The 144179-nt window shown below is 38.9% G+C and overlaps 8 protein-coding genes and 1 long non-coding RNA gene across 9 annotated transcripts; 3 read left to right on the top strand and 6 right to left on the bottom strand.

Annotated features, from left to right (window-relative positions):
* Positions 1–1568: 1568 nt before the first annotated feature.
* LOC122010779 (probable beta-1,4-xylosyltransferase IRX14) lies at positions 1569–2063 on the bottom strand. Its single transcript, XM_042567258.1, has one exon. It carries the CDS (start codon positions 2061–2063, stop codon positions 1569–1571), a length of 495 nt encoding a protein of 164 aa, XP_042423192.1.
* Positions 2064–57004: 54941 nt separating this feature from the next.
* On the top strand, positions 57005–57936 carry LOC122011600 (RING-H2 finger protein ATL70-like). Its single transcript, XM_042567984.1, has one exon. The coding sequence runs from the start codon at positions 57066–57068 to the stop codon at positions 57570–57572; it is 507 nt and encodes a 168-aa protein (XP_042423918.1). The 5' UTR covers positions 57005–57065; the 3' UTR covers positions 57573–57936.
* A 1520-nt stretch (positions 57937–59456) lies between these two features.
* LOC122008914 lies at positions 59457–61267 on the bottom strand. Its single transcript, XR_006119423.1, has 4 exons — positions 61106–61267; positions 60899–61002; positions 60601–60717; positions 59457–59826 (listed from the first exon to the last, which is right to left on the bottom strand). It is a non-coding gene; the product is annotated as an uncharacterized LOC122008914 (long non-coding RNA).
* Positions 61268–61705: 438 nt separating this feature from the next.
* Positions 61706–63466, top strand: LOC122008913. Its single transcript, XM_042564824.1, has 4 exons — positions 61706–62260; positions 62462–62542; positions 62867–62944; positions 63137–63466. The coding sequence occupies exons 1-4, from the start codon at positions 61748–61750 to the stop codon at positions 63308–63310; spliced, it is 846 nt and encodes a 281-aa protein (XP_042420758.1). The 5' UTR covers positions 61706–61747; the 3' UTR covers positions 63311–63466.
* Positions 63467–63606: 140 nt separating this feature from the next.
* LOC122008912 (pentatricopeptide repeat-containing protein At4g14850-like) lies at positions 63607–66498 on the bottom strand. The gene is made up of 2 exons (XM_042564823.1): positions 64881–66498; positions 63607–64419 (listed from the first exon to the last, which is right to left on the bottom strand). Exons 1-2 carry the CDS (start codon positions 66470–66472, stop codon positions 63954–63956), a joined length of 2058 nt encoding a protein of 685 aa, XP_042420757.1. The 5' UTR covers positions 66473–66498; the 3' UTR covers positions 63607–63953.
* A 2049-nt stretch (positions 66499–68547) lies between these two features.
* On the bottom strand, positions 68548–71135 carry LOC122010778 (glucose-1-phosphate adenylyltransferase large subunit 1-like). The gene is made up of 13 exons (XM_042567257.1): positions 70554–71135; positions 70390–70482; positions 70229–70312; positions 70107–70162; positions 69938–70031; positions 69746–69858; positions 69589–69661; positions 69403–69483; positions 69233–69319; positions 69059–69163; positions 68862–68968; positions 68722–68782; positions 68548–68649 (listed from the first exon to the last, which is right to left on the bottom strand). Exons 1-13 carry the CDS (start codon positions 71133–71135, stop codon positions 68548–68550), a joined length of 1638 nt encoding a protein of 545 aa, XP_042423191.1.
* A 19572-nt stretch (positions 71136–90707) lies between these two features.
* Positions 90708–93313, bottom strand: LOC122010777 (glucose-1-phosphate adenylyltransferase large subunit 1-like). Its single transcript, XM_042567255.1, has 14 exons — positions 93095–93313; positions 92730–93008; positions 92566–92658; positions 92405–92488; positions 92283–92338; positions 92114–92207; positions 91922–92034; positions 91749–91821; positions 91563–91643; positions 91393–91479; positions 91219–91323; positions 91022–91128; positions 90882–90942; positions 90708–90809 (listed from the first exon to the last, which is right to left on the bottom strand). Exons 1-14 carry the CDS (start codon positions 93311–93313, stop codon positions 90708–90710), a joined length of 1554 nt encoding a protein of 517 aa, XP_042423189.1.
* A 3865-nt stretch (positions 93314–97178) lies between these two features.
* LOC122008909 (mitogen-activated protein kinase 10-like) lies at positions 97179–103699 on the top strand. The gene is made up of 10 exons (XM_042564821.1): positions 97179–97775; positions 98544–98952; positions 100782–100909; positions 101026–101085; positions 101695–101844; positions 101984–102139; positions 102230–102441; positions 102539–102640; positions 102793–102956; positions 103185–103699. The coding sequence occupies exons 1-10, from the start codon at positions 97752–97754 to the stop codon at positions 103547–103549; spliced, it is 1770 nt and encodes a 589-aa protein (XP_042420755.1). The 5' UTR covers positions 97179–97751; the 3' UTR covers positions 103550–103699.
* A 229-nt stretch (positions 103700–103928) lies between these two features.
* Positions 103929–106477, bottom strand: LOC122008910 (cytochrome P450 72A397-like). Its single transcript, XM_042564822.1, has 5 exons — positions 106163–106477; positions 105873–106096; positions 105520–105764; positions 104631–105018; positions 103929–104530 (listed from the first exon to the last, which is right to left on the bottom strand). The coding sequence occupies exons 1-5, from the start codon at positions 106443–106445 to the stop codon at positions 104105–104107; spliced, it is 1566 nt and encodes a 521-aa protein (XP_042420756.1). The 5' UTR covers positions 106446–106477; the 3' UTR covers positions 103929–104104.
* Positions 106478–144179: the final 37702 nt, after the last annotated feature.

Here is a 144179-nt window from a genome sequence, read left to right as displayed (position 1 = left end):
CCAAAATAATTTTAGATAAAATTATTATATGGATTTATTTATTAAATTGAAAAGGGACGATTAAGAAATTTAGCGGCCCACATGAAATGTTTTGTTTATGATAATAAAAAAAAATCTCTTTAATTTTTGCACTTTAAAATAAAAAAGGCATCCTTTGATAACTCGATAAAAAATGGGATGTTTTGTTATTTTTGTCTATTCTCTGAATCCAAAAACAGAAGAGTAGGCGAGACCTCTCTTTCAAAACCGACGTGGCAACGATTCCGTTAAGAAATTTATTGAAGACGATTACAAATCAATGACAGATATATATCTCGATCAAGACATTTCTATTTTTAAATGTAAATATAAGATACCGTCCCACGGAAACACAAACGATCCGCAGCTCCGCAATTAACATTTCTATTTTTACATTCACCCTCCCATTTTCCCCTCTATTTTCATATTCCTACATTTACTGATTCCTTGATTTTTTTTAAGAAGAAAAGTCAAAAAAATTTCCCCTCATCCCTCATTTACTGATTCCTTGATTTTTTTTTTAATAATTAGAGTGTTTAAATTTTACTCTGTTAATTTTAAAGATAAATCATCTTTATTCTAATTTATTTATAGATAATTCTAAAATACAATTTATATATATAAGCCAACCCTTAAAAAATCTACCGTATTTTAATTCTTTTATTCTTCCCTTCGAGCGCCATATTATTCCTGTAGAGTTAATTTGATTTATTAATTAGTTGACGGCTATTCTAATTCGCATCGAGAATAATCAATTCAGACTCAGAAAAGTGGTCCATTAATAAATTGAAAGCATTCGTAACGTACGATCCATCGATTCATCATTTTTATATAATTATTTATTAAAAATAATTTATCTGTTGATTAGTTAAAATTATTTAGGAAGGAAAAGACCTCTGCCGTGCCTCGAGGCAATTTGATTCTTTTTAAAAGAAAGCATGTGGACAGTGGACACTGAAACGAAATAACATCGAGGACGAAAAGCAATAACATTCATGGTACGTTAAAATCAATGCAAGAATTATCATAACGTGGATGGTCCGCACAGACATTACACGCTTTCACTTTAATTCATTGAACGCGTTTAATATTTTTTTTAAAATTTTTTAATCAACGTCCGTACGTGGCCCACCAAACATAATAAAAATTATATATATATATAGCATAATTTTTATTATATGTCGTACTTTTATTTATATATATATATATATATATATATATATATATATATATATATATATATATATATATATATATATAGAGTATTGATATTATGCGCGCCCTATTTTACGCTCCTGTGCGCGTCAAAACCAGGTGGAATTTTTTTTTTTTCAAAATCTCATATTTTCACACCACGTCATTTGATTTTTCCTTTTCTTTTCTAAAACTTAACTTTTCCTCGCCTCGCCTCTGTGTTTCCCGCGACAAAGTGCTCTACGATAGGGCACGAGCATGAGGGAATGGCCAAGACTGGTGAGGTGGAGCGTCTGTAAGGTGCAGACATAGGTGGGCGTGACTACGAGCAGCGGCCGAGGACTCTTGACGCCATACTAGGGTCGCTGCTCGCGATGAACGCTCTGGATGATCTCGTGCGCCCGCAGCACCTCGGTGAGTTCTGAGTGCGGCCACGACCGGATGCGAATGCCATGCTTGCCGACGACGACGTGGCCTTGCGTCCGGTTCTGCGGCGGGAGGTGAGCAGCCGGAGTGAGCGAGGGCAGATGGGAGATGGTGACGGTCTTGGTTCGGGTGGTGGGGGTCGTCGTAGTGGTGGTAGTGGTGGTCGTGGTCGTCGTCGTTGTGGTGAGGAGGAAGGGGGTGGAGTTGAGGGTGGAGGTGGAGAAAAGGAGGAGGACGGTCACACGGGAGAAACGGAAGCCAAGGGCAAGGCTAACGAAGCAGCAGAAGCCGTGGAGGATGAACCAGAACATGGAGGAAGGTCCTCGGGGCTCGGCATCGGCGAGGGAGAGGGGGAGGGCGGCGTCGGGCGAAGGCGGCGAAGAGTGGCGGTAGGTGGCGAAGCGGCGATTGGCTTGGCTCTGCATCTTGATCTCTCCTCCGGCGTCGCGGGAAACGCGAGGCGAGGCGAGGCGAAGAAAAGTTAAGTTTTAGAAAAGAAAAGGAAAAAAATCAAATGACGTGGTGTGAAAATATGAGATTTTGAAAAAAAAAAAAATTCCACCTGGCTTTGACGCGCACAGGAGCGTAAAATAGGGCGCGCATAATATCAATACTCTATATATATATATATATATATATATATATATATATATATATATATATATGATCCGGCGGAAAGAACGGGAGACCCCCTTTGAGGAAAGTCAATGCCACGTGGAGGTCAAAAAGTCAAACGGCCGACCGGGAAATGGGGGGCTGACTGGCCGAACGGGGACTAAGCGGAAGCAAAGACAACCCGACGGGAAGTCGGGTCTCCGACGCTCATGGTGAACAGGGTCGCCGGGTCGAGCGGGTAGCCCGCTCGACCGAGGCATAAAGCAGCAATGCTGTGAACAGTTTCATCCGAGCACACGACTGGAAATTTCCCGAGCGGATCAAATGCTCGGCACGGGAACAGAAGAGACAAAAGGACAAGGGAAACATCGGGGGACATTTTCTGACAACAAGAGTGTTCGACGGCTAACCCATACGCAAAAGCCTATGACGGAAGTGTCTACTGTCCCATCGAAGAAGTGCTCGGACTGTAGCAGTATGGTGTCAGGCAAGCTCCTCTGACAAGCTCATACCGATGTATGGTAAGAGTACACGTATTCGCCTCGATATGTGTGCATAAGCTTCTTCACAGCTCTATATAAGGGTCCTTACACTTCGCCGGAGGTACGCAATCTTGGATCTTCGAAGCCACTTCCTTAGTTTCCTCTTGCCTGACTTGGGCGTCGGAGGGTCGTCACCGGGAACCCCTTCCCGGCCCAACTTCTTTGCAGGATCGCCGGAGCTCCATACGGCCGGTCAGAGATCCACGTCATCAGTTCGGAGAGCGCCACATGCCCAGCGTCTATCGATTCAGTGTTCGGACAGGATTAATTTGGCGCCGTCTGTGGGAAAACACCTGCATCCGAGCGGGAAAGATGGATGAAGCTGGACGACCACACACCGTGATGCTCTCCCAAGAGGAGCTCGACTCTCTAATCGAGGCAAGAGCAGCTAAACTCGTGGAACAACAGAAGCAGAAAGTGCAAGCCGAGCGGATGGAGCAACAAGCGACATCCGCGTCAGGAGGCCGAGCGGAAGCACAGCCCGCCACGGTTCCATTTCATCGGGCCCTATTCCGTACGCCTCCTGAAGTCACAACAGTTCACCGTGATCGAGGATCTTCATCTGACGAGGCGCCCGTACGAGACAACACAAAAGGCAAGGCTCCCCGACCGGACGCTTCCCCCGAGCGGATCAACCGGTAATTTTTAGAGGCCATCCTCCGGGACCCTCTGCCAAAGCACTATGTGCCCCCGGCGATCGGTGAATACAACGGAACCACCGACCCGGACGATCATCTGGGAAAGTTCGACAACACAGCTACCCTACATCAATACACAGATGGAGTAAAGTGCCGGGTATTCCTTACCACTCTCTCGGGATCGGCGCAACGGTGGTTTCGGAGGCTGCCGGACGGATCCATCACAAGTTTCAAGGACTTCCGCACAGCCTTCCTCCACCATTTTGCAAGCAGTCGGCGTTATCAGAAGACTAGCGTCAGCCTATTGCCATCAAGCAAGAGCCCAGGGAGCCGCTCAGAGCTTATATCCAACGGTTCAACCGAGTGGCCATGGATATTCCAACGGCCACCTCAGAAACGATGATGAATGCGTTTACACAGGGCCTCGTGGACGGTGACTTCTTCCGTTCACTTATTCGAAAGTCGCCCCGAGACTACGATCATATGTTACACCGGGCTAATGAATACATCAATGTGGAGGAAGCCCAGGCGGCCCGAAGGAAGGAAGCTCCAACCAAGCGTCCACCCCCTGCCGAGCGGAAGCCGCACACTGCTCATCAGCCGCCCAGAGGACCGCGAGCTGAAGTAGCCCGCCCCCAGCAACATGCAAGATCCCACGCCATTCAAGAAGTATCTGTCGAGCGGCCCAAACCTAAAAAGAAGGTATGGACCCCAATGTTTTGCTCATTCCACCGGACAGACACGCATAATACAAGAGATTGCCGGAGCCTTCCCCTGATCACCCACCCCGGGGCCTGGGGTGGCCACCGTCGATCGCCATCGTCCGACAGGCGATAGCAACACCGTGAAGCCGATCGACGCCAGTCTCCCGAGCGGTATCACCCTCAGAGGCACGAGAACAATCCCCGGGTGTCTAAGGAACGACCTAGGCCGTCTGCTCGGGAAGAAGAAAATAGAAGCAACACGTCCCGCGGCCAAATTAACATCATCGCTGGCGGGCCGACCGGAGGTGATTCCAACAGAGCAAGGAAGGCGAGTATTAGGCAGCTCCAGATTCATGCGGTCGGCTGTAGCCAAGAACGGGCGAGCGGGCCCGAAATCAGCTTCGGGCCCAGGGACTTGGAGGGAGTCGAAGTGCCACATGATGACGCCCTCCTCATCAAAGCGGTAATAGCTAATTATACTATTCACCGCATTTTCGTTGATACAGGCAGCTCGGTCAACATCATCTTCAAGAAGGCTTTCGATCAACTGCAAATTGATCGAGCTGAGCTGCTGCCCATGACAACCCCCCTCTACGGGTTCACGGGCAATGAAGTTCTGCCGGTCGGACAAGTCCGACTGGCTATTTCGCTGGGAGAAGAGCCGCTCAGAAGGACGCAGACGACAAACTTCGTCATGGTTGACTCTCCCTCAGCATATAACGTCATCCTGGGGCGACCAGCGCTCAGTGAGTTCCGAGCGGTCGTCTCCACCTTCTACCAGAAAATCAAGTTCCCGGTCAAAGACAAAGTTGGAGAAGTACGGGGAGACCAACTGGCGGCTCGGCGATGCTACGTCGAGATGGTCCGAGCCGAAGCTAATTCCGCTCGGAAGACGCCACGGATCGAGGTAAATACCATAATCGAAAAACCTCCCTCTTTGGTTTATAAAGAAAAGGAGGAGGTGCAGATCCACCCGACCCGATCGGAGGCCACCACATTCATTGCTGCCGATCTGGAGGCAAGTCAGAAAGAGGAGGTGATCAAATGCCTCCAGAGAAACTGCGACGTCTTCGCATGGTCGACGCATGAGCTGCCCGGGATTTCGCCAAGTATCGCACAACATGAACTTCACGTCCGACCGGACACTCGGCCGGTGAAGCAAAGGAAGAGGGACTTCAGCACCGAACAGAACGCCATAATCCGAGCGGAGATCGAGAAGCTCCTGGAGGCCGGCCACATACGTGAAGTGCAATTTCCCAGCTGGTTGGCGAACGTGGTGCTAGTCTCCAAGCCGGGCAACAAGTGGAGGGTTTGTATTGATTTCCGAGATCTCAACAAAGCATGTCCAAAAGATTTCTACCCTCTGCCTCGGATGGATTAACTGGTGGACTCCACAGCCGGGTGCGAGCTAATATGCATGCTAGATGCCTATCAGGGCTATCATCAGGTGTCGCTCGCTAGAGAAGATCAAGAAAAGGTTAGCTTCGTCACAGCCGACGGCACTTACTGTTACAATGTAATGCCGTTCAGATTGAAGAACGCAGGAGCAACTTACCAGCGCTTGATGAATAAAGTATTCAAGGAGCAGATCGGACGAAATTTGGAAGTGTACGTGGATGATATTCTCATCAAATCCGTCCGAGCGGCCGATCTCTTTAAAGACATGGAGGAGACTTTCCGAACACTGAGGAAGTATGGAGTTAAGCTGAACCCTCATAAATGTCTGTTCGGAGCGAAAGGAGGGCGTTTTTTGGGCTATATAGTGACCGAGCGGGACATAGAAGCAAATCCCAACAAGGTCAAAGCGCTGCAAGATATGCCACCCCCAAGAAATCTAAGGGAAGTACAGCACCTGACCGGTCGGATAACAGCGTTGTCCAGATTCATCTCCAAGACTGTCGACCGAAGCCTCCCTTTTTTCAAGATCCTGCGCAAAGCTACTAAGTTCCATTGGGACGAAGAATGCGATCGGGAGTTTGAAGAACTGAAGACATATATGAACTCTTTGCCCGTGCTAACCAAGTCATCTGTAGGTGAGCCGCTCTGTATCTATTTATCTTCAACCGAACAAGCAGTAGGCTCGGCATTAGTGAGGGTGAGCGGAGAAGAACCCGTGTATTTCTTAAGCCATATTTTAAAAGATGCTGAATCTCGCTACACCGGACTCGAGAAGCTGGCTTTTGCTTTGGTCCTAGCCGCTCGGAGACTTCGTCCTTATTTCCTAGCACATACAATCATCGTCCGGACGAATAACCCATTGGGGAGAGTGCTGCTGAACCCAGAAGCGTCCGGACCGCTCATCAAGTGGACAACGGAGTTGAGTGAGTTTGATATTCAGTATCAACCCCGGTCGGCGATAAAGGCGCAGTCCTTGGTAGATTTTGTTACCGAGGTACAAAAGCCTGAGCCCGAAGCCATGTGGAAATTTTTTGTGGATGGGTCGTCCACTCGGCTCGGAAGTGGAATTGGGATGCTATTGCTCTCTCCACAAGAAGAATGGATGCATCTATCCGTCCGGCTGGAATACATAGCCACAAACAACGAAGCGGAGTATGAAGCTCTCATAGCCGGCTTACAGGCAGCCCGCACGTAGGAGCCGATCGGGTGACGATCCATTCGGACTCTCAGTTAGCCGCCCAGCAACTCTCGGGCACTTTTGAGATTAACAACGCTCGGCTCAAGCTCTACGCTGAAGCCTTCGAAAAGCTCAAGGCCAACTTCAGAGAGGTCACTATCCAGAAGATACCCCGAGCGGAGAACCAGACTGCAGATGAGTTAGCCAAACTTACAAGTTCAATATCACCGGTCGTCATACAACAACCAATTGAACAAGTATCCTTGGTGGCGCATATCGATTGGATGGAGGGCCTCGAGTTTCCGAGTGATTGGAGGACAGCCATCATGGAGTTTCTCCGCTCGGGTGCTACACCTTCAGATCGGGAGGAAGCCCAGCTATTGAGGAGGAGAGCCGGTCAGTTCACACTCGTGGGAGACCAACTCTACAAGAAGGCTTTCTCCCGCCCACTTTTGAAGTGTGTGAGCTCGGAAGACACGGAGTACATCCTCCAGGAAGTGCACCAAGGATCGTGCGGAGGACATCCGGGCGGACGATCGCTGGCCAGGAAGATCTTGCTGGCCGGATATTTCTGGCCAACCCTACAAGCAGACGCCGCTCGGACCGTAGCGACGTGTCTCTCTTGTCAGAAGTACCACAACGTCTCCCACCGACCGGCGGAGGAGATGAAGGCATCTACAGTCTCCTGTCCGTTCGATCAGTGGGGAATGGATATCGTGGGTCTGTTCCCTATGGCGACCGGTCAGCGGAAGTTTCTACTGGTGGCGGTCGACTACTTTTCCAAATGGGTTGAGGCCGAGCCTCTGGCGAAGATCACCGAGCAAATGGTTAAAAAGTTTATCTGGCAGCATATAATCTGCCGGTTCGGCATTCCTCGCCGGCTTATATATGATAACGGACGACAGTTCGTCGGGAAGCAGCTCGAAGAATGGTGCAAAAGTTATGGCATTGAACAACACTTCACTTCCGTGGCGTATCCCCAAAGTAACGGTCAAGCGGAAGTAACCAACAGAGAAATACTCAGAATTCTTCGAGCCCGACTTGACCACATAGAAGGAAGTTGGGTGGACGAGCTGTCAAGCGTCTTATGGGCTATCCGCACGACCCCAAAGGAGGGAACGGACGTCATGTCGTTCCATTTAGTGTACGGCGGCGATGCGGTTATCCCGGTTGAAGTCGGCGTCGAGTCCGTCCGGATCCAGAATTATGATGATAATAACGCCGAGCGGAGGAACATGGAGTTGGACTTGATCGATGAAGAGCGAGCCAAAGTGTCCGTCCGGCTGATGGCGTACCGGCAGAGGATGAAGCAGAATTACAACCGGCGCATGATCCCCAGAGCGTTCCAGGTCGGCGACCTAGTGTGGAAGAAAGTAAACCCGGTCGGGGACGTTGGCAAGCTGGAGGCTCCTTGGGCGGGTCCCTTCAAAGTCATCGAAAATCTCCGCTCGGGTGCTTATTATTTGGAAGATGAAGACGGACGGCGGCTGGATCGACCATGGAGCGCAAATCATCTCCAGCCGTACCGAGCTGGGTGATAGGTGCGTTGATGCAATTCATTTTGTATATCTCTTGGTAGCTTGTGTTCTTTTAATGCAGGAAGCAAATTGATAAGAAACGCGTTTGGCAATCTTCGTCGAACGGCAGTGTTGAAATTAGCCTTAAAGACCGTCGAGCTCCGACGTTAAATATCGAGAGTCGCGCCGGCGACTATAAACCCTCCGGCCGGAAGACCGTCGAGCTCCGACGTTAAATATCGAGTCGTGGCGACTATAAACCCTCGGTGGGAAGACCGTCTAACTCGGCGTTAAATATCGAGAGTCTCGCGGCGACTATAAACGGAAGACCATTGAGCTCAGGTTAAATATCGAAGTCGAGCACGCGATTATAAACCCTCGGACGGAAGAGCCGAGCCCGGCGTTAAATATCGAGAGTCGCGGCGACTATAAACCCTCGGCCGGAAGACCGCGTTAAAAATCGAGAATCGAGTCGGCGACTATAAACCCCGGCGAGTCAGGGCAACCGAAAGTCGAACCCTATAAATCCCGTAGTCATCGGCTCGGTGAAGAATATACCTTCCATCTGATTCAATTGTACGTCACAGCGGCTTGAGGACCGTGAGCGGCGATGTTAAACTCTAGAGTCGGTCCGGCGAATATCGAGAGTCGCGCCGGCGACTATAAACCTACCGGACGGAAGACCGTCGAGCTCCGACGTTAAAAATCGAGAGTCGCGCCGGCGACTATAAACCCCCCGGCCGGAAGACCGTCGAGCTCCGATGTTAAAAATCGAGAGTCGCACCGGCGACTATAAACCCCCCGGCAGGAAGACCGTCGAGCTCCGACGTTAGAAGACAGTAAAGAGGTCGACTTGTGCGCCGCTTCGCCAAACGACTAGATAACCAAAGGTACTTCGTGAACATCTAGCGAAAATCCCATTCGGGAAACATGATATTTTCAGCCTAGCGGACTAGATATGCAAAATACTTCATAAAAAATCCCTTTCGAACACAAGGGAAGTGGGATGAAAAGCGAATAACGAGGGAAGGTGAGGGAACAGGAACGGAAGTTGGGGAGCCGAGCGGACATCGCGCGTATTGACTAACAAAGGAAAAAAGCAAGCAAAAGGATGACACATCATTAGATAAACTAAGGCTGAACGGCCGAATTACAAAAAAAAAGAAAAGATAGTTTTTGGCTGAGCAGCCGAATTACATATAAACTTCTATTCTAGATAATCGTAAAGGTCCTTCGGGATGTTGTTGAGCAGCGCCGCTTGGTCCTGGGCCGGGATGAGGACAGAGTTGGGAAGATGACCCTTGGACTTCAGGTAATCTGTGGTAGCTGTCATAGCAAGATCAAAAGCAGTGTACATCCGTTCGCAAACCTTCTCCGAAAATTCGGCTGAACGGATGTAATTCTGCCTGAGGGCGGCGACCCGACCAGGCTCAGCCTCCTGGTATTCTTTGAAGGCCGCTCGGGAGGCATCGGCGGCGGCCTGGTGTTCTTGCAAGGCAGCCTCAAGCTTCTTAACCTCGTCCGATCGGGCCACCTTCTCGCCGGCCAGCTGGTCCATCAGCTCTTTAACTTTTTGCTCCAGGCCCCGGGCCTCGACGTTCTTTTTCTCTAAATCGAAGATAGCCGTTTTCTTCCGCTCGGTGGCCAGGCTTATTTTGCGATCCAGTGATTTGTTCTGGCGATCGAGTTCAGCCAGAGTGTGAGCTTGCTCGGTCGTCTTCTTCTGCTCGGCTGCCAGCAAGTCTTGGGCCTTTTTGTGCTCTTTCTGTAGCTCGGCGTAGGAAGGGCCTTGGGAGCCGGACGGGCCGTCCGGAGCTTTCAGCCTTCTCAATTCTTCGTCTACCATCGCTAGACGATTGGAGACAGCAATCTCCTCTACCCATCTCTGCAATTAACAAATTCATTAATAGCCGATCGGAAAGAATGCATAAAAAACTTCGGAAGAAAATGCACTTACCCCGGTGGCCTACTGCATGTGGCTATTGGCCAGGTTCCTCAGCAGAATCATAGCGACGCGGGCTCGAGCGTCGGCCCACATTTCGGCTAGGGGCCCCTTCAAGGTGATCGTGTGCTCGGGCGCGGTTGGTCGATCGGCCTCGAGCATCAGTTCTTCGGTTGGGAGTGTTAGAGTGTATACTGAAAGCCTAAGCTTTTGTAAACATTTATTTCGAATAAAGAATCACATTTGGTCAAATCATCTACATTTGTTGTAGTTGTTCAATTAATTTATATTGTAGATAACATAGTATGTTGTGTCACATACAGAAGATGATGTTATCAATACCTTATAAATTATAAACAGTAGCTCATGACCAAAATGGAAAGGAACAAACCATTGGAAGGTCATAGTGTAATTAGGAATTAGTTTATCTTGACTATATAATTACACTAGTACACTTAGAGTGTATTGAGTAGGACCATTTGAGGTCGTTTCTTTTATACTGACTTTATAAAGGAACAAATACCTCAGTTATTATGGAAGTGTGTGCTCTTAATCCTAATATAATAACAAGCACATATATTTGATATTTATTTCTTTAATTTATCAATGGGTGAGATTTAGTTCGATGAATCAATAAGCTCGATAAGTTGGGAAATGATATTACTTATAGTGTGTGTTGTTGATTATAGAAGGAAACTGTGTCCTAGTAATCTAGGTTGATAATGTCCTCAAGATGAGCTCATAAAGATTGTCATGTTAAACCCTGCAGGTGGACTTAGTCCGACATGACGATAAGGTTGAGTGGTACTATTCTTGGATTAAGATATTGATTAAATGAGTTGTCAGTAACTCACTTAATTAGTGGACATTCGACATCTTAAACACAGGGAGACTAATACACTCATAATAAGAAGGAGCCCAAAAATGTAATTTGGGATTGGTGCGGTAGTTCAATAATAGTTCTCTAGTGGAATGAATTATTATTGATAAAATTAAGTTGTGTGTTCGGGGCGAACACGGGATGTTTAATTTTATCGGGAGACCAAAACCAATTCCTCCTCTCGGTCCTTATCGTAGCCTCTTATTTATAGAGTACTGTACCCACCTATACCCACCTTCATACCCATGAGAAGGGGGCCGGCCAAGCTAGCTTGCGGTTCAAGCTAGGGCCGGCCAAGCCTTGGTTCAGTTGAACCCAAGCTTAGGTGGCCGACCCCCATTAAATTAAAAAGAATTTTAATTTTTATTATGTGGAAGATATAATTTATTACATAGAATTAAAATTAAAATATCTCTCTTTAAAAGATCTACAAAAGATTAAAAGAAAGAGATTAGATCTCTTTCCTTATTTGTAGATTGGAAAGATATTTTATTTTTTCTCTTTGGAAAATTATTCACATGTTGAAAATTAAAATTATAGAAATTTCTTTTTATCAACCATGAAGGGATTTTAAAAGGAATTTTATTTTTTAAAATTTCCAAAGACAAATAAGGAAGTTTTAATTGTTGATTAAAATTATCCTATTTGCTCTACATGAGGTGGCCGGCCACATACAATTAATTAGGAAAATTTATTTAATTTTTCTTAATTAATTGTTGTCAAAGAAAGTTAAGGAAATTTTATTATAAATAAATTTCCTTATTTGCCAAAGCCAAGGAATATAAAAGAAGGGGTAGAGGTGCCTTCATGGGTTACAAGTTCTATTGTTCTCTTCCTCTTCTCCTTAGTGTTGTGGCCTGCCATCATCCTCTCCCTCTCTTCCTCTTGTGGTGGCCGAATCCTTCATCTCCCTTGGAGCTCTTGCGGTGGCCGGATACTACTTGAAGAAGAAGAAGAAGAAGAAGGAGAGAAAGCTTGCATCTCTTGGAGCTTGGTTGGTGTTTTGTTCTTCATCCTTGGTAAAGCTTCCTTGTTGTGGCCGAACCTAGCTAGGAGGAGAAGAAGGTGGTTGGTGGTTTCTCATCTCGGAAGATCGTTGCCCACACAACGTCCGAGGTTAGAAGAGGAATACGGTAGAAGATCAAGAGGTCTTTCTAAAAGGTATAACTAGTAATTTTTCTTTCCGCATCATACTAGTTATTTTTGGAAATAATACCAAATACAAGAGGCTTACGATTCTAGGATTTCGAATATGTTTTTCGATGTTGTGTTTTTTTTGTTTTTTCTTTTCCTTGTGATTTGATTGTTCTTTTCGGTTAACCTAAAGTTATTTTAGGAAATTAAATATTAGCTTTCTATAAAAGGTTTTATCTAGTCGGTGGTGGTTGCTCCCATATCCAAGAAGGCCATGTGCCTCGCCACGTCAGTACTGGGAACCAATTATGGAAATTAATATTTAATGGAATTAATAACTTAAGGTGACTTGGGTCGAACGTGTTAAGTTCCGCAGGAGATCCAAGTCAAAACCTAAAAGAACAAATAGATTAAGTTTTGGATCAAACGTGTTAAGTTTCGCAGGCGATCCAAAATTTAATTTAAAAGAACACATGGTAGCTAGGAAAAGATTCAGATCTTTGTACAAAATTTTTGTACAGTGGAACCTCTAGGTTTTCCGAGTAGCAACCAACAGGGAGGTGAAGTGAGACCCTGACAGTACGGCGCCGACCGGGAGTCGTCTGAGCGGAGGCCGGGGAAGGATCGGAGGCCGGCGCAGAAAACTAGGACAAGATTGTCGAACGTTGGACTCCGCGAGGAGCGGGCGGAAGGGCGCTGACCGGAATGGCCTCGAGAGGGTCTGCAGACGCACCCAGATGGGATGGGGTCCGATCGGACGAAATCGCCTCGACCTCTGGAGCTTTGCCGCGAGCAGCTGCGGTGGCCCGTTCGGACGACTGGACCGCCGACGTGGTCGATCGAAGGGGAGTCTCCACTCAGCGCCTCTTTTGTCGGAGAGGTCGCTCTTCTTCCTGAGCGGAGCCTTCCTCCCGAACGGAAGGCTCTTGGCTAACAGTTGCTCCCACCGCCGGCTCCGGAAGAGAGGGTTGAGCAGCCGACTCCTGTTGAGTCCCGCTTTTCCCTTCATGTGAGTCGACCGGCTCAATGCCAAGCGTCTCCATCTCTTTGGCAGCCGCGGCCTCGAGCGCCGCCGCCTCGAGCGCCGCCGCCTTTCTTTTCAGAATGCCGACCATCACAGACTCCATGACAGTGTTCGCTGCAAAGGAAAAAACAGAAAATCAGTTAGCAATCAAGGCAAATGTACCAAGCTAGATTCTTACCGAAGCCGCTCGGAAGGGGGGTCCTGATCGTACTCAGGCCGAATATGTACATGACCCCTTCAGGCAGGAACTTAGTGATATCAAACTTCAGACCGGCTAGTATGTTGGCGGCGTGAAGATATTCCGGCCGGGTCTTGAACCTTTTAAGCTCTGGGGATATTGGCGGTCCGACCTGCCATTGGGTTCGGAAGGGGGCCCACTCGGGAAGGCGAATATAAAAGTAGAATTCTTTCCAATTCTTATTGGAAGAAGGTAGTTTATTGAAGAAAACTAAACCGGGCCGAGCCTGGAACATGTAAGTGCCCAGCTCGGACTGTTTAGGGTAGTAGAAATAGTAGAATACCTCCGGTCGGAGGGGAATGTTGTGGATTTTGAATAGGACGACAACGCCGCATAGAAGGCGGAGAGTGTTGGGAACTAGGCTCTCGAGCGGAATGCCGAAAAAATTACAAACGTCAATGATAAAAGGATGAATTGGAAGTCGCAGACCGGCTGTGAATTGGTCGCGGAAAACACAAAAGGCTCCACGCGGCGGTTTGTGTGGCTGAGCGGAAGGTGAGGGTAGGATAATTTCAAGGTCGGAAGGGATTTCAAAATTATCTATCAGAATATCGGCGTCGCGCTGATCGAAGCGTGACTCCATGGTGGTATACCATGGGCCGAGGGTTTGGTCATGAGGTTGGGAGGAGCTAGCCATTGTCCGAGCGGATGAAACCAAAAAAGACGAAAGGCAGAGGGTAAAAGGAAGAAGATGATAGATGAAACAGTGCGCAGAGGACGAAAACACGACAAGAAACACGAGGCTAACAAAGAAAGAAAGAAGAAGAACCGTACAGAGAAGAATGGGGATCGGAGAAGAACACTGAATCGTCGGAAAAAGGAGAATCGAAGCCGCCGGAGCGCTGGAACGCCGAAGGAAGCTTCTGGGCACGAGGAAGCAGAAATGCGGCGAAGGAAGAAAGCGAAGGCTTTATAGGGTTGAGCCCGAGCGACCTCCATCGTCGGATGCAGGTCGCAAGAATCGAAGCACGCATCGCGCCATCCATTTCAAACTGCCTCGATCCCGTCGGAACACCACGCCGCCTCCGTACAATGACGGCAGCATCGCCACGTGGCATTCAGCCACTCGAACACATTTAATGAGCGTGTGCTCGTTCTTAATGATGGAGATTGGCGAAAACTTCGAAAAGATACTGAGGAATGTTGGCGTTGACTAGCGTTTTAGCTGCCCACATGGGGGCCGAGCGGAGGATAGTTGCATATGGACGCCGCTCGGTGCAACTGATGGTCTAGTCAGTCGGACTAATCGCCTCCTTCGACTAGACTTGTAGGGGAGGCAAGTGATCCGGCGGTAACGACGGGGGACCCCCTTTGAGGGAAGTCAATGCCACGTGGAGGTCAAAAGTCAAACGACCGGCCGGGAAAGGGGGGGCCGACCGGCCGAACGGGGACTAAGCGGAAGCAAAGACAACCCGACGGGGAGTCGGGTCTCCGATGCTCATGGTGAACAGGGTCGCCGGGCCGAGCGGGTAGCCCGCTCGGCCGAGCCATAAAGCAGCAATGCTGTGAATAGTTTCATCCGAGCACACGACTGGGAATTTCACGAGCGGATCAGACGCTCGGCGCGGGAACAGAAGAGACAAAAGGACAAGGGAAACATCGGGGGACATTTTCTGACAACAAGCGTGTTCGACGGCTAACCCATACGCAAAAGCCTATGACGGAAGGGTCTACTGTCCCATCGAAGAAGTGCTCGAACTGTAGCAGTATGATGTCAAACAAGCTCTTCTGGCAAGCCCATACTGAGGTATGGTAAGAGGACACGTATTCACCTCGATATGTGTGCATAAGCTTCTTCACAGCTCTATATAAGGGTCCTCACACTTCGCCGGAGGTATGTAATCTTGGATCTTCGAAGCCACTTCCTTAGTTTCCTCTTGCCTGACTTGGGCGTCGGAGGGTCGTCGCCGGGAACCCCTTCCCGGCCCGACTTCTTTGCAGGATCATCGGAGCTCCATACGGCCGGTCAGAGATCCACGTCATCAGTTCGGAGAGCGTCACGTGCCCAGTGTCCATCGATTCAGTGTTCGGACAGGATCAATATATATATATAGAGAGAGAGAGTTTTGATATGCTGGGCGACGCTTTGTGTGCGACCATGAGCGACGTGCAGATGTGGCACCGCCAGCTCGGTTTCACTACAAATAAAATAATCCATGGAAGTTACTCTCTCCCTTTCTCGCCTTTGTTCAAAATTTCGGCGGTGCTTATTACCAAAAATAAAATCTCCCTCGCCGCTCTCTCTCTCTCTCCCTCCCTCTCCCTCCCCGCTCTCTCTCCCTCGCTCCCGGTCCCCTCCGGCGTTCGTCCTCCAGGCGACCTGACGCTTCCCCGAAAAGTTCAATATTTTTGATCTTGCTCGCCGCTCCCCCCCCTTCCCTCGATCCCTCCGTCGAAACTCGTCCCTCGCGCTCCCGGCCGGAAAGTTGCTCCGACGTCTTCAATCGCAGGTCTACTGTGAGATCCTACCACCTCACTCCAATTTAATTTCTTAATCCACACCATTATTACCTTATGAAATCGGTATAAAAATAGCTGTAATAATTGTATAAAGATGCATCGCGGCTTTGCTCCCATTTCTAACCGTTGCATCAACTACTACGACTGATGAAACCGTGCTTGTAGGATATGACTTGGATTGGTCGTGGTAGAAGGTCGGAAGGACTTATGCTACGACCTGGATGGTTGACAGCTCCAACAACCGCCTGCTCTCCGGTGGACTTTCATTTGCTGCTACAAGGTGTAGTAGCTTCATGGGGAGGAAGCTGCTATAACGTGTAGCAGTTAACTGTGCATGAAGCTGCCACACCTTGTAGCAGCTACCTTGTCATTTTCTAGTAGAGATTAACGTACTCGGTACCCATAGTTTTCATATTGTCTATATGAACCCGATTCAAAAATTATTTTTTAAAAAAAATTTCACTGCTTCAGCGCCTTTCCTGCTACAGATTGATTGGAATTCTCTCTCCTTCGCTCCCTCCATCTCCCTCGTCTTCGTCGAAGGTCGTCCGGCTGACCACTTGAGCCCCTGCCGGGAAAGTGAAAGGTCGGCTGCACCAACCGCTTGCTATCCGGTGGACTTTGATTTGCAGCTACAAGGTGTTGCAGCTTCATGGAGACGAAGCTGCTACAACGTGTAGCAGTTAAATCTGCGTGAATCTGCCACACCTTGTAGTAGCTAACTTGGTTAGTCAGATTTCTAGCCCCTCTATTTTCTAGCATAGATTAACACTACTCTTTAGCCATAGTTTTCATATTGTGTATATCAACTTGATTGAAAAATTATTTTTGATGCATGACTTTTCGCTCTTTCAGCGCCTTTCCTGCTACAGGATGATTGGAACATGTATATACATTTGATTTAAAAATTTTTAAAATTTTTTATTCTTCTGCAGGGCCATGTGTTTAGGTTTACTGCTATACGATGTAGCAGCTTCCTAGACTAATAACTTGCTACACCTGTTTGTAGTTGTATATCATATTGCTTAAAGGCGCTGAAAAAAGTGATATGTGATGCTGTATCGGCTTTGCTTTGGTTTGCAAAGCGTTGTAGCAGCTACTATGACTAATAACTGCCACACATTGTAGCATTTACATATACATGTAGCTTCCACAACTTGTTGCATTTACCCAAATTTGTATTTCTTTGTTATTGTTTTATTTACCTTTAAAAAGTTTGTAAGTAACTTCCATGTTTCAGTAAATTATAATCTATTGGATGTATGTGTGTAGTGCTTACCGCTAGTAAAACTGTCAGACGTTGTAGCAGCATGCTACCTCGTGTAGCAGCTCTTAATGAGTATAAATATATTTGGTATTAATACGTGTGACTGATGTGGCCTTAGCAGATCACGTCACGTCACCGAATTAGATGCTACATCGTATATCAGTTAATCCTCACTAATTCCCATATAGTGTAGCAGCTAATATGCGTTATGTGGAAATAATGGATCAGTGATATGTGCAACAATAACTTAATCCGGTGTTTACAAATAGAGTAATATATGGTAGTTGCCACTACAAAATGTAGTAGCTACTTAGTACGAGGATAACACGTTATAGCACCTATACATTTCACTAATATAATTACCTGAGAAAGTAATGTCAAAACATTTACATTTCGAGGGCATGTTCAGATATATTTTGCACAATGTTCAAAACCTCTAGGATCGCCTGTATTACTCTCTTCAACTTAGAGACTAGAGAGTGGTAGTACCTATCCTCAGAACGGAAAGGGCAAGGTGTTAGACCCTACAAGATTAGTGCAAAAATTATAAGATAAATATGCGTCTAAATTGAGTCATATAGGTACACAAAAACATGATTGTACCAGCTATAGATGCCAAATCTTCTTCATACGATTCGTCGTCGTTGGTATTATCCTTCTCTGTAGCATTTGATCTGGAAATCGTATAGTTATTTACTATATTATTTTTGGATGATATAAATTGATATGCGCAGCTAAATATGTATGATCTAAGGCGATAACTAATGGACGCATACCTCTGCTGTAGTAAAGGGCAATTGCGTTTGTCGTGTGAGACACCTCGGTGACCGCATCCACGACATAGCCTCGCTTTTGAGGTTGTTGTCTCTTTTGACGATTTCAATCGTTTTCCACACCCCTTTGCCCTGACCAAAGAAGGGTCAACAATAGAGGGCCCCCCATCGATGCCTTGGTTTCTTTGACTTTGGTTGTCATTTTTACTGCTAATGTTAAGCTCTTGAAGTTTACTGTATATACAATCGAATTGATCATCCAACATGTTTGTCCCCTCATCAGTTAAAGATGCAACATCAATAACTACTGAAGCTTTATAGGATAGCCTAGAGTGTCTTGCCATCAACTTCGCATCTGGAGTGTCGATGGAAGTTTGCGCACCAAAGTCATAGATTGCCCCCACCTTGGCATTTCTTGTCCATCGGTTGAGTATGTACTTATCAGGAAGTAGAAACACTTGGTTGATACGGAAAAATGCTAACATATGCCTACATGGAATACCCTCAAATTTAAATTTACTACAACTACACGATATGTAGTCTGCAAGTTTGTCATGTGTGAGAACCCTTGTCTTTGCAGATGAACTACTTTGAAAATTCATGACATGGTAACCCACTAAATTGTTGGAGTGTATACTAAAAGCCTAGCTTTTGGTATAAACATTTATCTAGAAATAAGAATCACATTGGTCGAATGTCTACATTTATGATAAATGTAGTTGTTCAATTAATTTATATTGTAGATGACATGGTGTGTGGTGTCACACACAGAAGATCATGTTATCAGTAGCTTATAAATTATAAACAGTAGCTCACAGCCATAATGGAAAGGAACAAACCATTGGAAGGTCGTAGTGTAATTAGGTATTAGTTTATCTTGACTATATAATTACACTAGTACACTCAGAGTGTATTGAGTAGGACCATTTGAGGTCGTTTCTTTTATACTGACTTTATAAAGAAACAAAGACCTCAATTATTATGGAAGTGTGTGCTCTTAATCCTAATGTAATAACAAGCACATATATTTGATATTTATTTCTTTAATTTATCAATGGGTGAGATTTAGTTCGTTGAATCAATAAACCCGATAAGTTGGGAAATGGTATCACTTATAGTGTGTGTTGTTGATTATAGAAAGAAACTGTGTCCTAGAGATACTAGGTTGATAATGTCCTCAAGAGGAGCTCATAAAGATTGTCATGTTAAACCCTGCAGGTGGACTTAGTCCGACATGATAATAAGGTTGAGTGGTACTACTCTTGGACTTAGATATTAATTAAATGAGTTGTCAGTAACTCACTTAATTAGTGGACATTCGATATCTTAAACACAGGGAGACTAACACACTCATAATAAGAAGGAGCCCAAAAATGTAATTTGGGATTGGTGCGGTAGTTCAATGATAGTTCTCTAGTGGAATGAATTATCATTTATAAAATTAAGTTGTGTGTTGGGGCGAACACGGGATGTAATTTTATCGGGAGACAAACCAATTCCTCCTCTCGGTCCCTATCGTAGCCTCTTATTTGTAGAAGTTTATACCCACCTATACCCACCTTCTATACCCACTAATAAGGGGGCCAAGCTAGCTTGGGAACAAGCTAGGGCCGGCCTAGGTATAATGGTCGGCCCCAGCTTGAACCCAAGCTAGTGGGGCCGACAAATTAAATTAAAAAGGGATTTTAATTTTAGTTTTTATTATGTGGAAGAAATAATTTTTTTAAAGAGAATTAAAATTAAAATATCTCTCTTGTAAAAGATCTACAAAAGATTAAAGAAAGATATTAGATCTCTTTCCTTATTTGTAGATTGATGAGTTATTTTATTTTCTTTTTAAAAATTATCCACATGTTGATAAAATTAAAATTATAGAAATTTCCTTTATCAACCATGAAGAGATTTTAAAGAGAAATTTTATTTTAAAATTTCCGGAAACAAATTAGGAAGTTTTAATTTGTTGATTAAAACTTGTCTAATTTATTTCCTCTAGAAGTGGCCGGCCATTAGAGATTAAATTGGGAAATTTTATTTAATTTTTCTCAATTAAATCATGTCAAGGAAATTAAGGAAATTTTATTGTAATTAAATTTCCTAATTTACTAGGCCAAGGAATATAAAAGAAGGGGTGAGGTGCCTTCACAAGACACAACATATATTATTCCTCTCCTCTTTTGTTCCTTGGTGTGGCGGCCAACCTCTCCTCTCTTTCTCTTGTGGTGGCGAACCCTACCCTTCTATTGGAGCTCTTGTGGTGGCGGATACTACTCGGAGAAGAAGAAGAAGAAGGAGAAAGCTAGCATCTCTTGGAGCTTGGTTAGTATTTTGTTTTTCTTCCTTGGTGAAGCTTCCTCTTTGTTGGCGAACCTAGCTAGGAGGAGAAGAAGGTGATTGGTGGTTTCTCGTCTCGGAAGATCGTTGCCCACACAACGTCCGAGGTTAGAAGAGGAATACGGTAGAAGATCAAGAGGTTTTTCTACAAGGTATAACTAGTAAATTTTATTTTCGCATCATGCTAGTTATTTATGGAAATAATACCAAATACAAGAGGCTTACGTTCTAGAATTTCGAATATGTTTTTTCGAAGTTGTGTTCTTTTGTTTCTTTCTTTTCCTTGTGATTTGATTGTTCTCTTTGGTTAACCTAAAGTTATTTTAGGAAATTAAATATTAGCTTTCTATTAAAGGTTTTGTCTAGTCGGTGGTGGTTGCTCCCATATCCAAGAAGGCCATGTGCCTCGCCACGTCAGTACTGGGAACCTTTTATGGAAATTAATATTTAATGGAATTAATAACTTAAGGAGACTTGGGTCGAACGTGTTAAGATCCGCAGGAGATCCAAGTCAAAACCTAAAAGAACAAATAGATTAAGTTTTGGATCAAACGTGTTAAGTTCCGCAGGCGATCCAAAATTTAATTTAAAAGAACACATGGTAGCTAGGAAAAGGTTCAGACCTTTGTACAAAATTTTTGTACAGTGGAACCTATAGGTTTTCCGAGTAGCAACCAACATAAATCACCAACCATAGATGCTTGTTGCACATAATAACCATGACTCACACTCATTTCACTTTGAAAGTCCAATCATTTTTTTGTACACCCTGACCATTTGATATTCCATAGGCCAGTTTATCTTAATCTTAGGTTGCTCGACCATATCAATATGGTCGGCAACTAACTCATTGTGTCGTTGGTGTCACAATGCTCTATTAAAACATGTGATAAAATCCATCAATGAGTTCTTATGTAATACATACTTCTTGAAAAATGAATGTGAGCTTTCAGATCGCTGACTGCTTGACATTCCAGCAGAAAAAACATGGTTAAAAAATAATGGGACCCACCTTTGTCTTATTTCATACATCAATGTTAACCAATCATTGTTCTCCAATCCAGAACACCTGATAACTTCTTCCCATGTCTTATCAAATTCGGCTGGGGATGAGGAGTTAACAATTACATCCTTTATCGTTTGATAGTAGTTGCGAAAAGTCAAGGGGGGTAATTTATCTTGAAATTTATTGAGTATGTGCCACAAACAATACTGATGCACTGTTTAAGGTAAAACCTGGCCAATGGCCTTTGTCAACGCTGGATCTTGATCGGTGATAATCACAGTTGGTGGACCTTTAGGCATTGCTTCAATGAACTTTGTAAGCAATCAAACAAACGACTCAGTTTTCTCATCACTTAAAAAGGCACAACCGAATACGATGCTCTGATGATGATAATTAACTCCTATGAAGGGTGCGAAAATCAACCCATATTTGTTGGTGTTATAGGTTGTATCAAATACAACAACATCACCAAAGACGTTGTATGCCCTCCTTGATACATGATCCGCCCAGAAACACCTAGTGAATCTTCCTGTTGAATCAATCTCATAAGTATAGAAAAAGGAGGAATTCTTCTCTTTCTCAGTCGCAAAAAACTCAATCAGTGTTTCAGCATCAATTCCCTTTTGTTCATCCCTTAACTCTCTCTCAAAGTTTCTAATATCCCGTTCCGTGCAACCTAGAAACTCAAGGCTTCCGGAATCTATCTCTAATAATCGGACTTGTTGACAAGTTGGGATATTAGCTTCTGCAAACTGCTGTGTCAAAACTTTCTTGGCTTCAGAAACATGGCGATGTGAGCAGAGCAAATGCACCTTCGAAGGTGTTGAGAGTGGATGATTATAACTTTCCAAGAATTTAGTGACAATCCAATTTGCCCCGGTCTGTTCTTTAACAAGTGATAGTTTTGCCCTACATCCAGTCCTTACTTCCTCACGTGCTCTTTCCTTTACACTGTCAACTTGAGCAACTTTTTTCCTTTTTTCATCTGTATGTCCTTCTTTAAAGCATACAAATTATTTCCACCCAACTTCATTTGTCCACTTATTCTTCTTACTGTTGCCTAATCTTGCACTAAAGCCGGATTCACGTGCATATTGATTATAGAACACGAAGGCCTCCTCCAATGATGGAAATTCCATCCCAATCTGTGGTTTTCGATCTTCCCTCACTTGGGGATTGTATAGGTGAGGACCCTCAGAGGTGTCTACCATTGCTAGAGGATGACATATTTAGGACCGATTGTAGGTATGAATTACAATCAATGATAATGACTAATTATGTTAAAATATTAGATTGCAGAAATGGTTATATGATCGAAGATATAAGTACGATAATCTAAAAGGCGAAAATATTCCATCTGAACCCTTACCGTCGTAACCCTATTCCCAAAGTGAAGAGTCAAAATAACTTACAAAAGTCGAAGAATCGAAGGCGGAAACAAGATGTCGCAGTGAGGTTGGGGGGAGCTGTGACGGTCCCGACGGTCGAACTTAAGATGGGAGAAGCAGTTTCTATAGATTAGCTGATACACTCAGTAGCAGTTTCTATAGATTAGCTGCTACATATTTTCGGATAAGGCACCGACCGTGAGCTGTTGATTTCTTTAGCATTTAATTCGAATTAGTTTCTAGACATTGTAGCAGCTACCCCCTATATGGAGATGCAACTCGTGTATTGGTTACTGTCGATTCAGATTCTCTTTTTAGCATCTACTACATAATATATACAAGGAAACAATTAGTATGCTTTTCGCCTTTCCCAGATACCTCACAGAAATCAGAGTAATGACATCAGCTAGTTGGCAGTACTTGTAACTTGTTACAACCGTAACTGCTACAACAATAAGTTATAAGTTTTTTGTCAGCCGTAACTGCTATATCATCACCTTAAGTATATTTACATTTCTCCGGCCCCATCCGTTACTACATTGGTGTAGCAGCTATAATGTTGTAGCTACTACAACGTGGACCTAATAGCTGCTACACTTTCTGCCTTCTGGTAGCTTGTTAAGAGGTGATGCGACACTATTGTTGGTGCAACCTTAGGTCAAGGTTGACCTGGTTGACCAGACTCGAGTTGACTTGACTCGAGTTGTGTTTTGATGTTTGATGAGTTATGTTTGACAATGTTTGACGTGAACAGAAAAGTTGTATCTTGATGTTTTACAAGGATACAAGCTTGGGAGATTGTGGGTGCAACCCGTGGTCAAGGTTGACCTGGTTGACCCGAGGTGAGTTGACCTGACTCGGAAAAGTCCAAGCAGGGAGCTTGGCACGGGAAAAGTCCAAGCAGGGAGCTTGGCATGGGAAAAGTCCAAGCAGGGAGTTTGGCACGGGAAAAGTCCAAGTATGGAGACTTGGCACGGAGAAGTCCAAGTATGGAAGCTTGGCACATGGGAAGTCGGAGAGGGCTCGGTAGCTCGTTCTCCGGACTGTGGTCCGAGAGGGCTCGGGAGCTCGTTCTCTGGACCGGATGGAAGTCGGAGAGGGCTCGGTAGCTCGTTCTCGAGGTCCAGAGAGGGCTCGGTAGCTCGTTCTCTGGACCGGATGTGGAAAGTCCTGGTGAGTGAAGCCAGGCAGACGGATAAGTCCTGGTGAGTGAAGACAGGCAGTGGGAAAGTCCTGGTGAGTGAAGCCAGGCAGTGAGAAAGTCCTGGTGAGTGAAGCCAGACAGTTGGAAAGTCCTGGTGAGTGAAGCCGGGCATATTGGAAATCCTGGTGAGTGAAGCCAGGTGAAAACCCTAGTGAGTGAAGCTAGGTGAAAGTCCTGGTGAATGAAGCTGGGCAAGGGAAAATCCAGATGGATCAAGGGTGATCGGACATCTGGTGTTGAGAAGGTCAAGTAGGTCAAGGGAGTGACCGGATACTTGACACGAAGAGAAAAGTCCAAGTAGGTCAAAGGGATTGACCGGACACTTGGTGGGGAGTCTTAGCATGTCAAGGGAGTGACCGGATGCTAAGCATGATGTACCAACAGGTCAAGGTTGACCGAATGTTGGTTTGGAAGGTTTGGGACTTGGTTTGGGCAAAAACCAAGCTCTGGATCGATCAGTGGATCGATCCAGTGATACACTGGGTATCTGGATCGGTCTGGTGACTGATCAGTAACCAAACAGTAGCCTACTGAGTATTATCTGATCGGTCTGCAGACCGATCAGGAAACAACGATCAGAAGGCAAGAAGTTCGAGAGAAAAGGAAGGGACATGCATGCTGATCGGTCCCTGGACCGATCAGAGGAAGCTCTGATCGGTCCCCAGGACCGATCAGAGGTGCCCTGGACCGATCAGGCTTCAGCCTGATCGGTCCAGAACTATCCGTTGGCTCACAATGGTCTTCTGTCTTCTACTGTCTTCTGGCTTCTTCTTCGCAGGTTGAGTGCAGGTTATAAAAGGGCTGAGGGCTTCTACAGTGGACTTTCTCTCTCTTGATCTTCTTCTTGCTTCTGCAAGTTATTGCTTCTGCTGTTCTAGAGCTTTGTTAAGCTCGCTTCCGAAGCTTCGCGTGAGCTTCCTCGACTTCTTCGACTGGTTTCAGCTGCTGCTGTGATTCTGTGAAGTTGGTGCTTCATCTACAGATTTCAGTCGACGACGAGAAGGCAAGCAAGAGTTGTTACATTCATCTTTATATTTGTATCTTGCTGTGCTTCTTGTATTTGTACTTGTACTCTGATCTTGCTGTTGCAAGAGTTTGTGGTGAGGTTTCTCCACCCACAAGGAGTATTTATTAGCCGGTTCTCCGGTGACTCATCCACCGACGGATTGATAGGGCTCGTCCACCTTACAGACACGCCGAGGAGTAGGAGTTTCATCTCCGAACCTCGTTACATCGACGAGTTTGAGGTTTGCTGTTCTCCGTTGTCGTTTCTATTGTTTATTTCCGCTGCGCTAACCTTGATTTGTAGAAAGAAACGCGAATTTGGGATCGGCTATTCACACCCCCCCTCTCTAGCCGCGTCCATCGATCCTAACAAGTGGTATCAGAGCGAGGCCGCTCTTCGTCGGATTAACACCCGAGGGAGCACAAGCTAGAGATGGATCAACTCGGAGAAGACATCACCATTCCACCTTTCTATGACCGCGACGACTTCGCGTATTGGAAGGTAAGAATGAGATATTTTCTTATGACTAACCTTGAAAATTGGAGTTGTGTTCAATTAGGTTTCAAGCCTCCAATGGATAAGGAAGGAAAACCACTCGAGAAGAAGAAGTGGACAAGGGAACAAATCCACCATTCCACAATCAACGATGAGGTAATGAAAGTATTTGAATTCTCATTACCTAATGACATTTTATGTAAGATAGGTGGATACAACAATACCAAGGAGTTGTGGAACAACTTGGCAAAGTTCCATGAGGAGAACTCCACTTCAAGTCATGAAAAGGAGTCAGGTGAGCCAAGTAGCTCACTTCATGGAGGAATGGATTTAGAAGTTGAGGGCCACTCAACATCTAAAGAAGAAGAGGAGGAGAGTTCTTCTTCAAGATCGGAGCAAGAAAAAGAAGCTTCTATCTCCGGAAGGGATGAAGAAGAGAGCTCACATCCATCCTCAACCCTAGGTAACTCAAGCCATTTAATTTCAAATAAATTACACATAATGTGCTTTGAGTGTAGGGAATTTGGGCATTACAAGAGTAAGTGTCCAAAGAGGGTTAGGAAGACTCCACCGGCGCCAAAGGTCAAGGAAGCCGGAGTCCCAACACGCAAGGGCAAGGAGCACGTGGTGTGCTTCCAATGCAAGCGAAAGGGACACTATAGGAGTCAATGTCCGAGGGGGAGGCAACCTCACAAGGACAAGAGACCGAGCACGTCAATAGGGGGAGCGAAGGCAAACCCTAAGGTAACATTTAAGTCTCACTCTTGCAATAAGACACATGCTAGTAGTTTTGTTGCAATTGTTAATAATGATAAGCATGTTAACCTTAGGAACCAATATATGTGCTTAGGTGCTAAACATGTTAGCCTAGGTAAGGACAACACTAGAAGTGTCAATCCTAGGATTAACTCATCTAAGGTTAGGGAGAACCTAGGTAGAAATCCCAAATCAACTAGACACATGCCTAGGAATACCTCAAAGAAAAATGATAAATTAAAGCTTGAGGTATTAGAGAAAGAAAATCTAGTCTTGAGGTCAAGACTTGACTCTCTAGAAAAGGCTCTTAAGGATTTGACTCTAGGGTCTAGGGGTTAAAAACCCAAGTCCAAGGACAAGAAAGGTTTGGGTCACAAACCTAAGTCCCAAGTAGTTAAGCCCAATTATCATAATGTTCCATTCGATTATGGAACAAAACCTAGGGCTAGGAAGAACAACACCAAGGTCACAAGGGGAGTCACCCCTAGAGTTGATCTTGATGAGTCCCAAATGACCAAGGCTTCAAAGCCTAGGAGGGTCATTAGGAGGGTTGCTAGGGAAGTCATCCCTAGTGAATATTTAGTGAACCCAATGAGCCCCAATAGGTATTGGGTTCCTAGGAGCGTGATTTCATCACGCTAGATTAGTTAGGGTGTGCCAACCTTACTTGAATAGGTAGTTAACCTAATCATGGCAAAAGGTGGCACTTTAGGAATTTTCAAGGTGTAATCAAGTCTTGAAAATGAAATGGAAAATTATTCCTAAGGTGATTAGGATGTGCCAATCTCATTTGAGGAGTTTTCTAGAGTCAATCTAATTGGCACATAGTGATCTAAAAATCTTTTGTATTTGATTTTAGGTCTACTACACTTAGGAATATAGAATTTATGGCAAAATGATCAAAATTATCAAAAATGGCAACTAAGGCTAGAATTAGGTATTTTCTATACCTTGACATGTTATTTGCCATATATTGTTTGCCATATGCCATGTCATGACATCATATTTATTTTATGATAATTTAAAATGTCATGATAATGCTTAGGTTAGTTAAATGTCATGCTTTATTTAAGTTTCATACTTTATGCCATGACATCATGACATTGGCACATGTTTCCATTTATGATACAATTATATGTCATGTTATCATTTCTTGCATTTATAATCAATGAAATTGATTTAAGGTTAAAAACACAATTTGATATGGAGATCAAATTGATGTTTAGAAAATGCATGAGACCTTAGCCTAAGATAACCTAAACCCATATCTCACATCAAAATTGACTTGGATGTGTTTGATACACCTTAGATGTGTGTGAGATATTAGGATCATGAGTTAGGATCAAGGTGCATAGTTCTTGTACCTAGATGAGCCTAATTCGAAATTGGGGATCATAGGGAAAGCTTATGTACAAGTCATGTACATTTAGCCCAAAGATTGTGGTCCTAAATTAAATGGTTTAAAATCATTTCAAAATTGATTTGAAAAACCTTGATGAAGCTTTTCTAGTGATAGCATTCATCATTGAGCAAAGTGATACAAAGATGAGTTAACTTTGAGCTATTTCAAAGACTTTTGAACTTTGTATCAAGATTTGAAAATGGAACTTATTTTCATAGAAAACTATTTTTCCATGATAGTATATGTTATGAGGAGTGTATCCTCAAAATTTTACAATTTTTAGAATTTTCTGTGATTTTCTAGAGGTTTCGAATTTCGGAAGGAAATCAAATTTGCTCAGTTTTCCGCACAGTAGTTTCAGTAGTTAATGTAGCGATCTGGCTCACAGCCTAGTACCCAGGAGTTGGGTCGTTACATGTGCTGTCTGAAATTTCTGAAATTTCTGAAATTTCAGCAATGAAGTTGGTGTTTTGGATTTCTAAAGGGTTGAAACTCTCCAAGACATTGTTGGTGCAATGGTCAAGGGGGAGTTGACCTTTAGGGGGAATTTTACCTATTAGTCAAGGGGAGTTGACTTTTAGGGAGAGTTTTTACTCCTAAAGACTTGAGTGATATGGGATTATCACTAAGTTAATTGTTGACCTTAGTATCAAGGGGGAAATTAAGGGTTTCAATGAAAGGTATGGGACCTTCATTAGAAATAAATTCTTGACCTTGATTCACTCTTTTTGATGTGTGTCAAAAAGGGGGAGAGTGTAGGTTTGAGGAGAATAGAGAATGTTCAGGGAAGAACATTGGAAAACCTAAGTTAGATTATCGGGTTAACCTAACTTGATTATGGGTTTGAGTATGGGTTTTGTCAAACATCAAAAAGGGGGAGATTGTTGGTGCAACCTTAGGTCAAGGTTGACCTGGTTGACCAGATTCGAGTTGACTTGACTCGAGTTGTGTTTTGATGTTTGACGAGTTATGTTTGACAATGTTTGACGTGAACAGAAAAGTTGTATCTTGATGTTTTACAAGGATACAAGCTTGGGAGATTGTGGGTGCAACCCGTGGTCAAGGTTGACCTGGTTGACCCTGAGGTGAGTTGACCTGACTCGGAAAAGTCCAAGCAGAGAGCTTGGCACGGGAAAAGTCCAAGCAGGGAGCTTGGCATGGGAAAAGTCCAAGCAAGGAGTTTGGCACGGGAAAAGTCCAAGTATGGAGACTTGGCACGGAGAAGTCCAAGTATGGAAGCTTGGCACATGGGAAGTCGGAGAGGGCTCGGTAGCTCGTTCTCCGGACGTGAAGGAGGGCTCGGGAGCTCGTTCTGGACCGGATGGAAGTTGGAGAGGGCTCGGTGGCTCGTTCTCCGGAGTCAGAGAGGGCTCGGTGCTCGTTCTCTGGACCGGATGTGGAAAGTCCCTGGTGAGTGAAGCCAGGCACGGATAAGTCCCGTGGAGAGGCAGTTGGGAAAGTCCCTGGTGAGTGAAGCCAGGGAAAGTCCCGGTGAGTGAAGCATGGAAAGTCCTGGTGAGTGAAGCCGGACATATTGGAAATCCTGGTGAGTGAAGCCAGGTGAAAACCCTAGTGAGTGAAGCTAGGTGAAAGTCCTAGTGAGTGAAGCCGGGCAAGGGAAAATCCAGATGGATCAAGGGTGATAGGACATCTGGTGTTGAGAAGGTCAAGTAGGTCAAGGGAGTGACCGGATACTTGACACGAAGAGAAAAGTCCAAGTAGGTCAAAGGGTTTGACCGGACACTTGGTGGGGAGTCTTAGCATGTCAAGGGAGTGACCGGATGCTAAGCATGATGTACCAACAGGTCAAGGTTGACCGAATGTTGGTTTGGAAGGTTTGGGACTTGGTTTGGGTAAAAACCAAGCTCTGGATCGATCAGTGGATCGATCTAGTGATACACTGGGTATATGGATCGGTCTGGTGACCGATCAGTAACCAAACAGTAGCCTACTGAATGTTATCTGATCGGTCTGCAGACCGATCAGGAAACAACGATCAGAAGGCAAGAAGTTCGGGAGAAAAGGAAGGGACATGCATGTTGATCGGTCCCTGGACCGATCAGAGGAAGCTCTGATCGGTCCCCAGGACCGATCAGAGGAAGCTCTGATCGGTCCCCAGGACCGATCAGAGGTGCCCTGGACCGATCAGGCTTCAGCCTGATCGGTCCAGAACTATCCGTTGGCTCACAACGGTCTTCTGTCTTCTGCTGTCTTCTGGCTTCTTCTTCGCAGGTTGAGTGCAGGTTATAAAAGGGCTGAGGGCTTCTACAGTGGACTTTCTCTCTCTTGATCTTCCTCTTGCTTCTGCAAGTTATTGCTTCTGCTGTTCTAGAGCTTTGTTAAGCTCGCTTCCGAAGCTTCGCGTGAGCTTCCTTGACTTCTTCGACTGGTTTCAGCTGCTGCTGTGATTCTATGAAGTTGGTGCTTCATCTACAGATTTCAGTCGACGACGAGAAGGCAAGCAAGAGTTGTTACATTCATCTTTATATTTGTATCTTGCTGTACTTCTTGTACTTGTACTCTGATCTTGCTGTTGCAAGAGTTTGTGGTGAGGTTTCTCCACCCACAAGGAGTATTTATTAGCTGGTTCTCCGGGGACTCATCCACCGACTGATTGATAGGGCTCGTCCACCTTACGGACACGCCGAGGAGTAGGAGTTTCATCTCCGAACCTCGTTACATCGACGAGTTTGAGGTTTGCTATTCTCCGTTGTCGTTTCTATTGTTTATTTCCGCTGCGCTAACCTTGATTTGTAGAAAGAAACGCGAATTTGGGGTTGGCTATTCACACCCCCCCCTCTATAGTCGCGTCCATCGATCCTAACAACTATGTCGCAGTTCCGGCCGAATAGCTGCTACACTTTGAAGTAGCCAACGGTCGAACAAACTATTTCGTACAATTAACATCTTAGAAATATAGTTTGGAAATAAATTTTTACAAACCTTGACACCTCCAATAAATATACAGACGGACGTGGTCTGTGTTGGTTTAGTTACAGACCAGTAACTGCTACACCTTAACGTAAGTTAAAAATTATTATCACCGACTCCTCCCGGAGGTGTTAATATTGGAAGGGTAATTAAGTTCCTACAATGGTGTTTCTGTCTGCCACAACGTAGTTGCTCCAGTGTGGACGTCAGTTTCTGAGGTCGCGTGCTTGTTCAAGTATGCATTAGTCCACTTGAATATATCAGTTCATGCTTCTACGATACACTTACGACACAAAATGAGAATAATAAAATAAAAAAAATCATGTGGTTAACAATATATTATAGTAACTGCTACATAATGTAGTAGATACTTAGTACTTGGATAACAATGTATAGCACCCATACATTGAATTATTACAAAGACAAGAGCTAATAATGTTAATACATTTACATTTCCATTGCATCAGTGGTCATATATTGACCAGTGTTTAAAACCTCCAACAACACCTACTGCTCTCATACCAGCAATGTCATATTCATATAGGCCAAATATCATCCACATTCATCTCCATTCGGAAACACCCTTCATCAACCGTACAGAGTGTTGTGACCAGTAAAGTGATTGTATTATTTTCCACATGCCTCGCATCTTTTGTGACTGGCTGGGAAAACTTATTCAAGGCCATCATCCTCTCCCTAATGTACTCCAGCAGCCAAACCTCATCAACATACACGCATCAGGGCTTGACGATGGTGTTTGGAATGAGGAACTAATTTTACGAGTATGGAACCATAATCTAGACCGTGGAAGGATACATGACCGCTTTGTCTTGGCCAAAATGGGAGCTTGATACACCTCATGTCACTTGGTCGCGGATGGTCCAAGTTCGAGGAGGAGAGAATCACAAAAAATGTGCTCCATGACGATTCCTCAGGGCGATGAAGAAGCCCTTTGTTGTGCACACATGATTTAAGACAGAAGTGAGAAATTTGCATGACCATCCGCCTATCATCCACGTATGTTGATGAGAGCTAGACGATGATGATTGTATTAAGGAAATAGGATTTAACATATGGAACTGTACTCTAGAGTGTAGAAGGCTAGTTGACCGCTTTGCCTTTTCTGATTTGGGAGCTTCATGCACCTCCAGCTTTATATTGGAAGGCATGGATGGATTGACGGAGGTGGTGCCGAGAAAATGTGGGCAACCGATGAAACTGCTACTCATTACCCTTTGCCACATTCATGAACGTTGCGACCCTCAATTATATAGAGAAATCAGGTGCAGGCACGAGCCCAAACAAACCTGACTGACAAAGCTACTTAGAAGAAAACGAGGCAGGGGCCATTATTTATGCCAGCTATGTATAGTCATATGGGTGATGAGTCTGCTCTGAGTGAACATTCTAGGGTCGATGCCTGCTATGAGTGGTCATTCAATAGACCCTCAAAGATTTATGCTAAGATTACAAATTTTTAGAGCAGCTGCAACGGGCGTTAATACCTAAGCATTAACACCGACGTGGCACTTTTTTTTTACTTCTGCAGAGATACGTGGCATTTTTTATTTACTGTAGCATTAACGCGTTCAAACTTATGAATGCGTTAATGCTGCAGATGGCAAAAAAAAATAATTAAAAAATACACATTAACGCTTCACGCGTTAAAGCGCTGCGGATGCTCTAGATAGGAGACGCTATTTAAGCAGCTAGAACCCTAACATCCTACAACGTGGAGTAGAAGCGAGTTATGCGTGGATATTTTGCTGCTACAACGTGTAGCAGCTAATTGAAAGGTATACTGGTACAATGTAGAGCATTTACTTGATAGGTCATAATGTCATATCATTTTAAGTTTTGTCTCCAATCTTATGCTACCATATTCGTTGTGGCCATGAATATAAAGGGTAGTTGGTTCTGTTGGCGCTATACTTTAATCCTCACAAAGGACCTTCATATAATAAGATATTTTAGACCATTCAATGAAGAAAATCCAGCTACTACATCACTGGTACTAAGCTGAAAATCCTCAGTCTTTAAATTACCTATATAAATTTATATAATCTTGGTTGTGTCAGGTTATTATATTTCTTTGGATAAACATAATCATTTAAACATAAAACTAATAAATAGGTAAATAAAATTACTAATATATATATATATATATTTTTTGATGAAAAAAATTATATAATAAATTAAATAAAATAATAATAATAAATTAAAAATCTTTAAAATTTAAAAAAATAAAAAAATATACATTAAATAAAATCGAAGAAAAAGGAAAAATAAGGATACAACTGTCATTTGACAGTGAGAGAGAGGGCGGAAGAGGGGTGCGCTGTGAAAGCGGGAGGGGGCAAAATCAATCTACTTCACGCATCCACAACTGGCGGTCTGAAAAAGTAAGATTCGGATTTCCTTTCACTAGTCGTGGTTTATGACAGGTATTGCTTGTCACACCTCCCATAACTGACAGGTATGAGTGGTCATTTATGGATGTGACGGATGAATGGAAAGATGTCGTAGGTCACCTATACTCTATTTGATAAGTCTGCATACAAATGTATTTATGCAATAGACAATGGGGTTTGTTAGTTACTTCAGCATTAACGGCTACATCTTCTTGGATCTCAGAAAATAGGATTAGTTCCTACACGTTGTAGCAGCTAATTCAAATTAACTGCCACACGATGTGGCATCCAATCCGTAGTAACTGCAACACAGTGCAGGAACATCTCTTTACAAGGTGGCAAAAAGGGAATACGTTCGCTCCCAACGCTCCCCCCAACCCCTCCCACGGCCATCATGGAGAACTATATGTGTGTAAAAAATGAACCCGACCCGACGACCCAACCCGAGTCGAACCGAAAAAAATGAGGTTTGGTTTCACGTTTTTCGGGTTCGGGTCGGGTTAGGGTTGGAGTGTTAAAAAATTTCTGGTTGGGTTGGGTCGGCTTCTGGTTGACCCGGGATGACCTTGGTTGACCAAACTATAGGGTTTTATGGGTTTTTTTTGTGATTAAATCCAAGTTTATTTTGAAAATTAAGATGTTTTTATGTATATTAATATCATGTTTGTTGGAGTGTATACTGAAAGCCTAAGATTTGTAAACATTCATTATGAATAAAGAATCATATTTGGTCAAATTGTCTACATTTAGTTGTAGTTGTTCAATTAATTTATACTGTAGATAACATAGTATGTGGTGTCACATGTAGAAGATGATGTTATCAGTACCTTATAAATTATAAACAGTAGCTCACGACCAAAATGGAAAGGAACAAACCATTAGAAGGTCGTAGTGTAATTAGGTATCAGTTTATCTTGACTGTATAATTACACTAGTACACTTAGAGTGTATTGAGTAGGACCATTTGAGGTCGTTTCTTTTATACTGACTTTATAAAGAAACAAAGACCTCGATTATTATGGAAGTGTGTGCTCTTAATCCTAATATAATAACAAGCACATATATTTAATATTTATTTCTTTAATTTATCAATGGGTGAGATTTAGTTCGATGAATCAATAAGCCCGATAAGTTGGGAAATGGTATCACTTATAGTGTGTGTTGTTGATTATAGAAGGAAACTGTGTCCTAGAGATACTAGGTTGATAATGTCCTCAAGAGGAGCTCATAAGGATTGTCATGTTAAACCCTGTAGGTGGACTTAGTCCGACATGACGATAAGGTTGAGTGGTACTACTCTTGGACTAAGATATTAATTAAATGAGTTGTCAGTAACTCACTTAATTAGTGGACATTCGATATCTTAAACACAGGGAGACTAACACACTCATAATAAGAAGGAGCCCAAAAATGTAATTTGGGATTGGTGCGGTAGTTCAATAATAGTTCTCTAGTGGAATGAATTATTATTGATAAAATTAAGTTGTGTGTTCGGGGCGAACACGGGATGCTTAATTTTATCGGGAGACCAAAACCAATTCCTCCTCTCGGTCCCTATCGTAGCATCTTATTTATAGAGTATTATATCCACCTATACCCACCTTCTATACCCACCCAAAGGGGGCCGGCCAAGCTAGCTTGGGAACCAAGCTAGGGCCGACCTAGGTATAAATTGGGGTGGCCGGCCCTAGCTTGAATCCAAGCTAGAGGGGCCGGCCAAATTAAATTAAAAAAGGAATTTTAATTTTAATTTTTATTATGTGGAAGATATAATTTATTAAAGAGAATTAAAATTAAATTATCTCTCTTGTAAAAGATCTACAAAAGATTAAAGAAAAAGATTAGATCTCTTTCCTTATTTGTAGATTGGTGAGATATTTTATTTTCTCTTTAAAAATTATTCACATGTTGTAAAATTAAAATTATGGAAATTTCTTTTTATCAACCATGAAGAGATTTTGAAGAGAAATTTTAATTTTAAAATTTCCGGAAACAAATTAGGAAGTTTTAATTGTTGATTGAAACTTGTATAATTTGATTTCATGATATGGCCGGCCATTAGAATTTAATTGGGAAATTTTATTTTATTTTTCTCAATTAAATCATGTCAAGGAAATTAAGGAAATTTTATTGTAATTAAATTTCCTAATTTGCCTAGGCCAAGGAATATAAAAGAAGGGGTGAGGGTGCCTTCATGATACACAACCTCTATTATTTCTCTCCCTCTTTTCCTTGGTGTTGTGGTCGGCCATCATCTCTTCTCCTCTTCCTCTTTGTGGTGGCCGAAACTCTCTATTGCTTGGAGCTCTTGTGGAGGCCGGATACTACTTGGAGAAGAAGAAGAAGAAGGAGAGAAAACTTGCATCTCTTGGAGCTTGGTTGGTGTTTTGTTCTTCATCCTTGGTAAAGCTTCTTTGTGGCCGAACCTAGCTAGGAGGAGAAGAAGGTGGTTGGTGGTTTCTCATCTCGGAGGATCGTTGCCCACACAACGTCTGAGGTTAGAAGAGGAATACAGTAGAAGATCAAGAGGTTTTTCTAAAAGGTATAACTAGTAATTTTTCTTTCCGCATCATACTAGTTATTTTTTGAAATAATACCAAATACAAGAGGCTTACGATTCTAGTATTTCGAATATGATTTTCGATGTTGTGTTCTTTTGTTTTATTTTTCCTTGTGATTTGATTGTTCTTTTTAGTTAACCTAAAGTTATTTTAGGAAATTAAATATTAGCTTTCTATAAAAGGTTTTGTCTAGTCGGTGGTGGTTGCTCTCATATCCAAGAAGGTCATGTGCCTCGCCACATCAGTACTGGGAACCAATTATGGAAATTAATATTTAATGGAATTAATAACTTAAGGTGACTTGGGTCGAACGTGTTAAGTTCCGCAGGAGATCCAAGTCAAAACCTAAAAGAACAAATAGATTAAGTTTTGGATCAAACGTGTTAAGTTCCGCAGGCGATCCAAAATTTAATTTAAAAGAACACATGGTAGCTAGGAAAAGGTTCAGACCTTAGTACAAAATTTTTATACAGTGAAACCTATAGGTTTTCCGAGTAGCAACCAACAATGTTTGTATGATAATGATGGAGTATTGAGATAAAAGTGAATAGGGTTTATCGGGTTGGTCGGGTTCGGGTTTAGGGTTTAGGGTTGAACTCAGGTTTGGGTTGGGTTAAAAAAAAAACTCAATCCGACCCGACCCGACCTGACCCACCCGAATTGGTTTATTAGTTACATCAGCATTTACGACTACATCTCCTGGGGGTTCACAAAATCGGATTAGTTCCTACATATTGTAGCAGCCAATTCAAAGTAACTGCTACACGAGGTGGCATCCAATCCGTACAAATTGTTACAAAGTGTAGGAGAGGCTTTTTATCACGGCTTGGCCGAGTATTGCACCCCAGATGTCATGCCGGTAACAACTCATGTGCTGGCCACTAGACCGTCCTGCGGGGACAAGGAGCACCTCCTTACAAGCTGATGATATTGCAACATTGTACCGTTAAAGCTGCTACAACATGTAGCAGCTTGTGGCTAACTATAAACAAATAGATAAAATGTAAAGATGGCCAAAAATGAGATCCAAAGTCAACATTTAGATTGAGGGACTACAAATATTGTTCAACGTAGATGAGGAAGGCTTGGAGTCTATAGTTAGGTTTCATAATAACATAAGACAAACAATATCTTAACAAAGAGTCTATTCAAACATTAGTGCGTAATTCATTCCCTTTATAGCAGTCACTAATGATACATTACAAAGACATAGGTATTGTCCTCCTTGGACACATACAGTTGTACTCTTTTTCTCCCGCCGAAAGGCAGCATCCCTATGGAGATGTGAGGCAGAGCTTCACAAAGAGTGATATTTTACTCATTATTTTGAATTGCGGCCTCCTCTAATGCCCCATTGACTTGGGACAGTTTACGTCGTAGCTGCACAATTTCTGTTTGGTTCTTTTTCTCTCGAAAAAGGGCAACTTCTAACTCCTTCCTCGCCTGGTCCTGTTGTTCTGTGAGAATCTTAAGATAGCCACAAACTACCTGATGTTCCATGGATAAACTGAGATACCTGTCACAAATATGTTGGAAAAATCGAGATTCAAAAGAAATAAAGATATATATAAAGAACAACACGATGAAATAATACAAACCTGGAAGCATACGGATCCAGTGATACAGATGATCTTTCTGGTGAAAAAGAGGCACAGCTTGAATCCTCTTCCAAAGGGGGGTCTTTAACCCCACCCATAGTAGGTTGCGTCTTTCTGCTAAAGATAGACATGATCATGAAAGAGATGTAATGGGGACCAAATGCAAGGCAAGTTGGATGAGTCTGTCTAGTGAATCGCGTAATTATAGGAAAAAGCCCCTACCAAACCCTACCGCTTCCTATAGAGAAGTCAAACGGACGCGTCTTTTCAAGTAAATGGGCCATTGAAACTCTCACTACACCCCATTACGAGCTGGAAAAAGATAGGACTATCTTACATATAGTAAATACAAGGATTAATGAACTCTCGGGTATGAATTCCTACCGTGCATGTATTATCTAACGACTCCTGCAACAGGTCACATCTAAAAATATTTAAATCGTACAATTAATTAGACATACGTTCCGTACCCACTATCTAGTTATGCCAACGTTCAGAATTTTATGCTACAAGGACAGATAACACAACAAAAGGATAGCAATTTAACATGTAGCAGTTAATGGCGCTAAGCTGCTACACATGGTTGCAGATTATTTGGATTAACTGCCACACCGTTTAGCATTGACTCTATTTGTATACTTTATGATCTAGCTGCTACAACATCTAGCAACTACTGCAATAACTAGGACCACAAATGTACTAGCTAGGGGTGATTAAATTTTTTTCACATTTATTTTTTCATTTAAAAATAACCTAGTATTAATATTTTTATCAGCTGTAGATGTGGTGCTACAAGTTGGACTAGCCAGCTTCACAAGACATTTAAAACTTAAATTGTTACACCCCATTTAATTTAACTACAATTATAGAGACACAGCGAATCAAAGACGCTGCTTTTGTGAAAGTAATAAATTTATAGAGACACACCAAATAAATAATTGTAACATACCACATCAAGGTCCATTCATCCATCACGTCCATGGAATGACCACTCATAGATGTTTTTATGAAAGCTATGACTACTCATAACTGTCATAAATCTTGACTAATGAAGACTCACAAAACCGGGCTTGTCAGAAACACAGCTGTGGCCGCGTCATGGCAAGGCAACTATTCCCATACCGAATAGTAAGCGACTCTGATTTTCTATATAACACCGGCAGGGAGGCTGCTTACATGACCATCTGATTCCAAGATGAGTAGTTCAACTTGGATTTACGCCATTTTCACGACACCACCGTCCTCTTTTCTTTCATTGCAACTAGGCAACATATTCAAGTGTTTCTTTCATGCAGTAACGAGGCTCCATATGATTCTTGTGACGACGAACTTCTCCCAACCTTGACCAAATAACATGGATAAGCTAAGGCAGTCTATCATCGCCCAACACTCTTGTGTTCGCAATGAAGACCCTTAGAGTTCACTGAGGAAATCATAATGGAGTAACCCTACGAATCGTGCCTCCACGAACTTCTCTCACGTCTCCCACCGGCAAGGAATTTTAGTTTTGCGAACACCACTATCAAAGGATCACCGTTCATTCCTGCGTTATGGCCTGTAAGGGAGTGGTCTGACTTTTGTACAATCTTTCGTTTGTGTGCACCACAGAGCCTCAGTCATTCCCTCAGGAATTCTCTTTGATTTACAAATGCATTATGGCATCGGCGAGTTTACAGTTACTATGGAATATCTGTAGCAGCTACTAATTAATGTATTGTTGGTGCAGTAAGCATCCGACGATCGAACCTCAGTTTTGATAATGGCAAAGGGATTCAAAGTTAAGATTCCTTGTTATCTAACGTGGTTAAATAAGGTTTCAGGAAAGTCCTAACTGCGGTTAGGCAAGGGAAAACCCTAAGCGGGGGTAACCTTAGGTCCTAGGGGGTGGTAACCCTAGGTGAAGGAAAATCCTAAGGGGCGGCAACCTTAGGTCCTAGGGGGCGGTAACCCTAGGTGGAGGAAAACCCTAAGGGGCGGCAACCTTAGGTCCTAGGGGGCGGAAACCCTAGGTGGAGGAAAACCCTAAGGGGCGGCAACCTTAGGTCCTAGGGGGCGGTAACCCTAGGTGGAGGAAAACCCTAAGGGGCGGCAACCTTAAGTCTTAGGGGGCGGTAACCCTAGGTGGAGAAAAACCCTAGGGGGCGGTAACCCTTGGTCCTAGGGGGTGGTAACCCTAGGCGGAAAGTCCAGTCGGTCTGGAGGACCGGACTGGCAACAGGTAAATCTCCTGAGTGGAGTAGGTGAGGACGCGTTCCCCGTAGAGGGAACAATAGGCGTCGGGTCGACCTAGGGTTTCCGGTTGGAAACCTGAAGTCAGACCCGGATAATCTTAGTCAAACATTTATTATTATCATTCATTATGTGCTAACTTTGTTTTGCATGGTATGTGTTTGGGACTAACACATTTTGCAGGAACAAAGGAGCAAGTTACAACTCGGATGAACAGTGTCCGAGGCGCCTCCATGGAGCTTGGAGGCGCCTCGGGTGCGAACCAGGAAAAGCCAGCGCAGAAGGTTGGAGGCGCCTTAGATGAAGTTCAAGGCGCCTTGGGTCGAAGGTTGAAGGCGCCTTGGGTAGGCTGAAGGCGCCTTGAACTGGATGAAGTTCGACCAAGTCTGTGCTGATCTCCGCGGGTGACTCGGCCTGTTCAAGGCGCCTTGAAGGGCTTCAAGGCGCCTTGAACACCCTTTATAAGGGGTCTCGAGCAGCAGCACCAGGACAACAACTTCCAAGCGATCTTTCTGCTACAAGCTGCTCACGAGACGATCCCGAAGTGCTGCTACGAGACACCGACGACCCGGAGCTCCGAAATCTTCAGATCACGATATTGTCGTCGGTATAACTGTACTTTTTCATTATACTTAACTGTAATACTTGTACTCTTGTCGAGCTTATAGTTGTTGCCCACGGAAAGCGATCAAGGATCGCGGGCCTTCGAGTAGGAGTCATCACAGGCTCCGAACGAAGTAAATTCTCTTGTCTTTCTGTGTATTTGTTTACTATTCCGCTGCGTTGTTTTAACTCCGATAAGTTTTACGTTAATCGAACGTTTTAGCCACGAGCGCTATTCACCCCCCCTCTAGCGCGTCTCGATCCAACAATTGGTATCAGAGCGGGGTCGCTTTGAACTGGTGCAACCACCATTCAAGCATTTTTTTCGTGGCTTTGTCGTTTATATAGGTTAAAAATAAAACCTTACGCCTTTCGTTTTTTTCCCTCCAAAACTGCTTTTGAAAATTTAATTTTCATCTTTTCACCATTGGTTGGAATTAGCGAAATATTGCATTTTCAAAAACTTGTGGTAATATTTTTTTAATATTATTTTAATAATATTTTATTATTTTTTTCGAAATTCCTGAATTACTATCTTTATTTCTCTCCCGCACTACTAATCCAAGACTAAGTCTTGAAACAAGTTTTATTGTGTTTATTTTACGAGATTTCTTCTAATGGCCTACGAAGATGGGTACAACTCCACATGCCTACCATTGTTGTCTGACGAGAACTTCAGATACTGGAAAGACCAGGTGGAGCATCAATTAAAGACCGAAGCAGAAATATGGACCATAGTCCATATTGGATTCACTCTCCCCACCAAAGAAGGTGTACTCATCACCTGTGAGAAGTGGGATGCACAAACAATAAGGACATTCGAGGCAAATGCAAAAGCAACTTACATTCTCCTATGCGGACTAACAAATTCAGATCTTGATCGAGTTGGAAAGTTCAACAATGCTAAGGAGCTTTGGGAGAAAGTGCTCAAGCTTTATGAGATCCCTTCAGAGTTAGAAGATCGAATAGAACCTGAGTCCGAATTTGAAATTGAATCCTCAGAGTCAACCTCCGAACCAGACTCAGAAAAATCAGAGCAAACCGATATCATAGCACTGATGGCCAAAGACGAGATATCTGAATCTGAGTCAGAATTTGAAATGACAACAGTCAAGGGGGAGGATCCTATCACGGATCTAAAAGGTAAAATTGTAAATTCAAATTGTAAATCTCTCATAATCTGTTTTAAGTGTAGGGAGAGAGGGCACTATAGAAACGACTGCCCCACTCGTAAGACTCGACCGGCACAATCGGAGGAGAAGGAGAAAATGATCAGGAGAGGGAAGAAATACATCAAATGCTCCAAATGTAAACTAATGGGTCACTGCAAAAGACAATGCCCAGAAGAAGACCCAAGAATCCAGAGGGAGAAATCAAGGTTAGTACATTTACATTATATGAAAATCCAGTTTTTGCAACACATGATCACACTAGCTTAACTAATCCTGCTTGCTCTAGTATAGATTTCTCTTCAAAATTAGATATGCATGCTAATAATATAATGAACAAAATTAATTCAAATAAAAATAAGAAATTAACTCTTAGAAAAGTAGAAATACAAAATAATATTTTAAAAGATAAAGTTGATAAATTAGAGAAGATTGTTAATAATTTAGTCAAATCACGAAATCTAGACTTGGGTTATAAATCTAAAGTAAAACTTAAACAGTACAAACCAAGTTATAATCAAGTACCTTTTATTTACTTAACTTAATAAAACGTAAATCAATAACATAGGAGGAGGCTCCAGAATAGCTGGCACCTCTGAAATTAATCCACCCGATAAGGGTAAACAAGAGTAGATTACCCGACAGGGTAATTAAGGTTAGATTAAAATGGATTAGGTTTAACTTAACCAACGGTACTGGTGAAGTTTTTGGATGATAGTACGTTAGGAAAGCTTGGGCATCGCATGTCTAGGAAGATATGGCTTCGACCTGGTGCATTTGGCCAAGTGGAACTGACCGAAGCTACCCTTAAATGGATCCTAACTAGTTAGACCAAAGTTTAGTATTAAGTTCAATGGGTAGAACTATTTGGAAAACCTCGAAGGCATGGTTACTTTAATGAGTTCTTTGTGACTCACCATAGCCCAGAAGTTTATCCAAAGAATGCTTATTTGTTGAACCCAAAGCTAAACCTGAATCTAACACAAAGTTAAACCAACCCCTTAAATTGAACCTCAATTCATCTCACAACAATTATAGGGTTCCCTGATTGAAAATTTAGATCGGGTGAGATGACTAAGAAATTAAAATTGATTTAAAACATAATTTGAAAATTATTTTCAAAATTCATTTGAAAATTATTTTAAAATCTTTTCAAAATTCATTTGAAAATTATTTTAAAATCTTTTCAAAATTCACTTCAAAATTATTTTAAAAATCATTTCAAAACTTAATTTCAAAATTCTTTTAAAGTTTATTTGAAAAATCTTTTCAAAATCATTTCAAAACTTAATTTCAAAATTCTTTTAAAGTTTATTTGAAAAATCTTTTAAAAATCCTTAAAACTTAATTCTTTTAAAGTTTATTTGAAAAATATTTTCAAAATCTTTTAAAAATCATTTCAAAACTGAATTTCAAAATTCTTCTAAAATTTATTTGAAAAATCTTTTCAAAATCCTTAAAACTTAATTCTTTTAAAGTTTATTTAAAAAATATTTTCAAAATCTTTTCAAAATCATTTCAAAACTTAATTTCAAAATTTTTTAAAATTTATTTGAAAAATCTTTTCAAAATCCTTAAAACTTAATTCTTTTAAAGTTTATTTGAAAAATCTTTTCAAAATCTTTTCAAAATCATTTCAAAACTTAATTTCAAAATTTTTTAAAATTTATTTGAAAAATCTTTTCAAAATCCTTAAAACTTAATTCTTTTAAAGTTTATTTGAAAAATCTTTTCAAAATCTTTTCAAAATCATTTCAAAACTTAATTTCAAAATTTTTTAAAATTTATTTGAAAAATCTTTTCAAAATCCTTAAAACTTAATTCTTTTAAAGTTTATTTGAAAAATCTTTTCAAAATCATTTCAAAACTTAATTTCAAAATTCTTTTAAAGTTTATTTGAAAAATCTTTTCAAAATCCTTAAAACTTAATTCTTTTAAAGTTTATTTGAAAAATCTTTTCAAAATCATTTCAAAACTTAATTTCAAATTTTTTTTAAAATTTATTTAAAAAATCTTTTCAAAATCCTTAAAACTTAATTCTTTTAAAGTTTATTTGAAAAATCTTTTCAAAATCATTTCAAAACTTAATTTCAAATTTTTTTTAAAATTTATTTAAAAAATCTTTTCAAAATCCTTAAAACTTAATTCTTTTAAAGTTTATTTGAAAAATCTTTTCAAAATCATTTCAAAACTTAATTTCAAATTTTTTTTTAAAATTTATTTGAAAAATCTTTTCAAAATCCTTAAAACTTAATTCTTTTAAAGTTTATTTGAAAAATCTTTTCAAAATCTTTTCAAAATCATTTCAAAACTTAATTTCAAAATTCTTTTAAAGTTTATTTGAAAAATCTTTTCAAAATCATTTCAAAACTTAATTTCAAACTTCTTTTAAAATTTATTTGAAAAATCTTTTCAAAATCCTTAAAACTTAATTCTTTTAAAGTTTATTTGAAAAATCTTTTCAAAATCATTTCAAAATCTTTAAAACTTAATTTCAAAATTATTTTAATCATTTGAAATATCCTCTGAAAAATTAACTTCAAAACCCTTTTCAAAAGTTATTAAATTCTTTGAAATTCTAAACTCAATTAATTTTTAAATCTTCAAAATAATGGTCACTTATTTAGAATTCTAACTGATATTTTCAATATTGTAAATTAAAGTAAACTCCATCTCACACTCACTCATATGCTAAACATGCTTGTTAATCTAGAATGACTGAGATGGAAAATTAGGAAAATAATTTTTTAACCTTTCATGCTTGAACTCCTGAACTCAAAAATTTATTAAGGCATTAATTAAGGGGGAGTGATTTCGAGTCGGTTTTAAAATTAGTTTTTCTTTAAAATTTTTTACTTGACCTTAAAATTAAAAACTATTTTTGACATATCTTCGAAAATTCAAGCTATTTTTAACTTAGCTTTAAAATTAAAATTATTTATGACCTGACTTTTAAATTATAACTCCTCTATAAGCTAAATATTTTCAAAGCTGAGTACTTAATTAAGTTTTCTCTAACTAAACTTAAATTATTTTCTAAACTTAGCTACTTGGCAAGATATTTTCTCAACGCAATCATTTTTACGCTGAAAACATAGCTAAGTATTTTCAAATATAGCTAAATATTTTTTTCAAAAACATTTAGCTAAGTACTTTTTAAAGTGTTTAAAACAAAAAAAATTTAGCTAAGTATCTCTCAAAGCAATTGTTTTCAAATGCTAAGTTCTGCTGAAAATGCTAAGTATTTTCCAAAGCATTCTTTCATCAAAACAATTTTTTTTAAAAATTAAATCTTTTTGAAATCACAAAAATTTGCTAAGTTACTGTTTAAAGACAAAATAACTTTATCTCTGCTAAAAGTATCTCTCAAACTAAAGGAAGAATTTTGCTTTCAAAATTATAATTTCACCTATCTAAAAGTCTTACAAGAAAAACTAAGTGTTTATCAAAAGTAAATTAATAGATTGGAAGATAAGATTGAAAATTATCTTTGAAAGTTAAGCTAAGGCCCAGATTTTCTTCACTCTCTTGGGTATTTTGATATATGGCAAAGGGGGAGAGTAGGAAGAAATTCAAAGAATATTAAAAGAAATTCAAAGAATATTAAAACAAAAATTTTGTTGTGAATGTGCCTATGCTTTATTTATGCCTGTGCTTATTTATGCGTATCTTTATTGCATTTTTACTTAACTTTGAATTTCGGTTGCCATAATCAAAAAGGGGGAGATTGTTGGTGCAGTAAGCATCCGACGATCGAACCTCAGTTTTGATAATGGCAAAGGGATTCAAAGTTAAGATTCCTTGTTATCTAACGTGGTTAAATAAGGTTTCAGGAAAGTCCTAACTGCGGTTAGGCAAGGGAAAATCCTAAGGGGGGGTAACCTTAGGTCCTAGGGGGTGGTAACCCTAGGTGAAGGAAAATCCTAAGGGGCGGCAACCTTAGGTCCTAGGGGGCGGTAACCCTAGGTGGAGGAAAACCCTAAGGGGCGGCAACCTTAGGTCCTAAGGGGTGGTAACCCTAGGTGGAGGAAAACCCTAAGGGGCGGCATAACCCTGGGGCGGTAACCCTAGGTGGAGAAAAACCCTAGGGGCGGTAACCCTAGGTCCTGGGGGTGGTAACCCTAGGCGGAAAGTCCAGTCGGTCCGGAGGACCGGACTGACAAATCTCCGAGTGGAGTAGGTGAGGACGCGTTCCCGGAGGGAACAATAGGCGTCCGGTCGACCTAGGGTTTCCGGTTGAAGTCAGACTCGGACAGTTCGAATCTGTCAAAACATTTATTATTATCATTCACTATGTTTACGTGCTAACTTTGTTTTGCAGGGTATGTGTTTGGGACTAACACATTTTGCAGGAACAAAGGAGCAAGTTACAACTCGGATGAGCAGTGTCCGAGGCGCCTCGGGTGCGAACCAGGAAAAGCCAGTGCAGAAGGTTGGAGGCGCCTTAGATGAAGTTCAAGGCGCCTTGGGTCGAAGGTTGAAGGCGCCTTGGGTAGGTGAAGGCGCCTTAAACTGGATGAAGTTCGACCAAGTGCATGCTGATCTCCTGGTGACTCGGCTGTTCAAGGCGCCTTGAAGGGCTTCAGGCGCCTTGAACCTGCTATAAGGGGTCTCGGCGGCACGGGACAACAACTTCAAGCGATCTTTGCTACAAGCGCTCACGAGGCGATCCGAAGTCTTGCTACGAGACACCGAAGACCCGGAGCTCCGAAATCTTCAGATCACGATATTGTCGTCGGTATAACTGTACTTTTTCATTATACTTAACTGTAATACTTGTACTCTTGTCGAGCTTATAGTTGTTGCCCACGGAAAGCGATCAAGGATCGCGGGCCTTCGAGTAGGAGTCGTCACAGGCTCCGAACGAAGTAAATTCTCTTGTCTTTCTGTGTATTTGTTTACTATTCCGCTGCGTTGTTTTAACTCCGATAAGTTTTACGTTAATCGAACGTTTTAGCCACGAGCGCTATTCACCCCCCCCCCCTCTAGCACGTCTCGATCCAACATATATTAGTTCAATTATATTTCATTGGCATGTGGGGATATATTTAATCGGTAAAATAAAATGGATTCATTATTCTATATCATTGTCAATAACTAGGAACATGGTATTGGTAAATCTGGTGCACGTTGTAGTAGCTACAATATTATAGCTGCTACACCAAAGTAGCAACGGGCAGAGTCTGTGATATGGTAATATTCACAAGGAGTTGATATTGTTCATGTAATAAATTTAATATTGTAAATAAAGCTAATAACGTAACACAAACAAGATTCTCTTGTAATTTGATGCTGCATATTGTAGCAGCTTACCGACAGTCAACTGCCACACTTTGTAGCAGCTAGTATTTGTTTACTTCTATCTGGCTTTGCATCATCCCCTTTTCCCAGTTGTAATAAATATAATTTATAAACAATTTAAGCTGCGACATGGTGTAGCAGCTTTTGTACATTAATTGCAGGCAGGAATTCAATACATGGTGTAGCAGCTTTTGTGCAACAAGTCCTCGAAAAGAGTCGACCTTTTGACTCGTCAATAACATGCGCTGGGTTTGCCTATAATTACTCATGTAACCTAATTTATAGGTTTAACGTAGTCACGTATCATATTGGTGCTATATCTTGTTATCCTAGTACTGAGTAGATACTACATTATGTAGCATCTACTGCAAGATGATTATAGACACCAGATAATCATAGTTTTGCACTTGTAGCTGAACCTTCATTTCCATATTACACATTAATTGCAACCGAAGGGGTCGGTCATATAAAATAATACTTTTGTCAATAAACAGGTGTAAAGTGATATAAATTTCAGTAGCTTATCAAGATTAGCTGCTACACTAAGTAGCAGTTAGTGCGGATCAGCTGCTACAGCTTATAGCAATATAGCTTAACTGTAGCTGCTGCACGTTGTAGCAGCTACCTAGGATTATCTGTTACAACGTGTAGCAGTTATGCTAGTGTTATACTTTATGATGTATCTACTACCACGCGCGGTCACTAATGCATTGCATGCCAAAACGTTGTCGTAGCAACTGCTGAGTAGAAGTATTTCACTTTTTTTTTTCAACTTATTATACATACCAATATTGTAGTAGTTTTTTCTCCTCCATTCCATAAACCGCATTAATGGCAACCTGATGGGGTGGTAAAAATTTAGTATAATTTATCACGCTACATTTTTAAAGTTATCTCCTACAAATTACAGCAGCATCTCATTAGTAGATGCAACACTCTGTAGCAGTTATTGCGGGTAAGCATCTTCAAAATTTTTAAGCTTCTCACGATTAGCAGCAACAACTTGTAGTATCTACTTCCTATCAAAAAAATATACAATTGTCTTTTGCCACATTTAATATACATAATCTTTAGCTGCTATACAATGTATTATCTTCGCAAGGCATTGACAGCAGTATTACAAATAAATTAACACCATGAAGCAAAATTTTTTGACTCTAATCAGTTTCACAATGCGTTTACAATCAGATTATCAATACCTTTACACCCCCACCTTATCATTAATCTAGTGTTTGCTATTAAAAATTTTATGACCAACATGAAAACTAAATTCTCTCATTCCATCTTATCCAAAATTTGTTGGCCTTCGATACATTAAACTCTCAGGGTATCGCATCACAAAAATTGCACAATCTAGCCTGCAAGATAGAGCTAATATCACACTGTCAATAACATAATTAGTAGCAGAGGATTGGACATGTATCAAATTTATGATTAAGCATATCTACTTACGATTTAACTTGTGTTGGCCCTGGGATCATAGAAACCTCAAATTTTCTTGACATTAAGGAATGTAGCCCTGGATACCACATTTCGTAGTAAGGTGGGTCAATATTTTTTAAAAAATCAACCTGTACGAGTTTGAAGTTTGTAACCAATGCACACATACATCCATTACAATATGATTTACTCAACATGGAAGTTACTTACAAACTTTCGAAACTTAGATGTGTATAGTTGTGAGGATCCAAGTGAGTTGTAATGCAAATATTGAGCTTCTTGGAGGTCTATGATCAGTAGGTGCCAGTGATCATCTGCATTATTTAATGGACAAAATATATACCTGAGTGGTTTGTCGGTGTCAGTGCTTGCTGCTAGGCCAAATGCCTCATATGATATCATTGCAAACAAATCCTGTGTATGCAGACAAACATTGTTGGAGGCATATATTGAAAATAAAAACTAGATAGGAGTAGTTGTTGTCATCCTTACATCAAAACCAACAGGACAAAATATAGATGGCCAATAAGGGATGCCGGAAGTTTTGGCTTCCTCTGCAATTACTGCAAAATATGCATTTATGCAATCACCATCTCTGTAGCCAATCCAATCAAAGATACCCATGAAAGATGCCAAACCCAATGATATAGTTCCATTGGGCCATATTGGTTTTGTCGTAACCCTACAAAAAATAATAAAAAAAAACCTTTACATTAATTTTGTTTACGTCACCCCTCCCAATAGCTATTACACTTAAAGCAGTTGCCTAAATTATATGTGTTATATAAACTTTAATATCAGGTGCAAGAGTAGATTTGCTTAAACACAATGAAATGTTTGATTCACAATTAATTAAGCAAAACCACTTCCAAGATAAATAACCTTGTGTTCACAATCAAATGGTATATAACTCAAGAAACTTCCAACTCACGTTAGCTGCCTCAGTTTCAACAACGTCTCTGCCACAACAGCATCTTTATTTTTCTTAAAATATGACTTCGATTGCTGAAACAAAATATATAGGCAAGGTTTCAACGTGAGTATTCAAATGTGAATTAAGAGTAATAGAAGACACATTTAACCAACCTAACCCGTACCTAAGTATTTTGGATTTAAGTTGGGTAAGGGTAGACAAATTTTAATTCGATGAAGATGTGGCAGCTACACCAGTAGATGGTACATGGCCTTCTTGTACTTTAACAGGAGCCTCCCCAACTGCCTCTCCTTTGCCCTTGGCCTTCTCTACCTCATGCTCATCTTCAAAAATTACTCTTTTACTCCTTTTGGCCAAGTGCAATCCCTTAATCTCTTTGCCAGTTGGGGGTTTCCTTCTCTTTGTAGCACAAGTCTTTGTCCTAGGTACTGGCCGCGTGGCAGGTAATGGGTGAATAACATTGGCAAGCAACTGACTTTCAAGCTCTTTGATTTTCCTCTCTTGTTCTGCTATATTTTGCTCTTTTACCTTTATACTTCTGTCCTTCTCATCTATTATTTTATCCTTGGAAGCTAATGATTTTTCTGCATCACTGGCAAAAAAAATTTTCTCCTGATTTAGCTCACTTATTATGCGCTCCATCTGGGCAATGACCTGGTCCTTGCCCTTAACCACAGACTCCAGTCAAGATTTTTCTGCCTCCCAGGCTTGACATTTTGTACAAGCCTCTTTTTCCTCAACATATTCTACAAAAAATGGCTCTGGACCTCGATACGGATTTTCCATACATTCTGCTGCTTGTACAGGAACTTGGTGGGGAATACCCTGAGCATCGACTGCCTCTTCATTAGATTGCTCAGGAATTTGATCAGCATTGCCCTCCCAAGCTAATTGTAAAACCCCTCTGCAATTTGTTGATCTATATGCTCTACAATATCTTCTAGGGGATCGTTTGAGAGTAGGTGTGTCTCTAGGTCCGAAGGTTGCAAATCAACAATTATTTGTGCAGGAGGTAATTCAGTGATCCTCGACTTTATTGTCTCCACGCGGGAGCCTGACCACTTCCATCTGCATATTCTTGGAAGGGCATGCTGTCTGTAAAGATCCATTATTCTGACATGTTCACACATCCAGACCTGCAATACAATAAAAACTGTCAAAATTTGATACATTCTGGATTTATCTTATGAGACTATCATTATATTTAGAGCCTTACAGCAAGGAGATGTGCGAACCCTCTGAGCATGGGAGCTTGCTTTCCCGTAAGGCCCTCAGGTTTCACCCTCAGTGAAAGCATCGAACCAATGACCCCCAGCTGCGGGCTGATATAGTCATATACAGCCTTACACCAATTATACCTACCTAAATTGGCAAAATCATCTACGTAGTCTATTAGTGATTGTACTGATAATCTAGATATGCTGTTAATAGTAGTAAATAAAACACTAACAAAGAAATACAATATTAATAATTGACAAAACAGAGTATCGGTTTCGGCAGAGGGAGGTTGGTTGTTGAGGTTTATCATCTTCTTTTCCAGCTCCTTCTGTGTACACTCCACATTATGGAAGTGTTGTAGAAATAGTGGGGTGATAGCTGCATGTTGTTGCAAAATAACTTCAGCGTCGTGGTCTGGAAGTCCAAGTATCAATGAGACGTCTTTCCTGGTGAAGCTAATCTCCTTGTTATGAAAGATGAAGCATCTGGCTTGCACGTCCCAATTGTCAAACATATTTTGAATAAGACTATGAATATTTGCAATTTCAGGCATGGCTAATGCCCAAGCAAATGGGCTTCCATTGATCATCTCCAGCTGTCGGTCGGTTATGTGGAGTGATGATATAAACCCCTTAAAGTGAGGGTAGTTACTTTTCCAGTGCACTTTCTTGCGATATGCACGAGAAGCTGCAGTTCTCTGGCTCGCCATTTAGTTCTGTCAAACACAAACATAAGCTCATAATGCTACTCACTTCCCTTATGTGTAATCTCTATATTATAAACCATAATATAAACCCCGATACTGTTATTAGTAAGTAGTAACCAGACCCTAATACATTACCATGTTTATAATCTCTATATTATCAACCATAATATGAAACCTGAGACTGTTATAAGTAACCATAATCTAATACATTACAAGTTCTATAATCTCTCCTATATATAACAATGTGACTAGTTGTGCTTAACATGAGTACTCTACACGTTGTAGCAGTTAGTGTCAAGTAGCTGCAACATTTGTAAGAAGACAATGGACACTGTAGTGTTTAAGCGAGTTGTTTCATTTTGTAGCAGTTCAACGACAAGAGCTGCACCACGAAAGATATATATTTTTGTTTTAAACTCATTGTTCCCTCAAAGTAAACCATCTTTGGTGAGCGACCTAAAAACATTAAACCCCTAGCAGCTAGGAGACGGTTCTCAACCCTAAATATTCAAAATATCCAAGTAGTCGAAGCTTTGGAACATAAACCCTAACATATTACTTACAATGAAGGCGAAGCTTCGAATGACAAAAAGAACGTCGCAGAGCAAAGAGGTTGATTGATGAAGACTCCGTGGGCCACCGAACAACTATCGAAGAAATTCCTTCGAAATATTTGTCACACGGCGAGTTTAGGGTTAAAAACTTTAATCTATGAGGGTAAAAATGTATTTGAACATTATAAATATATATTATCACAATAATTGAAAAACTAACCGAAGCAGCTCAGGCAGAGGAGATAATTTTAAAAACTTTTTTTTTCATGTTGATAATCTATGTACAATAAGAAAATCATGGCTACCAACAATAGGACTTACGAATTTAGCTGGCACAGGTTTTGCCAGCTACATGTAGATGTAGCTGCTACAAGGTGTTGTAGTTATTAGCCGAGGTAGCTGTTACACCGCGTCACAGCAAAGTAAATAAAATCAAAGGCGCTGAAGCATCTGAAATATTTTTAAATCAATTATTAAGCAATTTTAATTAAAGACATGACCAGTAAATATTTTTAAGGTTAATCTTTTTGAAAAAATACTGCTACTAAAAATGGGCCTTACCGCATTAGCTGCAACAAGTTGTGGCAGCTACATGTTGAGGTAACTGCTACAATGTGTAGTGCTTATTAGTCGAAGTAACTGCTTCAACGCGTGGCACAAAAACAAGGCAAAGCCGGTGCAACATCGCATATTACATTTTCACATTTTTTTTTTAACAAGATGAAAACTCTGCTACTGGGCTAATCTCTGCTAGAAAATAGGCCTGCTAGAAGACTGACAAACCAACATTGTAGCTGCAAATAGAGGGTTAATCTGATAGTAGTGTTAATCTATGCTAGAAAATAGAGGGGCTAGAAATCCGACTAACCAAGTTAGCTGCTACAAGGTGTGGCAGATTTACGCATATTTAACTACTACACGTTGTAGCAGCTTCGTCTCCATGAAGCTGCAACACCTTGTAGCTGCAAATCAAAGTCCACTGGATAGCAGGCAGTTGGTGCAGCCGACCTTTCACTTTCCCAGCAAGGGCCCAAGTGGTCAGCAGGACGACCTTCGACGAAGACGAGGGAGTCAGAGGGAGCGAAGGAGAGAGAATTCCAATCAATCTATAGCAGGAAAGACACTGAAGCAGTGAAAAAAATTTTTAAAAATAATTTTTGAATCGGGTTGATATAGACAATATGAAAACTATGGGTACCGAGTACGTTAATCTCTGCTAAAAAATGACAAGGTAGCTGCTACAAGGTGTGGCAGCTTCATGCACAGTTAACTGCTACACGTTGTAGCAGCTTCCTCCCCATGAAGCTGCTACACCTTGTAGCAGCAAATGAAAGTCCACCGGAGAGCAGGCGGTTGTTGGAGCCATCGACCATCCAGGTCGTAGCATAAGTCATTCCGACCTTCTACCACGACCAATCCAAGTCATATCCTACAAGCACGGTTTCTTCAGTCGTAGTAGTTGATGCAACGGTTAGAAATGGGAGCAAAGCCGCGGTGCATCTTTATACAATTATTACAACTATTTTTATACCGATTTTACAAGGTAATAACGGTGTGGATTAAGAAATTAAATTGGAGTGAGGTGGTAGGATCTCACAGTAGACCTGCGATTGAAGACGCCGGAGCAACTTTCCGGCCGGGAGCGCGAGGGACGAGTTTCGACGGAGTGATCGAGGGAAAGGGGGGGAGCGACGAGCCAGACCAAATATATTGAACTTTCCGGAGAGGCGTCAGGTCGCCCGGAGGACGGACGCCGGAGGAGACCGGGAGCGAGGGAGAGAGAGCGGCGAGGGAGATTTTATTTTTGGTAATAAGCACCGTCGAAATTTTGAACAAAGGCAAGAAAGGGAGAGAGTAACTTCCATGGATTATTTTATTTGTAGTGAAACCGAGCTGGCGGTGCCACGTCTGCGCGTCACTCACGATCGCGCACAAAGCGTCGCCCAGCATATCAAAACTCTCTCTCTATATATATATATATAGTTATATGTCGTACTTTCTCATTTATATTAATAATATTTTAATTTTAAATAAATATATTTAAAAAATATTATTTTTTATTTTAAATAATAATCATTTAAATTGTATAAATATAATTAAAATTATATTTATTTAATATATAATAAAAATAAAAATTGACTAGAGGTCTTCCGATGACTTGGTCAACACAGAAGATAGCTCACCATTCGGGTCATGAAGATGTTATCAACATTCCAGACATATCATTTCGATAGTCCCGTCTTCTCATATTCCTTACCGGAACAATTAATATAATATTATATATATATATATATATATATCATACGTTTTTTTTATTAGATGACGGATATTATATGATATCAATGTAGATGATATAGGTAAAAAGCACAATGTTATTATTTGTATTTGCTACATAAATATAAAAAAATATCTTATTTAAATTATATTATTTTTTTAACAAAACACATTAGAAAACTTGTTATTTGAATTATTTTTATTACAACCCGTACTTTTAAATTAATAGTAATATTTCTCAAGACGTTCACATTGCTCCTATTAATACATTTTTTTTAGTTTTAAAAAAAATCGATACATTCGGTATCTTAGCTGTCCTTTAAGTGTTAGTCCCATATGTATGAAAGGAGGTATATATAGGTACATAAGTTATAGATGTATGATAGAATAAATTTCAGGTCGTCAGTTTCTGATAATCAATAACTAGTCATTACGCTAGAGATGTCATGTATCCATCGTCTGCGCTACGCCCTGGGGGCTACTTTCTTGGTGTTAAAATATAGATCCGCTACATTAATGATCCCCTAGTGTCGGATCCACAGATATGGAGGGAGATATATGTAGGTATATAGGCATCAGGCGCATGGTGGGATAAATTCCAGTTCATCAGTTCCTGAGAATCAACCCATGAGAATTACACCAGAGATGTCATGCACTCATCCCAGGTCGTCACCTTCTTGGTGTTAAAATGTAGATCCGCTACATTAACGATCCCGTAGTGCCGACCTCACGGATATGAAAGGGTGTCGACCAGGGGTTGATTCTCAGGAACTGATGACTTGGGGTTTACCTCACCATACGCCTGATGCCTGTGTACCTGCATGTATCTCCCTTCATATCCGTGAGGTCGGCACTACGGAGTCGTTAATGTAGCGGATCTATATTTTAATACCAAGAAAGTGACGACCATAGTACCGACCTCATGGATATGAAAGGTAGACCTTGGGGGCTACACTTTCTTGGTGTTAAAACTGTTATGAAAGTGTGTTAGAACACCCCTTCTCTGAAATGTATTCAGGATCTTGAACGTGTTAAAGATGGTGTAGGGTGGGCCAACTTGAGCCCACCTCATGAGTGTAATTTTTTTAAAAATTTTAATTATTCATAAATATTATAAATTTTAAAATTAAAAATGGAATAAAATGGGTAAATAATAAAATATGAGTGTATTTTTTTAATAATATTATTATTTACTTTTCAATAAAAAAATATTTATTTTTAATAAAAAATTATTTATTTTTTAAAAAAATTATTTAATATGATATAATTTTAAATTAATTGAGTCAACTGTGGGACTCATAAATAATTAGGATTAATGTTAAAAGGAATGTCGATGAAAAAAATATTATTATAATAAGTATATAGTCGTGGACTCCATGTTTTTTATGAGATGGTGGATATTATAATAGGAGTGAATTGTAGGATAGCAAATCTCTTGGTCTAAACAAAAGTGGAACAGATGATGGATCATTCTCAATTGCGGTTGGATTACAATTGTGATCCGATCGCAATTAGTTGTGATCCCTCTCTGGATTCACTGCCCCCACCAGTAGTGGAAGCATGGAGGGACGATATCCTCTATCTCTATCGGTGGAACCCCATAATGTTAGGGGTTCCATCGTCCGTCCTGTTCTCTCTCACGCTGGATCGGCCCCTGTCAACCATGTTATAGTTTGGGTCGGAACGGGCGGTCGGAGGCTGCCCCTCTGCTCAGCACCCGATAACCTGGATACTTGTCCATTTTCGGCAACCTTCGGGTAGTCTCCGGTCGTTCGCTCTGATCCAAATTATAATTTAATGGGGATGATAAATTTAAGAAGAAATCGTAACTAATTATGACTAGATCACAAATATAATTCGACTATAATTAAGAATGAATCGTCCTTGATCTAATTTTTTTTTTTTTTATGAATCAGTAGATTTAATCTGGTGGATTAGGGATACTCTATTAAAAAATTAAATATACACGTCCCTAGTTTTAATACACATGCTCAAGTAGACTTATATTTAAAAAATTTTAAAAAATAATTTATACGGTTTAATTTCAAAGATTAATGACATCCATGTCAGTTATTTTATCATTTGTTTTTAATTTTTAAATATGATAGCTGATATATTATATAGTAAAAAATATATATTTAAATTTAATTAAATAATTTTTTATCTTAAATTTTATAATTTGGATAGAAAGCTATGGATGTTTAAAAGAAGAGAGTAGATACTCTAGTCCATAAATTTGTGGATCAAGGATGATTCATTATATGAGGATTTTTAATTTGGATGAATCCTATTTTTAAATAAGTAGGGTTCATTTAAATCAAGGGTCCTCATCAATAGACCATCCCTTGGTCTATAATTTACGAATCAGAAGATCCCTACGGTTAAAAGAATAGCCACAATCAAAATATTTAAAAAACATTTTGAGCAAGAAATCAAAATATTTAATGAATCATCAAATGGATATATTATTTTTTTTATAAAAATCATCAAATGAATACCCATCATATGTTTTATCTTGAGAATATCAGGTAACAGCTTTGCTAAAATTAGATAAAAGGTCAGTTCCTGATAATCGTATTCGTTTGAAAAAAAATTTCTCTTCCCTTTAACTATTTAACTATTTGATTATCAGTTTATAACTGATTCTATAATTTAACTTCCTTCCTATAACTTGAAACTGATTGAAAGATGTTTAAGTAATATCTTTTACTATAATCTTAAAATTATCTTTATTTTTAATATTATTATAACAACTACGACTAATTATTATAACATATAATAGTTACATAATAACTGCTATAATAACTTAACAATCTTTACTCCCAATATTATTATATCAACTCAATATCAACTATCACGAGTTGTTACAATATATAATAATTATTTTGTAATTATTATATGTAATAACTAATATAAACTGTTATAATATTATATCAATTAATTAATTATTGTTATAATTATTTTAAAATGATTTTGATCTATTTAAAATAATTTTAATAACATTTAAATAATTTTGATAAGTAAATGAAAAAATGTTTTAATATTATAATATTTAAGATTTAGAATTCAAAATGGTAAGTTTATGATTTTAATTATAACTGTATAATACCTATCTAAATAAGTGTTTTAAAATAATTTTTATAACTTAAATTAATTTAGATCAAGTTTAAATAATTTTTATGATAAAGAATATTTTGATGTAATATTACTCTAAATATAATAATTTGGTTTAAAATAAAATAATTAATTTTTTATATTATAATTTGAAAAAAAAAAAGGCTACCTGTTACAATTTACATAATTTAACGCACCTTTTTAATTTCTGGCTAGAAATTTTCCTTTAAAAGTTTAATATCATAAAAAATTGCTACAGTTGTTATTAATGTCAATGCCATTTAACCCAAAAAAAATGTTCTGCTTCTCTTCTCCAGCACGTCTCTGGCGAAGACTGATGAGTGCAATGACTGTAAAGCCCTTGTGATGGTCCGCCGCCTCCTTGGAGATCAAGAAACCCGGCGATTTTAAAACACTAGGGAAAAGTGATGGTAGCGGATTGAGATAGCCGTTTGCGAATCTTGATGAGAAGCGACGGTCGAACGTGATGGTGTTGCATCCTTATGACAGCTTCAGCACCGCCTCCGCCCGAGCCATGCAGCCGGCCCAGGAGCCGCCGCGGGTGACTGGCTTAGGCGTCGGCCTCGCCGTCTCCGTCGCGGCCTTCCTCCTGGTGGCGGCCACCGGAATCGCCTCCTACTATTGCACCAGAATGAGGGAGGAGGATGACGCCATGGCAGCGCGGGGGGCGGCCGCCGCCGCCGGCATTGACGAGGCGACGCTGATGAGGTGGCCGAAGGTGGTGTACTCGGAGGCGGCGGACGCCTGCGGGGGGCTGGAAAAGGGATGCTGCGCCATTTGTTTGGGGGAGTATGGTGAAGGGGACGTGCTGCGGCGGCTGCCGGATTGCGGACACCCCTTCCACGTGGAGTGCGTGGACCCTTGGCTGAGGTCGCACTCATCCTGCCCCGTCTGCCGCACGTCGCCGGAGAAGCCGGCGAAGATGAAACCGGCCCCGCCTCCGCGGGCGGTGGTCTTGTCAATCGAGTCATGACTTGTGTAACTATGAAGAAAGCCTGCAAATTTCATCCCGCATGATCATTTGTTTTTATCATGTATAGTCTTTTTTATAAAATTCTCATTTATGCGACGAAGGCGAATAAGCTCGGTCCTCCGTCAGTAATACACTCGCATCCAGTACACCAATCAGCTCGCTCCAAGACTAATGCGGAGAAGATAAATTATATGATTGAGATGGTAAATGATAGATGAGGTGATAAAATTCTCATTTATGATCATGCTTTGCATGAATTTTTTTTATTGCGTTTCATATGCAATCCATTCGCTGGAAATCATGTTTTATTTTCAGAAGAATTGAGAAACAAACTGCTGGTTAAGCTATATATATAAACCAATAAGAACCTTGATAACCTATTTCATTTGTTTCTACTATAATTAACTAGGGGTATAAATGAAGTAAATCGATCATGAATTATTCAAAATTTGATTCGATAAAAACTCATTTGAGCTCATTTAATGGAGCTCGTTAAAATAAATAAACTAAATTCAAACTTCGCAATACTTAGACTCGTTAACTTGTGAATATGTTTGTTATTAAGTTCATGAATCAATTTTTAAATGAAAAATAATAATTTTAATATTAAATTTATAGATTTTACATTATACTTATGAATAATATAAATAAATATATTAAATTTATTTATTAGAATAAAATTATAAATTTTAATAAAAACATTATAATTTTCTCTAAATATATAATTTAATTTTTAATAAATATTTAAATTTATAATTTATATTTATTAAGCTCATTTAAACTCGTTAAAATCTCGAATAAACTTGTGAGTCATGAATATATTCGTTAAATAAAACTCGAACTCAACTCGATTATAAACAAATCAAAATTAAACATTCAAGAGTCGATTATAAACAAATCAAACTTAAACATTCAAGAGTTCAACTCGGATCGACTCGATTATACTCCTACAATTAATCAAAAGAGACATTTAAAATTATAAAAAAACATACCAAACTTTTATATTTCAGATGTACGTATTTCTTATTTTATCCATTATTAGCTTCAAAAAACAATTAACTGTGATATTAAATCCAACATCATAATAATTGACGAAAAAGGTAAATTAGGAAACAAATGAGCCTTTTAAAAAATTTAAAAGTTAGATATGCTAAAAATTCCACAACTTTAAATACACCCTTACATCAATTGGCATTGTTTGTTAAAAAAAAGACATTGAAATGAAATACTGAACAGACCAACTTATATATTAATCCTAGAAACAAAGTACTCACTTGTACCAATCAGGATGCTGAACACGAAAAGTTTAGTGTAATATACACCATCTTTATTTTTTTTTTAATTAGCTTTAGGTATCCCATTTTTATCAATTAATCTTAGTGATAACTGATTCGGCTCTATAAAAATTTTTTATCAACTATAAAAAAAATTAGAAAACATTCATAACGAACAGCCCCATCATCACAGCATTTAAACATTAAATTTCTCTGAAAGGCCAACCCGTCTAGATGCACTAGCTGATAATCTATGCTTCTCACCATATGATTTAGCTTTGCTGAGAGCAATCTTGTATGAGGGCTGAGCAGGGCTGAGCTCTTTGTTAGAAGGGTCGAGACAACCACATGAGCTTTTACTAATATAGTCCCACTAACACTCAGACCACTTTTACCATAGATGGATACAATCAAATTACTTGTTCCCCTAATATCATATAAATTATTTTGCACCGAGCAATGATGCAATAGGAAGACGTCTTTTTTTTTTTTTTTTTTTCAAACATCTAATTTTTTTTTCAGGCATCCAAAGATAGAGCCCCAATTTTAGTAAAATAACCTATAAATTTTTCTTAATAGATGATTAAATTAAAAATGCTAGACGAATAAATAGTCTATTGCAAACTCTTCCTTCCTGATTTACCCATATGAGGAATGGAAAACTTACATTGGACCGGACTACTTCATGATTAGTCAATATAAATTACATACCCGATACCAACTAATATATATATATTGCATGAAGTAGGGCTTTGATTAAATATTTTACTGTTTTTTATAGAAACCTCAACATTTGTCATGGAGTCAGGGATTGCAATTTCTACCTCATTCACTGCAACTTGCTGCCTGAAAGGAACTTCACAAATGAAACAACCACTGAAATATTATGTATTTATAAACTCTTCAAATGCCTCCTCAATTGTAGGAACATAATTTTCAACAGAAGCTATGTTGACAACTCGGTCAACAATAGTGGCTCCCTACAAACAAAAAACAAGCATAACAGACCATTAATTTGATGAAAAATCAATATTCCGAGTTATGCAAATGGTTAAATAGATAGTATTTGCATATGAAAAATTATGTAGCAAGAATCGAAACAATAATGTATTCAGAATCTAAAATAAAATATAAAAATCAATGATTATTTATTGAACTATTTCAAAAGGAAGAAAGTATTTAGTCACAAGTTAGACACATGACAACACCTTCCTTAACCTGGATGTCCAAGAAGCATGTGTTTCGTGCCTTGTTTCTCTTTCCAAATTCTGATGCCCATGAAAAGTTTTACACTAAAAGACACAATTGTTCTATTTAATTGAGAATAGTTGCAAGGTTGTCAAAGTGAGGTTTAGCATCATCAATCATATGAAATCATAAGATTCACAAAAAACTTTAAAAATAAAAGATGCTATCTTATTTGGAATGATTTTTCAAATCTTAAAACAAAAAAAAATATAATGTGCAACTTAAGATAATACTATTATTAGTAAATCAAGCTAATATTGATTCATAACAAAAGCATATAGGTTCATATTAATCACAATATACGTATTATTGATCATTTTAAAAAATTATGAGCTTTCATCTTCAGTGTACACATGATACAAAACAGGGGGGAAAAAAATCTAAAATGGTAGCCATATTGCTAGCTAATATCGCAACTTTTTTCCCATTGAAGCAGTTCTTGAGATATTGAAAACAAAATTTTCAAATAACTTAAGTTATACATCACGAAATACTCAACCTTTTACCTGATTTCTTTAATTTTAGAGGGAAATGTAAGCACCGATAGTAACAATGCGATCTCCAGAGGTCTTGGTTCTTTAAATGTTACAGACGCAACCCGCTCAGTACCTGCGTCCCTGTCCCTGCCGCAACAACAATGGCAATAAAAAAAAAAAAGGCATTTGTCACAACAACAACAAAATTTTTTTAAAAAAAATAGAGAAAAGAGAACTCTGAGTACAGCTTAAATCGACGAGAGATCAGATCAAGCAGCGGAAAGAAAAACCCAAGAATAATGGCAAAAACAAAACACGAAGCGCTTACCCTCGGATCTCGAGATGCTCGATATCTCCCTAAAATGAGAAAAAAAATCCCAGATCTCCCTTTCTCCGGCAAGATCCGAGATTCCCAACTCGAACCGTCCTCTTCTAGAAGAAAAATTATCAAAACAGCGCAATAATCGAGCCAAAATCATAGCAAACAATACCCAAAATAGAACGCTTCTTCACTCTTTAATCTCAGGATAATTACCTCCATCCCCTCGTCAGGAATCGAAAAACCCTCTTTCTTTCGTGAGCGAAAGCTTATTACAGATCGCTGCGTCGTCTCTTCGGGAATCTCCCCAACTTGTGGTGCTCCGAGCAGGAAAAGAACCAATTGCTTCTTAATGCCCTTCTAAATGTCTGTAATGCCACTGAGACTATCGTCTGATAAATTTCTAGATGTAAGACATGATGGTTAATTTAGATAAAACGTAGGGGTAAATTCGGCATCAGATTTCCAGCTGCTTGCCTCTCTGAATCTGGAACTTGGAAATACGCTATCCGTCAGATGGATGTCCAACGGCTGAAATCACGGACCGCTGGTACGAGATTCGACGTGGCGGTTCGGTTTGACGGCTGAATCCTTCATAATTTCCTAATTCAGTGCACTCTACGTCGATAAGGATGTTTATATCAATTTAAACTAAATAGAATAAATTAAAATTTAAAAATTAAGTCGAAGGAAAAGATCGAAAGAATAAATCCTTTGCCCAAAGAAGACAAAAGAGAGACAACAGAAAAAGATGGGGAAAAAAGATGTACCGAAAGACACGAAATCATTGTATTCTCTTCTCCATTTCTCTCTATATATTAAATCAATCGTACAAATTAAATCAATCAACGATCGACCATGGCGTCCCTCCAAGCTACCTTCGCCCTCGGAGCCCAGAGACGGAGCCACGTCCGCCTCTCGCCGGCGAACACTATTGTTCTCCGGCCAACTTCTCATCTTTTCAGACGTCGCCTTTGCTCATCGTCGTCGTCGGTTGCCTCCTGCATCCCTCGCGAAGGATCGATCAACGGAAAGGCGGCGGCGGCGGCGGGGCTGCAGGCACTGGCCGTGGCTGCGGCTTGCGCGGTGGGTGCTTCCGTTTGCCTGTCGAGGGCAGCAGTGATATCTAACGTATCCCCGTTAAGGAAGCCAGATTCCATACCCACATGGACGGCGCCGGCGAGCGCGGGAGAAGAGCGCAGGACGGTCAGGACTGGGAAGACGCCGCTTTTACTAGACGAGATCATGTTCAGGAGGAAGGGGCCAGGAACAGAGTGCGAGGATCCTTGCAAAAAGCTCATCAATCATGCTTTTGCCATTCTTCCATCACCATGGGACGACCAATTTCGTTTGCTGGAACAGATATCAAAGGTTCGTCTCTTGGCTTGGCTGGGCCTTTTGTGTGTGTGTGTGTTTTAATTTAATTTTTTTTATTAAAGAAAATAATATTTTAAAAAATCAATAGTTTTTTTTAATAAATAGGTGGCTTGGCCTTCTGTGTGAGTTTCTGTTTCTCATGTTTATATTTATCATAATTTCCATCTCGTAATCTCATTGCTTGATGCATTGCAGGGTAAAATAACTGATTTAAATAGAGGAAAACACGAAGAATATGAAATACAAATTGCGATGGTGCAGTTATACTTGGCCATGGTATTAATCCATCCCTTCTTTGAGTTGATATATAATGATGAAACCCTCCTATTTTATTTTTAATTAAGAGATATTTTAACGATACATTTTTATATAAGAAATGATAAAATTCAAACAAGCGCCTTTAATTATCGTTTTTGTTAAAATGGTCATCCTCTTCTAAAAAAATAAAATTAAAATAACAGTTTACCATATTTTTTTCTTAAAAATACCTTTATTATAGTAATTATATTATAGCTGTTATAATATTTTAAAGTAAATTATTTTTTAATTAATTTACTAAAACAATGTAACGATACGAATATTGAATCCAATGCAATGCAGCACCAGTATCATGATGCGAAAGAAGTCTTGCAGTCGCTGGAGGGCATTGAAAGCGACGCCAGAATTGATCGTCTCCAGGTTAGTTCGTTCCTAATCTTTTTAAGGATTAATATTTCGTTCCATCTTTCTTAAAAATGGTCTTAAACTTTTAAACTCATCAAAATTATATCATCCTAACTGAATCTAATATAATTCCGATCAATCCAACCCTCCTCCTTTGATATCCCGACTCTATTAATATACTTTTTGGCATTGATCTTAATCTTGCAGGCTGTTGTCCATGTGATGTTGGCCATGGAGAAAATGTTGAGGAAAGCCACCACGACAAAGGAGGAGGATAAAGAAATAAAGGACTTACTCGATAGTGCCAAGGAGTCGTGGAAAAAATTTGAAAAGAATAAGGACTTACAGAATGAGCCAGAGACTAACGATGACAATTGTTGAAATGTTGGGAGTGCTCGATTAGAGTTTAGGGAGAATTTACTTCGAGCTTCCATTAGCAAACGTCTCTTATATCTTGTAACTTGGAAATGTTTGATAATAACAAATGTCCTTTTCATGTTGTTGCGTATGACTATTAGCTCGAGTTCTTCGACATTTTACCCATTCTCCCACTTGGGGAGATGGTAAACCAATGCAGCTCTGCAATACACTTCCGCCATGGTGTAGGATCTCGAGACCACACTAAACTTCGAACATGTGATTTTCAAACAGAACAAACTCGAGATCACACTGAAAAGTTTTGAATCAAGATGATTTTCATTTGGTCACAATTTGTAATAATCGTCCCGTATCATTCTTTTGATACGAACTGTTCTGTCTCAGTATATTCAAAACAGTGGTAGCCTAGACATACATCATAACTTAAAAATAAGGAGAAAAAAGAAGAATATAATGGAATGAAGATTCTGGTTCAGTATGATACATCTTATCTGATGACTCACTGAATCCAAGTTCATCGAAATGACGTTCCTTACTGCAATGACAATTGCCAGTCATGTGGATTGATGACGAGAAGCAGGATCTTCAATTCTCTTTGCCAGATTATTTTTGTGGGCTCTGATTGTGTTGTTTAGAGATATAACTTTCACCAATAATCCCCGCAAGAGCACTGATAATCTTTAAAATAATGGAACCTGTTGTTGTCCCTCACAACGATCTCTCGATCAACAATGCCTGAGATGAACTTAATATACTGGTGGCAGTCCCCGCATACTCGGAGATTTTTGGTGATTCTTATCGGGAGGCTAGGGGGAATGGAGATGATCCCAAAGGCGAGAGCAAGCTTCTCACTGTGCTGGAGCACCTCAGTCTCCTTTTCTTCTTCTTCTAAATCATAAAGGACATATTGCGTATCAGGTGTGTATCCAGCTGCCTGCATCTCCTTTGTTAGTCTGCGCAATGTCGCTTGGATTTCATTGTTCATCTCATGGGTTGTGTCCTTTGCTTGAAAAACATGCACCACATTCTTCCATGTGATCCAACTGCATCCTGGATCTTTCTTGATCCCGACATCTTTCATTTCCTTCCGCACTTCTGTTGCTTCTGTCCATCTATATATAAACATGAATTGGGATTTATTGGTAGAGATATATACACTTGCTTATCAAAATCAACTATAGTTTAAACCGACTACCAACACTACAATAAGGTTTCAAGATTTCAACATGTAAACACACTTGCTCATCAAGATCTAGTTTCTTTAGTTATGTAAGCAAACTTATAGCATTTTATTCATGCACTTATCCTCCTCGACTTTCATCAAAAAGGAAAAAAAAAAAAAGCAAACAAAAACAAAAACAAGAAACTCAGTACCCTACACATCTTAGCCTATTTGTTGTTATCAGTACTAACAAACATAATGAACTTTCAACTGTGGCATGAATAAAGCTCCCAAATAAGATACATCTTCCTTTAACAAAGTATATCTATTCCGTACAAGAATTATAAACTAATTTGTAGTGTCTGATATAATAGTTTGAAATTTGCACTATATGTAAACCATCCAACCTACCTTCCAGCTGAAGCAAACATGTTGGAGAGCAGCACGTGATTCCCAGAGTCTTGGGGGTCAATCTCAAACAGCTTCTGTGCAGCGATCCTTCCCAACTCAGTCTTCCCGTGAATTTTGCAAGAACCAAGAAGTGCTCCCCACATGGGGATTGATGGCGTAACTGGCATTGTTTTGATAAACTCATAAGCACGCTCTTCCATCCCTGCGCGTCCAAGCAAATCCACCACACATGCATAGTGCTCTGTTCTTGGTTCAATCCCAAACCTTTCTTTCATCGTCTCAAACAAGTATAATCCTTCCTTCGTGAATCCTCCCCTGCCACAAGCACTGATCAGGTTCACAAATGTGATGTAGTTGGGTGTTACCTGACCACATCTTATCATGTCATCAAACACAGAGAGAGCCATATGTGCATCACCAAGCTGAGCATACCCTCCTATCAGAGCATTCCACGAGATGAGATTCGGCTGATGCAATTCTTCAAATGCCTGCTCTGCCTCCCTGATGCTCCCACATTTACCATACATGTCAACAAGAGCACTCCCAACAAATATGTTACCGGTGATGCAAGAACAGACGGCAACGGCATGCAATGAGCGACCAAGGTCGAGCCCTGAAAGGCCAGCACAAGTGGTGAGGACACTAGAGACAATGAAATCGGTGGGCAGAATTCCTTCTCTCCTTGCACCCAGATACACTCTAAAAGCCTCTTCTTCAGCATAATTCTGTGCATATACAACTATTAGGGAGCACCATGAGACATCATTCCTAATGCGCATTTCATCAAACAATTTCTGTGCCTCGAAAACCATGTGACATTTACCATAGAAATCAATGAACCCGTTGCCGACTGAAACATCATCAAGGAACCCCGATTGGATCACGAAGGCATGGAGCTGGGCTCCAAGAGACGAGTAAGAAACACCAGCGCAGGCGTTTAAGAAGGCACAAAGAGAGATGGTGTTTGGGACTCCTCCATCCAAACGAAGCTTGACGAAGGCGTCGATTGCCTCAACTGGCCGTCCATCTTGCACCGCATTGGTCATTACTGCGTTCCAAGCTACTACACTTCTCTGAGGCATTTCTCCAAACAGGCGTCGCGCATCGACACAGAGACCAGTTTTGTAGTACATATCGAGGGCGCCGCAGGCCACGAAGGCGTCGGCAAGGAAGCCGCACTTGAAGGCCGTGGTATGAATCTGGCGTCCGGCGAGGGGCATCCGGGCAGAGGCGGCGGCCTTGAAGGCGGAAGGAAAGGTGAAGTCGTTGGGGCGGACGGAGGAGCGGAGCATGGCGGCGAAGTGGGCCAGGGCGGAAAGGGGACGACCGTTCTGGGAGGCACCTGAGATGAGAGCGGTCCAAGTGACGACGGAGGGGTCAGGATCGAGGGAGAGCACGGCTGCGGCGGCGGAAGGGAGGTCGAGCTTGGAGTACATGTTGACGAAGTGACTGGAGAGGAAGGCGGGGAGCGGTCCAGGGGACAGGTTCTTGACCGCGACGGCATGGGCGGCGCGTCCGAGGAGGGCGGAGCGAGTGGCGATCGCGAGCTCAACGGCGGCGGCAAGCGACTGCGGGTCCGGAGAGAAACGCATGTGGCGTCACAGCGTCCGAGCGATCGTTGCCCTTATAGAACATCCGTTACGACCTTATAACGGCCGTTACAATCTTAAACAAAATATTTTATAAATTAAACTCATTTTTTATTATTATTTTATATTAATTAACAAAATCAAAATATAATGGAAGCTAAATTTATTGTACGAATTTCATTGTCCGTTTCGACTCATTTCCTCAGCCGTCGTCTTCTTCTTCTTCTTCAGAACCACACTGCTCTGCTACGGCTACTGCTGCTGTTGTTGTTGCTGCTGCTGTTGTTGTTGCTGCACATTTTGCAACGGCAGGAGCTGCTTCTCCAGGCACACTCGGATTGCAGAGTCAAAGATGCCCTCCGCACTGTACTTGAATTTGTATAGCCAAGATCCAGCAACTTCTTTGAAGAAAAATGCACCCTCCCAATCTTCTCATCGACCCCTTCAAACCTACAAAATGGTCGACGTCGATTATCTATGAGTTCATTTTATCTGTTTATTTTTCCTTCCTTCCTTTCTTTCTTTCTTTCTTTTTTTTCTTTTGATCCAAGATAGATCGTACTATAGAGGGATACTGTACTGAGGAAATCTCTCCCTGAACATCTTCACCAGCTCGTAGATCGTGTGGTCATGAAAGGAGCAAATGAACCTCCCTTCCGCGCCGGGGTGCTCGTACAGAAAGACGAGGGCGTCGCAGAGATCGTCCAGGTGGACGAACTGCACTTGCTTTAGGATCGAATAGTGAGCTGAGTACCTCCGTGGGACTAAAGAATCCTACACTAGGATATATGGACGTGGCACTATGAGAAATTTAGTATATGATGAAAGTAATACTAAACTTGCGACAATCAGTCTAAGTCCTATGAAAATTTTTCATTAACTAGGTTCGAATCACAGATATTATGTGACTTGCGATGAATCATTCAAAAGTCCAATATCTCATGATTAAGGATATCCCATTTGAAAATAAAAATCCCTATGAATACACCATAACTAGGTTCGAATCACAGATATTATGTGACAATTTGATACTCTATCGCTACACTATAAACCCGGACAAGAAATAATATTCAATTATTTAAATAAATTTGAATTCAGCTCATTGATATTTATAACAAAGTTGATGAACCATTCCTAATTAATATTCAAGAATAATATTGTCTTTTCCAACAAAACTCTCAACAAACTTATAAGCAGTCAAACTTATAAGCAGATAAATAAGCTCTCAAAATGAATAAACAGCTTATCATGTCACACAGTAACAATTAAATCATTTTTAAAAATATATAAAAATTTCGAACAATCAAATAAATTTGAATTGATAGCTCAACAACATCTAAATAAATTAACTTCAAGCAAAAAAGAAATCAAATTAGCCAAACTTGAATAACAATTTCCACAATTTAATTTAGTTTAAAACTTGTTACCTTTTGTCATTTCGATACAATTTAATTTATGTTTATAGACGTACTCGTTTAACGAAGGAGGAACAAATAGTGGCTTGTGGCTAGAATGTTTAGTATGTATATTCAATCCCATTTAGAATTTGAAATCTTAAACGTCTTGTTGTTCATCTGAGTGTTTTACTATTGCACTACGTGGGAAGATATTTAAGCTCAATTGACAATAACCTTACTAGATACTACTGAACTCTTGTTTCCCAAGACATCCTAGTCCAGGTAAGGTTGAGGGGAAGGAGCCACCTAAGAGCGAAGATCAGGCTGATAACGACCAACAACACATTCCTGGCAATCTCATGAGGGAAATTTAACAGCAAAGATAGTTTCCAAAGGAAAAGGCTGAAAGTGTTTCTTGTCCTTTTCTACAAAAGGATGGAAGATGATGCATCAAGATTAGGGCAAACTTATTCAGTGGAAGCCATTAGCAAATGCATTTGTTGTAAAAGAAAATTTCAGAAAATTTATCAATAGTTAACTTTGTCTTTGGAGTGAGCAATTGGTTCATGGAGCTTGCTTTCAGCAAGACAACCATCATTTACAGCAAGAATTAACTGCTTATTTCCTAGCTTACTATATAAGCTATTAGAAGCATAAAAAACACCATGCTAAATTGACATTCTAGATCACAGTTCCATCTTTGATAGTAGCATTTCTCAAAATGATTGTGATTCCAGATCTTATGTAGAAGCCTTCGCTGGATCGATCAGCCTCTTCGACGCCCTGTGACACGACATTTAGCATCGATAAGCTTTAGTCTCAAAGGTTTAGATACAAACATGCTTATACACATACATCTTTGTTAGCAATGACCACATTCTGGCCTATCCTAGCATTTGTGTCGATGATACAGTTCCTGCAAAACAAATTTTAAGTTTAACAAAAGTAAATCTCGAGTCGCTTAAGTAATCTGCAAACAGAATTTCAGATAGTACCTGATTTTTGTGTTTTGCCCCACTCCAATAGGAACCATACCCTTTTCCAATAGGGAGGCAATTTGTTCATCGGTCTCATAAGTATTCGCGCCAAACATCAAAGTGTTCTGAGAAGATGCAACAAAGACACTACATGTTAACTAGTATCTATTGAGAATTCAGCAATCAGTTTTGAGTTTGAAGCCAGTTTCACTAACCTTTATTTCGGCTCCGGCACTGATACGTGATCGTACTCCGATGATCGATCGTTCAATGTCACACTTGTACAAGAAGCATCCGTGAGAAATGATCGAACTGCGCATCTGCATTTTGTTGAACATGACTAAAATGCCTCAAGATTGTATTATAGTTTACAGTTTTGTGACACTTACCTTGCTTTTGTCGATTTTAGTTGGCGGTAGATACCTAGGAGATGTGTACATAGGTTTTCTTTGATCGTAGAATTGGAACTTCAGAGGCTACAAAATCGATAGATTATGAGATTGTACATCTCAAATCGATTCGAATTGTTAATTTCTTATGCATGCACATTAATTTCTACCTGTTCTGTGAGTGCCAAATTTGCGTTGTAGAATGCTTGTAATGTTCCAATATCCTCCCAATAGTCCTGGAACATGTATGCCTGAACGATACAAGAACATCGTTACGATACGATATGCGAGTTGGTGAACAGAAATCTCAAGTTTACTTGGAAGTAGTATTGGAAACAGACACACAAGAAGCACACCTGAACATTGAAGTAGTTCACGGCGAAAGGCAGGATGTGCTGTCCAAAGTCATTTGCTCTCCCATCTCTCATCCTGAAGTTACCGATAAATCGCTTAGAGAATCAGAAAACATATCTTCAAACACAAATAGACTTGCACAAGAGTTAAAAGAGATACATGAATTGTCTTTGAAGTGCCTTTCGGTTGAAGACATAAATCCCCATGGATGCGATATAGGGGTACTTGTTTGTATCTTTATGAGACAATCTGAGAAAGGAGCCATCATCCTTCTGCAATGCAATTGTTCTTATTAGCTCAGTGCTCGAATCATCGACAATCTTATCAGTTATTAGGAAAAAAATCATTCACCATGGCTTCCAAATCATCACCCCTCGGTTTCTCTTGAAATTCGGTAATCCGACCATTCTTATCAACTCTCACGAGTCCATAGTCAGATGCCCGGCTACAAGGAGGATTGACAAGTCAATTACCAGTACTAAGTAAGTCGATACAATTTAGATACTAGACATTTGCATACCTTGCATCAACAGGAATGCAAGAAATAGTTATATCAGCACCAGTTTCGACATGTTTCTGCAAATTGCATTGCATCACTTTTAGTATGTAGATTCAAGCGATGGAAATCAAACAAAAGCATACCTCGATCAATTCCATGTAGTTCATGCGGTATAATTGGTCGCCGGACAGAATTAGTACATGCTCAATGTGTTGGTTCCTCCTGTCCTAAATTACAGGAACAACAAAATGTAAACTCAAAACGACAGAAAAAGAGAGAAGATCTAAAGCTAGAGATAACTCACATCAAACACCCAAGCAAATTGCCTAATGGCATCAGCTGTGCCCTGGAACCAATTCATACCGGTTTCGCCGGGAGATTGTGTAGCCGCCAACACCTGAGTATCAAAAGGAGTTATTCAGACAAGGCAATACACGACCAAGATGACCCAATTTCTTCCTTAGTTACCTCTGCGAATCCACCGCCAAAGTTGGCGACATCACCAAAGGTTCGAGAGATGTGACGATTCAATGAGGTGGAATTGAACTGCGTCAAGATGTATATTTTGTTGATGCCGCTGTTGATGCAGTTGCTCATTGGGATATCAACGATCTTGTAGCATCCCGCGATGGGAACAGCAGGCACAGCTCTTGTATTGGTGAGAGGGAAAAGATGAGCACCGGTGCCTCCGCCCAGAATGAAGGCCGCGACGTTCTTGGGATCAGGCACGTTGGGTGAGAGAAGAACCTGCAAAAACAGGGTTTTGGTTTGGTTGGTCATTCTAGTGAATGGATCGTCAGTGGGAGGAGAAGAACCTGCAGAAAAACTTGCCTCGGATATTTTTTGAAATTGGTGGTCGATTTCTGCAGGAGGAGAGGATGCTACAGAAGATTCGAAACCTGCGATCTTGCAGCGGAGAGTATTGTTGTTTTTGAAGGGAAATTTTTGGCTCCGGAGCTGCTTCCTTGTTGAAGAAGCACAGAGGGCTGATCTTCTTGCATGGCTCAGCCATGCATCGTTGGCCTTCAAGCTCACGATTCCGGTGTCCATCTTGAGTGCAACTGCAGATAAAAAAACCAGAGAAGGAAGACGAACAGATGAAGAAGATGGAGATTGGGATTTGCCTAGATTGCCATGAAGTTTATAATTATATATCTGCAGGCTTGAAGATTCAGTTGCTAATTCCTTGTAAGACTGGGCAAAAAAACCCGTAGAATAGATTAGTTATTTTTTTCTAATAAAATTATATAAAATTTGGACAATTCTCTTGTGAATTTGTCTCGATTATAACTATTTTTTGCCTTATATTAAAGTAAAATTATAATATAGAAAGATAAAATTTGGAAATATTTAAAATTTGTAGATTTTTTTCCAACTGATAGATTAAGGAATATTACGCGCGTTAAATAATACTTTAAAATTATTTTTAAGAAAAAAAATATTACAATACGCATAAATTCTTTTAAAAAAATATGTATAAAATGATAAATGCAAATATTTATATATATTAAAAAATTGGAAGAAAATTAGTTATTTAACATATTTGTGAAAGTATGTGGACTAACCATTCCATAATAATCAAATTGATCAAATTCATTAAATTAAAATCAAATTAATATTTTTTTTAATAAATTAAACTCATCGAACTTATTTTAAAAATTAAATAACTTGAACTGATAAAAGAATCAATTAATTCAGTTAAAAATTAAAATAATTAAATTTGTGAATTAGTCGTATCAGTCAATCAATCAACTATTAGTTAAGTAGTGGATCCATGAGCAATGTGAATAATGAACGTGAGTCATATGAGGATATATGGTTGGTTGAAAGCATAGGCCATTAAGGTTATAGGACCCTATTATATTGGAGTTCATAAATTATATATATATATATATATATATATATATATATATATATATATATATATATATATATATATATATATATATAAATTAAATATGAATATTAATTTAAAAACATATGAGTATGGATATTAAATATTTAAAATTATGATTAAAATAAATTTTAGTTGAGATTTTTTTTTATCGTAATTTAATTTTTTTTACTAGTTAAACTATATTTGGTCAAATTTTTTTAAATTTTTTATATATTAAATTTGGATATTTTTATTTTTTTTACTCGTGTTAGATTTAATTGATAATTTTAATTTTTTACCTTAAAATTAGATTTAGTTGATATTTTTTATTTTTTTATTAAAATTTAATTAGTAATTTTAAAATTTTTAATGATAAAAATTTAATTTATTAATCAAAATTAAATTTTGTTAATAAATTAAAAATATTTATTGATTACACTTAATTGATATAGATATATATTTTTGATAAAAATATTTTTGAAAGTCAAAAACATATTCAACTACATGTTATTTCTTTCTTAAATTTTATTTTTCTTTCATTTTTTTTAATAATTCATCATCAATATTTTCCAGCTAAATATTTTTGGATAACTAAATTTTATTAATAATTTATCAAAGTTAAAATTAATAAAAAGACAATTAGTTCACAAAGCTCCCGTAAATGAGAGATTTCGAGGAAGAGTCTATTATACGTAGTGACTATATTTAGTACTCGAACCTATTTCCTCTAAGTCACACAATAATTTTAATGTTGTATCGAGACTTTTCTTCCTCAAAATTAAAAATGATTGATATTTTTTAAAAAAATATACATAATTAAAATGTATATTAATAATATTACTGTTTCTAAATTAGATAACATAAATAATTTTTTATTTTTTAAACTTTACTAATAATAAAAAAGTGAGGTTTGACATAAGATAAAGTTATTGCTATGTAGCCTTGTTAGTCGCTGCTTTTAATTGTATAAATAATCATTAATAATATATAAAATTGTCTTTTTAAATTTTACTAATAAAATTAAATGTCGCCCTACATGGTTGAGTTAGCTAATACGGGGTAGATATTATATTGTTACAATGGGCAAGGTGTCGAATCTCGACAAAGTCAAGAAAAATACTTTCCCCGTAGTGGCCAACTGCAACTTCTCAATTTACCTTCTCACAGATGGTCGTAGGGTCGATTATGTTGGGCTGCTAGGGTGGCAAATTCCACCTTTTGCTATAACTAATAAAATTAAATGTTTGTAATATTTATTTAAAAAATATTAAATTCTTTTTTCCGCCTAAGACCTTAATAATGATTGAGACGACCCTGTGGAGATCAGATCCTCTATCCCCATATTCTTGTGTCTTTATGTCTCTTTGTCGATCGGACGGTTATGACATCCTCGTGATTTGCACTGCATCCTTGAAATGTGATCTAATCTATTTGATCAGCAAAGGGACATGAGGACACGAGAATCTGGGGATAGAGGATCTGATCTCAAGTCATATGAGGTCTTAGGATTGAAATTCAGTGTGTTTGAACATACCTCTTCCTAATCTTGTCATCTGTACTAATGACTAATAGTCACCCGCGATTTATCTCCTCCGTATTCATTTAGAGATGGGTTGATAGAGGTGCTAGGTGAACGAATCCCTTTTTATCATGTGAGTCATGATTTAAAAATTTTAAATTCGTATTATATATATTTACTAATTGATTGATATGACAGTTTAATCAATTTTATAGAATTTTAACTTTTAAAATACTGATTAAATTAAATTAAATTAATCATTTTTTAATTACTGAATCAAAATTGAACAACAGATTAATTTTTTTTTGTCCTATTGAAGAAGATATATTAATTATATAAAATTTAGAGAATTGTTTCTACAAATTAATCTTTTATCTTGTTTATAACTTTTTTTCCTATATATTACAGTCAATTTATGTTTTTTTAGATAGAACAGAGAGATAAAATTTGAAAATAGTTTAAATTTTAAGATTTATTTTTTCGAAGATGAAGTTATGGATGAATGGAATACTACGAAAGACCTAGTTAAATTGAATATTTTTAAGAATTTTAGACAAAAAAAAATTAAGTAATGTATAATACGCTATTTTTTTTAATTATATATCATGTGATCAAAATCGAATTTTATATATATTAAAAATTGGGCATGCATATAAATTGTGCATGACATTTTTTCTTTCTTTTTTTTTTTTGTTTTGTTTTGTTTTATTTTGTTGTTGTTGAATATGGATGATACAGAATATAATAAGTGGACTATGGAGATGATGTAGTGATCAAAGGCTCGTTGGACCAACCGAATTAGATTCCAAGCCGTGTGGGAAAGGGCTAGTCAAGCATAAAGGGTTCAGTATTTTACTCTTGAATTAAAGAGATAGTGTGACTGGTCCCTCAATAGCCGATCGAGTTTAAGGACAGTCGCTCTTACAAGTCGTCAAGAACGACCGACCCGCCTCACATTTGTCCAGCTATGGGTCTAGTCGAAGGGCGGGTCAAACCCCTTACTCTGTATGAGCTCTCCACACACGTCCGGACAACCCGATTACCGATCAGCCTTATGGGTGTCCGTTCAACAATAGAACTAGACATGTTCCACATGATGACCTATTTGGGCAGCCAGTTGATAATAGAACTAGTTGGGTTCATATGGTTCTATACCCGTATCTTATATAAGCAAAGGTAAGATAGCTCCTTTCACAAATCCAGCCAGAACTCTAGGAGCATTTTAACTTGTGAGTCATTATACGGTCGGCTGTCCAAAATGTCGACTGGGCCTAAGGCACTTCGTCTTAAAGTACCAATTGCGCTTGCCAGAACACTGCTTCATTTCTCTGTGCAACCCATTATATGCCCGACTAGATAAAAGGCCGACTAGGGCTAAAGCACTTCGCTTCATATTGCTACTCAGATAGATTTCCAACAAGCACAAGCTATCAGATGGATTTCTAGAATGCATGGGGCATCATATCATTTCTCAAACGGACTTCTAACATGACTAAAACATTATATTATTCTTCGAACAGATCACCAATACAATGCAGAACATGAGTAAACAACTTAATTAAAAAGCAGGCATAAAGATGGTCGATCTTCTAGACTGGTCGAGATATATGCAGTAGACAACATTCTAACAACTTGTCAGAATAACATTCATATGTCAAAGAATATTCTTCTGAAGCCTTCTTCAAGGATCATTGTGTCTCTCATCAACAGGACATCGACTATAAACGACAAAAGATATATATATAGGTAAGTGGAAGATTCCTTTTACAATTATTGCATATTATCCAGGTTGTATACTCTTCTTTACCTAACAACTTCTGACACACTTTTTCATCTCATGATTGCGGAGATTATAAGAGGTGATATATAAAAGAGGAGTCTTCTCCTTTGACAAGTTACTTTCTCTAAACATCTGCCACTTACGCTTGCGTGCACGTTCTTCATTGTTCTTCATTTACTCGTCCGGACTACTACAGACTTGAGCATTGGAGGACCTTCACCAGGGACTCCCCCTAATTTCTCGACATTGATATTTTGTTGGCTCTTCTCCGTGTGCACAAGATCGGAAGAAAGCTTTGTTGTGGAGTAAAAAGCCTTCTACCAATCAGTCCTCAAGCCACCGTGTCCAGCGCGTCATCTCTGTAGTTTTAAGACAGGATCGAATTTGGCACTGTTGTAAGTATCCCGTGTAGTTTTGGTGTGATCAACTAAGTCAAGTTAAGTCCTATTGTGGTTTGATGTCTTATGTCTAAGTGTGCAGGAACTTAGGAGCACAGAAAAACTCAGCTAGCAAGAAGGATGACACGGGAGAGAGTCGACGGGCTCAGTGCGTCCGAGGGACGAGGTGCTGCGAAGAGTACGTTGGCGGACGAGAAGGGAGCGCCGGTGTTTCCGAGGGACAAGAAGCCGGAGCGGAAGACTGCTCGAGAATGTCAAAAAATAAGTTCTTGTGCACACGGAGAAGAGCCAATAAAATGAAAATCGCGATTGGTTTTTCTCCTTTGAGAAACGAAAAAGGAAAAGGAAAAACTAAACGAAGAAAACCAAAAAAGAAGGAGAAAACCTGACCTTCAGTCGTCATCCCTTGCCGCCGCTCACCGCTCGCCACTCGTTGGTTGCCAGTCGCCTCTGTCCTACATTCTGAAAGGTGATTCCGCTCGCCTCTACATCCTTGCCTCTTAATTTGTAATCAACTATAACGCCCGCTATGGACCGCTAGATCATGATAGCACACGCTATGTGTGCTATCGACGCTATTGTCCTGAATAACGTAGGCTATTTGGGACAATCCACGCTATTCGGGACAATCGCTAATCAACAAACGCTCTGCAACGTTCGCTGATCGTAATGCGCAAGAGCGCGCTATTCACCGCTATTGAAAACACTACGTGAGATCAAGCTTCTCCGACTTCTCAGATATCCAGATATAGTAGAAATCAAGCACATCATGTTGCCTCCATCAAGGAGGAGCTTCAAAGATATTTTTGTTGTTTTGAGCTTGTGAAATCAGATCTTCATCAAGTTATCAAAGCAAATGATGACCTGACAAGAGAACACTATCAGTTCTTTCTATATCAGTTACTGCGTGCACTAAAATATATACATACAGGTCAGATTATACACAATGATGATCTTTTGATGATCAGATAATGTGATTTACAATGAACCTTTGCTCATTTCATGTTGCTCTTTTGCTATTTCTACCTAACCTGTTTAAATAGCCACTTGTTTCACTTGAAAAATAGTAATAGATAGGAAACTACTGCAGGTATTGTATTATAATTAGCCCACGAGTTTTTCTTAAGTTCCTGCTTATGTTTGTTTTGAACTGGCTTTCTGAATTGCATTCTCATGAATAGAGTAAATATTCACTCAGGTCTACTTTTAGTTTTTATTCATGGAAAGTGATAATTCTCCACTGCATTTCAGAAAATGTTTTAACCTTGAAACTGATTCCTAATTTAGATTTGTGCAGGACATGCACATCACCCTGCAACATTTCCATCCTTTTATAAGAAATGAATTATGAAATCCTGCAAGCATGAAATGTTCATATTATTCATGTGTTGCTTGAAGTTATGGTTGAGATTAACAGAGAAGACACACTGGTCTGTTTTTGAAACATTAATTGACAAATGGTTAGATTGCCTTTGGTATAATCTGATATGCTAAGATTATTATATTAGAGTAATAAATATTCCCAATGTCCTAGTCATTTATTGGTTTCTAGTTAAGATCTTATATCTAAGAAAATGAATTAAAGTATGCCAGTGCTTTTCAATCTTAAATAACCCTTATGTTTGGGTATTTTTCTCTGTCCCATAGTTCAAATTATGAAAAATATCCTTTATTGCAGATCGTAAGCTTTTGCTTCATTTTCCTATAATTAAGGTTTAAAATTACAATTCTGGTGCTGATTTTGTTGGCCGGCCAGAACAAGAGGGTTGCATGCTAATTAACATATAGTGTGTCATCACTAGATGGAGTCAAGTAGAAGGGTGAAGAGGAATCAGAAAAAGGAAGAAGACCTCTTTTCTTTTGTAAATGTTTTGAAAATTATTTTTAAAAATTATTTTAAAAAATACTTTGAATATTACTTTAAAAATTACTTTAAAAGTGTTTTTAAAAATTACTTGAAAAATATTTTAAAAATTACTTTAAAAAATCTTTTGATAACAACTTTTATTGGAAACTATAAAAATCTTTTTAAAAACCCACTTGAAAAAATTATTTGAAAAATACTTTAAAAATGTTTTCTTAAACTTATTGAAAATAGTTTGAAAAATACTTTGAAAAATATCTTAAAAATTCTCTTTCACACAATCACACCTAACTTGTGTTTCCTAATTCGTAACTTATTTGCAAGTTTGTGATTGTTGTTTGGTATGCTTGTATATTTTTGATGAACGGCAAAAGTGAAAGATAATAAGGGTAAAACTTAAAAAATATTATAATCTAAAACTTAAGAGAATAAACATCATTACTATTAGTTTTTTCTCTTAATCATGCTAGTATTGTTCTGTATGTTTTTTTTTTTAATATTAACTCAGATTGTCATTATATCAAAATGGGAGAGATTATTAGTACAGTTAATACTAATAATTGAACTTTGATTTTGATGAATGATAAATGGTTAAAGTTAGATTTTGTGTAATTTGATACTTTTACCGAGTGTGTAGGAATTGACGGGTTTAGATGACTTGACACTAGACTGAAGTCCTGTTACATCTAAGGACCTGTTACCTGACATAAAAGTCAAGATAGGTTAAGGTTTGACTCGATATCTGGTAGGAAGTCCAGTTGGGTCTGCATAACCTGACAGCTGGCTAAAGTCTAGTTAGATTTGCAGACTTAACAACTGGTAGAAAAATCAGGTAGGTCAAGAGGCAAGTCAAATGATTGTAAATGGTAAGTAAAGGTAAGTCACTAGAGAATAGTGATCCAGTGAGGACGAGACCCAATGGGACTATAAGCGCTGGTCCAGTTTAGAATCATTTTAAAAGTCTAAGCTAAAACCATGTCTAGATCTTGGTCTTGATAAGTCATGATTTAATAAATAATCATTTTATTTTAACTATGTTAATTCTGTTTTACATGTTATATTTTATTTTATGGATTAATGCTTTTTTACAGGGTTGATTTACAAAAATCAGTCTCGAATGAATAGTATCTGTATCACGCCCGAGAGGAGTGCCTGTCTGGTAAGCGGACAATATCCTCCCTTTTATGACAATATACGAAACTTGGATACATGGTCACACGGTTGTACAAGTATAATAACCTACAACCTACACGACTGGATAAAAACACAACCATGTAGTATACAACCCACACCGCTTGAAACAAAGACGCAGTGTAAGACATAAGGATAACCCATAAACCAAAAGTGATAAATTGCTAGCTGACTAGGCTTTACACAACAACCATTAGAAATGACAAAAGTAGCCACAATGCTACACCAAGTCCAAGTCAAAATTATTATAATATCGAATCCTTAAAGAAAACCAAGGAAATTCAAGAAAAGCAAAAAACACAATAGAAGTTGTCCTCAGATATGACATGGGACTGGCATACATGATACTCCAAGTGACTCTGCAACATCTACCTACTACCTGAGAAACATAAAAATACAAATGGGGGTGGTGAGTCCGAGTGACTCAGTAGATAATAGACATAATAGTGTATGGTCAACATAAAACATAGAGATCAAAATATACAGTCTCAATATGGACATAAGAATATGATTATAAATGACATAATAAATGCACATAATCATAATTGGCCTAATGAATGCATATACTCATAGTTGGCATAATGAATGCACATATTCAATTTAAATCTGACACGCATGGTATAGTAATCAATAGACTCACTAGGAATCAACAACATATATGCTCATAACACCTAAGCAATACAACTGCCAACATATACATGCACGGTAAATGAACATGTATGAAGCATGACAACCATTTGCAACAATCATAGCTCAAACAAATGCAACAATTACAAGCAAATGTAGATAGTATCTATGAAAAATGTATCGCGCATTATATGCATATGCACATGTATACGTCACTTCTAGACTCTCCTCTAAGCTGCCACTATATCAATGTGACCAAGTGAGTACGACTGTGACAATTGTTCATGTCTCCAAGCTATGACTACATCAATGTGGCCGAGACGGATAGGATACAAAGTAGCTATCTAGCTACATAATAAGGAGAGTCACTGTCTGCACGACTCCAACTACCACTACTCAGAGTGGTCGAGCGGGCACAACCAGGACAAGCTGAACTCAACTCCAAGTTAACACTCCTCCTGAGTGGCCAAAGAGGTAGTAACATGACTGATGACTAACTCATACCACAAGAGAGTAATGGTCGTCAGCATACATATAATGCAATGATGAACATAATGTAAACAATTATGATACTGACTGTAATGATGAGCATAATGTAAATAATTATGATACAGACATAGTCATCATCAATGCAATGACTCTAATATCATAGGTACATCTAGTGCATGATCTATCTATCACCCAAGTCTATAGGTAGGAATAAATCTGTCTACTATACAAAAACCACAATAAATAGTAACACCTATAGTACACATTAGACACATATGCCCCTACAATATATGTATAATCACCATGATACCTCCAATAATCACACCAGACACGTGTGCTCACCCAACATAGGTGTAATCGACATGATCCTTCGATAGTACACATTAGACACATGTGCATACACAACATAGGTGTATTCGGCATGATTCCTCTAATAGTACACACCAGACACGTGTACACACATAACATAAATATAATTAATACGATTCCTCTAATAGTATACACTAGACATATGTGCACACCCAATATGCAAATGGACCGTCAATATGGTAACATCTATAGTACGTACCAAATATGTGTACACTACACATCATATGCATAATCAACATGTTAACTCAATTAATAAGGTATCCTTCTACAGTACAGACTCTACATATGTATAATCTACAGAGTATAGATATCCAAAGTTAAAACTGTATGATGCGGATATGTTAGAGGGCTTAAAGGGAATTAAGGGAAAGGGGAGGGGAGTTTTGGTCTTTTGAGGATTAGGGCTTGGAATTTATAGTGGACACTGTTCTTCGTGTTGAAGTGGAGGGGGCTTGGTTTTTAGCTTCCGCCACCGCCAACCGCAGTGGGGGCAAGGGCTATACGTTCTTGCTCCGCGGCCAAGCTCGCAGGCGAGGGAGGAGCCTCTTCTCCACGCCGACGCCGGTTCGGAGCACGGCCAGCGCCTCACGCACGGTCCAGGATGCCTCTGTCGCCGATCTTCCTCACACCGGCAGTCGCCAGGGCTAGCCTTCCCTTCTCTCCCTTTCCTTCTGTCAGCAGACACCTCCGGCTGCCCTAAGCGGAGGGATGATGCCTCGTCTCCACGCCGACACCGCCTCAGAGCACAGCTAGTGGCGCCCCCAGTGGGCGCCGTCCTTAGCGGCAACAGCCGCCCCCAGCAGGAACCGCCGCCCTTAGCGGCAATCGCCGCCCTTAGTAGCAACCGCCTCTCTCAGCCGCCGCCCAACGACAGCCACTGCCCTTAGCGGTAGCCGCCGCTCATGCTATTTGTCTGTGCCAATCTTTGAGTTGAGATGGAGTTCGGTCGGTGAGCCGATGTGGTCTCGACCATCGAGCCGTCGTGTTTCGCTATACGCACATTTATTATGCCTGTGAGTTACTAGGATTATCCGGCTCACGTGTCATGTGTCGGCCTGCGAGCCGCTATCATATCTGGTCTGCGTGTCGCCCTTTCGGATCTAGGCTGTACTGGATTCCATGTCGTTGCTCTCAGATCAGGCTCCTCAGCTGGCTCACACCTATCTACTCGTCAGGGCTGCAATGACTCAATCAGCATCGCGACCAGCTCACTGATCCATCCGAGGGCGGCCCCCCCGGGGCCAGGGTACGTTACTGTACTTATCTTGCATTTAGTTAGTTGTTCTACTATTATTCGGCCACTCATATATCCGTGGAATCCGCCATGAGCATCGAGGTACCAGAGACCGGGGCGACCCGGTCGCTAGCGGCAGGTAGCATTGACCGGAGGACTTCGGATGACTTGGTCAACGCAGAAGACAACTCACCACCCGGGTCAGGGGGATGCGGTCAACCTTCCAGACACGTCATTCCGGCATCCCCGTCTTCCCAGATTTCCAACAGGATCAAATTGGTGCCGTCTGTGGAAACACACCTGATCTAGAACGTGAAGATGGACGACGTCGAAAAATTCTACCATCCTCATGACCTCAGTAGGTTTCGACGAATGTGTCATTCTCCTCACTCCACGGGTATTCGGGAGTCGAGGAACTGAGTTAGATCCTCTGCTAGTCGGCAGGTCAGTTTTTGCGTTATCTTTTCTCTTCCAGTTATATGATCTGCCCTAGTTCCTCGATCGAGGACCCCCGTGCCGATCCCCCAGGCGTATATTATTCGAGTCACGGGCTCGATGTCGAGGACCCCGTGCAGATCAGCCGGGCGTATATTATCCGAGCCACAGGCTCGATGTCGAAGACCCCGTGTCGATCGGCCGGGTGTATATTATCCGAGCCACGGACTCGATGTCAAAGACCCCGTGCCGATCGGCCAGGCGTATATTATCCGAGCCACAGGCTCAATGTCGAAGACCCCGTGCCGATCAGTCGGGCGTATATTATCCGAGTCACGGGCTCGATGTCGAAGTCCCCGTGCAGATCGGTCGGGCGTATATTATCCGAGCCACAGACTCGATGTCGAAGACCCCGTGCCAATCGGCCGGGCGTATATTATCTGAGCCACGGGCTCGATGTCGAGGACCCTGTGCTGATCGGCCGGGCGTATATTATCCGAGCCACGGGATCGATGTCGAAGACCCCGTGCTAATCGGCCGGGCGTATATTATCTGAGCCACGGGCTCGATGTCGAGGACCCCGTGCTGATCGGCCGGGCGTATATTATCCGAGCCACAAGAATGATGTTGAGGACCCCGTGGCGATCGGCCGGGTGTATATTATCCGAGCCACGAGCTCGATGTCGAAGACCCTGTGCCGATTGGCTGGGCGTATATTATCCGAGCCACGGGCTCGATGTCAAAGACTCCATGCTGATCGGTCGGCTGTATATTATCCGAGTTGTGAGCTCATTGTCGAAGACCCCATGTCGATCGGTCGGGTTTGAGTTATGCTAAAAGATCATCGAGCGGCGACGTTAAACGCTAGAGCCGAACCAACAGCTATAAATACCCGGCCTGAAGACCGTCGAGCGGCGACGTTAAATCCCAGAGTCGAACTGACGGCTATAAATACTCGGCTTGAAGACTGTCGAGTGGCGACGTTAAACTCTAGAGCCAAACCGGCGGCTATAAATACCCGGCCTGAAGATTGTCGAGCGGCGACATTAAACGCCAGAGCCGATCCAGCGGCTATATAAATACCCGGCCTAAAGACCGTCGAGCAGCGACGTTAAACCCAGAGTTGAACCAGTGGCTATAAATATCCGATCTGAAGACCATCGAGCGGCGACGTTAAACGTCAGAACTGATCCAGCGGCTATAAATACTCGGCCTGAAGACCGTCGAGTGATGACGTTAAACCTCAGAGTCAAACCGGCGACTATAAATACCCGGCTTGAAGATTGTCGAGCGGCGACATTAAACACCAGAGCCGAACCAGCGGCTATAAATATCCGGCTTGTAGACTGTCGAGCGGCGACGTTAAACGCCAGAGCCGAACCGACGGCTATAAATACCCGGTCTGAAGACTGTCGAGCGACGACGTTAAATCCCATAATCGAACTGACGACTATAAACATCCGTCTTGAAGATCGTTGAGCGGCGACGTTAAACCCCCGCCTTCATGGACCAGTCCGCCAGATAATCTATCTCCCCCGTTCGGGGTCAAGCTTATCAGAGCATCTATCTCCCCCGTTCGGGGTCGAGCGATTGTCATCATCGGATCTTCTACCTCCCCCATTCGGAGTCGAGCGATTGCCACCATCGGACACTCTACCTCCCCCGTTCGGGGTCGAGTAGTCTTCACTGGTCTCGGACCAGCATATCATATTTTCTTATCTCTCCCGTCCGGGGTCGAGAGGTCTTCATTTGTCACGGAGCATCAAAGCAGCTTATCTTCCCCGTTCGGGGTCGAGCTATCTCCAATGGTCGCGAATGAGAGTATCTCCGCTGGTTTCGGGCCAGAATATCTCACGGGCGACGCGCCCTCTCGGCTAGCGACTTTCGCTTCCATGCGCCTTCGACTCACGGGCTACACTCCGGTTCAGTTCACAGGCGATGCGTCGACTCGGTGCACGATTTTCGTTTCCATGAGCATGTGATTTTACGGGCTATGCTTCCGCTCCGTTTCTGGGCTCCACTCCTGCCCACGCGCTACTTCATCGCTCGCTCTGTATTCTCTTGTGCGCTCACTCGGCGTTCGACCGAGAGCTTGCCTGACAGCCGCTCGGGACATATTTTTCGTCGCTCGATCGACACCTTGGTAGCCGCCTGATCCTTTGCCCGATCGTCCACTTAGCCACGTGCATGTTTCACTCGACGTCCTTCCGAGCACTCGGTCGGCTTCTTCGTGGTTACGTGTTCGACATCATCCGCCCGACATCTATCTACCCAATCAACATCCTTCCGATCATCCGGTCGACATCTTCACGGTCGCACGCTCGGCATCGCCTGCCCGCTCGATCTGCTCGTCATCCTGCATGTCGCTCAGTCGACTATTATTTTACTCGTCGCTTGCTTGGCGGTCTGCTGCTCGCTCTACATCGTTCTGGTTGTCGACTTGGCATCATTTCTCATAGCTCGCTCGGCATCGCGTTCTGCCACTCTCTCGGCATCGTTCCGACTGCTGACTTGGCATTATTTTTCGCAATTCATTCGGCATTGCTACCATCTCCTGCGCGACGCTCTCTCGATTACTCAGTTCGCATTTTTTCGATTGCCTGATCAGCATCTTCTTAATCGCGCGCCCGGTTCAATCTCCCATCTTTCTACCTGATCAGCATTATCTCCATTGCCTGGACCGCATTATTTCTCGTCGCTCGTTCGATGCTACTTGAGTCACTTGCTCGATATCGCCACAGCTACTCGTTCAACATGATAAGACGAGCCTAGTGATTTCGCATTCGGTAGCGATTCTGTTTAGGGATTGGTCCAGTCAGTCGGACTTGTGCCTCCTTCGACTAGACTTAAAGGGGAGGCTTGTGATGCGAATATGTTAGAGGGCCCAAAGGGAATTAAGGGAAAGGGGAGGGGTGTTTTAGTCATTTGAGGATTAGGGTTTGGAATTTATAGTGGACACTGTTCTTTGTGTTGGAGGGGAGGGGGCTTGGTTTTTGGCTTCCGCCGCCGCCGCCAACTGCAGTGGGGGCAAGGGCTATACGTTCCTACTCCGCAGCCAAGCTCACAGGCGAGGGAGGAGCCTCTTCTCCATGCCGACGCCGCCTCAGAGCATGGCCAACGCCTCATGCACGGTCCAGGATGCCACTATCGCCGATCTTCCTCGCATCGGCAGCCGCCAGGGCTAGCCTTCCCTTCTCTCCCTCTCCTTCTGTCGATAGACACCTCCGGCTACCCAAGGCGGAGGGATGATGCCTCTTCTCCACGCCGGCACCGCCTCAGAGCACAGCCAGCGCCGCCCCCAGTGGGCGCCGCCCTTAGTGGCAACAACCGCCCTTAGCGGCAACTGCCGCCCTCAGCAACCCTTAGCGGCAACAACCGCCCTTAGCGGCAACCGCCACCCTTAGCGGCAACCGCCGCTCTTAGCCGCCGCCTAACGGCAGTCGCTACCCTTAGCGGTAGACGCCGCTAATGCTATTTGTCTACGCAGTCTTTGAGTTGAGATGGAGTTCGGTCGGCGAGCCGATGTGGTCTCGGCCATCGAGCCATCGTGTTTCGCTATATGCGCATTTATTATGCCCGTGAGTTACTAGGATTATCCAACCCAGGTGCCATGTGCCGACCTACGAGCCGCTATCATAACCGGCCTGCGTGCCGCCCTTTCGGATCCATGCTGTACTGGATTTCATGTCGTTGCTCTCAGATCAGGCTCCTCAGCTGGCTCACACCCATCTACTCGTCAGGGTCGCGATGACTCGATCAGCACCGCGACCAGCTCACCGATTCATCCATGGGCGCCCCCCCCTCCCCGGGCCAGGGTACGTCACTGTACTTATCTTGCATTTAGTTAGTTGTTCTACTATTATTCGGCCACTCATATATCCGTGGAATCCGCCTCAAGCATCGAGGTACCAGAGACTGGGGCGACCCGGTCGTTGGCTGCAGGTAGTGTTGACCGGGGGACTTCGGATGACTTGGTCAATGCAGAAGATAGCTCACCACCCGGGTCAAGGGGATGCGGTCAACCTTCCAGACACGTCATTCCAACATCACTGTCTTCCCAGATTCCCGATAGGATCACTGTATAAGAAATAACTAGATCATCTCTAAGATCAAACACACAAGTATCAAGCATGGATACATACAAGTAAATTTAAAGTAAAACAACTTAATCTGTCAATTAAAAACATACACTAAGTTCAATGAACTATTAAGGCTAAGGAAGAAGTATTCGCCTTAATTATTGATCGAGCTAAACAATTTCCACGTCAAAGTGCTTGTCTTGAATCAGAGTCCTATAATAAATTGTACAATTTAGCTAATTCCATTATGAATTAATTAGCTAACTAATATCCCAAATCTAATTAGGAAACCTTAATCGAAATGATCATTAGTTAACTCTAATTAATGATTAACTTCAATTAATCTCATTTGTTGATCAAATTAGAGTTGGTTATATTATCATCCCTAATTAATCCATATAACAATCCATTTACTACTAAGTTTATACTTACTTTAATCAACTTCATCACATATCAATATTAGCCATCTGTTAATAGATCCAAAGATTCAATCGAACAAATCATGAATCAACCATACTTAATTCATCTCGATAAGAACTAACTAATCCCATCCATAATCAATCACAACTATATTTGATTTGATATCCTTAAACATTCTACAATCAAAGCATGAATCAATTCCAAAAAACTCACCTGATTTTGATGCCTCAGCCAATAATTCACATCTGGAGAACATCATTGTTGAAATTCATGGCTGAAGCTACAGCAAAGCTGATGTTGGAAGCAAGACCGGGGCTATAGTGATCGACCAACCCACATAGCGCAAACATCCCAAACAGAAATTGGAATTCAGATCTCTACAAACCTGAAACCAAGCATGCCTTACCCTAATTCCGTGTCGGCAGCTCCCTCTCTAACGAAGACCAATAGCAGGCAGTTGTTGAGATTGGCGAAGAGGGAACTGACGGTGGATGCTTGATATTAGGGCACAGGAGGAAGAGAGACATGTTTAGAATGTCGATTACAACTAAGATCTAGCGCTGGTAATCATGATTCAACTCGAGCAAAGGAAGTCGATGCGACAGTGGAAAGGAATCTAGGGATTCGCTGCATCGATTAGGTTTCCAAGTTTGAGGGAGGGTAGCTCCAGCCCTCTAACGTCGTTTCCCCCTTTTGGCATCGGTGACACCTAATGATCGATCGACGATGGTATCCTCACGCGAAGGGGTGGTGATAGATGGTTGGGGTTGGAAGATGGCCACAAGTAAGCAGCTGGTGCAGCACGCATCGTCGTCACAAGGGGAAGAGAGGAGAGGCGGCGATGAGGCTAGGGCATGAGAGGAGAAGGGAATAAAGGAAATGAACTTAAGATTTATTATTTATATTTAGATTAATGATTTATAACCTTAGGTTAATTAATCCAATCAACTTCTAACTAAATAGGTATTCCAAATAGACATTCTCTCAGTCTAATAGATTTATCCTCTTAATTAAATCGTGTCATATGATATTCGTTTAAATCCCGAAAAATTCTTGAAAATTTCTAGAAAATTCTATAAGATTATTTCTTCAATACACTTATTATTTAATTGTTGTATCTTACATCTAACGCACCTCAGAGCTGCAGGGAGGTGTCTTAGAGCTGAATGATGGCGCCTTATATAGGGCAGCGGCACCCTCACATAGAGAAACTTCGGGGATAGAAGTTTGCTGCGTGAAGGCACCCTAGAGCGCATTGGAGGCACCTCAGAGAGCATTAGAGGTACTTTTGAGCGTTTGGAGGTGCCTTCGTGCGGATAGAAACTGAAGGTCTCATATCTGATAGAGTCTAAAGTTTGTACGATCAGATTTGAGGTTGGAGGCACCTCGGCTGAGATTAGAGATGCCCTCAACACTCCTTATAAGCTGTGTTCGGCCAACACTTGATATATAACTTCTACATGAGCTCTAACGATCATTCTATGACTTCGTCTTCATGCTGCGGCTATACTACTATTCTATTGCACCTGACCACTGCCGAAAGACTGACACCAACACATGAGCGCTTAATCTTCATCTTTTATGTTGGTAACAAATTTACTATTGTTTTTTTATTATTATACTTGCTTAAAGGAAGTGTAACTTATTACACAATCTTTATATTTTCTTGTACTCGATTACTCTATCGAGAGTTTATCGGTAGACAATTTAGTGGATTGTCCATCGATAGATCCGAAATGTTTTGGTCTTAGAGTAGGAGTTGCCAAATGTTCTGAATCAGGTAACCGACCATGTGTTATTATTTTCTTTTATTCTACAGCACACAACTTGTTTTAAAAGTTTAAAAAGAATAAGTTTTTAAAATACACATGATTCACCTTCCCTTTCTCACATGACCAACGGTCCTACATCATCAATCTCTAAAGTATTATTGAACCCGAAATAATAACTATCGAATAGATGATCTGAATCCATCGTAAAGGAATATTGCTTCTTACTTATCATCGGAGATCCTGCAAGTGCAGCAGAAGTTTTCCACAGGATTGATCCGACAACCCAAGGTCTTTATCAATGGGAAAGAAAAGGTTAGAGGAAGAAAGCAAGATTCAACATGCCCTAATTAAACTAATCTGTTCTTTTATATATATATGGTCCAACCTATGGTGATTATCCACCATAAAGCTCATCCATCATTAACAACTCATTAATATTAATGAACCGAGTTATTGAATCTAAGTATTGAATCTATATCCATTTAATTTAAACTCCATTATATATAATGAGCATGAGATCTCTTAATTAGGATTTATTTTTTTTTAATGACAATTAGTGTGGTATAAGTCTACCTTTGGAGATTAAGCCCATCCACTTAATTGGATTTAGTCCTTAATCCTACACTATTGCTATTGTTGCTGCACATTTTGCAACGGCAGGAGCTGCTTCTCCGTGCACACTCGGATTGCAGAGTCAAACATGTCCTCCACACTGTACTTGAATTTGTAGCTCAGATCCAGCAACTTCTTTGAAGAAAAATTCATCCTCCCAATCTTCTCGTTGATCCCTTCAAACCTACAAAATGGTCGACGTCGATCATCTATGAGTTCATTTTTTCTTAAATTCTTTCTTTTGATCCAAGATAGATTGTACTTTTGAGGGATGATGTACTGAGGGAATCTCTCCCTGAACATCTTCGCCAGCTCGTAGATCGTGTGGTCATGAGAGGAGCAAATGAACCTCTCTTCCAGGCCTATGCCTAGGACCCTAATTTTTATTGGGATCCATTATTTTTAATGTATTAAATATATTTTTTAAATATAATAAAAAAATATGGTCCATATAATAAAAGATTATGCAATCTCATTCTCTAAAAATTAGGATAATTATTTTTTAATATATTAAATATATTTTTATGTATACTTTTCTTTCTACACTCATTACGTTTCTCATTAGTTGGTGATGTTTTCTCTTTAATCAATAAGAAAATGAATTAAAAATTTTTTATTTTATCCATACAATGAAAATAAAAATGTTAGTTTTTTTTAAGTTCTCCTTTTCCAACTCCCTTTCTGTGTGCTTCTTGCTCATTGAGATTCGAGAAGAGAAACTCCACATCTCCACCTAACACTAACACGCTGATTCGATCGATATTACGATTGAAAAGGGGAATTGGAGAGAACTTTGAATTCGGAAACATATGCCAGTGATTAGCATGAGGGAATTTGGAAGTGTTGTGGGTGGCTCAGAAACCCTGCATCTTATGGTTACTCGTCACATTTAGAGAAAAAATTCCTATAAATATATTGAAGTTGTGGATCAAATTACGGATATCTCGGTAACAATTTTACGCCCTACCACTATACTATAACTCCGAAGGTAATTAATAATATTCAATTATTTGAATCGTAGATATTTATAGCAAAGTTTGTGAATTGTTCGTAATTAATATTCATGAATAATATCATATTCTTCAAGAAAACTCTCATCAAACTTATGATCATGCAAATAAGCTCTCAAAATGAATAAACAAACACACTAGCAACTAAATAATTTTTAAAAATATATAAAAATTTCAAGTAATCAAATAAATTTGAATTAAGAGTTCAATAACATTAAATAAATCAACATCAAGCGAAAAAGAAATCAAATTGCCAAAGTTGATTAACAACTTCAACAGCTTAATTAATTTTAGAGCTTGTTACCTTATTCATTTCAAATTTGAACAACATAAAATTTAATTTATGTTTATAGACATATATACTTGTTCAACGGAGGAACAGATAGTGGCTTCTGGCTAGAATGTTTAGTATGTATATTCATTCCCATTAAGAATTTGAAATCCTAAACCTCTTTTTGTTCATCTGAGTGTTTTACTATTGCACTGCGTGGGAAGATATTTAAGCTCAATTGACAATAACCTTTCTAGATATTACTGAACTCTCTTGTTTCCCAAGACATCCTAGTCCAGGTAAGGTTGAGGGGAAGGAGCCACCTAAGAGCGAAGATCAGGGTGATAACGACCAACAACACACTCATGGCAATCTCATGAGGGAAATTTAACAGCAAAGTTAGTTTCCAAAGGAAAAGGTTAAACGTGTTTCTTGTCCTTTTCTACAAAAGGATGGAAGATGATCCATTAAGCCATTAGCAAATGCATTTGTTGTAAAAGAAAAATTCAGAAAATTTATCAGTAGTTAACTTTGTCTTTGGAGTGAGCAATTGGTTAATGGAGCTTGCTTTCAGCAAGACAACCATCATTTACAGCAAGAATTAACTGCTTATTTCCTAGCTTACTATATAAACTATATATTAGAAGCATAAAAAACACCATGATAAATTGACATTCTAGATCACAGTTCCATCTTTGATAGTAGCATTTCTCAAAATGATTGTGATTCCAGATCTTATGTAGAAGCCTTCGCTCGATCGATCAGCCTCTTCGACGTCCTGTGACACGACATTTAGCATCGATAAGCTTTAGTCTCAAAGGTTTAGATACAAACATGCTTATACACATACATCTTTGTTAGCAATGACCACATTCTGGCCTATCCTAGCATTTGTGTCGATGATACAGTTCCTACAAAACAAATTTTAAGTTTAACAAAAGTAAATCTCGAGTCGCTTAAGTAATCTGCAAACAGAATTTCAGATAGTACCTGATTTTTGTGTTTTGCCCCACTCCAATAGGAACCATACCCTTTTCCAATAGGGAGGCAATTTGTTCATCGGTCTCATAAGTATTCGCGCCAAACATCAAAGTGTTCTGAGAAGATGCAACAAAGACACTACATGTTAACTAGTATCTATTCAGAATTCAGCTATCAGTTTTGAGTTTGAAGCCAGTTTCACTAACCTTTATTTCGGCTCCAGCACTGATACGTGATCGTACTCCGATGATCGATCGTTCAATGTCACACTTGTACAAGAAGCATCCGTGAGAAATTATCGAACTGCGCATCTGCATTTTGTTGAACATGACTAAAATGCCTCAAGATTGTCTTGTAGTCTACAGTTTTGTGACACTTACCTTGCTTTTGTCGATTTTAGTTGGCGGTAGGTACCTAGGAGATGTGTACATAGGTTTTCTTTGATCGTAGAATTGGAACTTCGGAGGCTACAAAATCGATAGATTATGAGATCGTACATCTCAAATCGATTCGAATTGTTAATTTCTTATGCATACACATTAATTTCTACCTGTTCTGTGAGTGCCAAATTTGCGTTGTAGAATGCTTGTAATGTTCCAATATCCTCCCAATAGTCCTGGAACATGTATGCCTGAACAATACAAGAACATCGTTACGATACGATATGCGCGTTGGTGAACAGAAATCTCAAGTTTACTTGGAAGTAGTATTGAAAACAGACACACAAGAAGCACACCTGAACATTGAAGTAGTTCACGGCAAAAGGCAGGATGTGCTGTCCAAAGTCATTTGCTCTCCCATCTCTCATCCTGAAGTTACCGATAAATCGCTTAGAGAATCAGAAGGCATTTCTTGAAACACAACCAGACTTAACTGAAAATGGACTTGCACAAGAGTTAAAAGAGATACATGAATTGTCTTTGAAGTGCCTTTCGGTTGAAGACATAAATCCCCATGGATGCGATATAGGGGTACTTGTTTGTATCTTGATGAGACAATCTGAGAAAGGAGCCATCATCCTTCTGCAATGCAATTGTTCTTATTAGTTCAGTGCTCGAATCATCGACAATCTTATCAGTTATTAGGAAAAAAAGCACTCACCATGGCTTCCAAATCATCACCCCTCGGTTTCTCTTGAAATTCGGTAATCCGACCATTCTTATCAACTCTCACGAGTCCATAGTCAGATGCCCGGCTACAAGGAGGATCGACAAGTCAATTACCAGTACTAAGTAAGTCGATACAATTTAGATACTAGACATTTGCATACCTTGCATCAACAGGAATGCAAGAAATAGTTATATCAGCACCAGTTTCGACATGTTTCTGCAAATTGCATTGCATCACTTTTAGTATGTAGATTCAAGCGATGGAAAACAAACAAAAGCATACCTCGATCAATTCCATGTAGTTCATGCGGTATAATTGGTCGCCGGACAGAATTAGTACATGCTCAATGTGTTGGTTCCTCCTGTCCTAAATTACAGGAACAACAAAATGTAAACTCAAAACGACAGAAAAAGAGAGAAGATCTAAAGCTAGAGATAACTCACATCAAACACCCAAGCAAATTGCCTAATGGCATCAGCTGTGCCCTGGAACCAATTCATACCGGTTTCGCCGGGAGATTGTGTAGCCGCCAAAACCTGAGTATCAAAAGGAATTAATCAGACAAGGCAATCCACGAACAAGATGACCCAATTTCTTCTTGCGTTACCTCTGCGAATCCACCGCCAAAGTTGGCGACATCACCAAAGGTTCGAGAGATGTGGCGATTCAATGAGGTGGAATTGAACTGCGTCAAGATGTATATTTTGTTGATGCCGCTGTTGATGCAGTTGCTCATTGGGACATCAACGATCTTGTAGCCTCCCGCGATGGGAACAGCAGGCACAGCTCTTGTATTGGTGAGAGGGAAGAGATGAGCACCGGTGCCTCCGCCCAGAATGAATGCCGCGACGTTCTTGGGATCAGGCACGTTGGGTGAGAGAAGAACCTGCAAAAACAGGGTTTTGGTTTGGTTGGTCATTCTAGTGAATGGATCGTCAGTGGGGGAGAAGAAGAACCTGCAGAAAAACTTGCCTCGGATATTTTTTGAATTTGGTGGTCGATTTCTGCAGGAGGAGAGGATGCTACAGAGGATTCGAAGCCTGCGATCTTGCAGCGGAATGTGTTGTTGTTTTTGAAGGGAACTCTTTGGCTCCGGAGCTGCTTCCTTGTTGAAGAAGCGCAGAGAGCTGATCTTCTTGCATGGCTCAGCCATGCATCGTTGGCCTTCAAGCTCACGATTCCGGCGTCCATCTTGAATGCAATTGCAGATAAAAAAAAACTGGAGAAGGAAGAATAACAAGAAGAGGATGAAGAAGATGGAGATTGGGATTTGCCTAGATCGCCATGAAGTTTATAATTATATATATATATCAGCATAGGCATGAAGATCCAGTTGCTAATTCCTCGTAAGACTCGGCACAAAACCAGTAGAACAGATTAATTATTTTTTTCTAAAAAAATTATATAAATTTGGACATTCTTATGAATTGGTCTCAATTATAACTATTTTTCCATATATTAAAGTAATTTTATAGTTTAGAAAGATAAAATTTGGAAATGTTTAAAATTTGAAGATTTTGTTACAAACTGAAAGATTAAGTTGTAGATGGATGGAATATTATAAGAGACCTGGTTAAATAAAAGTTTTTAAATATTTTTAAGAAAATAATATTACATTAAGGGTAACTTCTTTTAAAAAATTATGTATAATATGTTAAATTCAAATTTTTTATATATATTAAAAAAAATGGGAGGATTAGTTATTTAGAATATTTGTGAAAGTTTATGTAATTAATAATTAAATTGACCAAATAGTTTAAATCGAAATCAAATTGATAAAAAAAAAATAACCGACCGAATAGCTTAAATCTAAATCAAATTGATAACAAAAATTTGACAAAATGAACCGATCAAACTTGTCTATAAAATAAATTGAACCGATAAAAAATCAATTAATTAGGTTAAAAATTAAAATAATTTAATATTCATATAATCAAATCCATCGATCAATTGTTTGTCGAGTAGATTGATCAATTGCTCTTTGGACATGAGCAATATAAGCAATTGTTATATATATAAAGGATATACAAATATCTCCATAATAATATATAGTATTTTCCATTTTAAACCTAATATCTCATTACTTTGTTTTTAGGCTCTACCGAAAATGTTTCATATCAATGGAGATAACTTAGGATTTAAGTTAGAAATTTGTATTCATGCTTTGACTTGGGATGAAATTGGGTTAATGGGTTAGCCTAATTTAAACATATTTATCAAACATCAAAAAAAGGAAGATTGTTGGTGCAATCGTTCTCGGGTCAAAGTTGACCAGTTAACTAAGATCAAGTGGATTCAGATTTGAATTTCGATGTTTGGACAATATGTTTTAGACAATATATAAGAAATAGTCAAGTAGGCAAGGTTAACCGTATACTTGACAATGTGTGAGAGAGAAATCAAGTAGGTCATGGAGAACCAGATATTTCACTAGGAAAATTCTAAACTGGAGGTTAGGCAAAGCAAAATCCAAGTGGGTCAAGGAGGATCACATGTTGGTAAAGGGAAGTCTTAACTGTGGTTAGGCAAAAGAAAGTCTAAGTGGATCAAGGAGAACGACATATTGACAAAGGGAAGTCCTAATTACAGTAGACAAAGGGAAGTCTAAGTGGATCAAGGAAGACCATACATTGGCAAAGGGAGGTCCTAATTATGGTTAGGCAAATGAAAGTCCAAGTAGGTCAATAAGGACTACACGTTGGCAAGAGGAAAGTCCTAACTGCGGTCAAGCAAGAGAAAAATCTAAGTGAGTCAGGAAGGACCGCACTTGGTAATCGAAAATCTAATAGCAAGTTGGCATGAGATGAAAAGTCCAAATGAGTCAAAGGATAATCAAACACTTAGTGAAGAAGTTCTAATAGGTCACTGATGACCGGATGTTGGGGAAGGGAACCCTAGACTCGAGTTAAGTGAATTAGGGTTGGACAATCGATTGGATAATTAATTGGGCCAAAGTCAATCGATCGAGTGATCGATTGGTAGCTGTAATCACGAGAAAGAGAGGTGTTGAATCAATTAGCCAGTTGATTCGACCCTCTTCAATTGATTGGGTAATTGATTAAAGTGAGTTTTTTTTTTTTGCCAAGCACAGTGTTTTATTGTGCGAATCGATTGGAAAAGTGCCCAATCGATTGGGAGAAACTCACGATAAGTTGTGGGCTTCTGAATCAATCAAGTAATCGATTGAGCCACGTGAATCAATCAGGTGATCGATTGGAAGAAGTTCGTGAATGAACAGTGGATTTATGAATCGATTGGGTGATCAATCAAGAAGTCTCGTAATCGATTGACTAATTAATTGAGAGAAGAAGAAAAGAGTCATTGTGAGGTTTAGACTTTAGACGGCTGGGTTTGCTTGGATCTGACGTGACAATCGATTAGAGATATGACTAATATATTGAGAATCATAATTAGCACGATAAAAGGTGCTTTCGTTGGATTCAAAAATCTCTTCTTCTCCACTCTTCACCATCGGTTCTTAGAAGACTCAAAGAGAAGTGACGCTGCATTTTTGAGTCTACAATAGACATTTTAAGCATTAAGAGATCAAGAAAGTAAGGTTAATTCTCAATTGTATTATGTATTTACATCTTATTTTTATTGTATTCTTGTATATGAACTTGTAGGAAATTTCTTAATCTTCAAATTATTTTCGAGAAGGAGTTTTGTCATAATAAAATATATGTACTATGTGGATCATTGATTAATCATCTCAAAGAGATGGATACAAATTAAATCATAATATTAATGATTGTTTCGGATTTTTCACTTTAAATTATTATCAATGAAATAATTAAAGTTAATCATCCTTTTTTAGCTCCCAAAGTATCATAAGAGCAATAAGCATGAGCCAATTAAAATGAGCCACGAATCAAGAATTTTAAACTCCGGTTCAAATATAACTATCGATTGTTATATATTATTAAGCATTGATATGTTCAATTTAATCGATTTTATCGAATTTAGACTTTTAAAATACCAATTAAATTGAATTAACCGTTTTTTAAAAAATAATTTTAGAATTAACGGAATCAAATTAAAATTGAACAACAGATTATTTTTTTTCCTTATTGAAGAAAATATATTAATTATATAAAATTTTGACTTATAACTATTTTTTTCCATATATTACAGTAAATTTATGGTTTTAAGATAGAACAGAGAGATAAAATTTGAAAATATTTTAAATTTGAAGATTTTTTTTTCTAAGATGAAGTTATGGGTGTATTGAATATTATGAACGACCTAGTTAAATTGAATATTTTCAATATTTTTAGAAAAAAATTAAATAATGTCTAATACGCTAAATTATTTTAAAAAATATCTATAATGTGACAAATTCAAATTTTATATATTAAAAAATGGCCATATCATTTAATACGTAAAAATTGTGCATGACATTTTCCCAATTTTTTTATATGAGAGTAAATATGATGTTCCCATAGTATTCGAGAATGATAATTTTATTATAATAGAATAAGGGATATGAATTTCTCCCACCTTTAAGGTATTTAACGATTAATTATAAATTGATCTTATAATTACTTCTTCACATAATTTCACATAATTTGAAGACGGATTCTGAGGAATATCTAAATCACTTTTCTTTACAAATAAAAAAAATAAAAAATAAAGATGATAATTTACAAGAAGTTTTTTTAACTTTAAAAGTTTTCATCAATATAATCCTTTAGGTTTTATTATGAGAATAACACACTAAATATACCATAGCATTCCATAAATAAATAAATTTTATTTTAGTTAAATATTTACTTTTGATCTAACCTCTTTCTCTTAAAATATCTCTAGCCCCGCTTTCCTCCTTTCCAATTTATAATAATTAATTTTGGATTAAAATTTAATTAAATGTCAATTAATATTAAGGGATCCTAAATAAGTATAACAAATATTAAAAATATTAATACACTTCTAGGATCGCATTAAAAATAATCCCTAACTTTCTCTTTATAATTTTATATTTATTTATTTATAATTAATCAAACGCATAATGCGTGTATCGTCTACTTGTTCTAATAAAATTTTGGTTATAAATCAGAAAAAAGATCAACCATGTCCTTCGACAAGGCCACCACACCGCACTCACCTCCACTCTGTCTCTCTTTCTCTTTCGGATTAGATTAGGATTTGTTTCGAGTTGTTGTGCTCTGATTTATTATCGCTAATGTATTCGGAAGATCTTAGGATTGATCTCGAGGGCGTTGTTTCGGGGAACTTTTGGGTGGAATTTTGAGCGCAGGAGGAGCCGATTTGGGGGAAACAGCTAAAGGTTAAATCTTGGGACGAAGCGGCGATGCGGCAGAGGAGCTTGAGCCTTGGTTTTCGTTCTCTGTGATCGGAGTGGGGCGTGCTCTTTCTTCGCGTTTTGCTGAGGTCTGAGTTTGTGTTCGATCCCTTCTCTATGTAATTCGGAGGATTCGAGGAAGTCGGAGCGGGATTTTTGGTCTGTGATTCGGAGCTAGGGTAGGGTGGGGCAAATGTGGTTGATTTAATCTCCGGTCATCTGTTTCTGAGTTCTTCGGCGATCGGTGCGAAGAAGTGTGCTGGTGAGGAGGGCAAAGAGTCGGACAAGTGAGCAAGGAGGGATCTTGGACTGCTTGGAATTCGGAAAATGCAGAAAGATCCGAGGAAGAAGGTTAGAGCTTCAGATAACTCTGCTTTTTTTTGTTTGATTCGTTCGTTGGCTAAGTTGGGCGTGGTTCTGTTGTCTTGACTGATCTAGTGATGAAAAAAAAGAGGGATCTTATATGTTTCCTTGATCATTAGTAGTATTTTGGCTTTGAACTTGATTTTGTTTTTGATCGGCACTCTCCTTTTTCCTAAACTCTCTCATCAAATCATCTGATTCCATTTATGGACTAGAATTCCAACAAGTTGTGGCGGAGAGTTCCTTGAGTTTGACACCCTTTTCCTTGGTCTATAATTTATCTTCTGTTGTTGAGCTTAAAATATGAAAGATAAATGGGTGTTGCTGCTAAGTGGGAATTTGACATATTGTTCCTAGATAACACCAACATGTTTTAAGAACCTCGTTCTCCTCCCACTCTGTTTAGAATAAGAATTCTGTGTTGTAAAATTCTCTTCCGATGTAACCATTGTTCGAGCTATATGTAGCATCACTTCAATGTCTACAGACACATCCTCATCTTTGCTGACGACATAAATTGATTCGGTGTCTTCTTGTATAGGTTAGATAAATATTTCCTTGAAAACTTTTAAAAGGATTACTTTCAGGAAAAATGGAATTCTCTATTACAAAACTTCATGTCCGTTTTACGAAATATTCATTTTCCCATGTGACTTAATATTTGCAAGATTGGAACAACTATTCACAGTTGATTATGGGTGGTGCATCTTTTTTATATTTGCCTAATCTAGTACAGCGGTGATCATCATTTTACAGAATGCACCAGAACTGGACTTCTTTAGTGAATATGGAGATGCCAGTAGATATAATATTCAAGAAGTTATTGGAAAAGGAAGTTATGGAGTGGTTTGTTCAGCAATTGATACTTATACTGGAGGGAGAGTGGCTATCAAGAAGATAAATGGCATCTTTGAGCACATATCTGATGCTGCTAGGATCCTTCGTGAGATCAAGCTTCTCCGACTTCTTAGACATCCAGATATAGTGGAGATCAAGCACATCATGTTGCCTCCATCAAGGAGGAGCTTCAAAGATATTTTTGTTGTTTTTGAGCTTATGGAATCAGATCTTCATCAAGTTATCAAAGCAAATGATGACCTGACAAGAGAACACTATCAGTTTTTTCTGTATCAGTTGCTCCGTGCACTAAAATATATACATACAGGTCAGATTATACACAATGATGATCTTTTGATAATTAAATAATGTGATTTACAGTGAACCTTTTCTCATTTCATGTTGCTTTTTTGCTATTTCTACCTAACCTGTTTAAATAACCACTTGTTTCACTTGAAAAATAGTAATAGATAGGAAACTACTGCAGGTATTGTATTATAATTAGCCCACGAGTCTTTCTTAAGTTCCTGCTTATGTTTGTTTTGAACTGGCTTTCTGAATTGCATTCTCATGAATAGAGTAAATACTCACTCAGGTCTACTTTTAGTTTTTATTCATGGAAAGTGATATTCCCCCACTGCATTTCAGAAAATGTTTTAACCTTGAAACTGATTCCTAATCTCAGATTTGTGCAGAACATGCACATCACTCTGCAACATTTCCATCCTTTTATAAGAAATGAATTATGAAATCCTGCAAGCATGAAATGTTCATATTATTCATGTGTTACATGAAGTTATGGTTGAGATTAACAGAGAAGTCACACTGGTCTGTTTTTGAACATTAATTGACAAATAGTTAGATTGCCTTTGGTATAATCTGATATGCAAAGACTATTATATTAGAGACATAAATATTCCCTATGTCCTAGTCATTTATTGGTTTGTAGTTAAGATCTTATATCTAAGAAAATGAATTAAAATATACCAGTGCTTTTCAATCTTAAATTAAATGACCCTTATGTTTGGGTATTTTTCTCTTTCCCATAGTTCAAATTATGAAAAATATCCTTTATTGCAGATCGTAAGCTTTTGCTACATTTTCCTATAATTAAGGTTTAAAATTACAATTCTGGTGCTGATTTTGTTGGCCAGCCAGAACAAGAGGGTTGCATGCTAATTAACATATAGTGTGTCAGCACTAGATGCAGTCAAGTAGAACGGTGAAGAGGAATGAGTGAAAGGAAGAAGACCTACCTCTTTCCTTTTGATGCAAATCACTAGTCCACTTCAAAATAAACTTACATCATGCTGTGTCCTTTTGATGCATCAAAAAAATTGAGGCACATAAACTTACCTCATGCTGTGTCCCTGATAATAAAGCCCAACCATATTCTCAGTCCTTGATCCACTCGTCATTGTTGCAGGCAAATAATAACTGATTAGTCTACGACTGTCTATTTTGATCTCTTTGCAAGTTCTTAGTCTCATAACTTTTGCTGTGAGGAAAATGATCTTGGTCTCCTCCCTTAATTTGCCTTCTTTGTCACAATCTCTCATCTGAAAAATAAAGAAAGAAAAAGTTCTATGTTCTACTTCCCCTTGCACCTTCAAGATCACATCCATATTGTGTCCACAACCACCCACTTTGCCTCCAACTCATAGAGCCCCTCCTTGCCCCATGGGCTTACCTTTGCCACCTTTGATGCTCGCAATACTTACCTGCTAGCTCCACTTGAATTGATGCATTGCTTCCCTCAAATTCGCATCGCTCAGGGCACCTCTTGACTGTGAAGCCATAATTACTACTCCTGCACTTTTAACAGTCAGGCTACTACAATTATCTATATATTCCCACAGCCATTTTCGTAAGATCAACATCCATTTCAGATTCATTCAATAATGTTGATGACTCTAATTAATGTTTACCAATGGAAATTGAAATCCACCTTTTATAATTTGAAATTGTTAGGAGCATTGGCATGAACCTTTTATTAGTCCAATGTCTGACATGCAGGTACTCACATTTACATTTAGCAAATAGGTCAAATTTGGCCTTGATTATTAGCTGATATTAATTATTATAAATTACTATAGCTGCAGAATGATTTTGAGTTTTTGACTTAATTTGTCTGATCAAATTTTCATCCAAGTGCAGCTAATGTTTACCATCGTGATTTGAAGCCAAAGAACATTTTAGCAAATGCAAACTGCAAACTCAAAATTTGTGATTTTGGTCTGGCTAGAGTTGCATTCCATGACACACCCACAACAATTTTCTGGACGGTAGGTGTAACAGGTTTTTCTTGATGATTACCTATCATCCTAAAAGTCCTCAGTTGATTGTTCCTGATGTTTGAAGTACCACACCCCTCTTGAGTTTCAGTTTTAATATGTTGCAGGATTATGTTGCAACCAGATGGTATAGAGCTCCTGAGTTATGTGGTTCATTCTTTTCCAAGGTAGTTTATTGCACGATGTGTTTTGAAATTTTGGTGCTTGTTATAACATTTCACTACTTTGGAAATTTTTATTGCTCAAAACACATTCTCATGGCTTTCATCACGCTTTTCTTTTACTTTCTATATTTCTCGTCACTTGTTTTAATTATGATTTGTATTTTCTAGAAAATCATATAATGATATAACCCTTCATTTTTTGGAGGAAGCCAACAAGAGTTGTAGCACTGCCATTGACAAAGACAATCAAAACTCAAGTAAACCTAACAAAATTGCTTATTTTACCTATTCTATTGTCAATCATTGCTTATCGTCAATTCATTGAAGGTTTTGTAGTATCTATCAACACTTGCAAAATTCTAAATTTGTGATGCTCAAGTTTAGATGATAATTTGCTTACTTAAATCAATCAATGGGTTGTGGTTTACACTTGTTCATAAATTTTTAGCCAAGAGTTCCTTTATAAATTGTGTAGGAAGGGCTTTAATTTCTGTGGCTAGCTAAATATTGGTACTGGGTGATATATGCTTTGGACAATTAATTTCATTTCGTGCAGCTCGAACATTGAGTTTTCCAACAAATATATAAGTTGGTTTGCTATTGAATTTGCAGTACACCCCTGCTATCGATATTTGGAGCATTGGCTGCATTTTTGCTGAGGTGCTGACCGGGAAGCCACTTTTCCCCGGTAAAAATGTGGTTCATCAATTGGATTTGATGACTGACCTACTGGGAACACCATCGTTAGACACCATTTCTCGGGTATGAATGATGGCGATCACTACATTTACTCTTTCTGTGGCATAACTGCATTAATGGATCAGGCAGTCTATGATATCTGCTTGATTCAACTTGTGTATCCATCCTGTTCATAATCAAGCCCATTCTTCTCTGCTAGCAGATTAGGAATGAGAAAGCGAAAAGGTATCTTAGTACCATGAAGAAGAAACAGCCTGTGACATTTGCACACAAGTTTCCTAATGCAGACCCATTGGCACTCAAACTCTTGGAGAGGCTATTGGCTTTTGATCCCAAGGACCGGCCTACCGCCGAAGAGGTCATTGCGAAATCATTTATCTTTGTGTCATGCGAACTATGATAGAGATACTTGCTAACTATGTCTTTCTTCACCTGTATATTCTTCCAGGCATTAGCTGATCCATACTTCAAAGGTCTTGCAAAAAAAGAAAGAGAACCATCTTGTCAGCCAATTACGAAAATGGAATTTGAGTTTGAGCGACGAAGAGTGTCTAAAGAAGACATACGGGAACTTATTTTCAATGAGATATTGGAGTATCATCCTCAGTTGCTCAAAAACTACATCAATGGAACTGAAAGGACAAATTTCATGTATCCTAGGTTTGGATCTTTCTTGATCCTTCTCCCTATACATTTTAGTTCTCTTCTTTCTATCTGTTCCAAATTTTTTGTGATAAGAGTTTGTGCTCTTTCGCAGTGCGGTTGATCAATTTAAAAGACAATTTGCTCAACTTGAGGAGAATGGAGGCAAACTAGGATCAATGATGTCCTCGGATAGGAAACATGTTTCGCTCCCTAGGTAATCTTCTAGTTCAACCTCAATAGTTTCCATGTAATACAACGCTACAAAAGTAATATATGCATCTTAGAATATGATACTTTACTTTTCGCTTGCAAATTTATTATTCTTAACTATGAGTGTTTAACCTAAAGGTCAAACAATTTTGTTAGGTCTACAGTGGTTCATTCTCACACTATCTCTCCCGAACAAGTTAATATGGTTTCAATAAGAGATCGACAAGTTGCCGCAGAAACTTGCAGAATCCCTCAATACATAAAGCAATTGTCTGGAAATGTGGAGACGACTTCACAAGTTCCTCAAAGTCTTCCAATCGGTAAGAGTTTTCACCATATGATGTGATACCCAAATGAGTGAACTATCATTAACTAAGGTTCTGATATTCTAAATCAATGGTTAGACATCAGTTCTTATAATGGTTTCAGAGTAGGTTTAGTCTTTAATATGGTGAGGTGTTCTAATCGAAAAGGATTCACATAAGATGACTCTAGGAGCTCGTGATCTGTTGTTTCCCTCACATCACTATTTATTTTTTGTTTTTCAGCAAAATCTGGAAAAGTTGTGGTATCTCAAATGCAAGGCACAAAGCAGTTGTTTAGAGATGCTGTGGCTCCTCCGCAACCTATTATGCCTGAACCATACTGTCTAGAAAGACCAACAGGCAGCTCAACGAAAGACCAAATCGGTGCTGAAATTGTTTCTAGTATAGGTTTCGACAACATGAGAGCTTCCCATTTCTATCTTCAAGGAGCAGCCAAGGCTGCTCCAGCCGGAAGAATGCCAATCGAGGCAAGTCTGCTGCCGGCGAAAGCCACCTGGAATGGGATTGCTGTTGCTGCAGCAGCGCCTGCTGTTGGTGCTCATAGGAAGGTTGGGACGTTGCATTTCAGCATGTCAAAGATGCACTAATGCGTAACGACTGGCCCAAAAGGGTTCCTTCATCTTGCTGAAAGTAGAGCCATTGTAAATGCTTGAGTTTAACAATCGAGAAACCGAAATATGTGTGAATAAGAGTTGCAAAAAATCAGTCGCTAAGTTTCTACTTTCTCTTACCGAGCATGATCCTAGTGAGATAAATAATTTCAATCTACAAGTTGTTTGAATTTTGCCTTTCTTGTTATATAATTGGATGTAATTGTGAAGTCCTCCGACGAGAGTACCTCTGTTATATACCGAACTGTTTATGCTGTTTGTTATGAGCGTCGGATGTGATGATGAGGTTGGAATTCCTTGACACAATGAAGAAGAAACTACAATCCAAAACTAGTTGCACGTAGAAATGCATCACTTGATGAACTATCATTGATCATTCATTGTTTTTCCAGACAAACTGCTAGTGCATTCACAGTAACAAAATATTCACAGAACACACATGTTGGTTCTGTAACTAGGATATAATTTTTTGGTTGGACAACAGGAGGCAACCAGATCTCCATTTCGAAATTGTTACATGAGACATCACATCTACAGCTTATGCAACCTTAATGGAGCACCATACTGAGGTTGTAGAGTTACAATAAGACGAGGAGCATGAGCATAAGCTGGAGAGAGTTCAAACGAAAAGCGTTGAAGAATCATACTCAGAAACATCTTAGCCTCTAGCAATGCAAAGTTTTGTCCGATACAAACTCGAGGTCCCCCACTAAATGGAAAGAAAGCAACCTGATCTTTCGACGCATTGGCGATCCCTTCAGCAAATCTCTCCGGTTTGAATTCGTTGGCAGTGTTGCCCCAGAAATTTGGGTCGTGGTGAATGGAGATCACAGGCAAGGCAAGCAGTGATCCTGGTGGACAGATTATATTTCCAATCTTTATTGTCTTGTTTGTTCTTCTTCGCATGAGAGGCAAGGGTGGGTAAAGTCTAAGAACCTCATATAGAATCATTGTCACCTATCATATACATTTGAGAGTTAAATGGAATTTTACCGTGATGTTTAATTCTGTGTGCTAACCGATAAAGCATGTCCACAAAGTGTCACTGAAGACTTACAATCTTTAAGTGATTCAATCCATCAAGCTCTGGTTTGCGTTGCCCAAAGACTTGAAGAACCTCCTCTCTGGCCTTTGTTTGCCAGTCAGGGTGCATGCTCAAGACTACCATTGTCCATGTCAATAACACCGATGTCGTTTCTTGCCCTGCAAAGTAAAATAGCTTGCATTCAGCTATTACCTCTTCAATGGTCATCCCAACATCCTTGTTGTTCCCATGTTCTCTGTATTGTTTCATATTGGATTCCATCAGCAAGCCCAAAAGGTCATCACTGCTTGCTTCACCCATTTTCAAAGCCTCTTCTCGCTTTCTCAGTATATCTTTTAAAAGCATTCCAATCTCCCCATCGACACCTTTAATTTTATTGTTCATCGGGGTGGGCAGGAACCTGTATAACAGACGATAATCAGTCATACTCTCTCAACTGTTTTTGTCTTTCTTTATTCAACAATAAATCTATAAAATGAGTTCTTTCTATAACATTTTGAAATCACCGTAACCAACAACCAAATTCACCATGGTACAAGGCAAGTCAAGATTTTGAAACACAGCCCAAGAATGTCTAACTTTAAGCATCGATTTTCCCTTCAGTTGGCTCACGCATCAAATTTTTTTTCCTATTCATGAGCAATAAGGTACAATTCAACGGAATGACTAAATGGGTAAGTAACAGATACTATACACAAGTAAATGAGAAGTTAAAAGGTGCGAGGGATAAAAGGATAATAAATGAAACATACTTTGAATGTTCTAAATGGAATTGATATTAGTTTCGATTAGTTTCGATGTGGTTTGGCATAGAGCTCAATTATCATTTCATACTGTAATACGAAAAGTTCATATAGCGAGCACCAAATAGTTAAGTAATCCAAGGAGAAGTTCATATCACCTGGAACCCGGGATATACACAGTTTGGATAGCATTGATTACGAGGTCAGCTATCTGAGATTGAAGTTGAAATATTCGTCTACCTTCTTCATAATTGCTACCAAACGCTGCTCTTGAAATCACATCTCCAGTAAAATATTGCAATTGAGGCCAAACATCTAATTCACAATAATCCTCTGAACCGATCAAACCCTCCCATCTGCTCACCAAATCGCTACAACAAGCAGAAAATGCCGGCAACATCCGCTATAATCCAACCAAAGAAAAGCCGCACAAAATTTTTATTCGCGTGGATTCGTAAATTGCAAGGAAAGTGGAACTGAGATGGTATTGCAATTAAGGGTTTTCGCTGACCTTCAGCTTCTCGGCGTGGAAAGCGGGGTTGAGGATCCTCCTATGCTTGATCCACTTCGCGCCTTCGTAGCTTATGAGTCCGGTAGACAAAAACCGGCCAATGGGGTGCACATTTCCAAATCGCCCAAATCGTCCAAATTTGTCCAGAAAAATCTCGTTGATCGAATCCAGATCTGTAACGGTGATTCGAGGCGTAGTCCCGTACCAGCTGAACGACGTGCTCCCTGCGAATCCATCAAGCAGTTAGAGCACACCGCGTTGCGGGCGGAGAAGAGGAGCCGGCTACCTACCGAACTCACTCATGGCGCGGTGGAGAAAGGGAACGGCGCGCGCAGCGACGTCGTGGGAGAGCGGCATGGGCTTGGAGAGTGCGTCGGCGTTGAGGCGGCCCTCCTCCGGGAGGTCGCCGTGGAGGAAGCGGTAAGGGGTGCCTCGGAGTCCCTGCGCCCGGAGTGCTCGCTCCAGGCGCCTCGGCCGCCACCAGGCCCAGTTAAAGGCCACCGCGGCCAACGCCGCCAGAAGCCCCGCCGCGGCCCAGACCGCAGCGCTCCATGAACACGCTACCAAGGACATTTTAGAGACGGTATTAGACGAGTGAGATGTGATCTGGGCGGTGGTAGTAAAAAAGGAGTGGTAGGCCACGTCAGCTAAAGGATAACCGGGCAAAAAGACTGTTGACAAGTACAAGGTGGCAGTTTAAAATAATAATAATTCTTAAATATTTAAATTACAGGATTAATTGGATTGGGATATCTGGTATTAAAAAAATATTTTTTTTAAAAAAAATATTTTAATAAAAAAATAAGTTGGACCGTCATTGTGTATTTAAGCGGCCACCTAACCGTAACCGTGTAGACCGTTCTAACGGGCCGCTAATAGTTGGACCGCCTCGACTAGAGCATGTGTTATTTAGATATTTTAAAATTTTAGATGCGTGATTTAATAAATTATCAAAATATAATAATACAAGTTGTTCGTTATATTAATTATATCGTAGACTTTAGAAAAAGCACTGGCATGGTGAACAGTGTAGAAACCGGTATAATAATACGAATAGACATGTTTTGAGCGTGCTGCGGTATGATAAATAATTTAGGCAGCGCCCAATAATGCACTGTTTAAAATTTACTTGAATATCAAAATATGTGACTCAATCATATATGATGCTGTGATAAAAAGTGATCCAATAAGTATAAATCAAAAGATCAAAATAGTAACTAACTAGAGGTCAAAGTCAAGAAAATTAACATCAAAAAGTCAATATGCTAATCAAAGGAGAGCTGAGCGGAGCACTCCTACAGCTATCGATCAGACATGAAACGCCTGACCGACAAAGAGCTGGTCCAAACAGAGCGCCCCTTAGTCATGATCATCAGGCACTCTTCACAGAGCATATGAACGTTGGGATGATCGGAGTGTTAGTCCGGTCGGGTTGAAATAATCTATCGAGTCGAATCATCGCAGGGAAGAGCAATCGAGTCCGACCGAGCGGAGGACTTCCTAGCCAAGCGGCTATCTCGCTAGGCCGAGCAGAGGGATCATTGATATATCTCTTAATACCCTTTTAGAAGATAGTGTCGTTGACACAAGGTATGGTCAATAGACAGATCGTACGACGGAAGTTTCTATCATTTTATCAGGGATATGCATGTCATGTTAAAGTATAGTGTCAAAAGTACTCTCCTGACAGGTCCTTTCATATGATAAATTGGAGAATATGCATACGACTCTAGGAGCGTACATGTCACCCGCTGAGGCACTATATAAAGGAGGGTCTATGCATCAACGGATGTACACATTATTTACTATTCATACTTGTGCTCACTATTATTTCGTCTTCTTTCATCTTTCCGATGACTTACTTCAATATCGAAGGACTAACGTCGAAAATCTCTTCTCTATTTTTCCCATTTTCAAACCTGATCAATATTATTTATTAATGATTCACATACAATTGTGATTTGACTTCTTGATTATTGACTACTAACATATGTTATATAGTTTTAAAACTTTATATTGAAGTATAGTTTTTAATTATTATTTTTTTTTCCATCCCCACTTCTCTCTCGTATGAGAGATTGAAAATCCCTCTCTTCATCTAACACCGCCCCTCTCTCTCTCTCTCTCTCTCTCTCTCTCTCTGTTCCAAATAACATTTCTACCCTTTCGTTTTATTTTATTATTTTTCATTTAGTTTTATTTTTTAATTAGTTTTATTTAAATAGCTCAAGTATATTTTTAATTTTATTTAGTTTTTATTTAATTATATTTTTTATTAATTCAATTTATTATTTTTTATCAATATGATATTTTTTCCAATTTTATTTAATTTTTATTTAATTTTATTTTTTAATCAATTTTATTTATTATTTTTTATCAATATTTTATTTTTAAATTTATATAAATTTAATTTTATTTTACAATTAATTTTATTTATTATTTTTTTCATAATACTTGTATTTTTTGTTAGGGTCGAAATATGCTAGAGGGGGATGAATAGCTCATCGTGCACTCGTCGTCTTGTCGTCGCTTGTTTCTTGGTGATGATATGCAGCGGAAAATATAAGAAACACAAATACAACGCTAACACGAAGGATTTACTTGGTATCCACCTCAAGAAGAGATGACTAATCCAAGGATCCACGCACGACACGCACTCTCCACTATGAAAACACTCCTCTACGGTAACTACCGAAGGCAGAGAAGCATGTACAGGACTCACACACAAAGATACACAAGAAGAACAAACTACAAGCTGATAAAACAGTAAATCTTACAATATTTACATGGTAGAAATCCTATCTTGCCTTTCTTCTTGCTTGTTGTCTCTTGAACCTTGGAAGTGCACCAACACTAGTTTCCAAGAGCCTCCAAGAACTGGCTATTAGATGTGGAGAAAGCGCTGTGAGGATCTGTAGAGAATCGGGTGAAGAGTGCTGGAGAAAACGCTCGCAACGACTTTATCCAGCACCAACGGTCAGATCCCAATCGATTGGGGAGGCTTTGGATCGATCGGTCGATCGATCCAAAGCGCCTCTGTGCTCTAAGGAACTCGCTTGAATCGATTGCCTGATCGATTCAAGCGTTCCTACACGATTTCTACCTCCCAATCGATCAACCGATCGATTGGAGGCTCTCAATCGATCGGCTGATCGATTGGGAGACGCTCTGTGCGACTGCATCGGCTTCCCAATCGATCCATTGATCGATTGGGAAGGAGATACTTCAAGGGACTCACCCAATCGATCAACCGATCGATTGGGCATGAGCCAATCGATCGGTTGATCGATCCAGATCATGATTTCTTGCCCAAACAAGTCCAAAGTCCTCTAAAACCAATATTCGGTCAACCATGACCTGTTGGTACATCATGCCTAATGTCTGGTCACCCTCGACCCGCTAGGACTTCCTCACCAAGTGTCTGGTCAATTCCTTTGACCCACTTGGACTTTTCTCCTCGTGCCAAGTATCCAGTCAACCCTTTGACCTACTTGGACTTCTCAATACCAAGTGTCCGGTCAACCTTGACCCACCTGGATTTTCACGTGTCTAGCTTCACTCACCAGGACTTCCCTTCTGCCTAGCTTCACTCACTATATATTTCACCTAGCTTCACTCACCAGGATTTTTTAACTGCTTGGCTTCACTCACCAGGACATTCACCTAGCTTCACTCACTAGGGTTTTCATATTGCCTAGCTTCACTCACTAGGTTTTTCACATCCGCCTAGCTTCACTCATTAGGTCTTTCACCTGGCTTCACTCACCAGGACTTTTCAGTCAAGTATCCAGTTAGTCTTAACATACTTGACTCTTCTTCACATCTAATTGGCCAACCTTGACCAACGGAGAATTGTACCAACAATCTCCTCATATGAACAATTGCACCTGCAATCTCCATGTATTGTCAAACATCGAAACTCAAATATCAAGATTCAAGCTTGAGCCTTCTCAAGTTTAGTCAACCAGGTCAACCTTGACCTAGGGAATATTACACCAATATTTTTTTCAATTTATTATTTTTTTAAGTTTTATTGTTTTTTATTGATTTTATTTTTTAATCAGTTTTTTATCAATTTTATTTTTTTAATACTTTTTTTTTATATATTTATAATCTTTTGTTTATTTTTAGTTGTAAATTTTAAGAGTTATTATTTATAAAAAATTTAAAAAGTATAAAAATATGGATCAAAATAAAAATTATATATTTAAAACTAACAAAAATATTAACAATTAATAGTGAACACATTCATAACTTAGGAACAAACATTTTTTTTCAATGAAGGGTACATGCAATAATACAAAAAAACACAAAAATATATAAAAATAGAAATTTTAATCAATATTGTCTCCAAATTATGCTCCCGACGTGTTTGGTGGTGGTATACGTATTACTTCGTACCACAAATGAACATGTGTCCTATAACGAGTAGTGTCAAGGGTTGGAAGGGGGTCAGTTAAAGTGATGAGAGATTTTAACATGTGTCAAGGATTGGAATGGGAGTAATTTAAAGGGATGAGAGATTTTGACATATGTCAAGGGTTGGAAGGGGGTAATTTAAAGGGAGAGGAGGTTCTGACATATGTCAAGCGTTGAAGAGGGGTAATTTAAAGGGAGTGGGTGTTTTGACAGGTGTCAATGGTTGGATGATGGGTAATTTAAAGATTGTGAGAGATTCTGACATGTGTTATGTGTAAGGGTTAGAGGAAGAGATGATTTAAAGGGAGAGAATGCTCTGATATGTGTCAAGAATTAGATGAGGATAATTTAAATATCGAATTAGGAAGATAATTTAAAGAAAGAAAGATTCTAACATATGTTAAAAATTATATAAAAATAAAAAAAATTGATAAAAATAAATAAATAAAATTGATTAAAGAAATAAAACTAAATAAAAATTAAAAAAATTAAAAAAATAATAAAAAAAATTAATTAAAAATACAACTAAATAAAACTTAAATAAAATTTAAAAATATATATAAGTATTAATGAAAAAATAATAAACAAAATTAATTAAAAAATAAAACTAAATAAAAATTTAATAAATAAAAAATATATAAGTGTTAATGAAAAATAATAAATAAAATTAATTAAAAACTAAAACTAAATAATAATTAAATAAAAGAAAAAAAACAAAGAAAAAAAAAAAGTAGAAACGGGATTTGAATGTGAGAGAGAGGGGGAAGGGAGAGAGAAATTTACAATTTTAATTCGATGTAAAATGGTTTTTTCTAAATCAAAATAAAATAAAATATATTGATGTGATTATGAATTTAATTTTTCTTATTAAACTAATTAATATATCAAGTGATGTCCATCCCCAAGTGCTCTCAGTCTACTAACTACATGCAAGATCAAACTATAGCTAGCTAAGTCATACATGGGCTCAATTCTAGCAACCTAGGCTCAAGTCTGGCGACAACTAGGCGACTTAAGCCTCTGTTTACCTCGCGACCGAAAAAGGAAAACAAAAAGGGTTTCCACAGTGGATCCCTCAATAGAATAAAATTGAGGAGAAATTCATCCCTAATTATTTGGAGGAAAAACAAGGGGCAACGACTTTGTTTGTTTGTTTTGCGATATTGTAGTGGAAAGAGAGGTCATAAAAACCCTAATTAATCTCATATTCAAATAAGAACGACTTCCTTTGTTTACCTTGTGCCCTTGATATGTGAAGATGAATTCCCATTTGAGAGCAGAGACCTACCTATATAAATGCATTGTCGAAACCAAAACACTGGTGTTTTCTATACAAACCGATAACACTTGCTCTTCGTTTACAATACATGAAAAAGATATTCAAAAGGAAAAACCGAAGCAACTATCACTTCTCAGAAAAAAGTGTGGAAGTTGATATTGAAAAACTCAAATACTCGAAGGCAAACACCAAAGTTTATAGTTCCTCAAACTATTATGTTAAGACATGTAGAGACTAAAAGGGGATGAAGAGTTTCGTTCATCTCTTTGAAGATGATTTACAGTAAAAAACTTAAAGTAATACTAACATCTTCAGTTTATTTGGTATCTATCTCTTTGAGGTAACTAATATAAGGATCCATTTCTTACTCTCACATATGCACTATGAAAACCTCCTTTCCGGAGGCAGAGAAATCTCGTACAAACTCAAGCATGAGAATATAACAAAAAATAAATAAGAATGTAAACACAAAATATAATCGAGAATGACTTTTAGGGTAGTCCCCTTGGGACGGTCTAATGGCTAGCGCATGAGATGCTGCCACTATGGGGTCTGGGGTTCAAATTTCAGCATAGCCGAGGTAAATGCCTCCCTCATGCTCCAGCCACTATTCTAAAGGATAGTAGTCATCCGTGATTTATCTCCTCCGTGTTGGCCCTAGGACGGGTTCGTGAGGGTGCCGGAGGCGAGCGTAGTCGCCTTTTGCCACCATGAAAATGACTTTAGAGTTTACAATGAGGAATCTTGTGTTGCTTTGTCTTTTCTTACTTTGAATTATCTCTTGGTGGTAGAAAATACAGCGACATTTCTTCTCCAAACACCCAAGAATTGGCTAAACCAAGTGCGCTTCAAATCTCGCCAAACTTTTTTAGGGTTACTTCGACGCCTTCTAATGATTAGGCTATTGCCACGTCAAATGACCATTTGAAAATCTATAGAATAACTCTTTTTCGAATGTCTAATTGATTGGTGAGTCATACCAATCGATTAGGAAGCCTTTAATCAATTACCCCAATCGATTTCAAGGCTTTTTGTGCTATCACGAAAAGGCCCTCGGTTTAGCGTTAATCAATTATCCAATCGACTCCAACACTTTCTATGTTGTCATAACAAAGCTTCTAATTTATTATCTTAATCGATTGAGTCATGTTTAATCGATTAGTCTAATCGATTCAATATCTTTTTTGCTCACGAAAATATCCCCCAACTGATTAGGTAATCAACCTAATCGGTTAGAACAATTTCTAATCAATTAGACAATATGTCCAATTGATTCAACACCTCCTATTCGAATAACATCTCCTGTCACTAATCGATTGGCGTTGCTCAATCAATTCAAGCACCAAAATCATAAGATTCGGGTTTAGGATTTGTCAATCAATTACACTCCAAGGCAATAGACTACTTAACCCAAATTCAGCCTTTCCAAGGATAAAACCACATCTTGCCTAGTATTCGGTTGACCTCAATCTACCAGAACTTTCGTTGCCCAACATCCAGTCATCCGTGACCTGTTAGCACTTCCCATTGCCTAGCATTCAATCAACCTTTTGTTGGTGTAGTTTGCACTAACGATCTAACTCAGGTTTTGATGAATGACAAGTAAATTAAATTAGGTTATGTTGTGATCTAACCACTTGATCAAGTGTGCAGGAGAAGTCTAAATAGGTCGACGGACTGACCAGGTATCTGGCATCAAGTCTAGCTAGGTCAACGGGCCGACCGGGTAGTTGGCATGAAGTCCAAATAGGTCGACGGGCTGACCAAATGTTTGGCAAGTTGGTAAGTTAAGGTAAGTCACTAGAGGAGAGTGACCTTATGAGGATGTGTCTCGGTCGAGGGGCAGTAGTCGTCGATCCGGTTTAAGTCCATTTGGGATCCCTAAAACTGAGATCGTGGCTAGTTTCTGGTCCTGGGAGGGCAGGAACTAACTACTACTTTTTATTATTAATTGTTATTGTCCTAATAATTATTTTGCAAGTTATTTGGATTAACTTTATTTTGTAGAAAAAGGAGCAAATTTACCTTCGAATGAACAGTATCTGAAGGGGCCTTCAAGTAGTGAAGACGCCTTCATACTATTCATAGAAGGCGCCTTCCATGGCTATGGAAGGCGCCTTTCGCAGGATAAAATTTTGACTTCATCGTGGATAAGTGTCGGGCTATTCGAGATTGAATTTTCCAGGTTGAAGGCGCCTGCAACAGCTATGGAAGGCGCCTTCCATGCCTTATATAAGGCAGTCTCGAGAAGGCTTCAACACAACACTCATATACAAGCTACTGGGCATCCGTTTGAGCTTCCGACTGCTCCAAGCTCCTGCTACGACTCTGCTATGAAGCTACTGCACCCGACAACTGTTCCGAGGACTTTCGATCATGGTCAATAGACCAACACAACACACGAACGCTCTCACACTTGATCCTTACGTGTTGGTAACAAGTTATATTTGTGTATTTAATTACTGCAAAAGGACAAGTGTAGTGTGTTGCACTTGTTCTAATCTTCTTGTACTCGATTATCTCTTCTGGAGGTACCAGAAAAGGTTTTTTAGTGGATTACCCATCGATAGATCCGCGGGACCTGGATCTTGGAGTAGGAGTCGCTAAATGCTTCGAACCAAGTAAATTGACTGTATTTTCTTATGTTCTTTGTTCTCACTTTCTTATTTCTTTCTCCGCTGCATATTTTGTTTTTAGATTTCAAAAAGAAAAGATGAGTTTTTGAAAACCACGTGATTCACCCCCCCTCTCACGTGCATATCGATCAAACACCTTTAACCCACTTGGATTTTTCAGTTCGTACCAACTCTCTTTAGACTTCTGATCACCAAGTGTCTAGTTAACCTTTGACCAACTTGGACTTTCCCCTTACCTAGTTCTACTTGGACTTTCATTGCTTGGTTTGTACTAGAACTTCCATTACCTATCATCACCCACTGTGATTTTTTGGTTACCTAACCTTCAATTATGGCTTCTCGTTACCTAATCTCTAGTTAGAACTTTCCCAAACAAGTATCTTGTCTTCCCTTAACCTACTTGACTTCTCTCTCACATATTGTACAATATTGAAACTCAAGCTCGAGTCAACTTGAGCTTAGTCAAACTGGTCAATCTTGACCCAAAGATGATTACACTAACAATCTCTCCCTTTTTGAGATTTGACAATATGTTTAAGTTAGGCCAACTCATATTAGTCCAACTCTCTTCTTCATCCCATGTCAAAGTATAAATGAGGGTTTCCTAACTTAAACCCTATATTTTTCTCCCTCTTTGACACACATTAAAAAGTTTCTCCCCAAGATGCATTCTTTTGTCATTTGAACTTTATAATGAAGGTCTCATACCCTTCCATTGTCTCTAACGCTCAACCTTGAGAATCCATCTATCATCATGCCTTTAAGAAGAACCTTCTCTTCAAAGCATGCTCTAACTTCTTGTTATATTTGAGAGGTGTTTTAAGGCAATTACCTTATGATTTGTACTATTTATTAGATAAATAAATATTCACTATTTGAGTATGCATTCTATATATGTTTGATTGGATCTTAAACTCATTTACTGAGTGTCTGCAAGACGATTCATATCATGAGAGAACTTATGATTAGATCACGATTAGTGAGCATCTCTACATGTATAATTATGAATGTATTAAAATCTTCCCTAGTCGACGAATTGATGTGTTTGGACATCATCAATTCTATGAGACCAACATGAGTTATACTCCTTTGTCTGACCAAGTAGCTATTCCTCACTGGCTGAAGACATTGAGATGTTGAGAGTTATACGTGGATGATAGTTATGGTAACTAGTTCATTGGAGTGACATGCTGTAAAACTTCATATGGTTCTCTACATATATGGATATGTCATTGAAGCTCTTACTACAGGCCGAGCGCAAGTTTCCTTCAACTTGAGCTATTCAAATCATCTTGGTTATGGAGACTTATATTTTGACAACTTAAGCAAACATCTCTGTGTAGGTGTGGACTCGGGATAATTGGTATAAGTCAAAGTATCCAAATGTATTTGAATATCAACAAAAAATTCACCACTCCTTATAAGGAGATGTATACCCTTAGGCCACTTGTCAGGATTATTACTCAAAATCTTTGACCAAAATATCACATGTTAAGAGTATTGTACTCTTGGATATATGTAAGAATAACTTGAATTTGCAAGACAAAAAAGTATTACTTAGGCTAGATGTGACATAGTCAGTCTAGTGGGGACTGACACATAAACCATGTCTTGAACCAAGTGGGTATAAGATGAGTGAAAGGAACAAGACACAACTGACTGTAGCTACTGAAAGGTTCAGAAGTGGTTCTAAAATCAACTATAATTTTTTCGATCAATTGGGGATCATAATGTACTACTAGGTGTCACTCATGATCATTCCATAATTAATGCTTAATTATGAATGATCGACATAACCTAGAACCTATAAAGTCATACACGCTATGAGTTTATCTTAGAGACTTAAAACGAGTTTGAGAATTGGATTCCCAAATCGAGAGAGAGACAAAGTTTGGTTGGACTAAACAAAAGATAAATATGGAAAGATATTTGTCAGAATGGAAGCGCGGATGAGCCATGACTATTGTAGGAGATATGCATTCGTTATAGTTTGATAATAAATCAAAAGGAATTTGGTTTAGTTATGAAATAACTTGGTTTAATAATAAACCAAAAGAGTTTTATTTAATTTTGAACCAAACTTAATCTTAATGATAATGGATCAGGTTAACTTTGATTATTGGATTTGGGAGATGAGTTGCTCCTAAGTCATGTAGAGGTGTATAACTACCCCCTCTATAAGGAGAAGAGATGAGCTATTTTATTCTTTGAGAGAAATCTCTAATTTGATTAGGGTTTCTTCTCATCCTCTTCTCCCTTTACCTCTCTCTAGTCGCCGCCCAAGAGTTACCGTCGGTCATCTCCAGCCACTAAATTTGATGCTGAAGAATTCAATGTCGTCGAATTCATTGTTGACAAATTCAGTGTCGAAGATTTCGGTATTGATGAATTTGGTGTCAATGATTTCGGTGTTGCGATGCCCACCAAATCGTGCCATAAAAGTTCTCTCGGATTGCTTCGTCTTCATTCTTAGCTAGTATCGATTGGAGACGAACAACTCATGGTTTTGTAAAGCCATCTTAACGATAACCCAGCATGGATATGAACAGAGGTAAACTCGGTTGGGTTTGCTAGTTGATGCTCTTTCCATTTCACATCATCCTCCAGGTATACATAGAGTAAAAATTATTTTAGAAAATTTTATTTTATGATAATGTTTTATCGTGTTGTATCCTTGCATGTGTATAGTGTGTGATGTAATAATTAAGAATTATTATGTTTTTATTTCTATTGCACATCTTTTCTGAAACGTGTTTGAGCACACACCACATCGGGCTCCCCAATACTTCTATCATTGCATCAACAATGATTTGAAGTTCCTAAACTTTTAGAAAGTTCCAAAATTTGAAGTCATGAGGTTAAGAATTCACCCTTGAATCTAAACCTCCTATTTAACTCCAAATTAATCCTCTTTAACTATTGCTTTCTTATTTTTATCAAGAAAATTACCCTTAAATTCTTACTCAATTACTTCAAATGGTTAGAGATAGTTAAATTGACTAAATATAGCATAGTAGACTGAAATCAGACATGGCGCCCACTGCTAATTGATTATAACACGTCCCAATCAATTGGCAACAATGCCTAATCAATTGTCATTTCTTATTTCCGAAATTAAATTCAACCCAAAATTCAGAAATTACAAGTAATTCTATGATTTTCAAAAAAATTATAAAATTTCACGTAGACATTACTTATGTCATATACTATCTGGGAAAAATAGTCTTCTATAAAAATAAATCTCATTTTCAAAGAATGATTCAAAATTTAAAACTATTGAAAATTTTAATATTTCATTCTAACTTTATATCTAAATAATAATTAGTGATTCTTATCAACAAATAAACTTCACCAAGATTTTCTAAAATAATTTTCAAAACAAATTTTCAACAACGATCTTTAGCCTAAATACATATGACATGTACATTAGCTTTCCCCATAATTGAACTTCACATAATCATTTGTTTTGATGAAATTAAAACTCAATTAGATATACTAAATCAACATCTTAAGTCTTGTTCATCATTCTAACATTTCACTTGCATCTAATGTGTCTCAATACATATACAAATCAACTCTATAGTTTTTGTAAAATGTAAAATAGGTTTTCCCTAAACTAAGGGATTATGCATCTCTATCTAGGCATTTTAACTTTGATTATCCTATCTAGGATGTCAATTAATATCATTATCCTTAATTTTCAAGATTTTTAAACAATGCATGATAATGATTATCACATATGATCCTGTCTGAGAAGCAACCTAACCCATATCAGCATACATAGTAAGCATTTTTTAAAAGAAAACTATCATAGTTAAATGATATATGTATGATATGACATATGATATTTTTTATAACAATATGAATGTAAAGTATAATGTCATGACATATAATAGGGCACACAAAATATGACAATTATTGTGCAAAGAAAATACCTAAATTTTTATCTAAGTGTTATTCCTTAGTTATTATGTTAAAATAAGCATAAGTTTCCCCCATCTCCCTAGAAAATGTTAAAATTTCAACTTGATATTTCTTTGAATTTCATCCTATTTGCGCCAATTTAATCAAATCTCAATATTTTAAACTTTTAATTGATACACTTTTATTCTTCAAGAGTAAAAAATTCACTTTTCATTTTTAAGATGACACAATACCTTAAATTTTTTCTAAAATATCAATTTCACTATAATTAGGCTAACTACACTTCCAATTAGAATTGACACATTCTAAACTCATTTAGTGTATAGAGAATACATTGTTAGAAACTCAAAATCTATTGGTGCTTCATGGGTGTTTTAGGTACTCACCAGGGATAACTTCCCTAGAAACCTTCCTAATGATTTTTCTAGGCTTTTTAGAAGCCTTAGTTATGCTAGTCGCCTCTAGGTCAACTCTAGGGATAGCCTATTATAACCTTAGCTTGACTTCTAGACTTAGGGTTAGTTCCATAGTTATATAAAACTTTATGATACGATGACACATCCTCCTTGACTCTAGGTTTGTATTCCAAACTATTTTTGTCCTTAGATAGTTCTTGTCTATCTAAGCCTAGGTTTTGCTTTCTTGACCATTTGACATTATTTGTCATTTTCTCTAGGATTCTCTCAAATTTCTCAAGTCTTGACCTCAAGACTTGATTCTCAATCCTTAATTCTTCAAATTTGGATTTTTCATGAATGTCTTGTATATTTTTCTTCTTAGGCACATGTCTACGTCGCCTAGAGTTCTTGCCTAAGTCATTTTTTACCTTTCTATCATTAGGTAGGATTTTTCTAGCATGATATGACTTATAATTATCCTTAGAATTATCATGCTTCATATTTTCACGATAGCATGCTCTAAAATCATATAAGTTATTTCTAGGATGTATTTTATTATGACTTAAATAAGTACCATTAACTAATGGTCGATCTCCTTAATTTGGACATTTATTTCAATAATGTCCCTTAATTTGAGCTTTCTCCTTTATTCTTGGTTGGATTACTTTCCTTTGGACGTTGATTTCATAATGCCCCTTTTGATTGCAAGAGAAGCACACAATGTACTCCTTGTCCTTTCGTATCATGTGGTCGATCTCCTTTGATTTCTTCTTCTTGACAAATCTTGGACATTTGCTCTTGTAGTGTCCATTCTCTTGACACTCAAAGCATATGATATTATTTTTATTTTTACAAATTGAAATTGTTATATCTTCTTTACTTATAGGGGTGACACATGATTTTTCATTTGATTCATATGTCGAGGCTTCTTCTCATTTCGATGTCAATGAACTATGCTCCCCTCAATCCTTGAGGTGGATGCATCTTCAACTTCATCCTAGGATGTTGAACATCTCTCAACCTCTGAAACCTTTTGCTCTTAATTTAATGAGTTTTCCTCTTTAGATTTGGCTTCATTTTGCACTGAGGTTGGATCTTCATTAAGTTTTGTGATTTTCTCCATAGTTCTTTGATATCTTGATATTCTCCAATTTTGCACAAGAGATTGTTAGACAACAAATTAACCAATAATTTGGTTACCTTAACATTTACCTCAGATCTCTTAATTTGCTCCTCGATTCATTTCTTCTTCTTGAGGAGCTTCCCTTTGCTATCTATTGGAACTTGAAATCCTTCCATTATAGGAAATCATTGTTCTATGTCCATCGTGAAAAAATTTTCAACCCTTGATTTTCAAAAATCAAAGATTCCCATTTCGAATGGTGGAGGTGCTTGTATGTCATATCTGAATTCATCTTAGAAATAAATTTTGAAGTTGAGCTCCCTTGATGATTAATCCTTTTACTCTAGCTTCTTCTTCTTCTAGCTCTTGCTTCTTCTGGTGGTTAGTCTGATAAAGACCAATCTAAGTCTGATACCACTTATTAGGATATATAGAGAGCTAAAGGAGGTGAATAGCTCTTTCGCTTCTTTAAAGATGATTTGCAATGGAAAACTTAAAGCAATGCTAACACCTTTATTTTATTTGGTATTCACCTCCTTGAGATGATTAATCTAAGGGTCAACTCTGTTGGTGCAACCTTAGGTCAAGGTTGACCTGGTTGACCTGACTCGAGTTGACCTGACTCGAGTTGTATTTTGATGTTTGACTTAGGAAGATTGTTGGTGCAACCTTAGGTCAAGGTTGACCTAGTTGAGTTGTATTTTGATGTTTGACACTCGTGGAAGAGTTGTATTCTTGATATGGGACAAATGTTTGGGAGATTATTGGTGCAACGTAGGTCAAGGTTGACCTGGTTGACCTGATCCGGGAAAGAGTCCAAGTATAGAGACTTAGCAACGGAAAAAGTCCAAGCAGGGAACTTGGCACTGGAAAAGTCCAAGCAGGGAGCTTGGCACGCGAAAAGTCCAAGTGTGGAGACTTGGCACGGGAAAAGTCCAAGTTGTTGGTTGCTACTCGGAAAACCTAGAGGTTCCACTGTACAAAAATTTTGTATAAAGGTCTGAACCTTTTCCTAGCTACCATGTGTTCTTTTAAATTAAATTTTGGATCGCCTGCGGAACTTAACACGTTTGATCCAAAACTTAATCTATTTGTTCTTTTAGGTTTTGACTTGGATCTCCTGCGGAACTTAACACGTTCGACCCAAGTCACCTTAAGTTATTAATTCCATTAAATATTAATTTCCATAATTGGTTCCTAGTACTGACGTGGCGAGGCACATGGCCTTCTTGGATATGGGAGCAACCACCACCGACTAGACAAAACCTTTTATGGAAAGCTAATATTTAATTTCCTAAAATAACTTTAGGTTAACCGAAAAGAATAATCAAATCACAAGGAAAAGAAAAAATAAAAGAACACAACTTCGAAAAACATATTCGAAATACTAGAATCGTAAGCCTCTTGTATTTGGTATTATTTCCATAAATAACTAGCATGATGCGGAAAGGAAAAATTACTAGTTATACCTTCTAAAAAGACCTCTTGATCTTCTACCGTATTCCTCTTCTAACCTCGGACGTTGTGTGGGCAACGATCTTCCGAGATGAGAACCACCAAGCACCTTCTTCTTCCTTGCAAGTTTCGGCCACCACAATTCTCCAAGAGAAGTAGAGGTCCGGCCACCACCACCAAGCTCCAAGGGATGCAAGAAACAAAACCACCTTTCTCTCCTTCTTCTCCTAGCTAGAACCGGCCACCATCAAGAGCTCCAAGAGAGGTTGCCGCCGGCCATAAGAAGAAGAGAAGAGGAAGAAGCTAGGGCCGACCACCAAGGAGGAAAAGAGAGGAGAAGAATAATAGAGTTGTTCACCATGAAGCCTTCTCTACCCCCTCTTTTATAATCCTTGGTCTTGGCAAATAAGGAAATTTAATTAAAAACTTCCTTAATTATTTTGCCATGAAAAAGAAAATTTTATTTAATTAAAAATAATTTCCTTTTTACAAATACAATGGCCGGCCACCATTAAATCAAGGAAATTTTAATTCACACAAGAATTAAAACTTCCTAATTTGCTTTCGGAAATTTATAAAAATTTCTCAAATAATTTTTCCCTTCATGGTGGTTAATAAAAAGGAAATTTTATAAATTAAAATATTTCTTTTAAACATGTGGATAAAAAGAAAGTTATCTCTAAAAATTAAAATCTCTTTTAATCTACAAATAAGGAAAGATATCAAATCTTTTCTTAATCTTTTGTAGAAACTTATAAAAGAGAATATTTAATTTTAAACTCTCTTTTAAATCATGAACATGATTAAAATTGAAAGTTTTCTTAAAATTTAAAATCCTCCTTTAATCAACAAATAAGGAAAGATTTCAAATTTTAAACTCTCTTTTAAACATGTAGATGATTTACAAATAAGGAAAGTTTTTACCAAAAATTAAAACCATCCTTTTAATCTACAAATAAGGAAAGAGATTAATCTCTTCTCTTAATCTTTTGTAGAAAGTTATAAAAGGAAATTTTTAATTTTTAAACTCTCTTTTAAAATCATGATATCCACATAAGAAATAATTTTAATAAAAATCCTTTTTAATATTCTAGTGGCCGGCCACCTAAGCTTGGGACCCAAGCTTTGGCCGGCCACCTACATGGCTCATCCACTTGGACTTGGCCGGCCCTAGCTTGGGTTCCAAGCTAGCTTGGCCGGCCCCATTGGATGGATAAGAAGGTGGGTATGCGGTGGGTATAAATCTCTATATACTAGAGGCTACGATAGGGACCGAGAGGAGGAATTGGTTTTGGTCTCCCGATGAAATTAAGCATCCCGTGTTCGCCCGAACACACAACTTAATTTCATCAATAATAATTCATTCCACTAAAGAACTATTATTGAACTACCGCACCAATCCCAAATTACATTTTGGGCTCCTTCTTATTATGAGTGTGTTAGTCTCCCTGTGTTTAAGATAACAAATGTCCACTAATTAAGTAAGTTACTGACAACTCACTTAATTAATATCTAGCTCCAAGAGTAGTACCACTCAACTTCATCGTCATGTCGGACTAAGTCCACCTGCAGGGTTTAACATGACAATCCTTATGAGCCCCTCTTGGGGACATTCTCAACCTAGATCACTAGGACACAGTTTCCTTCTATAATCAACAACACACACTATAAGTGATATCATTTCCCAACTTATCGGGCTTATTGATTCATCGAACTAAATCTCACCCATTGATAAATTAAAGAAATAAATATCAAATATATGTGCTTGTTATTATATTAGGATTAAGAGCACACACTTCCATAATAATCGAGGTCTTGTTTCTTTATAAAGTCAGTATAAAAGAAACGCCTCTAATGGTCCTACTCAATACACTCTAAGTGTACTAGTGTAATTATATAGTTAAGATAAACTAATACCTAATTACACTACGACCTTCCAATGGTTTGTTCCTTTCCATTATGGTCGTGAGCTACCGCTTATAATTTATAAGGTACTGATAACATGATCTTCTGTGTGTGACACCACACACCATGTTATCTACAATATAAATTAATTGAACAACTACATTTATCATAAATGTAGACATTTGACCAATGTGATTCTTATTTCTAGATAAATGTTTATACCAAAAGCTAGGCTTTTAGTATACACTCTAACAATCTCCCACTTATACTAAAAGACTAAGTTGCCATATCTGCTGCCATACATCTGATTCCCAACCCTTCAACATGCCCATCAAAAGCTCTTGCCTTAAGGACCTTAGTGAAAGGATCTATAGGTCATCACCTGATGCAATCTGGGCGGCAACAACTTCTCCTCGTTTATACTATTTCTCGTATTGGGTGGTACTTGCGCTCTATTGTGTTTACTTGCCTTATAGACTTATGGTTTCTTTGAGTTTGCTACTACACCAACATTATTACAATAAATTGTAATAATCTTTGGGCAAACCAGAAATCATATCTAAGTCTATCTTGAGGTTATTGAGTCATTCAGCTTTTATGGCTGCCTCAGAGGCTTGCCATATACTAAACTTCTATGGTGGAGTCCAGAAAAACACCTATGCTTATCACTCTTCCATAGTTATGACTTTACCTCCTAAAGTAAGCACAAAACCCCGAGGTTGACTTATTATTGTCCCTATCCGATTGGAAATCAAAATCCATGTAACCCACAAGGACTAAATTAACTGCCTTGTAAGCTAGCATATAATCTCTAGTACCTTTAAGGTACTTCAATATATGCTTTACTGCAGTCCACTGTCCTTGTCTAGAGTTACTTTGATATCTGCTAACTATGCCCTTGGCAAAACAGATTTCTGGTCTCGTGCATAGCATACATTAGGCTTCTGTCAGCCGAAGCATAAAGAACTGCCTTTAATTCCTTTATCTCCTTTGATGTCTACAGAGACATCTTTAGATAAAGTTACTCTATCCTGAAAAGGTAAGAAACCTTTCTTGGAGTTTTGTATGCTTAAAACGAGCAGGGATTTTTTTCGATGTATGAAGCTTGGGATAAGTAAAATATTCTTTTCTTGCGATCCCTTATTACTTTGATCTCAAGAATATTTACATTCCTTCATATCGAATTGTTTGGACGACCATACCCTTACTTCTGACAACACTTTGATATTGTTTCCAACTACCAAAAATGTTATCTACGTATAGTACAAGAAATACCACCACGTTTCTATCACGCCTTTTGTATACACAAGACTTATCCGGTTACTAAATAAATCCATAGACTTTAATAAAAAGGCTGTTCTAAGACCGTGAAGCTTTGCCTCAGTCCATAGACTGATTGAGCTTGCACACAAGATGCTCTTAGCCCTTTGCAATGAACCCTTCTGGTTGCTTTATATGGATGCTTTCTTCAAGACTTCCATTAAGGAATGTTGTCTTGACATCCACTTGCCAAATAGATAAAAGAATCCGGATAGACTTAAGCATGGCTACCAGTGAAAAAGTTTCCTTTTTCATCAAGCCTTGCCTTGAAAGTTTCTACCTTCCTGTCTATCCTTCTTTTCCTATTATAGACCTTTTACACCCAAAGGCTTTTACACCACTTGGTGGTTTTACAAGCTTCCAGATTTTATTAGAATACATATATTCTAATTCTATTATTCATTACTCTTTGCCAAGATGCTGCATATTTATCTTGGAGTGCTTCGTCATATGTCCGGAGATCAGGTTCATGTCCTTCAGGGATCGAGTCCAAAAACTCTCCCAAAACATGAATCTTTTAAGGTTGCTTAACAACCCTCCCACTACGACAAGGCATTTTTTTAATTGTGTATCATTTGTGATACGTGTTGCAGTTTTCCTTGTGGTATCTCATCTTGTACAGTTGGTACTAGATTAGACATGTCTTTTATTATTTCCTTAAGAACAAATTTACTTATGAGCACGTGGTTCATTATATAGTCCTTTTCTAAAATCAGTCAATGACCTTCCGATTTTTAAGACTATAAACCTACTTTTGTTTATCTAGGATAACTTACAAACAAGTGAACTCCTATCCAACTTATCATTATCTCTCATATGTGCTGGATTACCCGAATCCGAATATGCTTCAAAATAGGCTTACGCCTATTCAGCAACTCTATATGAGTAGAGAGTTATGACTTTGGAAGGTACTACGTTCACTTCCGTTTCCAGAGCATATCCTTAAAACAAATTTGGTAATTTTCTGAATAACTCATCACCTATCTAATTATTCCATAAGAGTCATATACCTTTTTTCTACTACATCATTCTGTTGCGGTGTACCAGATGTAGTTAGTTGGGATTAAAATCCAACTTCTGATAAGTGACTCCTAAATTCTCCCAAGAGGTACTTGCCACTACGATCTTACCATAGTGACTTTTACTTTAACATTTCTCCGCATCAGCCTTGTACTCTTTGAACTAATCAAAGTACTTAGTCTTGCGGCACATTAAGTAAATTTATTTGTATCTTGAATAGTTGTCTATAAAATAGACAAAATATTCAATACTACCTCTTGTCTGGATAGTCATAGGATCACACAAATCAGAATGAACCAATTTCAACATATATTTGACTCCATACCCCTTAAAAGCTTCTTGGTTATTTTCTTTCTAAGTAAGACTCGCAGGTTGGAAAGATTTCCACTACCAATGAACCCAAAAGTTCATCAGCTACCAATGAATCCTACTCAAGTATAACCTAGCTTTTAGATGCCAAAGATATAATTGGTTCTTTTCTGAAGGTTGCTTTCTCTTAAAATTAGAAGATGTGTTACTAATTTCCATTTGTTGCATCGTGGGAGTTATTGGATTATAAATTGTCAACCATCATACCAGAATAGATAATTTTCTTATTTTTCTTGATAACATCTTTGTTATCAAAATAGACACAATATCTATAATAGTTTAGAAACTGAAATCAGGTTCTTTCTAAACTTGGTACGTAAAGACAATTACTTAAAATCCATATTTTATTCTTATCAAAGGATAAACATCTCCCACTGCAACAACTACCACTTTTACAGTAGTGCTCATGTGGACGGTGATTTACCTTTCATTTAGTTGTCGGGTTTCCTGGAACCCTGAATTGCAGACATGATTAATGGCATCTTGTATCTACACTCCAGGTTCTGGTAGATAACACCACTAGACATGTTTCAACTAATGAATTAAATACACCTAAATTGTTCTTAGTTCTAAGAAGACAGTCTACCTTAATGTCCAAGTCCTATTTCCAATCATTACAATTGGGACTACTAAGTCTTTTTCTATAGTATGACTACTAGGGATTGACAAACATCCTAAAAATCACAAAAATATTTGGTCAAGATCAACTCCTTAAAATCTCCATGAATTTTGTATATACAAAATCGAAGAGGAGATTTTATTCATTAATTTTATTATCTCGTCAACTTTACTTTATGACGAATAAAATTAATAGTTGATCTGTCTTTGATCAAATATTTGGTCAAAACTCTTTGAATTTAAAATAACATTGATTCTTCAAACAATATTATTTAAATTCACCAACACCTCAAACACTGTGAATTTTGCATGCCACGTTAGTGTGGACGTATACAAAATTTAAACATTTGTAAGAGGAGGGTTTTACCCATTAATTATCTTGTCAATAAATTTTTATGACAAATAAAATTACCTCAAACACCGTGAATTTTGTATGCCACGTTAGTGTGGACGTATACAAAATCAAACATTTGTAAGAGGGGTTTTTAATTTTATTATCTTGTCAACCTTTTTATTTGACAAATTAATAGTTAGTTTTCTTCGGTCACACAAATAATAGCAGTGACTCCGATGGGGAGGATACTATTAGACATGCCTAAGTGTATACCATTACTTGACACTAAGTCCATTAATAAGATTATGCCTCTTCCGTTGGGGAAGATCACACACTCTTAATTAACTTCCTATAGTCATCCAAAATTGGAAGTCTGTTCTAGTGATCTACAAACAAGCTCATCCGTTATGGAGGAAGGCACTCAGAGCCAACGCGCAAGCTTGTTTGCATCACTTACAAACCAGTAATGGAGACCATGGGATTTATTTAAAAATCCCTCTCCCATTTAGTTATTTATAAACGAGGAATTTTTAACTATACTAGTCTATGTATACTAACATGCACACACAGTACAATATAAAAGCAATAAATAGAAAAATCTAATTTTCAACTATTATGGCTTTTATCTATTGCTGTCCTCCGTGTGTCACCAATCCTAGCTGCTGCCATCTTTGGCCACCGCCACCGGGTCTAGTTGTCGCATCCATCTTGCTCCTTGTTCCGCTGTGCCTCTGGTCCTCAAAAGGTTCCACGCCTTGCAAGATTCAATCCGCGACATAAATAGAATTTTACATTTTTTGATCCTATATTCCTCGAAGGAATGTACATGTAACTAGATCAAAAAATAAAATCCTAATAAAACTAAATACAGCTCCTGCTGTATTTTATAATACAATCATGCACACACAATAAAATGGCCTTGACATGTCCAAGGGTCCAATCACACACACAATATCTATAAGTCATAATAGTTGGATCCTGCATCCACCAAGTTAGCACATCTTACTATTATCCTGCCTAAATTATGTATGACATGTGCATAATTAAACTAATACCAAATACACAGAGGCAAATCCCTAGCTCTGATACCAATTGTTGGTTGCTACTCGGAAAACCTAGAGGTTCCACTGTACAAAAATTTTGTACAAAGGTCTGAACCTTTTCCTAGCTACCATGTGTTCTTTTAAATTAAATTTTGGATCGCCTGCGGAACTTAACACGTTTGATCCAAAACTTAATCTATTTGTTCTTTTAGGTTTTGACTTGGATCTCCTGCGGAACTTAACACGTTCGACCCAAGTCACCTTAAGTTATTAATTCCATTAAATATTAATTTCCATAATTGATTCCCAGTACTGACGTGGCGAGGCACATGGCCTTCTTGGATATGGGAGCAACCACCACCGACTAGACAAAACCTTTTATGGAAAGCTAATATTTAATTTCCTAAAATAACTTTAGGTTAACCGAAAAGAACAATCAAATCACAAGGAAAAGAAAAAATAAAAGAACACAACTTCGAAAAACATATTCGAAATACTAGAATCGTAAGCCTCTTGTATTTGGTATTATTTCCATAAATAACTAGCATGATGCGGAAAGGAAAAATTACTAGTTATACCTTCTAAAAAGACCTCTTGATCTTCTACCGTATTCCTCTTCTAACCTCGGACGTTGTGTGGGCAACGATCTTCCGAGATGAGAACCACCAAGCACCTTCTTCTTCCTTGCAAGTTTCGGCCACCACAATTCTCCAAGAGAAGTAGAGGTCCGGCCACCACCACCAAGCTCCAAGGGATGCAAGAAACAAAACCACCTTTCTCTCCTTCTTCTCCTAGCTAGAACCGGCCACCATCAAGAGCTCCAAGAGAGGTTGCCGCCGGCCATAAGAAGAAGAGAAGAGGAAGAAGCTAGGGCCGGCCACCAAGGAGGAAAAGAGAGGAGAAGAATAATAGAGTTGTTCACCATGAAGCCTTCTCTACCCCCTCTTTTATAATCCTTGGTCTTGGCAAATAAGGAAATTTAATTAAAAACTTCCTTAATTATTTTGCCATGAAAAAGAAAATTTTATTTAATTAAAAATAATTTCCTTTTTACAAATACAATGGCCGGCCACACCATTCCACAAATCAAGGAAATTTTAATTCACACAAGAATTAAAACTTCCTAATTTGCTTTCGGAAATTTATAAAAATTTCTCAAATAATTTTTCCCTTCATGGTGGTTAATAAAAAGGAAATTTTATAAATTAAAATATTTCTTTTAAACATGTGGATAAAAAAAAGTTATCTCTAAAAATTAAAATCTCTTTTAATCTACAAATAAGGAAAGATATCAAATCTTTTCTTAATCTTTTGTAGAAACTTATAAAAGAGAATATTTAATTTTAAACTCTCTTTTAAATCATGAACATGATTAAAATTGAAAGTTTTCTTAAAATTTAAAATCCTCCTTTAATCAACAAATAAGGAAAGATTTCAAATTTTAAACTCTCTTTTAAACATGTAGATGATTTACAAATAAGGAAAGTTTTTACCAAAAATTAAAACCATCCTTTTAATCTACAAATAAGGAAAGAGATTAATCTCTTCTCTTAATCTTTTGTAGAAAGTTATAAAGGAAATTTTTAATTTTTAAACTCTCTTTTAAAAACATGATATCCACATAAGAAATAATTTTAATAAAAATCCTTTTTAATATTCTAGTGGCCGGCCACCTAAGCTTGGGACCCAAGCTTTGGCCGGCCACCTACATGACTCATCCACTTGGACTTGGCCGGCCCTAGCTTGGGTTCCAAGCTAGCTTCGCCGGCCCCATTGGATGGGTAAGAAGGTGGGTATGCGGTGGGTATAAATCTCTATATACTAGAGGCTACGATAGGGACCGAGAGGAGGAATTGGTTTTGGTCTCCCGATGAAATTAAGCATCCCGTGTTCGCCCCGAACACACAACTTAATTTCATCAATAATAATTCATTCCACTAAAGAACTATTATTGAACTACCGCACCAATCCCAAATTACATTTTGGGCTCCTTCTTATTATGAGTGTGTTAGTCTCCCTGTGTTTAAGATAACAAATGTCCACTAATTAAGTAAGTTACTGACAACTCACTTAATTAATATCTAGCTCCAAGAGTAGTACCACTCAACTTCATCGTCATGTCGGACTAAGTCCACCTGCAGGGTTTAACATGACAATCCTTATGAGCTCCTCTTGGGGACATTATCAACCTAGATCACTAGGACACAGTTTCCTTCTATAATCAACAACACACACTATAAGTGATATCATTTCCCAACTTATCGGGCTTATTGATTTATCGAACTAAATCTCACCCATTGATAAATTAAAGAAATAAATATCAAATATATGTGCTTGTTATTATATTAGGATTAAGAGCACACACTTCCATAATAACTGAGGTCTTTGTTTCTTTATAAAGTCAGTATAAAAGAAACGACCTCTAATGGTCCTACTCAATACACTCTAAGTGTACTAGTGTAATTATATAGTTAAGATAAACTAATACCTAATTACACTACGACCTTCCAATGGTTTGTTCCTTTCCATTATGGTCGTGAGCTACTGTTTATAATTTATAAGGTACTGATAACATGATCCTCTGTGTGTGACACCACACACCATGTTATCTACAATATAAATTAATTGAACAACTACATTTATCATAAATGTAGACATTTGACCAATGTGATTCTTATTTCTAGATAAATGTTTATACCAAAAGCTAGGCTTTTAGTATACACTCTAACAATCTCCCACTTATACTAAAAGACTAAGCTGTCATATCTGCTGCCATACATCTGATTCCCAACCCTTCAACATGCCCATCAAAAGCTCTTGCCTTAAGGACCTTAGTGAAAGGATCTATAGGTCATCACCTGATGCAATCTGGGCGGCAACAACTTCTCCTCGTTTATACTATTTCTCGTATTGGGTGGTACTTGCGCTCTATTGTGTTTACTTGCCTTATAGACTTATGGTTTCTTTGAGTTTGCTACTGCACCAACATTATTACAATAAATTGTAATAATCTTTGGGCAAACCAGAAATCATATCTAAGTCTATCTTGAGGTTATTGAGTCATTCAGCTTTTATGGCTGCCTCAGAGGCTTGCCATATACTAAACTTCTATGGTGGAGTCCAGAAAAACACCTATGCTTATCACTCTTCCATAGTTATGACTTTACCTCCTAAAGTAAGCACAAAACCCCGAGGTTGACTTATTATTGTCCATATCCGATTGGAAATCAAAATCCATGTAACCCACAAGGACCAAATTAACTGCCTTGTAAGCTAGCATATAATCTCTAGTACCTCTAAGGTACTTCAATATATGCTTTACTGCAGTCCACTGTCCTTGTCTAGAGTTACTTTGATATCTGCTAACTATGCCCTTGGCAAAACAGATTTCTGGTCTCGTGCATAGCATACATTAGGCTTCTGTCAGCCGGAGCATAAAGAACTGCTATTCACACCCCCCCCTCTCTAGCCGAGTACGAACGATCCCAACAAACTCCTCACTCTCACATATGTACTATGAAAACCTCCTTCTCGGAGGCGAAAAGACCTAGTACAAGCTCAATCACGGAATACTATTGGAAGCAATCTTGAGGGTCCGGTGTGACCATGAGTTTTGATGTTTGGGCAAAGAGTTTAAGTTTGGTTTACCCTTATATTTGATATATGCATTTAAGTTGTGCAAGTTTGCAGGATATGCATATGACTTAGCTTGATGGCTTCGGGTCTGATGAAGCATGGAGCATCCGAGGGAACGTGGACAAGGAAGCAAGGATAAGCCGAGGAAGTAAACTTCAAAGCATATGCGAAGGTTGACATTGGGACAAGCCGCGGGATTGAATGCATCCGAGAGACAAGAGCCAAAGGAAGGAGACTTGAAGGCAAGATGTCAAGACTGCAAAGAAGAGTCAAGTGAGTCTGAGGGCGAGAGAAATGCACTCGGGAAGGGAAGCCTAGGTTTAGGATTTTACCAGTCGGCTAACATCTAGACCAGTCAACTGGGGCAAGGTACAAAAGGCTTCTGTGTCCAACGACTGAAGGGATTAGTTGACTGGTGATGGTACCAATAAATTGATAAAGAGTCGTTGGCAGAATCATGGCTTCTATGGAGGACCGTTGGCCAGTACCAATCGACTTGTGAAAGTATCAATCGACTGGTAACGGTAAAACCAGCTTGCTGATTTTTCCAAGCTCTATATAATAAAGCTTGGGGTGGCTAGTCTTGGTTGACAAAATTAGTGGCGATTAACCATAATTAGTATTCATCAAAGTCTTCAAGTGCTCTTTGTAATCCAAGAGATCTTGGTTGGTGTTGTGGTGAGGTTTCTCCACCCAAAAGAAGACTTGAGGTAACCAGAGTTTATCAGGGGCTAATCCACCGATGAATAGGGATCATCCACCTTATGGGCAGCCGTTGAGTAGGAGCAAGTTATCTCTGAACCATGTAAATTGGCGTGCAGTGGTTTGCTTTCTCATCTTTATAGTTTAGTTTTCATATTCGTATTTGTATTGTTTGTATTACGTTGTGCTAACAAATACGTAGGAAAGCGATTTAGGATGATTGTCTATTCAACCTCCCCTTATAGTTGATCCAAATATCCCCAACAAGTGGTATTAGAACGAGGACACTCTCTATTAGACTAACCGTCGAGGAAGTTAAGGATGACTAGCTTGATGGTTCCGCAGAAGTATGAAGGAGGAAGTCTATGGGGCATCACTTTTGGATGTGAAAATGAAGAACTTCTTTGAGATGGATCAGAACACCATAATGGTTATTGAGGAGACATTTAAAGTCCTAAGAGATAAGAAAGGGAAGAGACTCCGACGACGTTATTGGACGACAGAGCAAATCTCACGATCAAAGGTAAATTCAAAGGTAATATCAATTTTAATTGATATTTTTCCTAATAATGTTGTACGTCATGTAGGTAAATACGAGAACACACATAATTTGTGGAGCAAAGTAAAGAAGGTTCTAAGTGAAGAATCTATGCCTACACATGAAGGGGAGAAGTCTGAAGAAAAGGACATAGTGCATGGGTCAAGTGGAGGTAGAACAACTGAAAGTTGACTTATGTTTAATACCCAAGGAGGAGAAGGATGAGGAAATTGTTGGTCCCTTTGGAGGCCGACAAAAGGGGAGGGGTGAATTGCCCTACAAAAAATAAACCACAAATCTTTCTCGAATATTCAACTAATTTAAAAGAACTTATAATAATAAATAAAAGAGACTAATTAGAAACAAATTCAGACGCAGAGGGTTTACTTGGTTTACAATCAGAGGATTGCTAATCCAAGGCAAAGATGACGCACTATCTGATTCTCCTCTGGGCGGAGTAACCTCTTACAGCGTTGACAGTATAAAAGAATAGAAAGCACAGAGACAATGGATTACAAGTTAGTTTTATTAACTGTGCAGATCAGTGCTATATTTATAGCACTGTTCGGGGCGCCCCGAAGGGGTTCCGGGCGCCCTGGGGGGATAAAATTTTATCCCCCAACGTTCAGATTGCTTTTGACGCGATCCTAGACAAAATCTGGGTCTGGGCGCCCGGAATGGTTCCGGGCGCCCGGACCAGGAAAGTCAACAGAGTTGACTTTTCTCGGTCCGGGACTTTCACTCCAACTCCGCTAGCTTGGGTGATCTCGGCCATCCGGAATAGGGCTCACCCGAATCCAAGTTCCGACCTTCTCCTCGAGCATCCTTCCTTCCCGGTTTCTCGTCCCTCGAACGCCGTGTACGTTCTTCTCGTCCACCGGTGTACTCTTCCGCAGTCACCTCGTCCCTCGAACGCACCGAACCTGTCGGCTCTCTCCCGTGCCGTTCTTCTCGCTAGCCGCGTCTTCCGCTCGACTTCCTGTGTTCCTAAGCTCCTGCACACTTAGACACAAGGGTTAGACAAAGCAGGACCTAACTTAAGTTGTTTGATCACATCAAAATACCTCGGGGTTCCAACAATTTCCCCCTTTTTGATGTGAGCAACCCAAGTTAAGTTAGGGTAAACAAATACAATAAAAACAGTTAATTTGCAAGTAATTTGCAACTAAGTCTAAAGATTTTTCAATTTTAAAAAAAAATGTACCTCCCCCTAGACTTAACATTCTTCTCCCCCTTTGATCACATAAAAAAATTTCTATGGCAAATCTTAAAAACACGTTCTAAACAAACTTTTCTAATTTTTAAAAAAATTCTAAGTCAATATTCATAAAAAAAATTTCGAAGGCAGTTATCATAAAAAATTCTTAGTCAAATTTTAAAAATATTTAAAGGCAATTTTTTATAAAAAAAAATCCTAAGGTAAATTTTTTTAAAAAAAATCTAAGTCAATTTTCATAAAAAAAAATTCTAAGGTAATTTTCATAAAAAAAATTCTAAGGTAAAAAAATCTTTTTAAATCAATTTTAAATATTTTCTAACACAAATTGAATAACTCTTTTAAAACATTAAGTAAATTAAATTAATGCTTTTTTTTAGTTAGTCAATTAAACGTTTTATTTTGATACTTGGCTTCCAGGTCGTGGCGAGGCACTAGGCTTTCTTGGTTATTGAAGTAACAACCACTTCCTTAGACAAAGTCTCATAAAGAAATTAGTTGTTTAATTTCCTTGCTGAAAATGCTAAGTCTAATTTTAATTTTAAATTAAACAGGTTTTTGGAACCCAATAGAGGTTCCTTCCTACAGGGTTAATTAAATATTTTCTAGGTACATAGGCCTTTGATATTTTTCTAATTTGATTTTGGTGAAATCTATAATACCAGTTTAGTCCTCTATAATTTCTAAAAGTAGAAATATTTGAACTATTAGACTTTTTCAATCTTTCTATTTCTTCTTTTAGTTTTTCATTTTCAATTTTCAATTTATCTAAATCCTCTATAAGACATGATTTTGCTAAAATTCTTTTTGTTTCTAAAATTTTATTTTCTAATTTGGTATTTTTATTTTCTAATTTATACATGGATTTAGCCATTGCCTTAATACCAAAGTAAAGTTGATCAGGGGGTAAGAGGCATACCTCACTTACCATATCAGACTTGAAGCTTGAATCTCCCCCTGCTTCGCTGCTTTCATCTGAGGTCGCTCCCCCTTCATCGATGCTAGGTTCTGATGTGTTTTGCCCTTCGTAGCTTGCCATCAGCGCTAGCCCGACATATTCTTGAATCTCAGACTCAGATGATGAAGTGTCGTCCCAAGTAGCTTTTAGGTTCTTGTGCTTCTTGGGAATTTTGCCTTTGTCCTTCTTTAGTTCTGGGCAATCCTCTTTTAGGTGTCCTTCCTTTTGATACTGGTAGCAACACATCCTTCTTCTATTTCTTGGATTCTTTTTATTCTGCATTACTTTGAATTTATTAGATCTAAAAAACTTTTTAAAGTTTCTTACCATGTATGCTTCCTGATCGTCTTCTGAATCTGACTCGGGTTCATCCTTCTTGGTTGCGTTTAGTGCAATCATCTGGCTTGCTTCCTTTGTTGTCCCGGCACACCTGGTTTCATGCAATTCAAGAGTGGAGAATAGTTCTTCTAAAATACTTACCTCCAGGTCTTTCGAAATATAGTAGGCATTGACGATTGATGTCCATTCTGAAGTTCTGGGAAACGCGTTGAGTGCGTAGCGTATTGTGTCCTGATTTGTTACCATTTCTCCGAGGTTCTCGAGACCATTAATCAGTTCTTTTACCTTCGCGTGTAGACTGGCTACCTTCTCACCTTTTTCCAGATGGATGTTCATCAGCTTGTTCCGGAGGATGTCTCTTCTAGCGAGCTTCGCTTCGGACGTGCCTTCATGGAGTTCCAGGAACTTCTCCCAGAGTTCTTTAGCAGATGAATAGCTTCCGATGCGGTTAACCTCTTGAGGCGGCAACACGCTCAGCGGGTGATATTTCGCACGGTTGTTCGCTACAGACTCATTCTGCTCCTTCTTTGTCCAATGTTTCTCTTCTTTTTCTTCTCCATCTTGATTCATCGGAGCTACAAAACCATACTTCATAATAAACCGAATTTCAAAATTAGTTCTTAGGAATACCTCCATACGTCGCTTCCAGTCTGCGAAGTCCCCCTCGAATTTTGGTGGAACGATGCTTGGTCCGGCCATCTCGTTGCTTCGATCGGCGGTTAGTCCTCCTGAAGCGCCTTGCTCTGATACCACTTGTTGGTCCCTTTGGAGGTCGGCATGAGGGGAGGGGTGAATTGCCCTACAAAAAATAAACCACAAACCTTTCTCAGATATTCAACTAATTTAAAAGAACTTGTAATAATAAATAAAAGAGACTAATTTAAAACAAATTCAGACGCAAAGGGTTTACTTGGTTTGCAATCATAGGATTACAAATCCAAGGCAACGATGGCGCACTATCTGATTCTCCTCTGGGCGGAGTAGCCTCTTACAACGTTGACAGTACAAAAGAATATAAAGCACAGAGACAATGGATTACAAGTTAGTTTTATTAACTGTGCAGATCAGTGCTATATTTATAGCACTGTTCGGGGCGCCCTGGGGGGGGGGGATAAAATTTTATCCCCCAACGTTCAGATCGCGTTTGACGCGATCCTGGTCAAAATCCGAGTCCGGGCACCCTGAATGGTTCTGGGCGCCCGGACCAGGAAAGTTAACATAGTTGACTTTTCTCGGTCTAAGACTTTCACTCCAACTCCGCTAGCTTGGGTGATCTCGGCCATCCGGAATAGGACTCACCCGAACCCAAGTTTCGGCCTTCTCCTCGAGCAGCCTTCCTTCCCGGTTTCTCGTCCCTCGAACATCGCGCACGTTCTTCTCGTCCACCGGTGTACTCTTCCGCGGTCACCTCATCCCTCGGACTCACCGAGCCCGTCGGCTCTCTCCCATGCCGTCCTTCTCGCTAACCGCGTCCTCCGCTCGACTTCTTGTGTTCCTAAGCTCCTGCACACTTAGACACAAGGGTTAGACAAAGTAGGACCTAACTTAACTTGTTTGATCACATCAAAACACCTCGGGGTTCCAACAAAAATGTCATCCACAAGTGTGGATGAGGAAACATTATCAAAGGTTGAAGAAAAAGCCATGACGGATGAAGAAGAGGACTTAGAATAGTCAACCTTGCTAGCACCTCCACCGAAGTGAAGTTAAAGGACTACATTATTTGTTTCAGGTGCAATGAGAAAGGATATTACAAGAGTAGGTGACCAATGAGTAAGAAGAAGGTAACTCCTAATCCAATTAAGTTATTTTAAATACTAACATGGGTTGTAAGAATCAAGAAACCTTGAGGAAAATGAGCATTGTATGCTTCACGTGTGGAGAAAAGGGTCACAACCACACCAAATGTCTTAAGAAGAGGGAGATTAAGAAGCTAGCACATTTGAAGAAATGAGAGAAGAAGAGAAGCTCAAGTCAAGGGGGAGCTTCAAGTGTAAGGGAGATATACCCTAATTTGAAATGTAATTCAAATTGTTATTTTCCCATGCATATTAGGAAAAATGATTTTGTTAATCAAAGTATGCCCATGCATAATTTTGGATTTAAGCATTATGATAGAAGTAGGGTAAATTTTAGAATTAATCCTAAGGTACCTATGCATGATAGACTTAAACAAGTTAAATTCTCATTACCTAAGGAGAAGAAGGAAATGGAGAACCTAGGGGAAGGAAAGACATATGCCTAGGTAGATGGGTATGTCTAGTAATGTCCAAGGTAGACAAGTCAATTCTAGAATTAAGAGTCTAGAAAAGGAGAATCAAGCTTTAAAGGTAAAGCTTGATAATTTAGAGAAAATCCTAGAGAAATTCAATATTGGATCTAAGGGGTTAGGTATGGTGTTGGGTAGCCAAAAATCAAACAATGATAAATTGGGTTTCAGATATCAATCTAGTCCCTCCAAGGTCAAAAGGAGATCATATGCTAGGGTGACACATGATAATGACAAGGGAGGAGTAACCAAGGGCAAGGGAGAGTCATCTAAGGCCAATGAGAAGAAATATGCTAGGGTTGCATATGATTATGGCAAGGATGAGGTGTCCAAGGTGGAGCATTGTGGTTTAACCATAGTGGAGAAAGTATATAAGAAGATAGCTAAGGTCAAGAGCTCTAGGGATAGCTCAAAGAGTTAATTTAGGAACTATGGCCAATGGATCTCAAGTGGATATTGCTTGGGATTCTAGATGTGTCATGAAATGTGTCAAAATGATTTGGAGACGGACTTGAGTTTCAAACATAGGGAATTGGTACATATGGGATATGTTTCATACGTGAAAATATGAAATTGGGTTCATATTACATGACGATTGGTTTTGGATGTATAGATGGCACATAAACTAATGCTAGGGATGCATTAAGTTTAGTATCGACAGATACATCAAGAGAAAGTCAAAACTAGGACTTTAAATCAAAGTTGAATTGAACCATTTAGTTAGTTTTGGAATTTGTGTCAATCTTGGGATCTGAAATATGTACATTTTTAATATATTTTTTCTAAGTAGACACAGGTAAAATAGACATCTTCATAAAATTTAGGGATTTTTGGATGTCTGTGAAATTTTTAGTGCATTTTTGAAGTTGGGTTCAAAATATAATTTGAGTTGAAAATATGGTGTCAGTCGACTAATGCAGATATCAGTTGATTGGTAATAGTATTTATCGAATATAGAATGGTTCTGTAAGTTTAATTCGATGAGAGTAGTCGACTAATAACTGTGACAGTCGACTGGTACAAGTCCAAAACTATTTTTTAGTATTGGGTTTGATCGGGACAATTCGTATAGGTGTATGAGATCCTTGGGAGATAAATACATGAGTTTATGGTTAGTCTGGATGATCAAGTTTCAACAATTGGGATATTGTTGAAAGCTTTTTGATATTAGGCAAAGTGAGAGAAATAAGGTTTAAGTAAAAAACGTTAAATACTTTTAAGGTAAAATTCCTAACTTAATGAGGAGCTTAGTGTTGGTTGCTACTCGGAAAGCCTAGAGGTTCCACTGTACAAAAATTTTGTACAAAGGTCTGAACCTTTTCCTAGCTACCATGTGTTCTTTTAAATTAAATTTTGGATCGCCTGCGGAACTTAACACGTTTGATCTAAAACTTAATCTAGTTGTTCTTTTAGGTTTTGACTTGAATCTCCTGCGGAACTTAACACGTTCGACCCAAGTCACCTTAAGTTATTAATTCCATTAAATATTAATTTCCATAATCGGTTCCCAGTACTGACGTGGCGAGGCACATGGCCTTCTTGGATATGGGAGCAACCACCACCGACTAGACAAAACCTTTTATAGAAAGCTAATATTTAATTTCCTAAAATAACTTTAGGTTAACCGAAAAGAACAATCAAATCACAAGGAAAAGAAAAACAAAAGAACACTATATCGAAAACAAATTCGAAACTCTAGAATCGTATGCCTCTTGTATTTAGTATTATTTCCAAAAATAACTAGTATGATGCGGAAAGAAAAATTACTAGTTATACCTTTTAGAAAAAAAAACCTCTTGATCTTCTACCGTATTCCTCTTCTAACCTCGGACGTTGTGTGGGCAACGATCTTCCGAGATGAGAAACCACCAACCACCTTCTACTCCTCCTAGCTAGGTTCGGCCACAAAAAATAAAGCTTCACCAAGGAAGAAGAAAAACACCAACCAAGCTCCAAGAGATGCAAGCTTTCTCTCCTTCTTCTTCTTCTTCTCCAAGTAGTATCCGGCCTCCACAAGAGCTCCAAGCAATAGAGAATTTCGGCCACCACAAAGAGGAAGAAAGGGAGAAGACGTTGGCCGGCCACACCAAAGAATAGGAGAGGGAGAATAATAGAGGTTGTATCTTGTGAAGGCACCCTCACCCCTTCTTTTATATTCCTTGGCCTAGGCAAATTAGGAAATTTAATTACAATAAAATTTCCTTAATTCCCTTGACATGATTTAATTGAGAAAAATAAAATAATATTTCCCCAATTAATCTCTAATGGCCGGCCACATCAAGAGGAAATAAATTAGACAAGTTTTAATCAACAAATTAAAACTTCCTAATTTGTTTCCGGAAATTTTAAAAATAAAATTTCTCTTTAAAAATCTCTTCATGGTTGATAAAAGGAAATTTCTATAATTTTAATTTTATCAACATGTGGATAATTTTAAAGAAAAAATAAAATATCTCACCAATCTACAAATAAGGAAAGAGATTTAATCTCTTTCTTTAATCTTTTGTAGATCTTTTACAAGAGAGATATTTTATTTTAATTCTCTTTAATAAATTATTTCTTCCACATAATAAAATTAAAATTAAAATCCTTTTTTAATTAATTTGGCCGGCCCCCACTAGCTTGGGTTCAAGCTAGGGCCGACCACCCATACCTAGGCCGGCCCTAGCTTGGTTCCCAAGCTAGCTTGGCCGACCCCTTATAGGTGGGTATAGAAGGTGGGTATAGGTGGGTATAGAACTCTATAAATAAGAGGCTACGATAGGGACCGAGAGGAGGAATTGGTTTGGTCTCCCGATAAAATTAAGCATCCGTGTTCGCCCGAACACACAACTTAATTTTATCAATAATAATCATTCCACTAGAGAACTATTATTGAACTACCGCACCAATCCCAAATTACATTTTGGGCTCCTTCTTATTATGAGTGTGTTAGTCTCCCTGTGTTTAAGATATCGAATGTCCACTAATTAAGTGAGTTACTGACAACTCATTTAATTAATATCTTAGTCCAAGAGTAGTACCACTCAACCTTATTATCATGTCGGACTAAGTCCACCTGCAGGGTTTAACATGACAATCCTTATGAGCTCCTCTTGAGGACATTATCAACCTAGTATCTCTAGGACACAGTTTCCTTCTATAATCAACAACACACACTATAAGTGATACCATTTCCCAACTTATCGGGCTTATTGATTTATCGAACTAAATCTCACCCATTGATAAATTAAAGAAATAAATATCAAATATATGTGCTTGTTATTATATTAGGATTAAGAGCACATACTTCCATAATAACCGAGGTCTTTGTTTCTTTATAAAATCAGTATAAAAGAAACGACCTCAAATGGTTATACTCAATACACTCTGAGTGTACTAGTGTAATTATACAGTCAAAATAAACTGATACCTAATTACACTACGACCTTCCAATGGTTTGTTCCTTTCCATTATGGTCGTGAGCTACTGTTTATAATTTATAAGATACTGATAACATGATCCTCTGTGTGTGACACCACACACCATGTTATCTACAATATAAATTAATTGAACAACTATATTTATCATAAATGTATACATTTGACCAATGTGATTCTTATTTCTAGATAAATGTTTATACCAAAAGCTAGGCTTTTAGTATACACTCTAACAATCTCCCACTTATACTAAAAGACTAAGGTCTATATCTGTGCCATACATCCGATTCCTAACCCTTCAACATGTCCATCAAAAGCTCTTGCCTTAAGGACCTCGGTGGAAGGATCTATAGGTCATCACCGATGCAATCTAGGTAGCAACAACTTCTCCTCGTTTATCGATTTCTCGTATTGGGTGGTACTAGCTCTATTGTGTTTACTTGCCTTTATAGACTTATGGTTTCTTGAAGTTTGCTATCGCACCAATATTATTACAATAAATTGTAATAATCTTTGGACAAACCAAATCATATCTAAGCCTATCTTGAGATTATTGAGTCATTCGCTTTTATAGCTACCTCGAGGCTTGCCATATACTAAGCTTCTATGGTGAGTCCAGAAAACACCTATGCTTATCACTCTTCCATAGTTATGACTTTACCTCCTAAAGTAAACACAAAACCCCGAGGTTGACTTATTATTGTCCCTATCCGATTGGAAGTCAAAATCCATGCAACCCACAAGGACTAAATTAACTGCCTTGTAAGCTAGCATATAATCTCTAGTGCCTCTAAGGTACTACAATATATGCTTTCCTGCAGTCCCCTTGTCCTTGGTTACTTTGATATCTGCTAACTATGCCCTTGGCAAACAGATTCGATCTCGTGCATAGCATACATTAGGCTTCGACACCGTAGCATAAAAACTGCCTTTATTTCCTTTATCTCCTTTGAAGTCTACAGAGACATATCTTTAGATAAAGTTACTCAATCCTGAAAAGGTAAGAAACCTTTCTTGGAGTTTTGTATGCTTAAAACGAGCAGGGATATTTCTGATGTATGAAGCTTGGGATAAGTAAAATATTCTTTTCTTGCGATCCCTTATTACTTTGATCTCAAAAATATATACATTCTCCCAAGTCCTTTATATCGAATTGTTTGGACAACCATACCCTTACTTCTGACAACATTTTGATATTGTTTCCAACTACCAAAAATGTTATCTAAGTATAGTACAAGAAATACCACCACGTTTCCATCACATCTTTTGTATACACAAGACTTATCCGGTTACTAAATCCATAGATCTGGATTACTTTGATAAACCGGATGTTCCAAGACCTTGAAGCTTTGCCTCAGTCCATAGACTGATTGAGCTTACACACAAAATGCTCTTAGCCCTTTGCAATGAACCCTTCTGGTTGCTTTATATGGATGTTTTCTTCAAGACTTCCATTAAGGAATGCTGTCTTGACATCCACTTGCCAAATAGATAAAAGAATCCGGATAGACTTAAGCATGACTACCAGTGAAAAAGTTTCCTTTTTCATCTAGCCTTGCTTTGAGAGTTTCTACCTTCCTGTCTATCCCTCTTTTCCTAATATAGACCTTTTTACACCCAAAGGCTTTTATACCATTTGGTGGTTCTATAAGCTTCCAGATTTTATTAGAATGCATATATTCTAATTCTGTTATTCATTACTCTTTGCCAAGATATTGCATCTTTACTTGGAGTGCTTCGTCATATGTCCGGAGATCAGATTCATGTCCTCCAGGGATCGAGTCCAAAAAACTCTCCCAAAACATAAATCTTTTTAGGTTGCCTAACAACCCTCCCACTACGATGAGGCACTTTCTTCAATTGTGTATCATTTGTGATACGTGTTGCAGTTTCCTTGTGGTATCTCATCTTGTACAGTTGGTACTAGATTAGACATGTCTTTTATTATTTCCTTAAGAACAAATTTTCTTATGGGCATGAGGTTTATTACATAGTTCTTTTCTAAAAATCGATCATTGATGCTAATAATGACCTTCTGATTTTTAAGACTATAAACCTACTTTCATTTCTCTAGGATAACCCACAAACAAGTGAATTCCTGTCCAACTTATCATTGTCTCTCTTCAGCATATGTGCTGGACTACCCAAATCCGAATATGCTTCAAAATAGGCTTACGCTATTCAGCAATTCTATATGAGTAGAGAGTTCTGACTTTGGAAGGTACTATGTTCACTTCCGTTTCCAGAGTATATCCTTAAAATGAATTTGGTAATTTTCTAAATAACTCATCATCAATCTACTTATTTCCATAAGAGTCCTATACCTTCCTTTTTCTACACCATTCTGTTGGGATATACCTAGGTGTAGTTAGTTGGGATTGAATCCCTACTTCGATAAGTGACTCCTAAATTCTCCCAAGAGGTACTTGCCACTACGATCTCACCGTAGTGTCTTGATACTTTACCTTGACATTTCTCCACATCAGCCTCATACTCTTTGAACTAATCAAAGCACTTAGACTTGTGGCACATCAAGTAAATGTATCCGTATATCAAATAGTTGTCTATAAAATAGATGAAATATTTGAAACAACCTCTTGCTTGGATTGTCATAGGATCACACAAATCAGAATGAACCAATTTCAACATATCTTTGACTCCATACCCCTTAGACTTGAAAGCTTCTTGGTTATTTTTCCTTCCAAGTAAGACTCGCAGGTTGGAAAGATTTCCACTACTAATGAACCCAAAAGTTCATCAGCTACCAATGAATCATACTCAAGTTAATATAACCTAGCCTTAGATGCCAAAGATATAATTGGTTCATTTCCGAAGGTTACTTTCTCTTAAAGTTAGAAGATGTGTTACTAATTTCCATTTGTTGCATCGTGAGAGTTATTGGATTTTAAATTTTCAACCAACATACCAGAATAGATAACTTCCCTATTTTTCTTGATAACAACTTTGTTATCAAAATAGACACAATATCTATTCTATAATAGTTTAGAAACTGAAATCAGGTTCTTTCTAAACTTAGTATGTAAAGACAATTTCTAATAATCCATATTTTATTCCTTTTAGAGAATAAACCTCTCCCACTGTAACAGCTGCTATTTTTGCAGTAATGCCCATGTGGACGGTGCTTTTATTTTCATTTAGTTGTCGGGTTTCCTGGAACCCTGCAATGAATTACCGACATGATTAATGACATCTGTATCTACACTCCAGGTTCTGGTAGATAACACCACTAGACATGTTTCAACTAATGAATTAAATACACTTAAATTGTTCTTAGTTCTAAGAGGACAGTCTACCTTAATGTCCAAATCCTATTTCCAATCAATTATTATTGGGACCACTAAGTCTATCCTAAAGTATATCAGCTAG

This window comes from Zingiber officinale, chromosome 8A (assembly GCF_018446385.1).
Source record: "Zingiber officinale cultivar Zhangliang chromosome 8A, Zo_v1.1, whole genome shotgun sequence".
NCBI lineage: Eukaryota > Viridiplantae > Streptophyta > Magnoliopsida > Zingiberales > Zingiberaceae > Zingiber > Zingiber officinale.
The sequence above is the reverse complement of the archived record's forward strand: the minus strand, read 5'-3'. Positions and strand labels throughout refer to the sequence as shown.

Coding starts and splice junctions, on each gene's coding strand:
- LOC122010779 (XM_042567258.1), bottom strand. CDS start 2,063: ATGCAGAGCCAAGCCAATCGCCGCTTCGCCACCTACCGCCACTCTTCG.
- LOC122011600 (XM_042567984.1), top strand. CDS start 57,066: ATGGTGTTGCATCCTTATGACAGCTTCAGCACCGCCTCCGCCCGAGCC.
- LOC122008913 (XM_042564824.1), top strand. CDS start 61,748: ATGGCGTCCCTCCAAGCTACCTTCGCCCTCGGAGCCCAGAGACGGAGC. Junction 62,543..62,866: donor TGCAGTTATACTTGGCCATG/GTATTAATCCAT, acceptor AATGCAATGCAG/CACCAGTATCATGATGCGAA. Junction 62,945..63,136: donor CCAGAATTGATCGTCTCCAG/GTTAGTTCGTTC, acceptor TTAATCTTGCAG/GCTGTTGTCCATGTGATGTT.
- LOC122008912 (XM_042564823.1), bottom strand. CDS start 66,472: ATGCGTTTCTCTCCGGACCCGCAGTCGCTTGCCGCCGCCGTTGAGCTC. Junction 64,420..64,880: donor ATGTTTGCTTCAGCTGGAAG/GTAGGTTGGATG, acceptor GTTTATATATAG/ATGGACAGAAGCAACAGAAG.
- LOC122010778 (XM_042567257.1), bottom strand. CDS start 71,135: ATGGACACCGGAATCGTGAGCTTGAAGGCCAACGATGCATGGCTGAGC. Junction 70,163..70,228: donor ACTACATGGAATTGATCGAG/GTATGCTTTTGT, acceptor TGCAATTTGCAG/AAACATGTCGAAACTGGTGC. Junction 69,164..69,232: donor CTAAAATCGACAAAAGCAAG/GTAAGTGTCACA, acceptor AACAAAATGCAG/ATGCGCAGTTCGATCATTTC.
- LOC122010777 (XM_042567255.1), bottom strand. CDS start 93,313: ATGGACGCCGGAATCGTGAGCTTGAAGGCCAACGATGCATGGCTGAGC. Junction 92,035..92,113: donor GTGATGATTTGGAAGCCATG/GTGAGTGCTTTT, acceptor ATTGCATTGCAG/AAGGATGATGGCTCCTTTCT. Junction 90,943..91,021: donor GGGCAAAACACAAAAATCAG/GTACTATCTGAA, acceptor TTTGTTTTGTAG/GAACTGTATCATCGACACAA.
- LOC122008909 (XM_042564821.1), top strand. CDS start 97,752: ATGCAGAAAGATCCGAGGAAGAAG. Junction 101,086..101,694: donor GTGGTTCATTCTTTTCCAAG/GTAGTTTATTGC, acceptor TTGAATTTGCAG/TACACCCCTGCTATCGATAT. Junction 102,641..102,792: donor AAACATGTTTCGCTCCCTAG/GTAATCTTCTAG, acceptor CAATTTTGTTAG/GTCTACAGTGGTTCATTCTC.
- LOC122008910 (XM_042564822.1), bottom strand. CDS start 106,445: ATGTCCTTGGTAGCGTGTTCATGGAGCGCTGCGGTCTGGGCCGCGGCG. Junction 106,097..106,162: donor CCGCGCCATGAGTGAGTTCG/GTAGGTAGCCGG, acceptor ATGGATTCGCAG/GGAGCACGTCGTTCAGCTGG. Junction 105,019..105,519: donor GTGTATATCCCGGGTTCCAG/GTGATATGAACT, acceptor TCTGTTATACAG/GTTCCTGCCCACCCCGATGA.